Source organism: Dasypus novemcinctus, chromosome Y (assembly GCF_030445035.2).
Source record: "Dasypus novemcinctus isolate mDasNov1 chromosome Y, mDasNov1.1.hap2, whole genome shotgun sequence".
NCBI classification, from domain to species: domain Eukaryota; kingdom Metazoa; phylum Chordata; class Mammalia; order Cingulata; family Dasypodidae; genus Dasypus; species Dasypus novemcinctus.
The window spans coordinates 17484130-17628308 of NC_092216.1; the positions used below are offsets into that span (position 1 = coordinate 17484130).

Genomic DNA, 144179 nt, shown 5'->3' on the forward strand with positions numbered 1-144179 from the left:
AACTAAAATATACTGGCTTTTCTCACATTTCATTAAACCATGAACCTAGGTGATTAAATGGGTCTGATCATTGAAATATTTGAACCTGGCTGATAGGATGATATACCTTAACTTGGCCCATTAATTAATTAATTAATTAATTAATTAATATTCTTGTTACTTCTTATGGTAAGAAATATTAATATAATGCAACATTGCTCATGGGCAACAGTTTAGGTAGAGACTACTTTACAAGAAGACTGATGCTCAGCTATCAGCTTAACCTGAAAGGGTTAAAGAAAAGTGAAGGTGGAAGTAATGGACCACGTGCTCTGCACCCCTGGCACGCGGGCCGCGGGGTGGGGACTGGGAGGAGTGGTGTGGAGCATGGAAAGCTCCACTTTCCCGCCAGGTCGGCCAGGTTGGCGTCACCAAACCCTGCGCATGCGCCCAGGACGTCTCCAACGCCACAGGCTGCAGGAATCCACCCGCGTATATAGGGGGCGCTGCTGTACCCGCGGGCGTGGCCTGGGGAGAGCGTGTGCGGGTCCTTCCCTGCACCGGCCCGGGCCACATGGCGAGTGAAGCGGGTCCTGGCGAAGGCCTGGCTCCCCGGGCACGCTCAGAACACCTCGTTGGCTTGGCAAGCGGCCCTCTGGTAGGAACAGTCCCCACAGAGCTGCAGGGCAGGGGCGGAGGCACAGGCCCCAGCTGGAGGGAGGGAGAGGGGAGAGGCGCCCTGCGAGGAGGCCGCGGTGCTCTGGGTGGAGGAGCTGCGGGGAAATGGAGATGCTGGAGTGGAGAGCGGAGCTGGACATCTGGAGATGGGGGGACGTGGTGCTGTAGAATGTAGTGGCGGTAGTGGAGGGAGTGGCCTAAGAGCAGGTGCAAGAGCAGGAGCGAGAGGCGGAGCAGAAAAGCCTGGAGGAGGGGCAGGAGGAGTGCGGGCGGGCCCAGCCAGGGTGCGATGCCGCGGAGGCCAGGACATCCCTGCAGGCGCTGGAGGTCCTGCAGTTAGAGCTGAGCAGCCTGCAAGCCCGAGCCAACCGGGCCCTGTGCCTGCTGAAGCGCAAGCTGAAGCGGAGGCTTAAGCCGCACCTGCCGCGCAGAAGCAGCATCATCGAGGGTATTCCTGGCTTCTGGGTCAAAACCGTATCCTTGTGCAACTGCGTTTAGCTAAAGTCCAAGCGCAGGCAAAGCTCCTTTCTGGTGGTAGAAAGCGGTTTCTTAAGTGCAGGGAGGGAATTTGACTGAAGACACACAAGGCGGTGATAATGTACCAAATCCTGTTTTGAGTGGTGATTATGTGGGTTTGTACAGTTGCTGAAACTTAACATATTAAGGGCTGTACATTTTATTATATATTGTTTATGTTTAATGCAAAAAGTTCAGAAAAGCCCTCCCCAACAAAACAAAACAAAACAAAACCAAAAAAACGTACCCTTACTGCAGTTCCAAGGGGAATGGCCGCGGGCGAGGGTCGTGGGAGGAAGTCATAGCTAGGGAAGGAGGCAGTCCTAGTTGTGAGAGGGAGTGATGCAGGAGGAAAGAGGTCCTGTTGAGGAAAAGGGATGGGTGCAACCACACACAGAGGTCTTGGGTTAATATTGATTCTATTGGTAGTTTTGTCATCCTTCATACTGCTTATTTAGGTGGATACATTCAGCACATGAAGTCCTATGTACACTTTTGCACCCTCACCGGGAACTCAGAGACTGCCTTTCGTGCATAATTAGTAGCATACAGACCCCCACACACATTTGTAAGGTAGAGCTCAGGATCTCAGGAAATAGATTTTCCAAGTGTAAGAGCAGATAGCTATCTGGGAACAGAAAGCCAAGGAAACAGTAGACGAAAGGTAGTCTATGATGAAGGATCTTGATTGAAGGAGACCATCCAGCAATGCCAAGAAATCTGGGAGGTGCACTACCCACTTCTCATTGTTCTGTAGATGTACACTGCTTGCATCTATCCCTTCCATTCCTAGCATGTTAAGGCTTCTTGACCCAGTGCAGATTTTGAACCACCGTCAAATGTCAGCCATCATCACTGACCAAGATGTGGACATGCTCAGCTACATCATCAATTTGGAGATAAGTCTGGGAGCATCAGCCCTCTCGGATGAGCTAGCTCTTGAGGGCAAGTAGTACTGATTCAGAACCAAATCAGGAAAAGGCTTGTTCCATAGAGAGGGGTCACCTTTCTCTACCTTTCCCTGTCAGGTGGAAGACTTCAGCTATCCCAGGAAGAGCTGCAAGATCACATTTTCCTTTCGGAGCAACCCCTACTTTGAAAATGAAGCAATCATTAAGATTTACGACATTACCATCACTGGTAAGAGGTGAGTTTCTGGATGGGACAGGCACGGAGGTGTTCAGGATCTTTTCCCACATCTTCCTCTTCTTCCAGGATACTGGGAATTTTACTCCACTCCAGGCCAATGGTTCCACACTTTTGAACACCAGGCCTACAACCGCAGCCACCATAGCACCAACTTTAAGCTTTTTAACTTGTTCTCTGACCACAACTTTGCAGAATCTAATAGGATTGCTGAGGTGAGGCCATCATGGGGAGCATAAGAAATGGCCTTGGAGGGCCTCCCAGCTACTTGGGTAGTGGGAATAGGGTCCATACCCTGGTTCCACCATGCTCTTTCCACTACCAGATCATCTGTGAGGATCTCTGGCTGAATCCCCTGCAATACTACCCAAGGATGGAAGAGGCAAGAAGAGGGAACAGAGAGGCAAACAGGTGAGAATGGGATGCAGTGGGGGTTAAATCTGTGTGCCAGCTGCCTGGAACCCTCGGTTCTCTAGTGAAGGAATTAAGGGTAAGAGAGAAACGGTGAGTAACCCCAGGTCTTCAGGGAGGTATTCCAAGATAGGAACAGTGGAGTAGTGTAATCCAAACAAAGTTGTCACTGGAGAAGCTTAATCCAGCTAGAGAGCATGTCCAGCCAAATACACTTAGATGCAGAGATAATCTTCTCCACTCCTAAGCGTAGTAACATGGGCATCAGCCCCAGCCCCAGCTCCAACATTTTGGTTTTGCTCACCCTAAGATTCTTCAGTAGCCTTCCCTTAAAAGTGTATAAATCCTTAGGGAAGTACTCCCTCCAGTGTCCCATCAGGTATGTTTTTTAATCTTCAGAGTATTCCTGATTTTCATATCCATTTCTTTGTTGTGAACAGCCATACAAATACAGGTCGTATCACATGGACAGTGAGGGCCATTTTGAACTTAAGAGTTAGAATTTAAAGACATCACAAGTAGTAAATGGAATAGGCATTGCGTGATCTAGAGAGTTAAGACCCGCTCTTAAACATCATTTAATAAATTCCATTTTTTATATTTCTTCGTCTGTGTGTGTGCATGTGTGCGTTTTCCAGGGAACTCTGTCCTCTTGACCTGTAGACAATCGAGCAGCAAACTTAACACAAATAGGACAAGACCACTTCAGCTATAGGAGATGAATTGACAACTTCGTTCTTTTGCAAACCTGAGACAGGAAGGAAGGAATAAATGGTGAAAAAACAAAGAATGAGTTTGGATAAAATTGGAATGACACTAGTAAAAGAGAAATAAACACTGCCAAGTGTGTCACTCTGCATGTGTGTTTGTATGCTAGGTGAGAAGTGCCCTCAATGACAGCACAGCTCGTCAGTTTAGGCCAGGGGTTCTTAATGAGGGGTTCTTAATCAGAGCATCCATGAGCTTGAACTTATCTTTATTTTCTCTGACCTGTACCTGAAATTCAGCATTTCCTTCACTTTTGAATATATGCAGTAGATTACAGTAGTGTTCATCTCATGTCACATGACAGGTGTTTCATAAGTTGAAAAATCACTAATAATTGTGCTTACTTTGAAATTACCATAGTTGTTAGACATGACACTTGTTGAGTGTCTTAAAACTCTCTGATGCTACATTTTGAGGAGGCGTCCATGATTTTCACCTGACTGGCCAAGGGGTCCATGGAACACAAAAAGTTAAGAATTCCGTTTTAGTCTTTTTTAAATTGCTGCATAAAAATAGCTTATCTGTGGAAAGCAGAGTCTCTAATGTTGGAGTGACGGGGTATAGCAGCCATGGAATTATAATTTGGGGCATAGTGGTTCCTACCATTTCATGGATTAGGAATGATGAGAGAAGAGAGAGGCCAATTAATTTTGGGTTATCATTTTTACAAGGGGAAGAGCAGACAAAAGCTATAGTGAACAAGCGGCTCACAGGTTGTTAAAACCTTTATGTGCTTAATTGTTGATGTTTCACCTAATATTCTTTCATCTTGAATATTCTTATGAAAATGAACAAAATACAAGATGGAGGAAATCTTAAAACTTCACTTCTAAACAAAATGTTTTCCAAATCTATTAATAACATAGTTCTAAATAGGGCAAATTGTCAAGATCAGTGTTCCTGAACAATAGTTTGGGCAATGCAATGTATTTAAAGATTACCGAGTCAGTCTCTGAAATTTGGATTAATGTGAACACAGGTAGATTTTGTTAATTAGTTATTTCTGAAATATTGTTGCATAACAAACAACTTCAAGAATGTCAGCAGCTTACAACAAAAATACGTTACGTGCTAATGATGCATTTTTATTTATGTGGCTGCATCAATAGGTGATAATAGGTGCATCAATAGTGTGTCAGCATGTATGTGTTAAGTATAGCAAGTTCATTCTCAAAACTGAGTCTGATCTCAAATACCTGGATAAAATGCATACTGCTGAGTGCCACCTGCAGAGATACTGACTCAGTTCAGCTGGCGTGAGGCCCAGCACTTTATTGTTATAATGAGGTGAGTATAATGCAGGTGATTTATGCAGAGCAGACTTTTAGAAACAATGGGATAATTGCTGGAATATGCTCTGGGGCCAGGCTACTGGTGTTTCAGTTCTAGGCTTAGGCAAGTAAACTTGCCTCTCTCTTTATTTTTTTTAATGTTACATTCAAAAAGTGTAAGAGGTTCCCAAAATTCCCGCAACCCCCTCACGCCACTCCTCCCACATCAACAACCTCTTTCATCACCATGGGACAGTCACTGCATTTGGTGAATACATTTTGGAGCACTGCTGCACCACATGGATAATGGTTTACATTATAGTTTACACTCTCCCCCAGTCCACCCAGTGGGCCATGGCAGAACATATAATGTCCAGCATCTGTCCCTGCAGTACCACCCAGGACAACTCCAAGTCCTGATATATCATATATCTTCTTCCCTCTCCCTACCCTCATATATCTTTTTCCCTCTCCCTACCCTCAGCAGCTACCATGGCCTCTCTCTCCACATTAATGCCACAATTTCTTCCTTTACTAATCTCAATATTTCCATAGTAGAATATCAGTAAGTCCACTCTAATCCACACTCTGTTCCTCCATCCTGTGGATCCTGGGATGGTTATATCCAAGCCACCTCTGTATCAAGATGAGGGTTAGATTTCACATGGATGCAGACTTGCAACTCCTACACTCTGGATTATTGGACTAAACTTGCCTCTCTTAAACTGAGTCCTCTCATCTCTGAAAAATGAACCATAATAATACCTGCCTTGTGAGGTGGCTGTGAGGATTAAATGAGTTCATGCATTTAAAATGTGTCTACAATGTAAACTTTAATCCGTGCATAGTGGCAATGCTCCAAAGCATGTTCATCAATTGCAATGAATGTACCACACTAATGAAGGACATTGTTTATGTGGGAAAACGTGGCAGGTGTGGGGAGTGGGTCATATGCCAATCCCCTATTTCTTATGTACCATTTATGTGACCTAAGTATCTTTTTAAAAAAAGCAGTTGTAATATGATGGCCTTTTCAGGACATTGGAATTGTCCTTAATGATGTTGTAGTGACAGATACAGGCCATTTTGCCATAACTTATAAAAATGTGTGGCAGAGATTTTAAACTATGATGTAAACTATAAACCACACTTAATAGTGTCCTCCAGTATGTGTTCATCAATTGTAAGAAAAGTACCACGCGAATGAAGGATGTTGTTAATGTGGGAAAGTGTGGGAGGGGTAGCGACTGGGAAATATGGGAATTGTCTGCATTCATTCATTTATGTAACATATATGTAATCTAAGTATCTTTTAAAAGGTATGTCTCAAAAAATGCAGGAAATGTAGATTCCTGAGAGGAGGTGGTAAAGGTGCCATTGATCTTGGTAACTAATGGAAAGGGGATCTATAGGAAAGAAAGAGATTGGCTCATAATTGCCTGGGCTCAGCTGAATTCCTTGTTTTACTCAGGCCTCTCCATTGGGGATAGAAGGTGGAATGGCAAGTATGCAGATGCAAGGTTGTCCCCAGGGTATTCCTAGTGATGACACCAGGTATTTTACCTCTGTTAATAGCTCTCTTGTCTACAGGCAGGCTTAAGTGTTGTGCCAAGCCCAGCAGTAGGTGGTTCATAGGAAAATGTGGGGTCTCTATGCCCTCTGTGAATACACTTCTTGGCCATGAAACCCTCTATTAGAAGTCTCCTACTTATTGTACGGTGCACCACACAGTTGCTATCACAACCAGTGCTTGTGCATCTGGTGGTCCTGTCCTTTCCTATGTCGTCATTTAATAATGCATTAAATTCAAAGAATGGGACGGTCTCCTGCAGAAAGACCCACACCTGGGAAAACTCCCTCAGCAAGGGCAGACACTTCAGCTCTTCCTCCCTGAGAGTGTAATATCCTCCCAGAAGCAACTCTAGTCCATGGGAACAACAAAGGGGAGACCCTGCCCATAACTGTAAATGGATATTCATTGTTTCACCCAGGAACTCCTCCCCATGATCAGGTAAGAGTCCACATGAGCATCTCTGTCATCGCCATAACTATATTGACATTGCTGGCTCTATATCGACTCTGTCCCCCCTGCTAATTTTATGGCAGACTTAATGTTGTGTATCACAGCAGCACTGTCAAGGCACAGGATTTGATATCAGAATTCATGGATCTTCCCTGCCCCTCAAGCATTAGATATCACCTCCTCTATGGATTTGACATTCTAGAAGATGCCGTGGCCCCCTTTTTAAGGGGGGAAGCTTAAACTCTAGAAAAGAAGCCTAGATCAGCTTTGGCTGCTGTTCCTATCACTCACCCCACAGATGGGACTGACAGAGGCCTTTCCAGTTCCAGAACTTTAGATTTCAAGGGGCCCTTACAGTTCTTATCATGCTACTGATATGGGCTATGTTTGGGGGCTGTGTGTTTCTTCATGAATATCTGCGCTGTTTGTGTAAACTTGCTAAAACTTAAAATTCCAGCAGAAGCCATGTGTGCATGCAAACAGTAAAAACTGCAGCCCCACCTATGGCCAATGGTTCTGGTGCTGTACAAAGGAGAAAGAGACTAGAGTTTATATGCTTGGTATCTGCCCATCCATTTCAAGTATTACAAAAAAAAAAGGAAAAGAAATAAAAAGAAAGACCAAAACACCCATGACTTATACTGCCAAGAAATTCCAATTCACATCCCTTGAAGCATAGAGGGGGTTGAGGGATTATTCAAGCAGAACCCACTTGTCTGTTCAGGGACAAGAAGTCTGGGGTTTATACAGGCAACGAGTGCACATCCTAGATAGGGAAGGATGCCTGGAAAAGGATATGAGCTAAACAGGGTCCATATAACCGGAAAGTTGTGGCCATATACATGCAGAAGGATTCCAGCGTTTTTATACTTGGAAAGCCCACGTAGATCTATACTTTAGGGAAAAAGAAAAGGATCACTCACACATGTCAAATATGCAGCTTCTCTAAAAACAGTCTTCTGTTAAATGTGTTAATATGCAAACATCATACAACCCAGCAATTGCAGCCTGGAGCTTACCCTGGAGATGTGAAAACCTGTGTTTCCATCAATCTGCACAGGCATACCATAGCAACTTCTTCTTTAAAAGCCAAACACTGGAAAGAACTCCAAGATTCTTGAATGGTGACTGTTTAAAAGTGCCACGGCACCTAATGTCATGGAAGAGTAATCAGCAAGGAAAGGGATTAACATATTGACCCCTTAGTCCCACAGCCGGCAACCTCACTTTGGAAATTCAGTTAAGCAGGTGAGCAGAGCTTAAAGTGGCCATTTGTGCTGCGTCTCCAGGGGCTGAGGATGACTCTGCATAGAACAGTGCCAAGGGACCAGATGAAATGCCCCATGTTACAGATGATGCGTGACTCCATGTTTATTAAATCCTGTGTCGGGCAAAATGATGGAATTTAGATGTTTTCATGTCCCACTGTTAAGGGTAGGACGGGAAGCAGGTGATACGGCTCTTTGCTGCGGTATGTGCCACGTACCACAGCACTACTGTAACCTACTAATAGTAGGCGAATCTGTGTGTGGGTGTGTAAGGAGGATGGGGCAGGAATTCCCGGAATTTCCAGTGGAAATTTTCTGAAAACGTTTCTAAAAACAGCTTTTATGTCTAAGTCGGGGGTGGGGGTGGGGGGGCTTGAGGTGGTGAAAATGTCCTGTGGTTGTGGTATTGTGCTAGAGTTTTTCTTTTAACCAGATATTACCTGTGGGAGACAGTAACGGGTCCGACGGCTTTGGATTCGCTCACTGGCGCACGTGAATCCACAAGGAGGTGACCATAGAGTTAATTAAACGAAAACAATACATCTGAACTGCTGGCGTTCGCTGAGGCTGCAGTGTACTTCCCATCGCTGCTTGGAAATCCTGGCAGCAGACGGGAACCCAGTCAGCGTTCCCCTTAACAAAGACAGTCCTCCCTCAAGCTCCAGGACAGCAACTCGTGGCTCTGCAGGAGAACCAGGCAACAAGAGAGCAATTCCCCAGAAGAGGAGGCAAGCGCTCCAGGAGCAGCCTGCAACAAGGAAGGCACTGAGACCTAGGAGTGGGCCTCGCCCTTCCCGCGCCGTCTAACCTCGCCCTTACTTCCTGGCCTCAGCGGTCAGACCTCCTACTGCGAGGCAGGCTGGGCGCAAGGCCATCCGCCCTCAGCCTCCGTGGCCTCCCTACGAGCCTGCGACGTCCCGCAGCTGCTGTATAACAAGTTTGGGGTGTAACGGGCGACTCGGTCCAGAGTCAGTGTACAAGCACCCGGTAACGGTGCTCCTGCTGCAGAAGGACTGCCTGCTCTCTCAGGCAGCTGGAGGCCAAGGGCGAGCGGAGCTTTGAGCCGGACAGGCGGCTGGAAGGCTGCAGGCGGGGCCGCTTGCACCACGGGACCCACTACCGCGAGGTCCGCCAGGTCCGCTCTGGCCGCCACCGGGTACGCTTCTTCTTCCTCACCGCGTGTGCGCCCGGTGCGCGGAGAGCGTCCTGGACCACCTGCGACGGGGCGAGCACGCCCCCGACGTGGCCGTCATGAGCGCCTGCCTCTGGGACCTGTCCAGGTACGGCCGGGGGTCCTGGCGGAGCTACAGGGAGACCCTGCGGAGGGTGTTGGGTGGTCTGAGCCGCGTGCTGCCCGCGCCCTGCCTGCTGGTGTGGACACCGCCGAGCCGCTGGCTCAGACTTGTCCGCGGGCTTTCTGCCGCGGGAGCGCTAGCCCGGGGCCGCCCGCCTGCGTCGTGGGAAGGCGTTGTGGAGGCCAACTTCTCCAGCGCCCTTGAGGCCCGCAGACGGGATTCGAAGTGCTGACTTCCGCTTCCACTTCCCGCAGACCGCGCAGCACCGGCAGCAAGCCGGCGTGCGCTGGGACCAGCGAGCTCACGCCATCTCTCTCAGCTGCTGCTGGGCACCTGGCTGACGCCTGGGGCGTGGACCTCCCGTGCCGCGCGCGTGCGGGCAGGTGGATCCTGGACGGCGCGGCGAGGGGCCGTCGAGAAGGCGCAGCCGGCAGGGAGCCCCTAGACAGCCGACATGGACGCAGTGAACGCGCTGCACCTCCCTTGCCGTCCAATCCCAGGTCTCTGGGCTCCCTGCGGCGCCCGGGCCGCCCAGGCCCCAGGCTAGACCAGGAACCCTCCACCCAGGCAAGGCACCTCTCTAACCTCCCACCTAATCCGCAGGGTCGGCCTGCATCTGGGGTCCTCATCACGCCGCACAGATGAAGCACGCGAATCCAGCTGCATGGCTGGAAGACACACCCCAGCAGGCCAGGTTCCCACAACTTCTGGTCCTCACAGCGACCGCCGAGTTCACGGGGGATCCCCAGGTGATCGCCCGCGTCCCTCGCCCTCCTCATGGAGAGGACGCGGCAGGCTTTCAGAGAGAAGTCCTGGGCGGGGCCAGAGGCAAAGCCTCGGAAGCCACACTTAGTCCAGTACCCTCCCGAAGTTGACAGGGCGTGCCTGCTGCCTGCCCTTCCCCTCCCCAGACGTTTTCTGAGTATCTGATGTTGTGGCCATTACCAGCCCTGCCACGACGGGGACCTTTTGCCCCTTGTTCTCACAAGTGGGCAGCCTGGCCAATCCTGTTTGCCGGTTGCCGTCCTCTTCCTTGAGAGAGAGTGGGACCTGCCTGGATCCCCACTGCCTTTCTCTTAGGATGCAAAAAATGAAAACAAAAAGCTCTTGCTGAAACACTGTGGCTGGCTTTGGGACGCCTTTCTGGGGCTGCACCCTGGGGCTTTGTCTCTATTTCATGGAAACTGCTTTGCTTTTCCATGGGCTTGAATATCCATTAGGCTTAGGACTAGGTGGGGCTCAGAGCAGTGCTGGGGTACCCACTAAATACGATGTCCAGAATGATTGCTGGGCTGGGGGTGTGGGCAGGAGCTACATAGAACGTGTCGTTCTCTGTGCAAACTAGCAGGAGCTGAACCTCTTGGCCTCGTGGTTTCCTGGGGCTCTCAGAGCATCGCTGACACATCTAGGTATGCAGAAGACATAAGTTTCAGTCTTCAGGTTACAGAGAAGAGAGGAGAGGCTGAGAGGTGAGTAAGTCTTGTTGACGGTCAAATAGCTGACCAGCAGCTCCATCAGGGTGTGTACCGTGGACTAGAAGTCCCTGCCTCCAGGTTACACTCGCCAATTCTAACAACACAGGGGTGTGCCCTGAGGAACACAATACCATGAGCTGAGGGTGGAGTCTGGCAAAAACCTAGGCAAGCCAGGTTTTTGATGGGTGACGCCTCTTGCAGATTACTCTAGCTTTTCAGTAATATCTGAACTGTGGAGATGGGAGTACTCCAATTCTGATGCTTTGGGATGGGTGTTCTAGAAAGACAAATGCATTTTATTGGTATACCCATTAATATTCTGCATGTACCTACACAGTTGCATGCCCACTGTGCTAAACAGCCATGCAGATAAGCTGTCAGTACCCTTTTGTTTGCCTCTATGATTTGGCCTTTTATAAGTGTGCAGGCCAGGATGCTAGGAGCATCCATGATACAGGAGCCTAGGATAGAGCATAACCTCTAAAACTCACATCTAGATACAAGGCAAAAGCAGCCAGTGTCTGTACCACAGGGAGTGCCCAGGTCCACCCAAAGAGGAAATAGCTTAGAATAACAACCTAGAAAAACTCTCTCAGAGTCAAGAAATAAAGGTCCAGGGATTATAAAGTTTAGGAAGATTGCATTCATATGCAGGAGAATAGGTTCTAAGGGAACATCTTACAATGATGAAAGAAACGAAGCAATATTTGTTTTTAATTTTTTAAAAATTATTTTATTTTATTTCTTATTTGGCCTTGTTTTGGGGGAGATTTTGGACTGCAGATGGGTTGCAAATGTGCAGGGGAGGATTACTGGTGGGGGGCGGTGGTGGGGGTATGCCTCTATGGAACATGAATGTGTTCAAGTGCTCATGGGTTGTTGTCTTGGTGGATGAGATCCTTACAATAACTGAAGGGATATTGGATGCCCACTCTGGGTACTTCTGCTTCTCTCTCTGATAGTGTGGCAAGAGTCCCTAGAGTACATGGGCAGTGCCTAGCAAAGGAGGACAGACCAATACACCAGCCTCTTGATATTGACGCTTGCAGTGATGAACCTTTTCTTGTGAAATGGAAACTTAGCCAGTGATACATATTGCCTAAGAGTTACCCTCTGAAAGCCTCCTTGTTGCTCAAATATGGCCTCCTGTTTGGCCAAACTCAGCATATAAACTCAGTATCTTCCCCCAGGCTGGTGCATTGTTGCAAACTGAGGCATAGTGGTCTCACAGGGAGACACTGCTGTTTCCATGGCTACGCTTGCAACCTAAGGAATGCAGTAATTAAGAGTTCCTGGCAAATAGGATGAAGCTGTTAAAGGCTGAAAGAAAAGATGAGCACATACCTTTTGAAGTAAATAGAACACTTAGACTTTGTACCTTGAGATAAGATTTTTTTGAATTCCTTAGACTATGAGTAATGCTGATAGTTAAGTGCCTGTTGCTGCTTATTGTCATGTAGGCTAAGTGTTGCTGCTTGTCACATAGACTGGGGTATATAGACAGCCCCTTGTAAACAACAAATTGTCTGATGAGTCTCTACTAGCAGACACCCTGCTCCTAGCTCTCTCGTTCGTTCTTTTTCTTCCTTTCTTTCTTTTTATTTCACTCTCTTTTTTCTCTTTCTTTCATTCCCGATACCCTTCCGGTTCAAATCTCCAACAGTGAATGGTTCCTGGTGGTGAGTCTCCCTGGCACTGAGAGATTATAAGCAAGTGACTACTAGGAATGCTTGGGAAAAAGACTGTGGAAGGGGGAAATATTAAATGCATATGAGTTTTTTATATGGCTAAGGTATTATTTCAAATGGAATCGAGAGTTCATTCCAGAGCTTATGGTTATGCATGTCTTAGGAGGCTCTCACTGAATGTCACAGCAAACTGTGCCCAAAGCACAGGAGCTCCTGAAGGTTCTGGAGACATCTTGACACTATAGGCAGGGCAGACAATCCCAGAGAATTGGCATGCTGTTGTTGGGCCTTTCCTTGGAATATATGATGGCCCATTTGTCCAGGGTTTCAGAATTAGACTCACTTATAGTTTTCCTATATGGTTCTTCTACCCCTTACACTTGAACCCACAGTTAGCGCTATACCCATTTAATCTATGTCCCAGAGACTTAAACCTCCTAGCTGTTCATAGGTTGAGCCCTGAATCTCAGCAGAGTTACAGTTCATTGCACTCACCAAGGACAGCTAACACAAGGTGAATGATGGACAATGCCCACCTACAATTGTGAGCAAGATGGTCCCCTTCATCTACCCCACGGGATCTAAGCCCCCACAATCAGAAGGAGAGTGGGCATCACCATCCCCAAATCCTGAAGATTGAGGAACAAACAGAACATAAGATGGGAATGCATCTATGGACTAGTCATTACTATTCCAGAAATGGAAGAACTTGTAACAGTGTCATAAAGACAGTTGTCACCAGAGGTTCAGAGGGAAGGGAGAGGGGGGAATAGATGTAACACTGGGCATTTGGGCAACATTGAAATTGTCCTGCATGACATTGTAATGATGAATAGAGTCCTTCATATATTTCATCATAATCTATAAAACTATGCAGGGCAAAGTGTAAACTATGATGCAAACTGTAGTCCATGGTTAGTAGCAATGCTTCTATATGTGTTCATCAATTTTATCAAATGTTCCACACTAAGGAAAGCTGGTGTTAATGGGGGAAAGCATGGGAGGGGAAGGAGTAGAGTATATGGAATCCTCCAGATTTTTGATGTAACATTTATGTAATCTAAAGCTTCTTCAAAGTAAAGAAAAAGGAAAAAAAAAAAGAATACTAGTTTAGGAAATACAGAAGCCTGCATTTGAGTAGCTGGAAGCTCACAGCCATATACAAAAAGGTAATTCAGGGTTTATATATTCTGGAAGTCTATGTCAAATAACAGTGATCAATATTCAAGACCTCATCAGCCTAAGAAGCTCGCACTTGAGTATAAGGTTCATTCAAGTTAGGTTTATATAGCAGGAAAACTAGCATTATATCCAGTTAAGAAAAAAGCCTGAATTTATGTGCTCACATTCACAGGCAAAGAATTGGAATGCAGTTATATTCAAGAATAATGGAACCCCAGAAATATTCAGCTAGGAAGGTACACCAAATGCACAGAAAGAAACATGATTTGTTTACCTAGGAAGATCATACCTATGTGCAAGAAGGAAGTAGGCCGGGGTTTATACACATGAGACCTTTCAAACTTACTGAAATGAGAAGGAGGCCAGGGCTACACAACTGAGAAACTTATACAAATATCCAAAGAAGTGGCTATGGACATTTGCTCCAGAAATTTGAAACCCATATTTTACACCGAGACCTCTTTTCTTTGCCTTTTTTCCTTTGGTATTGCGTGCATCTCCACCCACTGAGACAACACCCAGTGACCACAGGAACACATTCCTATTCCCTAGCAGCATGTCCCAGGTGCACCCATCCCCACACATCCCCCCGCGATGGGCACCCTGTGCTAGGGACTCTCACCTGCCACTGTTGCCAAAAGAATTCCCCCACAATGTTTTCTAAGCCACAGTCGTCCGCTGACAGAGTTCACCTGGGAGTGGGTTTCCTTCAGCCATCCCCCAGGTGTACAGAGAGCCAGCCTAAGGCTTCCCTGCTCGCTCTTGGGAGTGTGAATGGTCTAAACCTCTTTGGTGTTTGGAATTCTAAAAACCCATTTATATTATTTGAAGCAAACATACATTGAAAAAAGAAGAAACAGAGATAAATGGGTTAGGCACAATTTGGAAAAAAAAAGTCAAACACAATATACTGACAGTATTAATAATGTATAAGTCACATTTCATAAGCCCAAAGTATTGAGTGAGAAAAAGAGGAAGAGCATAAAATGCTAAAATACAAAATAAAATACCTGAAATATATACTTCTTCTGTCACAAACATAGAAGAGATGCAAAGGGTGTGAATTAATCAAATTTAAATTATAGTTGGAAATTTGGATACACAGATTCAGCAATCAAAAAAAAGTCAACTACATACTAATACCATTCCATACAAACTAATAATATCATCTTTTCAAGATAAAAACATTTATCAGATATTCAGGTTTTAGTGCACTCATTTCTTTATACTTTATTTGCTTCTTTGGTATTTTTAAAAGAAATTATGAGTTTAGAAAGCAATCATACAAAAACAGATAGGATTTCCATACATTACCACACCAACAATTCCTTGCAATGTTGTAGAACATTTGCTACAATTGATAAAAGCACAATTTTTAACTATGGTGTTAGCTTAACTTAGGTATGATTTCCCCATAAAGCATCCTATTATTAACAGCATGTATTTGTATTGGATATTTGTTACAATTCATGTGAGAAAGTTCACATAATTATATGGTAAACCACAATATATCTTCCACCACAGGATTTACTGTGGTATATAGTCCCATGATTTGTGCAATCCATCACAGGTGTATACTCAGTGGCTCTCATTTTCATTACAAAGTTGTGTTGTCATCACCTCAGTCCATTTTAGAACATTTTCATTACTCCAGAAAGAAAAATTCCTTACCCCTCCTCCCCAAATCCACAAATGTGGATGATACCTACCTTTTAATTTTAAATTTGACTTCCAAAAGATAAAGGGGTCAAATGTTTCAAAGCTGAGGAATCTTAACTCCTTGAAAATGTAAAAATAATCAGGCACCTTGAGCTTCACTGTTCCCATTAGTGTTTAACAAATAAATTTTATTGTAGATACATGTTAATACTCCATAAATCCATATAACGTGTACAATCATTGGTATTCCATATAATGACAGTCATACATTCTATACAATCACTTAAATCGTTTTCAGAGCATTTTCAGTATTCCAGTAATAATAATAACACTAACAAACAAAAACAGAAGTAAAAAACTCATCACCAATTGATCTTTCTTTGCTTTCACACCATACATAGTTGCTATTCTGTTTTCTTCTTTCTAGTTGATATGTATAAATGGAATATCATCCATATGTTTATTTGACATGAGGTTTCACCATGTTATACAGTCCCATGTTATGTTTTTAGCTTTCCTTCTAGCAATATACATGACCTTAGACTTTCCCTTTCAACCACTGTCATACCCATGTAATAGCTCTGCTAGTCACTAACACTATGTTGTGCAATCACCATTTCCATTCATTTCCAAAGATTTACAAAGAATATTTTAACCTATTCTGCACAGATTTACCGTCAGCTTTCCATTCCTTACCTCATTCTAATTTCTGGTGACCTATGTTCTAATTATTATATCCATGAATTTACATAATGTATTTAATTCACATAGTGCAATCCTACAGTATTTGTGCTTTTATGTCTGGGTTCCTTCACTCAACAAAATATCCTCCAGGTTCATGCATGTTGTCGTTTGCTTCACAACTTCATTTCTGCCTACCACTGCATAACATTCCACTGTGTATGTATTCCACTGTTTATGACTCCTGGCTTGTTTCCAAATTTGACTATAGAGAATAATGCTGTTATGAGCATCAAAGTGCATATACATATTACGCCACTGCTCTCATACCTACATTCTTTTCTTTTCTTTTCTTTTTGAATTATGATGTATATTTTATTGAAAACTTCAACTAGAATATAAGAAGAAATTTTACTATGCATAAACCAATGAAATGAAAAAGAAGTCCCAGAAATACACGAATTAGCCAACTGATTTTGACAAACTTGAAAGTAACATCAGTGGAAAGAATAGTGTATATTTAAAGAAATGATACAGTAATAATTGGGCATTCCTATAAAAATAATAGAAACAGACACATAAGGTACACCTGAAAACTTAAAAATACAGCTCTTAAAGGGACATGGAAGTCAATGCAACATATAAAACAATAAATTCAAGAAAAATATACTGAAAATATTGTCCCAACCCAAGTGGTTAGTATTTTTTCCCTTTTATACAGAACTTCATTCACTCTCCCGGGTCCCCAAATATTTCCTCCCCACTAAGCCCAGGAAGCCCTTGGCACTTGTAGGGTCTGGGATTAGACATCAATAGGACCAGCTGGAGCCTTCCTCGCTCACTAGCTGATGGTCTCTCTCCTCTCTCAGGGGAGAGCAGGATGGGGAGAAGGCAAGACTCCCTCACTCTCTAGCTCTGAGCCCCTGCCAGACTAATTGCCAGGGCATATGCCCAGGGTATATAGTAATGTCTAGATATACTCATAGTGGAAACAATTAAAAACAATAGCTGGGGGGGGGCGGTACTGGGCCCCTGGCCGAGGGGTCACTGTTGTGGACCCTGGGGAGCAGCGGCAGTTCCCCAGGTGCAACAGCAAGAACCAGGAAGGAAGGAGGGCCCAACAGTGGGCTCCTGATACTTATGGCTATGCTTTTGAGCCTATACACCTCCAATAAGAATAAGGTCTAGAGTAGCACTGTGCCTGGGAGTTTCCTCCTGACGGCCTTCATGATACTCAAATGTGGCCACTCTCACAGCCAAACTCAGCATGTAAATGCAGTGCAGTCCCCCCAGCGTGGGACATGACACCCGGGGATGAGCCTCCCTGGCACCGAGGGATCACTACCACATATCAGCTGAAGATGCAACTAGAAAAGGACCTTGAATTAAAGGTTCAACACGGATCAGCAGAAAATCCCTGTCTACATATAATAACATGACTTCAAAATGCTGTTTGACCTAATGTAAGGGGGAAATGGAAAAGAGAAATGAGAATATAAGGCTATGAGTCTCTAAAAAAGAGTCTGGAGGCTGTCAGAAGGAATGCCCTTATGCACAAATGAGCAGAGTCTGAGAGACAGATAAAGTAGATACAACCCCAAGTATTGGTTCTTTTGAGGAATAAAGAGACCCACGGGTTCTATGATCATGGCAGATGGGGTTCACTGCCATGGAGATGGCCCTTCTCTGGAACTGGTGTTTCTGCGTGATGGAATTGGACTCAGAGGGGATCTCTTTTCACAAGACTTGCATGCTACTTTAATGGAATTGTAGTTGGTGCTGGGGTTTTAGATATATTTAGGGGATTTGAATCTCTGGACTGATAATATGACACCCAGGCCCAGAACCTCAACAGACTTCAGCTCCTACACTTTGATTTATTGGACTTACCCCACTCAGCTAACATCGAGTTGAAGAAGGTCAACCACCACACCATGGAGCCTAGAGTGTCTACAACTGAAAGCAGGAGGAGTGCATCCAGTATCCATGTGGATTCTAAGCCCCCACTTGACATAGATGTGCAATGGACACAACCAATCCAATGTCCACAGAGAAAATGTGGAATGGGTGTGGGAAGGGTAGCAATAGTGGCTGCTGGGTTTGGGGAATGGGAGGAAGAGATGAGATGTGGAGGCGTTTTCGGGACGAGGAGATGTCCTGGGTGGTGCTTCACGGAAAATTACGGGACATTGTAGAGCCCCCCAGGGCCCACTGGATGGAACATGGGAGAGTGTGGGCTATGATGTGTACCATTGACTAGGGGTGCAGCGATACTCAGAGATGTACTTACCAGGTGCACAATGAGGGAAGAGAGTGTTGCTGTGGGGGGAGTGGGGGGTGGGGGCGGTGGGGTTGAATGGGACCTCATATTTTTTTAATGTAATTTTTAAAAATAAATAATTAAAAAAAAAAAAGAAATGCTGAGAATTCATAAAGCCAGATGCTCAAGATGGAGGAGATAGACCTAGGGGTAGTCAGGTGGGAAAAAGTATCAGAGGACTGGCCTTTTCTTCTACACTGTGCAAATGTGCAGGAGCATGGTCCCAGTGCCTGAGCCTGACATTCAGCAGGCCAGCCCCAACCCACACCTGAATCCCAATTCTACTCTGATTGTCCTGATATTACAGGCATTGTCACTGGGCAGAGGGCTAGCAAAGAGTCTTGATTTTAGGGAGCTTTCAATCACTAGCCTGACCATCCTGCCCTTCTTCAGGGGCGCATAACATACCCTCTATCTGTCTTTCCTTTTTTACTTTATTTATTTTAGTTTATTATTTTTTTAATTATCTTTCTTAAAATTAAAAAGGATCATGCAAAATGTAACATTAAAAAGCATAAGAGGTTCCCATATATCCCACTCCCAACCCTCCATCCCTTTCAATTTTTTAACTGTATATTTTTGAAGATACCTAGATCATAGAAAATGTTACATTAAAAAACATAGGAGCTTCCCATACACCCCACTCCCCACCCGTCCAACCCCAACAAATTTTTAAATTGTATTTTTTGAAGATACCTAATCAGAGAAAATGTTACATTCAAAAGTATAACAGGTTCCCATATACTCCCCACCCCCTCATCCCACTCCTCCCACGTCAACAACCTCTTTGATCATCATGGCACATTCACTGCATTTGTTGAATACATTTTGGAGCACTGCTGCTCCACATGTAAAGTGGTTTACATTATAGATTGTACTCTCACCCAGGACATTCAGTGGATTATAGCAGGATGTGTAATGTCCAGCATCTGTTCCTACAATATCATTTAAGATGACTCCAAGTCCCAAAAATGCCCCCATATTACAACTCCTCTTCCTTCTCCCTGCTCTCAGCAACTATTGTGGCCACTTTCTCCACATCAATACTACAATTTCATCCATTGCCGGTCACAATAGTCCCATAGCACAATATCAATAAGTCAACTCTAATCCATATTTTATTCCACTGTCCTGTGGAAACTGGGTTGGTAATGTCCACTCCACCTCTATATTGAGAGGGGGCTTAGATTCCACATCGATGTTGATTGCAATTCTGCTTGCAGTTGTAGGCACGCTCGGTTCCCTGGTATGGTGGTTGACCATCTTCACCTGCCTGTTAGCTGACCTGGGAATGTCCAACAAACCAGAGGAGTTGCCCAGAGGCTCAGGGCCCAGCTGGCATATGGGCAATTCAGAGATTCAAGTCTCCTGAGTATTCAACAACCCTAGCAACAACCACAGGTTCAGTAAAAGTATCAGAAGAGGCATGTGTAGAAAGGACACGTTGGAGTCCAACGCCATCAAACTCAGGCACATGAATTCCAAAGTAGGATCCACTGACATGGCACTGAACTCCAGAGATGAAAGACAAAATGTCAAAGACAAAGCTTTATAATATTCTTCATTTTTTAATACTGGAATTTATGGCAGATGGCTCATACCTTCTTTTAAAAGTTATTTTGGCTATTTGGGGCCCTTTACTCTTCCAAATAAATTAGATTATTGGAATTTTGATTTATGCAAAAAGGATTATTAAGATTTTGATTGGAATTGCATGGCTCTCTAAATCAGTTTGGATAGAATTATCATCTTAACAATATTTAGATTCTAGTCCATGAATATGGAATGTCCTTCCATTTATTTTAGTCTTCAGTTTCTTGTAGCAAAGTTTTGTAATTTTCTGAATACAGGTTCTTTATGTACTTGGATAACTTTAATCCTCAAGATTTGATTCTTTTAGCCATTATTAAAAATGGATTTTTTTTCTGATTTCTGCCTCAGATTGCATTTCAGAAGCATATAGAACAGCTATTGATTTTTGCATATTAATCTTATATCCCACCACTTTATTGAACTCATCTATTAATTCTAGAAGCTTTGTTGTGGATTTTTAAGGATTCTCTAAGTATATGATCATATCGCAAGGGAATAGTGAAAGTTTTACTTCTCTCTTTCCTATATTTGTGCCTTTTTATTTCTTATCTAGCCTAATTGCTCCCATTCAATTTTCTAGCACACAATTCAATAATAATGGTGAGAGTGGGCATCCTTGCCTTGTTCCTGATCATGGTAGGAAAGCTTTCAGTCTTTCTACGTAGAGTACAATACTAGTTGTAGGTTTTTCCTACAAGCCCTTTCCTTTATTGAGAAAGCTTCTTTTTATCCCTATCTTTTGGAGTGTTTTCATCAAGGAAGTGTGCTATATTTTGTCAAATGCCTTTTCTACATCAATTGAGAGGATCATATGTTTCTTTTTCATCAAATTTTCAGTGTGGTTAAATACACTAAATGATTGTCATGTGTTGAACTACCCTTACATACCTTGGATAAAACCCACTTGTGATGTGTGATTCTTTTTAATGTGCTTTTGGAGTCCGTTAGCAGATACACTTTAATTTATACTTCCTAATCTTCATTTTTAAACTCTTCTCCAAGTCTCTGGTCCATGTTTGTTTGTTTTTTTTTTTTTTTTCCTTTCTGACTGCAGAACTCTCTTTAGTATCTTTTGTATTTCTTGTCCTTTAGTAAGATATTCTGTCAGTTTTTGTTTGTCTGTGAATTCTTTGAACTCACCCCCCAGTACGTGGAAAAATTTTAATGAGTAAACCTAGAAGTGAAAAATCACGCAGAAGGCTTTGTTAATCAGGACCCCAGTGCCTCACTGGTCGGTACTTTTCATATTTCAGAGGGATTAATGAGAACTAGAACAGTGAGCACATTGCCAAATGTGTTTTCTGACAAATAACAGATAGGGTGCACTCCAGGGAATATTGTGGTCTTCCCTGGGAAGGCTGGACACTTTCTTGAGGACTGGCACATAGACCGTGCAAAGTAGTGCCCAGGGAGAATTGTGGTCTTCCCTGGGAAAGCTGGACACTTTCTTGAGGACTGGCACATAGACCTTGCAAAGTAGTGCCCAGGGAGAATTATGGTCCTCCCTTGGAAGGCTGGACACTTTCTTGAGAACTGGCACATAGACCTTGCAAAGTAGTATCCAGGGAGAATTGTGGTCCTCCCTTGGAAGGCTGGGCACTTTCTTGAGGACTGGCACATAGACCTTGCAAAGTAGTGCCCAGGGAGTATTGTGGTCTTCCCTGGGAAGGCTGGACACTTTCTTGGGGACTGGCACACAGACCTTGCAAAGTAGTGCCCAGGGAGTATTGTGGTCTTACCTGGGAAGGCTGGACACTTTCTTGGGGACTGGTGCACAGACCTTGCAAAGTAGTGCCCAGGGAGGATTATGGTCCTCCCTGGGAAGGCTGGACACTTTCTCAGGAATTAACACGTGAACCTTGGGAAGTACTGCCCAGGGAGTTTTGTGTTCCTTCCTGGGAAAGCTGGACACTTCCTTGGGAACTGACGCAGCCCCCTCAAGTTGGCATCTATCGTATCAATTTCATTGATTATGAGCCAAATGAAAGGGACAGGCCCTGGTCAGGACAGTGAAGTCCACCCTGGCAGAGGGTGCTCTGCACAGGTGTTGCTTTCACTCAAGACTCTGGTTTTGGCTGCTGACTTGGGGCTTCCCAGCCTGAGATAGATGTTGGGGAGTTTTTATTAAGACTCTTCTATTTCTCTCTTATTTTGTGAGTCTCTTCAATGATGATTTCATCTTTTCACTGATTGTGGAATTCTTGTCTCTCAATCTAATTGTCAAGATAAACTTATTAAACTAGATATGTATATACAAATTTATTTTTCATCCATTTGGGACTCTGGCCAGAGGTGGGCCAGGTATGTTGGTGTGTCCCCTGGAGAGCCAGGTATGTCAGTGGGTCCCCAATTTGGTGAGCTCATATCTACATCATAAAGGATTATGATGTAGCAGTTGGACCCCTGTTTGTAGACAATCCTTTCCCTATTTTATATGCTCCCAAATATTAACCAAAGTTTATAAATAAATAAATAAATTTCATGCATGTCTTTCTTATGCTTGAGTTAATTGAATAATTATATCAATCTCTCTCTCTCTACTCATATATCTATATAGAAAGCTTTTATCTAGCAGAAAATTATGGCATAATTGGCAGGATTCAATTACTATTACATTAGCAGGATGACTCTTTTCTAGCACTCTCAGGTAACAGAGGGAAATCATGTTGAACCACCTGTGCAGGGAAAGGTTAACTCACAAATCAACATACTGCATTTGCAGAAGTGCTGAATAAGGTTGCACCAAGGAAGTCTTTGTTCTGGATAACAGAGTCTTGGGGGTGGGGGTCTTCCAGCAGCCATCTTGGGGGTTACTGATGTCCACGTGGACTCTTTGCCAGGTTCCAGTTCTATCTATTAATTCCCTATCTTACCAGCCTGCTTCATTCCCCCCCTCAGAGAGTTTTGCTGAAGGAAGATGCTCTTTCTTCTGTAGCTACTTCCTGCTGATTAGGGGCTCACAGACCCTACCTGACAAGGTGTAGAACTCTCCTGCTTCTCTATCTTGACTGGAGGAAGACGAATCTGGTATCCTGTATGAAGATGGATGAAGTCCCCATATGGCTAACAAGATGTTGATCCTGGGAAAAATAAACTTAATTAGAATTTTGAGCATATGTGGTCCTACTGAGAGGACACCGGACCACAGGAGTAGAAAAGGCCAGGTGTTTATAAAGGCTGCATTTCCCTGACATCCTTGGGTTTATTTTCCAGGTTTTGAATACTGTTTGGGACTATTTTAGAGTAATTTACATAGAGATTGCATTTTTCCTTAAGGAAAGGACAAACCCTTCCCTGTGCTGCAGTTAGCATTTTAAGTGTCCTATGATTTTGCATCACCATAGCTGCAAGAGAGTTTGCTTGCTGTTTTAGAGCTTTTAAGGCATGACTGGTTTCATTTATGCTGTTAGTTATTTCTAGGGAGTAATTGAAATAGATCATTAGATTTTGTATAGATTGCCAACCCCAATTTTCAACAGTGGCAGTTATGCCTAAAGCAGTTAAGAGAGGGATGAGAAGGGACACTGCCTTTTTCAAAAGAAAACAGGCAAGGATTTTTAAGGGATGTTTGGTTTGTTCTCCCCTAGCAGTAGACTTTGAGCTAGAGTTAGTAGAAACAGCTGATTTTGATACAGACACTATTTAGCTTTTGTTCTCAAAGAGGCATGTCAGGCCATCCAATGACTGGCACTTGTACATTCCACAAGGTGCTTTTGGTGAGCTGGCACTTTCCTGGACCGATGATTTCATTCAGGATTAGTGCACCAAGCTGGATATTCCATTAACTTGAATAAGGGCTATGAGGGAGACCTGGGCTAAGCACATTCATTAGTTACTTAGAAAATGATGTTTACCAGGGCTTTTAACATGTTTAATGTCCCTCTGCACAGGATCTAATAGAAAAGATAACACTGTAATCATCAGGCATATATTTAGAACAGGATACAGGTACAATACTTAATGCTAATTAATGTACTACTAAATGCATAAGTTTCTCTTTGAACTCCAATTAATAAATTCAAGTTTCAGATTGGCAATACCTTACATGTTATCTCTCCACAGGAGCCGGCCATAATGCCAATTTGCAATTAAGCTCTACTTGCAGAACTCTGGTTAACTATGGCTTCACTTGATATGTCTTTCACACAGTGAGCAAGCCACAATATTGTTGATCCTAGAGAGAAACTAAGAAGGTAATTTCAGTATTTTACTGGCCTGATACATAGCATTCTTTGACACTATGAAACAGTGCAAGTTTGGAGGTGGTATCCATGGCACGTTTTGCTATATTGAGCCCCCATTGGCTGCTTCAGGAGTTTGAAACTGCAACATAGTTTTCATCAACTTCAGAAGCACAACCAGAGATATAGTAAATATCTTTCTTGTTTGAGGGGTCAGTGACCAATCTAGTGAATAACTCATATAGAGAGGGAACCTGCAATGTATTCAAGGCCTGGTTTGAATGTACAAGAGAGTTTGACAATGCTGAAGTCTATCTCTTGATTTTTGTATACCTTAAACATTTCCAGTGCAATGTGTTACATATCAAATGAACTTAACTTTTTATTACTTTGCTTTTTACTCCTACACTTTTACTAGGAAGATTTTATTTTACTTTAGCAGTAGAAGCAAATTATTTTTTCCATTTTTAAAATGAAAACTGAAGCTACCCAATGGAATTAAGGTAACTTGTTATTATTACCCCTTGAATATGTACATCGAGGAGAATTTTAGGCAGGTTTCATTGCTATGAAGTAACTTTTTGCCATTAATATCAATCTAGGTTTTAAACTGAGAAGTTTAAGGTTTATGTCCTCATTTCTTTAAGGAGACATGACATGAGGTTCCTGGGCCTCAGATTTATCTGTTTTCTTTTTTTACAGTGATTTAAATAGAATTCAGGATTCTATGCAGAGGCTGCTCTTAGCTATACTGTGGTCATGTGGACCAGCAGTAAGCACAGTTTCTGATTCCTACGAGACTCCTAAGGGGAGTTTGCCGATAGGCTAGAGACTTAGAGCGTGGTGGGTATCTGAAGAGAGACTTCAGTTCCCCTCATGGAAGATACTGATGTGAGTTTTTACAGTACATCAAAAGGTAAGGAAACATTAGTTCATAGGGAGGGGATTAGTGTCCAGAGTACAGTCTTGGGTCAATAAAGGGCTGTAAAAGTGAATTCTTGTGTATGGCTTGGTGGTGTGTTGGACTAGGAGGTAGGATTTTCTTGGAATGCAGGAAGGTTTGATGGCCCAAAAGTAATGAGGGCCTTTATCTACTCCATTCCCACTGTGATATGGCTCATTCCTGGGGAGAGATATGGTACCTTCCACAGGTAGGCAGTTTGCTCAGTCGATCAGAATGGAGCCACAGCATTATGACCTGGTAACCATGAAAAACCTCTAACTGAGGTCTCAATACATCACTCTCAGCATTGGATAGAACATTTGGACAAAGGATCAGTAAAGAAATAGAGAGCTTGAATGGTATGATAAATGGACTAAAACCAATAGATATGTACACAACATTGCATCCCCAAAGAGCAGGATATGCCTTCTTCTCAAGTGCTCATTGTTCTCTCTCCAGGATAGACCATATATTGACTCATAAAGCAGATCTAAATAAACTTAACAGTATTTATACAAAGTTCTTTGTCTGATTGTAATGGAATAAAGTTGGAAATCAACTATAGGCAGCAAAAAGGAAAATTCACAAATATATGGAGGTTAAACAATGCACTCTTAATCAGTTGGTCAAAGAAGAAATTGTGAAAGAAATAAAATATTTTGAGATGAATGAAAATGAGAATACAACATAGCAGAACCTATGGAATGCAGCAAATGCAGTTCTGAGAGGGAAATTTATAGCCCTCAGTGCTTACATTAAAAATAAAAGAGTTGAAATCAGGGACCTAACTACACATTGAGAGCAACTAGGTGAAGAATAGCAAACTATTCACAAAGCAGAAGGAATGAAATAACAAAGAGCAGAGAAGAAATAAAACTGAGAATAAAATCAATAGAATTAACAAGCCTAAAAGTTGGTTTTTCAAGAAAATTGATAAGCCCTTAGCTAGACTGACAAAGAAGAAAAGAGAGATGGTGAAAAGTCAAATTTGAAATGAAAATGGGGACATTACTATTGACCCCACAGAAATAAAAGAGATCATAAAAGAATACTATAAACTGCTATACACCAACAAAATAGACAATGTAAATGAAATGGAAATTTTTCTAGGAAAATACAAACAGCCTGTACTGGCCCTAGAAGAAATAGAAGACCTCAGCAAACCAGGCCCAAGTAAAGATATTGAAATAGTCATCACCCAACTACCCAAAATGAAAAGTCCATTACCAGAGGGCTTCACAGATGAATTCTACCAAGCACTCTAAGAACATTTAATATCAGTCTTACTCAAACACTTCCAAAAATTGATAAGGAAGGAATGCTACCAAAATCATTCTTAAAGCCAACATAATCTAATACCAAAGTTAGATAAAGACACTGTGCAAAAAGCAAATTACTGACCTCTATCCCTAATAAATAATGAGGCAGAAATCAATAAAATGCTCTCTAAACAAGCCCAACAGCACATTAAAAGAATTAGTCATCCTGATCAAATGGGTTTTGTACCAGACATGAAAGGGTGGTTCATCACAAGAAAATTAATCACCATAACATACCACTTTAATAAATCAAAGGAGAAAATTCCCATGATAGTCTTGGTTAAAGCCAAAGAAGTGTTTGACAAAAGACAGCATTCTTGCTTGATAAATATACCTTTAAAGATAAGAATTGAAGGATATTTTCTCAACATGATAAAGAGCATGCATGAAAAACCCACAGCTGAACAAGTAGAGCAAGAAAAAGAAATAAAAGACATGAAAATTGAAGAAGAAATAAAACTTTTACTCTTCACTAATGATACAGTCATGAGAAATCTACAATAAAACTTCTAGAAACGGGCTCAGGAGGATTGAAGATAACATATAAAAATCTGTAGGGTGTAACAAATTAACACCAATGGAAAAATGTTGGTAATGGGGGAAAATGTGAAAGGGCTGGAAGTGGAATATATGGGAATCCCTTGTATTTCTGATGATGTAACATTTACATAATCTAAAGCTCCTTTAAAAATAAGGAATATTAACATTAAAAAATCTGTAATATTGTACACTAGTAAAGAGCATTTTGGGGAGGAAGTCAGGGTAAAAAACTGTGTTTACAATAGTGACCAAAAGAATCAAATATTTAGGAATAACTTAAAGAAGGACATAAAGCATTTACTTAGAAAATCATAATGCATTGCTAAAAGCAATCAAAGTAGATCTAAATACATTGATGAATACTCTGTGTTCATTGATTGGAAGATTAATTATCACTGAGATTTAAATTCTACCCAAATGGTATACAAATTCAACACAATCATGATAAAAATTCCAACATCCTTATTTAAAGAAATGGAAAAGGAAAACCCAAATATCAAATTTATTTGGAATGGTAAGGGGCCTTGAGTAGCCAGAAACATCCTAAAAGCTACAGTGGTAAAAATGTTGTATTTGTATAAAAATAGACAAACCAATAGAACAGAATTGATGGATCAGAAACAGACCCATTCATCTATGGTCAAAAGAATTTTGATAAGGCTAAGCCAACCCAGGTCAATCATAACAGTCTGTTTTAAAAATTGTGTTGGGCGATCTGAATATCCATATCCAAAGGAAAACAAAAGAGGACCTCTATCTCATACATTATATAATAATTAACTCATCTCTTAATTATTACAGAAATATTGAGGGAAAAACAGTAAAGCATTTGCTTTGTCAGTGAAGTGGAATCATGGTTTAACTGATCTGCCTGTGGTTCATGCAGCTATAATAGCTTAGGTACTAGTGATAGTGTACAAGCCACTTTAAGTCTTTGTTTTGTCAAGTAAGTTTTTTAATCAAAACAATTTTATTGTTACATATTAATAAAGTATAAATCCATCCAAAGAGTGCAATCAGTGGTATCTGGTTTAATCATATATTTGTGCGTTCATCACCCCAAACATTCCCAGAGCACTTTCATTTATTCCAATTAAAAAAAAACTCACCTCTCAATCTCTCTATGTCTTGCCTGCCCTCCGTAGCTGCTATTCATTTTCCTTATCTCTAGTATGTTTTTATTTATATTTTGTAAAAAAGAGTTTTATATATGCAATATTCCCCATATTTGTGTTTTACGTGATATTTTACTTTACTATACAGTCCTATGTGATAATTTTTAGCTTTCCTTCTAGTAATATACATGACCTTAGACTTTTCCTTTCAACAACTGTCATACCCATACAAGAGCACTGCTAGTTACAAACATCATGGTACTTTCACCATTTCTATTCATTTCCAACAATTTTCAAACAACCTTTTTACCAGTTCTGCACAGTAAACCTCAGCTTTCCATTCTCTACCCTCCTATTTTCTGGTGACCTATACTGTAATTAACTCTGTGAGTTTACACAGTACATTTATTTCATAATAGTGCAATCATATAGTATTTTTCCTTCTATATCTGGCTTTCTTCACTTAACATAATGTCCTCCTGTTTCATCCATGTTGTCTTGAGCTTCACAGCTTCATCTCTTCTTACCATTTCATAATATTCCACCCTGTGTATACATCGCAATTTGTTTATCCACTCATCAGTTGAAGGACACCTGGGTTGTTTCCAAATTTTGGCAATTGTGAATAATGCTGCTGTGATGCCTGTTAGTGTCTTTGCTCTCAGTTCTTCCCAGTATATCCCTAGTAATAACACGGCTGGATCCCATGGCAAGTCTATATTCAGCTACCTTAGGAGGAGCCAAACATTCCTCCACAGTGGCTGTACCATTCTACATTCCCACCAACAGTGTAGAAGTGTTCCTAGCTCTCCACATCATCTCCAACATTTACAGTTTTCTGACTACTTAAGAACAGACAGTCAAATAGGTATGAAATGATATTTCATTATAGTTTTGATTGACATTTCCCTAATCACTAGTGATAAGTGTCTCTAACTTTTGAAGGACAGTTTTGCCAGATACAGAGTTCTTGGCTGGCAATTTTTCTTTTTCAGTACCTTAAATACATCTTACCACTTTCCTCTAAGCTCCATGGTTTCTGATGATAAGTCAGCAATTAATCTTACTGACTTTTCCTTGTATGTGATGCTTTGTTTTTATTCTTGCTGCTTTCACAACCCTCTTTTTATCTCTAATATTTGACATTTTGAATAGTTGGTGTCTCATGGTAGGTCTGTTTGGATTTATTCTGTTTGGGGTGCATTGCCCTTCTTGGATACTGATATTTTTGTCTTTTGTAAAGATTGGGAAGTTTTGGTCATTATTTCCTCAAATATTCTTTCTGCCCCTTTCCCAAATTCTCTTCTTCTGCAACACCAGTAATGTAAATATTTCAGAGTTTAGCTTTGTCATTCAGTTTTCTGGGACTCTGTTCTATTTTTTCCATTCTCTTTCTCTTCTCCTGTCTCTTCCATTTGAGATGTCCTGTCTTGGAATTACTAATTCTGTCTTTGAGGAGTTCAAGTCTGCTCTTACATGTCTCTAATGTATTTTTATTGTCATCCATTATGTCTTCCTTTCATTCCCATAAGCTGGTTACCTTTCTGTGTTGGCTTTCAAATTGTTCTTTATGTTCACCCAGTGTCTGTGCTCACCAGTGTTTTAATATTATTTATTTCATTAGTGGTATTTTCTTTAAATTCTTTGAACTGATTTAAGGGTTGTGTGATTATCAGTGATTAATTGTCTTAACTCCTATATCGGCTCAGGGTATTTGGTTAGTTCCCCACAACACGCCCCCTCCCCCCGCCACCCCACAGAATTTAAAGAATACTTTATTAGTTTCTATAATAAAACCCATGTAGATAAGACCAAACATATTTAATACAGTACATTACAATGGAAAAAGATTAAATTTAACATCTCTGCATCAATATGCTTGTTAATTTATGTATAATCCCAACTCACCATGTACAATTGGGATAGCTTTTCAAAAGTTGACAGCACAGCTGAAGTTTCCAAATGGCTAGTTCTTTATCTTGGGCCATCTTTTCCTGTTTCCTAGTATGGCTTGTAATGTCTTGCCAATGTCTAAGCAACTGAAAATGTTGGTGAATTTACTCTTATGGTCAATTTCTCTATTTTGCCTATGTATTTTTCCCCACAGCTCTTTGATATTTGGCTCAACTCTGTCTTTATAATTGCACAATTTAAGTTATCAGAATCAGACCACACACTCACTAGTGGTGTTCAGATTTTCTCCTCGGGTTAGAATACAGAGTGAACTGAGAACAGATTTGTTCATGCAATTTCCAGACCATCCAGGAGATGGTGCACATGAATGCACCTCTCCAAGGAGGTGTTTCAGTCTGGGATTTTCTGTGTGGAGATTCAAAGCAGGCAAACTCTCCAAACTCTGAAGAAAAGCACCTCTATTCCCCTTTCTTTTTCCTTTGAAACTCCTGACAGAAAGAAAGACGTCTCTTCTCTCAGTCAGCTGTGGTAAGCCATGGATTTTACCCCAGTTTATAACTTGGAGATAGAGGAGGGGATCCCTTTCCAGTCACCATGGGGGCTTAGTAGCTCATTTTTGATGTTGTGGCTTCTTTGTCTCTGTCTCTCACCTTTTTGGGAGTTGTGTAATGCTGTCCTGGCCTGCTGAGCACCAAAACATTTCCTGCAGACAGCTTTGGGCTTTCTTTATTGTTTTCATGCGAGCTTTGAGCTCAGCTTGTTAGTTTGACTTCATCTTCCCACACTTTGCCAAGTATACTTTAAAGATAACATTTACCAGGTTTGCTTTTATTAGCTTTTCCTTTGTTTTGGAGTATACATCTTAAACTTTTGCTGTTGCAGTAGTGATTTTTAGTCTTAGTAGCATTTTTTGTTGAGGAAGAATTGTGGATAAATGGAATCATTTCGAGATTTCCTTGTAACCTTAAAAGAACATTCTTAGACCATATCTGTGGGAAATACAACATTTTAAACTCATAAAAGTTTATAAATAATTTCCTAGAATATTTTATTCCACAAAACTGCCTTTTTTCCCAATTTTAATTTTAACTATTTTTGTACCTTCATTAAATTTTGTAAGCTGTCATGGCATGTGTTATAATAATTTTTTTTGAAAGGGTTCTGGACCAATTAAGTATTTGTATAAAGAATACATAGTTTTCTGAATATTATAAAATAGGATGCAAATTAAATTATTTCTTTTGTAACAATAGGATATAGCAACTTATTAAAATGTCATATTCTGATGATACCTTGTGCTCATTGTGTTTTATTAGCTGATAGATATTTGAAACATGGCCTATTACCCATGCCTGATTAGAGTTAAAGAAATATCCAGTGATAAATTAAAATGAGCACTTTTACTATCAGTTATGTTTTTTTAGTGCTTGAAACTTTGATGATCATTATTATGATAATCCAAATTTACTAGCTAGTTCTTTGAAATAATATTCATTTGTTTTATTTGACTTCATTGTTTCACTAAATCATGGCCATGAATTTGTTGGTTTTTGTGTAAAGATTTAAGCATTTTGTTTTTCTCCAATTCCTTCTTTTCTTTCTAATCTTTAAAGGAAATATCATTCTGCAGTGGAAGCCTATAACAACTTTTGATGACAGAAAACCTTCCTTCACAAGTAAAAGCTATGGTATTATAACAGTTAGGTATATAAAATTTACTTTTAATTATACATTAATGTGAGGAGGTTTTTCTTCTGATGAACAATATTTATTTACCCTTCTCCTTCAAAGGCAATTTTCATTAGAAATCTTTTTTTAATGTTTATAGTTGACATTATTTTGCTATTTTCTTTGTCTCTAACATAACATGCATGTCAAATGTGTGATTTATGTGTTATGTTTTTCCATTCTTTATCCATTGTTGGTGTAATTAATCTGAACCCATCAAATATCCATCTACAATGCTTCCTACAGCAAATCCTTTGAAATTCCCAAATTTATCCCCCAACACTTGACCACAGGAGGAATTAAAGTACTTCCTTGAGCTTACCATGCTTGGAAGCTAGAGGTACTAAAATTATTCACATAGCCTTTGTGTGGGTGTTAAATTTTTTTCATAGTTTGTTGAAATGTAAATTATAGGAAACACGACTATAAATTACAAAATATCTAACACTGTAGCTTTTCAAAGCAGTTTGTTCTCAAATGTAAGATAAAGGAGGAATGCTAGCCGTAAGAATTCTCTCTTTATCTGTCAGACGTTAGTACTCATATTCCCAACTGTTTATTTTGTTGCTTAGCTGTCTTGGAGATATTTAATATTTGGGTGCCTTGTTGTTTTTGTTGAGTGCTTTTTATATTTTCTTTTTTCAGTTTTTTTCTTTTTTATTGTTTTTTTTTTAAATGTTACATGAGCTAGTAGTTCATTCATAATTTTTAACCAATTATGGAATTATGAATGTTTTCATAATGTATATATGTTGTTTGTACTTTCAAAAACAGTTAAGAATATTCCTTTTTCTTCATATTAATGTATATCAAATGAATGATTTTGATGTAAGTATTATGATATGAAATGGAGGAATATCTTAAGTTTTTTTTCAATTAAACCTCTAGAAATGTTTATTAGGACACTAGAAACATTTGTATGTTCATTGTTAGTTAAGGAAATGAAGTGTTGACTGTAGAATAGTCAGGTCATTCATTCTAATAAAATTTTAATGCAAATTATTCTTTTAAGTATTTATGAATTCCTGCTTTACTGAAAAAAATGTGTCATAAGAAAAATGCACATACCTTTGAAACTAAAGAAATAGATTGAATGATTTTGGTATCATCTGTGTCTGAATATCCATTATATTAGACTATAAACTATATTTCAGAGCATATAAAAGGAAGCTTTTGGTGCTTTTATAACTACATTCTTTGATGAACATAAGTATACTTTCCTACTTGATTTTATTTGTATATTGAGCCTCTTTGGCTGTTTGCCAATGACACAAACATTTCCCTTTAGGTCTCAGTTTCATCAGGTCTTTTTCTTATTAATAGTAACAAGAGAATTAAAGGAAGAGCAAGGAAGAATACAAATGTATTGTTGTCTTACTAATATATAGTTTCATAATCCATGTTTTCTGTAGCATAGCTACCATTTTAAAAATAGAAATAAGGGATATTTATTTTATATATCCTATATAATTAGAGGTGAAATTTAATTTATTCACAACTGAAATATTGCTTCTTATTTAATTTGATGGTTTCATATATACTACTACATCATCCAGTCTTTTGATTGACCATGTAGTATAGCCAGAATTGTAAGTATTTATTAAGCAAAAATTTGGGCACTTTCCTATAACTTTGATAGTTTCCAATTTTGGCTTTGTAATTCAAGCTAAATTAATAAATTCACTGAAATATTTTAATTTTACTGCTTCATATTCTTAAAACTAGAACAATATTTGTATCAGGGATAATTGCTTTTAATGTTTTTATTTTAGATTTGATGCATCATAGATCTACTAGGAGACAAAGTCACTAAGGAAAGCAATGCTATTCAATATCTGCAAAGGTCTCTGGAGACAGAGCTTAATTCTGGCCAATCTTGTTACTTCCTTGGAAGGTGATACTTACTAGATACTGTGTGTGCCTTTGTTTATTTCTGCTTGAGAGTTGATTTTCAGTCTAAAATGTTATGTAGTATAATCTGGCCAGTGACTCAATATTTTAAGTACATTAAAACAAAAGATTTCAGGAGTGGATATTAGGCAAGTGGTTGAGCTTTCCATGTGGAAGATACTGAGTTTAGTTGCTAGTGCCTAAAAAAAGAAAGAAAGAAAGAAAGAAAACAACAAGCAAAAAATAACCGGAAAAAAACCCAACAACCTAGGAGAGCTGATGCGGCTCACTAGCAGAGTGCTGGCTTCCCACATATGAGGTCTCAGGGTCAGGTTCAATCTGATATCTAAATAAATAAATAAATAAATAAATAAATAAATAAGATTTCTGGGAGGTAAAATTGATACCAGCTTTGTTTGTACTTTCTAATAGGATGAATTGCTTTTAGTGAGTCATTTCTTACTTTCCTCATTAAATTTTGTTTTCATCCTACTAGAATTGCTGGTTTCTAAAAAATCTTTGTCCTTTCAGAAATCACTTGTATGATTTTTCTATTAAATAATTACATTCACTCTGATTTCTATCATTTCTTAATATATTTACATAAAAGAAAAGAGAATTGATTTCTTTATAGCCAGAAGACTGTTAGTAGCTTGAAGAAACTTGTTTTTTAATTGTGATTACCAATTTTGCACCTTACTGTGGAAATACGTGCATTAAGCATATATCTCAGCCACAGTTCTACTTGAAATCTTAAATTGAGAAAATGGGTTTGCAGGGAAAGTTCATGTAATAATAGATTTTTGCAATCCAAAATAACTTGGCCTTTCCTTACTTGGAGTATTGAAGTAAGAATCCTAAAGTTTCAGTCTTCTCAGATATCACTATTATTATTTTTTTCTGCTTGTATACCTGCATATATAATGTAGATGAAGCTGATAGATTATGTGTTTTATTACCATCAGATTGTATTTTGGTATGGTGGAAAGATCAGTGCCTGAGAGCTAAGATTTGGATTCAAGTTATGAGTTTACCACAGACTATTTGTGTAATTATTGATTTTCCATATAAACCAGTTGATATCTTAATTTTCATTAACCTATTAAATGAGAAAATTAGATTTAATCTCCCAAGTTCCATTGTACAAGTTATTAAGGTGAATTTTAAATTCCCCGGAAGTTGCCTCAGCTCCCAAACACCTATCCAATTTGAACATATTTCCAACTTTGCTATTTCTTTTGACGTTTTGCCACAAGTGCTATATCTATTTATCCATCCATCCATCCATCCGTCCATTTTCTAAACATTTGAGAATGGATTGTGTACATTATGCTCCTTGAAGATATAATACTCTCATATGGAACAAATATCTTCAATTATGTAACCATCCAAGTGCATTTAATCAAGTTGAAGTAATTTAACATCGATATAAACTTTACAGGGTTTTTTAAATTTTTAATTTATTTTTTTAAAAGAGATATAGATCACACAAAATGTTACATTAAAAAATGTAAGAAATTCCCATATACCTACTCCCCACATCCCCCACTCTTCCAACATCAACAATTTCTTTCATTAGGACTTTACAATCTTTATATGCCACTGATTTCATTTGTCCCAATAATGTTCTTTGGAACCTTTCCTCCTCCTTTCTTAGTTTCCATCTAGGATCAAGTTTTGCACTTAATTGTCATTGTCTCTTTAATTGCTGTTTCCTTTTCTTTTATTGTGAGAACATACATATAATATAAATGTTCCTATCTCAGCCACTCCCAAGCATACCATTCAGTGGGATTAATCACATTTGCAGTATTGCTAAAGCCTCACCCTTTCATTCCTAAAACTTCCCCTTCTTCCCTGATGGACATCCTGAATCCCTGTGTGTTAACTCACCATTACCCCTGACTCTCATCCCTAGCACCCATTCTCTCAATTCTGTCGCTCTAAATGTATATAATAATTTATGTAGTTACTATGGGCTTAAATTTAACATCCTAAATCTTTTAACAAACACTTGTTTAGATACCGCCTTAATTTCAATAATTTATGCAGTGTTTCTGTACCTCTCAATTCCCCCACCTTTATGAAGTTATTATCACAAGGCACATGTTTTTATACATTATGACTTACCTTACAGTCATATATTTACTTTTTAATTCATTTAGGAAAAAAAAGTGAAGTTACAAACCAAAAAATACTATCAACCTGGTATTTACATATACCCATGTTGTTACCCTACAGGAAATCTGAAATCTCCATTTCTTCATGTGGCTTAATTTTATTGTGTAATATCTTTGCCTTTCAACGTACCTATTCATCTGCACTTTGTATATGGCTGATCTCCTCTAGTTTTTGCTTATCAAGGTGTCTATCTTAAATCTCTCCCTCTTTTCTTAAAATAAATTTTACTTATTTTTCATTGTGTAAAATATGTAAAACTTATATTAACCATTTTTCATTGGTCAACCCTTAGGTAATAAGTACGTCAACAATTTTATGTAACTTTTACCACTCTGTTTCTAGACTGTTTTCATCATACCAAATTGCTATTCAAGTTTTAGAAAGGTTCAAGATGACTTCATATCTTGCAGGCAATCTATTGATCAATCAGAAGCAAGTGTAGATACCTGGTGTTCAATAGGGTAAGTCTATTTAAGAAGTTTAGTTGATAGACAAGGAATATTCACTGATAATACTATATAATTTGTAATATAAAATCAAGTAGTCATATTTAGTCAGCTATTCTTCATTTCTCTTTCCACTGTACTGTATCAGCAGCAAAACCAGCCTATGGATGCCCTACAGGCACCTATTTGTGCTGTACAATTAGATTATGGGCATTCTGCAGCCTGGATGGATCTCAGCATTCTGTATGCATTCTGCAGCCAACCTCAGGATGCCATTAAATGCCATTTAAATGCAAGTAGAAGCAAATATTGTCATAATAGCTTTGCCCTTGCAGGAAGATTTAAATATTTACAGGTATTATTTTAAAATAGCTTATTTTAAAAGACACATTTTTCTCCATGATACACAGTCAGGAGGAGGGTGGCTGGAATATTTGTTTAGCTGTGCTTTTATTTCAATAACTTGTTTTCTTATTTTGTAATAGTTTGTGGTATTATTTTATTTTTATATTTTAAATAAGATATGGTATTTTTTTAAAATACATTTTTCCACATTTACATTTTTGCTGGGTAAGAATTTACTTAATTTGTCTGTACATTGTTTACTTTTTAAGTTGTGATAATTTTGTTCTTTTTTCTTTTATTTACTTATTTTAATGTTATATTAAAAAAATATGAGGTCCCCGTATAACCTCCACCCCACTTACCCCAGCCCTCCCACATCAACAACCTCTTTCATTATCATGGCACATTCATTGCATTTGGTGAATGCAATGGTTTACATTGTAGTTTACACTCTCACCCGGTCCACCCAGGGGCCATGGCAGGACCTACAATGTCCAGCAACTGCCCCTGCACTACCACCCGGGACAATTCCAAGTCCTGAAAATGCCCCCACATGATATCTCTTCTTCCCTCTCCCTACCCATAGCGGCTACCATGGTTGCTTTCTCCACATCAATGCTACATTTTCTTCCATTACTAATCACAATAGTTCCAGAATAGAATAACAGTAAGTCTACTCTAATGCATACTCTGTTCTTCCATTCTGTGGACCCTGGGATGTTTATGTCCGCTCCACCTCTATAATCAAGAGGGGGTTAGATTCCACATGGATGATGGGTGCAGTTCTCCTGCTTGCAGTTGTAGGCACTCTTGGCTCCCTGATGTGGTGGTTGACTTTCTTCACTTCCTTTTAGGCGGCTGGAGTAAGTTCATTAAACCAGATGGTAGGAGTTGCAAGTCTGTTGAGGTTCAGGGCCTGGCTATCACATGGACAGTTGAGAGATTCAGGTCCCCTGAGTATACACTAAACCCCAGCACCAACCACAGTCTGGTAAAAGTTACCAGATAGGCTTGTGAATAAAGATCACATCTGAGTGTTCCATCACACTCAGGAACACATTTTAAAGAAACAAACACAATTTGTTACTTGTGCTTGAAATTGTGTGAAGATGCCTGTGAGAACTCTGTAAAAGAGTTCAGCTTTGTTCTCATATTCACAAAGTATATTCTGCCTGGTCTTTATACTATCATCTTTCTCAAAGTCCCAAAATTAGAATCTGTTTCTTTTTGAACAAAATAAGCAGCTAGATTCTTGACGGAGATTTAGTTCACTTGCTCTTACTCAAATGGGCTTGTATTAATTTGCTTTTTACATAAATTTTCCTAGGGTCAGTTGTGTAACCTTCCACAATATAAACAAAATTACTTCCTAGTATAGAGGAGGTATGGAGCCTACCAATCCCCACAAAGCTTTCCTCCAGGCAGGGTGCCTTGAACACAGTACAGCAGGTGAGAAGTGACATAATAAGTTCTGTAGGTGCCCAGCTTTAAGGGTTTTTTTCATTCTCTAGTGGTCAACCTACTTTACTAAGTCTAGAAAATCTTTTATTTAAGTGAAGAGATAATGAATTCAAAATAAAATTCCCTGCAATATGGGAGGAAATTTGAATACAAGTTTAAAACCTTTTTTATTCTCATGCATTTGAAATTAAGGTTTCAATAAAAATATTTTAGGGGTTAATTAAAAAACAAAGCAAAATGTGGTTTTCTAAGTAGATAACATTCTTCCATTGGTGATTCCTTTGATTTTGATTTTCAATATTTACAATCACTTATGTCCACATCCCTTTGAAAAGTATGCAGCTTATAAGTGTCACAAGTTTAAAGGAATGAATTAAGAATATCCAGAACCAGTTTTTTGTCTTCCCCTGTGATTCTTAGGATTTTAAACCTCATCATCCAAATACTGAACCTGTATTAGGACTCAATCATGCGCCAATTTCACAGCACTCCTTGCCAGTACACATGATGACTTCTAGCCAAGTAGATGTCCTGTGCAGTCCTGTCAAGAGGAAAAGAACATTTAGTCCAACAAAGGTATAGGTGCACTTTAGAAAAACTAAAAAATTCCAGTCAATAAAGAAGCTCCAACACTCCTGAGGTTATGTACTAGATAGTAGATAGTGTAGTAGACAACCTGTCCTGTGCTTTAAATTTGTGGACATTAGGGAGTGAAAAGATTTTAAACTAACTTGCTTCTTTTTTAAAAGGTTTTCTATCCCGGAATCTTAGCATTCTATTAAATAAATAAAGTAGGGGATAAGTTTATCAAATAATTATTTATCTTCCTGATTTTATAATCCTAACATACTTTTCACTATAATTTATAACAATGAAATAAAATGAATGTTGGAGTTAATGGACAGCCTCCTTAGATACATTGGTAATGGTTTAGGTATGAACCTTTTTGGGTAGTTTAAGGAATCAATACATGTTTTAAATGTACAATTTTCCAAATTGATTATGTGTATTATCCTATTACTTATTTAAAATAATAAATCCTTTTTACCCAAGTGAATATTAAATATATATACTCAATTCATAGTCATTTGATTTCCCACTAGTCATTATTTTTATTATGAGGATTTAGCCAAATAGTCTTTAATTTTTTAAATAATTTTTCTTTAGAATATTTCTGATACCTGGAGTAGTGGCCATATTGTTTCACATGCTCCAGAACAGCAACAAGTTCATTTGTGGTGTCTGACACCACAGAAATTACAGGTAAGGATATTATTCTGAGTTTTCTATTTCTATGTTAAAGCAGTAGAGGCACTTTAATTCTTTCAGTATTAATTATTAAAATTTGAATGGCAGTAAATTAAGTAAGTGTATACATAATTAAAATGAGCCTCCATTTTCCAGTGTCAGAAATTATGCTTGTTGTGTTTTGTATTTCATAAAGAAGTAATATATTCATGTGTTATTAAGAACTATTAGAAAGTAGAGGATATATAAGGTAGAACCTCTTTAAAGTTCCTTCTCTTAGCCACATATTTCCCTTTGCCAAATACACCTAGTCTTCTTAGTTCCTTATTTTTTTCCAGAGGTATTTTGTGCATGCATAAACATATATGACCTTTTTCCCTCATATATTCCTTTTTGACTTTCTTCTATAAATGAAAGGTAAAATGCCTTATGAGTTTATAGGATAGGACTTTGTTTTTTTCCTCAAGAATGTAGCTGTGAGACCTTCCCATGTCTATGTAGAGCATTTCTGCTTTTATTATGTCTATACATTATACAGACTCAGTATGTATATTAATGCATCCATTATTTGGTGAGAATTCTGTTATGGGTCATCCACATCATTTCCATTGTCAGTATTATAAACAATGCTGCCTTAAGCACTTAACACTTAAATCTCTTTCTATGTGAAGATTAGAAATTCAAACTTCACAGTGCACCCTTGTTCAGGTGGTGAATTTTTTCATTTTTTCCTACTTTTCTCAGACTTCAGAAAAGACATAGAAAATCATTTGTCAGACATTACTATCTTTGACCAGAAAAGTTCTGAGTTTTATCAATAAGGGTTTGTTTTATAACATGATATTCATTAGATTTGTTTCATAATATTCTTCTTTTCTTTCTCTAGCATTTGAAACAGCTGCGTGTGAATAGAGATAATTTAAATCCAGCACAGAAACTGATGCTGGGACAGTTAAAAAGTTAGTTTGTCTTAATGCAGCAACACCAAGTGTGTATAGCATTTATATTCTAAAATTTATCCCTGTATGTTAATGATTCATTTTACCTTCTGACAGCATTCTGTAGAATTCTTTAATCAGAACATTTTAAAATAATAGTGGACAGAGCTTTTTAGAGAAAATTGTCATAAATTAATTTAGTACAAAAAACCTGGGGCACTACTATGTTTTATGTAATATTTGATATGCATTGTAAGCAGTTAGAATTTTTATTTACTTCATAATTAAATATCCCAAATTTAGGAGGAAACATTTTAAGGTTTGTTGGATTAAAGGCTTTGGCAAGTATGTACAATTGAATGGAATTTAGAAATCCCTCATTAGATAGTGAGAAAAGGATTTATAATTTCTGATTCATTATTTTTAATTTTCAGTTATTTTCTTTTTTTTATTATGTTGTTAATAAATGGTCTTTCCTTTGATTATAAAATGAAACAGATTTCTGCTCTACTCTACAAGTGTGATAGCTAAAAATGAACATAATTTCTTGTTTTCACAGTGTATATATTTTTTAACATAGAGTAATTAAATGTAGAATAAAATTGGAAAGAAATTGGTTATATATTTTTGAAGTCACACAAGCAGGTTTTATTTCTTGTTTTTGAACATGAGACAAACAGGAGTTGCTTACTTACAATCTACTGGAATTCCTGATGGGCCAATAACTGACTCATCACTGCCTCCAAACTCTATCTCAGGCCAGCAGCCACATGCTGCTGTGACCAGAGAGCCTAGCATCTCTCACCCTGGAGTTCGCCCTGCTTGTCCTGGGCAGCCTTTGTCCAATGGACCTTTTCCTGCAGGCTGTGTTCCTTGCAGCACATCCAAAATGCTAGGGAGTTCAGAAATTATTTTGATAGGCAGTAATTGTATAAAAGGAAATGGAAGTGATGGAAATGTGCCTTACCTACAGCGAAACACACTCAATCTACCCATAACTGCACAAACTTGACCAGCAGTACAGAGGAGCCATGGAGAAAACAGCTATCTAATTCCATTCAGGTAACACCAACACTAGCTGTTTTGTTAGTTTCTCATAGAATATTTCTTCCTGTGATATGTGTACATTTTGGAGGAATAAGAAAAAAATTAGGAACTGATTCTATCTATAAAACTATTTTAAACAATTCATAATTATATGAGAGTTTTAAGTGTTACTATGTGTTTACTCACTATAAAATTAATATACTTATATAATATGTCGGATAATCTGAAATACTTATATATTCACAATTCCCTATTTACCAGATGCTGAGTGTTATGGATTCATGCTAATAGGTGAAAAACTAATAAAGTTTCAGTTACTGTTAATTACAAGGAATAGTGTAAGTATGAGAATGCTGAGTAATTAGGGGGGCCATGATGTTAGTCTCAGAAAATTGAGGGAATTTGGAAGGAGAAAGGAAAGATAAAATGAGGCTAGTGAAGTTAAGAGTATGAAATGTGAGCATTTAGTTTAGAGTCTAGAATTTCATGAATGTCCTTTTTATCAGATATATGATATATTTGCTCCATTGTTACTTTGTTTTTAAACCTTTTACTTCTGTATATTACACTATGATGTGTCATTTTTATGCAGTTGTTCTTCTGTATTTTTTGGGTTTATTTCCATAGTGAGTGCCCAGAGTGGAATTGAAGACTCAGATGGTTAAAATTCTAGCATATTACATGTAGAGACTTTATTATTCAACCATAGAGGAAATATGTAGCTTCTTGCTGGAACACATTCTAAACAGTGTTGTTGTAGGTCATTTAGTAAAAAGTAGATTAAGTATTTTTTTAAATTCAAGTAATTGTGAAAAATCATGTGTAACATATAGGATTTCCAAATAGCACCGTATTATTAATTAGCACAACTTGTATTTGTGTGGTACATTTGTTACAATTGATGAAAACACTTTTTCATAATATATTAGTTCATGATTTAGCTTACGGTTCAGTGTGTTATGCTGCTACATAGATTTTGTTTTCCCTAAAACTAAGATTAATTTTATTAATTTTTATGGAGGAATAAGATGGTGTAATCACAGAATTGTGTATTCATCACTACCGTAAATGTTTTGCATTTTCATTACTCCCAAAAGAAAACCCCCTAATGCTTAGCAGTTACTTTTCAATCCTTTTATCCATCCCCTGCCATACATATCTGATAACTTTACGTTTTTTCTTGAAATACAGTCAAAACTTGTCAGAGACGAGAGGTACAGAGTGCTGGACACTGAACATTCAAGAGTTATCATAACAAAGAGCAAGATCAGGAAAGGCTTCACTGAGGTGCTGACATTTGATTAAATACTTCAAAGAGTTGCTGACAAACCAATGAAGATCATTGGGATAACTAAGGAGCAGTGGGTCCTCAGCTGATTTGAGGAGAAACAAGAAAGCCACTTAACTAAATAGTATAAACCAGGAGTAATCTGAGAAAACTGAAGGTTTGGGTAGTAATGTGATATGTAGGATTTGACAGATGGGGATACTCACCACTATACTAATGAGGACACGACTGTAGAATTTGTTTAGCCATGTGAGTCACTATACAGACATTGGATTTTACTCTTAAAAAAGGAAAACTGTAGGAGTGCTTTGAATTGATGAATGGCATGATCCTTTTTTTTTTTTTTGCTTAGTTTATTAAGGATAATTTCCAAACTATTAAATTTACCCACTTTCAATGAATAAAGTTATATTTTGACATTGGATACAGTTGAATATCCATCAACAAACTAGTTTTAGAATATTTCCCTAACCCCTAAATGTTCCCTTGTTCTCTTCAGTCAGTTCTTACCAATATCCCTAGCTGAGGCAACACTAATCTGCCATCCATCTCTACAGTTTTACTTTTCAAGGAATTTCATACAAATGGTATGATAAAACATTTAGTCTTTTATACCTATATTCTTCTACTTAACATGTTTTTGATGTTAAATTTCATTGTTATATATAATAATAAATGCTTTTTATAGCTGAGTAATATTCTCATGTATATATAGCAACTTTTTATTTAACCATTTACTAGATTAGAAATTTTTTTTTTTTTGGTGTTATATGTCATGTTACTGTAAGCATCCTGAAGTCTTTTGATGGGTTTTATTTCTCTGTCTAGGGGTAGAAACCTGTGCATGGAATTGCTGTTTTGGGTGGTACATATATGTTAAACTTTCAAAGATTCTCCTGAACTCCAATCCAAAGTGGCTGAACAATTTTACTTCCTATAAGCAGTATAAAGTGATTCCTGTCAAAGCAGATTCTTTTCTCCTGGTATATCTTTAAATTCAGTTCCTGGATTTAAAAGACACCAGTCACTCAGAGAGGAAGTGTTCATTTAATTGCACAAACAATGGAACACAGTAGCTTCGTGGCCAAAACTGTCTCCAGATTTGCAGAAATTCTCTATTTAAAACACCAGGATGCCAATGAGTAATTGGGGTGGAGTTTGAACCGGTTCTTTCATTAATAAACATTAAGGGCTGCAAAGGATGGGGGTAGGTGTGGGGGTGGTGGTCTGTGAATCACAAAGGTAAAACCATTATCAGAGATCAAGACATCCAGGAGAGGGGAATACTAAAAATCAGTTACATGATTTTTCATATGGCTATCAACCAGAGGAAGGTGGAGTGGTCACCCTATCAATAGAAATGTTCATATACAAAGGTAAGACTTCTCTAGAGTAACCATTACAATGGTAGGTTTATAGTTGGAAATGGTCACATATAAAGGATAAAGTCACTGTAGACATTTTCAGTAACTTCCTATTGCTATGAACAATGGTGTGTAAATATTCTTTTTTTTTTTAAGATTTATTTTTCTTATTTCTCCCCCCTCCCCGACCTCTTTCCCCCCATTGTCTGCTCTCTGTGTCCATTTGCTGTGTGTTCTTCTGTGTCCGCTTGTATTCTCATTAGGTGGTTCTGGGAACCAATCCTGGGACCTTCCAGAGTAGGAGAGAGGCTGTTACTCTCTTATACCACCTCAGCTCCCTGTTCTGCAATGTCTTCTCATTTTCTCTCCTCTGTTTCTCTTGTTGCATCATCTTGCTGCACCAGTTCTCCATGTTGGCTGGCATTCCCCTGTGGGCTGGAACCCTGTGTGGACCATCTCACTGTGTGGGCCAGCTTGCCCTCACCAGGAGATCCTGGGCATCAAAACCTGGACCTCCTATATGGTAGATAGGAACCAATTGGTTGAACCACATCATTTCCCCACGTATCCACTTAAGTCCCTCTTTTGAGGTCTTTGGGTTATATATGTAGAAATGAAATTGCATAACATACTGCTATCTTATTTAATTTCATAAGGAAATACCACATTGGTTTCCACAAGGTCTGCACTATTTTACATTCCCACCACTGATGTACACGTTCCTATTTCTTCATATCCTTGCTTTTCATATTCTTTTTTTTTTCCAATAAAAAATAGCCATCCTAGTAGGTGTGAAGTGGTATCTCATTGAGGTTTTGATTTTCATTTTCTTAGAGGCTTATGATTTTGACCATCTTTTTATATGAGTATTGGTCATTTGAAAATCTTTGCAAAAATGTGTATTCAAATCCTTTTCATGTTGTTTAATTAGGCTGTTGTCTGCTTGTTACATTCTAGGGATTCTTAATAAATTTTGGATATGAAGTGCTTATTAGATATATTACTTGCAGTATTTTCTACCTTTCTGTAGTCTTGTCTTTTGCCTAATAAAAGGCCCTGAAGGTTTTACCTTATGTTGTCTTCTCAGAGTTTTGTGTTTTTAGCATTTATTTAGGTCTTTGATATATTTAGAATTAATTTTCCTATATGGAAACATTACAAAATTGTATTCTCTAGGTGACATCGAGAAATTCCTGGAAACACAGAAACTACCACAGGAGGAAATGGAATAAATAGTTCAATAAACTTTAACTAGTGAAGAGATTGAATCAGTAATTGAAAACCTCCCAACAAAGAAAAGACTAAAACCATATGACTTCACAGTAGAATTTTCCTAAACATCCAAGAATACTTAATTCCAAACCTGCTGAAACTCTTCCAAAAAATTAAAGAGGGTCAACATAAGAAAGTAAATTAATACATTCCATCATCATCCTAAAACCAAATCCAGTAAAGATATCCCATGAGAAGAAAATTACAGACCATTATTTCTAATGAATACATAAATGCAGAAATCCTCAACAAAATACAAGCAAACAGTACTTTAAAAGAGTTATAAAAAAGGAAAAAAAAATAATTAGACACCATGATTTTGTAGGAATTATCCCAGGTGTGTAAAGGTGGTTCAACATAATAACATATTTAATGCACCACATTAACAGAATGAAAGGGGAAAACATGATCTTTACAATTCATGATAAAAGATATTTGACAAAATATAGCTCCTTTCTTGATTACAAACTTAGAAAACAAAGAATAGAAAGACACTTCCTCACCTTGAAATAGGGCATTTATGTAAAAACCTACAGCTAACAACAAAATAAGTGGTAAAAGACTGAAAGCTTTCCCTCTAAAATCTGGAATAAAGCAAGGAAGCCCTGTGACCCCTGTAATTCAATATTGTTCGAGACATTGAAAATTAAACTGAAGGTGCCACATTTGAAAGAAATAAATGCTTTTCCTATTTGCAGATGACATGATTCTGCAGCAGAACCTTCTAAAAAATCCACAAGAAATTTCCCAGAACTAGTATGAATTCAATGAAAGGGTGAAGTACAAAATCAATATGCAAAAATTAGTAGTGTTTTTAGCACAAAACAATAAGCAATCTGACAAAGAAACCAAGAAACAAATCTAACTAGAGTTATACAGGATTTACACTCAGAAAACTTCAAAGCACTTCTAGGAGAAATCAGGATGTACCTAAATAAATGTAAGAACATTCCATGTTCATGTATTGGAAGACTAAATATTGTTAAGATGTCATTTCTCCCTGAAGCAATGTACAGGTCAATACAAAACCCATTAGAATGGCTAAGATTAATATTTTAAAAACTGAAAATTAAAATTGTTGGAGAGTGCTTCTTTGACTTTTTTTTCCTCCCTCAGTATTCATTCCCGTTAAAGAGGCTCTGACAATAGGATTAAGATGTATTCTGAATGAAATGTATCTCACTTTAAATGAAATTGTCTCATCATAAATGTCCTCCTTTACATGGACCCAGGAATGGATTAAATTTAAGAACATGTTTTTCTAGGTACGTCCAGCTTCAAACTACCACATTCTGTGATCCAATTTCTAGGTAGAGACCTAAAAGAAAAGGACTCAAACACATAATTGCACACCGATGTTGAAATGGTGGTATTGTTCACAATTGCCAAAGGCTGAAGTAACTTTTTTTTTTTTGTCCATCAACCTTGAAGGAATAAAGAAAATGTGGTATGTAAACATAATGGAGTAATGTGTACCCATAAAAAGGAATGAAATTGTGATACAGGCAACATTGAAAATGCTGAACACAAAGAGTACAGTACTGTATTATTTCACTGAATGAATTAAATATAACAAACTCATAAAGGCAGAATCAATACCAGTGGACTGGATGTAGATGTGGAGACATTAATTAAGCCTTAAATTATCCTATTTTCTGTTTGGAAATATGGAAATGTTTTGGTAATAAATTGTGATGAGAGAAGTGCAATGTAATTAATGGCACTGAATTACATATTTAAATATAGTTAAAAGGGGAAATTTTTTGTATTCTATATATTACTGGATAAAAATTTTTAAATTTATGGAATTGCAGAGCACAAATAGTGAAGCCTGTTATACACATGGAATGTCATTAAAAGTGCAATTATAGAAATGTGCTTTCATAAATTTTTACAAATTTACATGAGAGCAGTTTTAATAGGATGGGAATCCTAAATTGCATGCATTTTTTTTGTAAACACACATCTTTAATTTAAATTAAAAAAATTTAAAAAGTATGTTTTTTCCAAAATCTTCTCTTAAGAATGTCATTTCAGTTTTTTACTTTAAGTGGGCCATTGTTTTCTGTTTTTTTTTTTTTTTGTATTTTTCTTATTAAGTCTCTCTTATTTGTTCATTATAGTTTGTTCCTTAATCTTGTATTCAGCTATTGTTGATAAAGAGCCTTCTCTGCATGCCAGAAAGCAACAAAAAAACAAAACAAAAAAGGAAACTTGCAGATTTGCTCTTCTTGCTTTTGTCCTTCAGCATTTACATAGCCTTTTATAGTACCTAAAGAACTATCCAAGGTGAAAACATATGGGTGTTCTAATTTATTTTCTGTGCAATTTATCTTGTCCTAGCCAGAAGCTCATAGTGTTACCAATAACTGCATTTACACAGACACTTTGAATATTCCAGATTGCCCCTACGAAGTATTCATTCCTTCAGTTCTGGGGTCCTGTACCATATATTAACTAATATCTTGCTTCACACATTTGTGGTTTGGTTGTCTTTTTGATGTCTCACTGCCCTTCCAGACACAAGAACATGTCAGAATGAATTCTCAGATCAGCAATACAGGGGTGAGTGTGATAGATCTGTCCTTCCGGCTGCCACTGACAGCTCTCCTCCCTGCAGAATATGGAACCAGGAAGCTGTAGGTGAATGTGGACTGTTGCCCGCCAGTGTGAGGAGGAGGATAGGGGAAGTACCATTCCAACCCCTGAAGATTTTCTTCTTATTTTTTGAAAAATCTGTTTTATTGATATATGTTAATAATGCATAGCTGTGCATCCACACTATACAGTCTCTGATATTTGGTATGATCACATAGGTGTGCATTCATCACTTCATTTATTGTTACTACTATTGGAATAGAGCAATTTCATTGTTTCAGTAATAACAATAAACAAAAACCAAACTCTACCCCTTAATTATCATCCCTTAGTCTCTCTAACCTTCCCTTGCCATATAGCTGCTGTTCTCTTTCCATCTCTCTAATCTATTTGTAGTTACATTTTGTATAGGTGGAGTCAAACAATATGTAGTATTTTTGTCTACTTCCCTTCACTTAATTTATTTCCTTTTTTGATTACCCTTAATCTAAGATTATTAATATATTACTATACACTACTGTCCATAATTCCTCTGGCTATATTTTTGCTTGATATGTACATCTTCTAACAGCTTATTTGTTCAATTTCAAGAAAACACAGTCATATATGCAGTATTATCCATATTCATTCTTCACGTGTGGTTTTGCCATACTATACAGACCCATGTTCCACATTTTTAACTTTCCTTCCATTAATATATGCAACCATAATCTCTCCCTTTTGACCACATTAAACCTCTATATTAGCACAGCTAATTAATGAACTTTATGATGTGCTCTCACCATTTCTATTCATTATAAAGATCTACAGCCTCTTTACCCATTTCTGTACAGAATAAACCTCAATTTCCATTCTGTTCTCTTTCTAATTTCTATATTCTAATATACTCCATGAGTTTTCATTATATACTTAGTCCATAATAGTGCAATCATACAGTATTTGATCTTTTGTGTCTGGCTTATGTAACTGAATGTAATGACCTCCAGTTTCATCCACATTATCAAATGCTTTATTCTTCTTACAACTGAATAATATTCCATTGTATCTGTACACCACAGTTTCTCTATTTGTCAGTTGATGGACACCTAGATTGTTTCCTTCTTTTGGCAATTGTGAATAACACCATTATGACCATTGAAGTGTAGGTGTCTGCTCATCTCACTGCTGTCAGTTCTTCTGGGTATATATTAATACTTTGTAGTGCTATTTCCGGCTCACATAGCAAATCTACCTTAAAATTCCTTAAGAACTGCCAAACGGTTCTCTATAGTGGCTGTACCATTCCACACTCCCATGAGCAGTGAATGAGCATTCCCATCTCACCCCATCCTTTCCAACACTTGTAGTTTTCCCTCCCTTTAATAGTGGACATTCTAATAGGTATTGAAATTATATCTTTTTATAACATTGATTTCATTTTCTTAATTACCAGTGTTATAGAACACTCTTTGTGTGTTTTTCCAGCATTTGTGTTTCTTCTTTGAACAAATGTGTTTTCAAGTCTTTTCCCAATTTTAAAAATTCAGTTACTTGTCTTTTTATTTTTTCATTATAGCTTCTCTTTATCATGGATATTAAATCCTTATTGGATAAGTAATTTCCAGGTATTTTCTCCCACTGAGTTTGCTGCCTTTTCACCCTTTTAACAAAGTCCTTTGTAGTTCAAAAGTGCTAATTTTGAGCAAGTGCCATTTTTTTATTCTTTCTTTTATTGCTCATGATTTGGATGTAAGGTCTAAGAAACTACCACCTACCACAACATCACTTTTATTCTAGTTGTGTTATTGTCCTTGCTTTTATACTTAGGTCTTTCTTCTATTTTGAGTTGATTCTTGTATAGGGAATGAGAAAAGCCATTGTTTTGGCTATTTCCCAGCACCATTTGTTGAAAAAACTGTCTTATTCTGGGAACATGAACTTGGTAGGTTTGACAGAACCAGTTGGCCAGAGAGGTGAGATTTTATTTCTGGACTCTCAGTTCTTTTCTTCTGATCACTATATACATCTTTACACCAATACCATGCTGTTTTGACCAGTCTCTTCGTAATATGTTTCAAGTGAAAGATCTCTCACACTGCTCTTCATTTTTAGAGTGTTTTTGGCTATTTGGGATGTCTTTACCCTTCTAAATAAATTTGATAATTGCCTTTTGTATTTCTAGTTCCATAAACTAAACTGTTGAAATTTTGATTGGTATTACATTAGTCAGCCAAAGGGGTACTGATGCAAAATACCAGAAATATATTGGTTTTTAGAATGGATATTTATTTGGGGTAGAAGCTTGTAGTTACTAGGCCATAATAAAGCATAAGTTACTTCCCTCACCAAAGTCTCTTGCTACTTGTTGAAGCACAGTAACTTCTGATATCTGCAAGGTTTCAGGCTTCCTGTGTTCTCTTCCTGGGAGCAGGAACTCTACCTCATAGTGACATGACCCAGTCAAGGCTTCTTTCTTTTTTTTTTTTCTGCACCCATGCCTTCTTATTTTTATTTTTTACTTTTTAAAAGATACTTAGGTTACATAAATGCTACTTTAAAAATATAGGAGATTCCCATAAGCCCTGCTTCCCACATCTTCCCCACTTTAACAACATTCCTTATTAGTATGGTATATTCACTTACTCATTAGTTTATCAAGTGAAAGTGAAACCTCTGAATCCAATCCAATCTGATATGCCCAGAGGAAAAGATCATCTCAGAATCCCAATTCAGTAGCTATATTTGGAATTCATAAAGAATAACAAACTGCTACACATTGAATCTTTACATCAGTTTGGGTAGAATTATCATCGTCACAACGTCTATGAATATTGAATATCTTTCCATTTATTTAGGTATTCATTGATTTCTTTTAGCATTGTTTTGTAGCTCTCTGAACATAGGTCCTGACATCTTTGGATAAATTGGTTCCTAAGTATTTGAGTTTCTTTGTTATTATTGTAAATGATTTTTTTTTCCTTTTTTACTCCTTAGATTAAGTGCTAGTCTACAAAACATTGATTTTTGCGTGTTGATTGTGTATTCTACCACTTACCTGAACTCATTTATGAAGTCAACTGGCTTTATCATAGTCATTTCAGAATTTTCTAAATATAGAAACATGACATCTGTAAATAGAGAGGGTTTTAGTTTCTTATTTTGGATGTTTTTTATTATTTTTTCTTGTCTAATTGCTCTATCTAGAAATTGTAGCACACTGTGGAATAACAATGGTGACAGGGGATATCCTTTTCTTATTCTCATTTATAGAAAGTTTCCAATCTTTCTACTTGTATGATGTTGGCTGGGGGATTTTCATACATGCCATTTATCCTAGTGAGGGTATTTCCTTTTATTCCTATCTTTTGAAAGTTTCTTATCAAGAAAGGATGGTGGATTTTGCTGAATTCCTTCCTACATCGATTGAGATGATCATGTAGTTTTTCCTTCAAGTTGTTAGTGTGATGATAATTATATTTATTGATTTACATATATAGAAATACTATTTGCATACCAGGAATAAATCCCACTTGGTTGTGGTATATAATTCTTTTGATATGCTTTTGGATACTATTTGCAAGTATCTTCTTGAGAATTTTTGTATATATCTTTAGAGAGATTGGTCTGTAATTTTCTTTTTTTGTAGTTTATCTGACTCTGGTATCAGGTGATGTTGGTCTCCTAAAATATTTAGTGATTTTTATCTTCCTATTAAGTTTTCTGGAAGAGTTTAAACAGGATTGGTATTAATTCTTTTCAGAATGCTTGTTGGAATTCATCTGTGAAGCCATTTGGCCCTGGGCTTTTATTATTTGGGAGTTTTTTTTTAAAACAAATACTTTTATTGTTTAATATTAACAACGCCTACAATTCATTCAAAGTGTATAATCAGTTGTATTCAGTAGAATCACATAGTTGTGTATTTTTGCTTGTTTTGTTGTTTTATTATTAATATTGAAATAAGGAAAATGCTCTTAATGATTGATGTAATGAAAGCAACAACTATTTTGAGAAATTGTTGATGGATAATAGGTCTCTTTTAAGTGTGATTGGTTTTTTGAGTTCTTGTGTTCCTCGTAGTCATTGTCGGTTGTTTATATATTTCTGTGAATTTGTCCACTGCTTGTAGGTTGTCTAATTTGTTGACATGCAGTTTCTCTTAAAATCCACTTAGGATCCTTTTTATCTTTCTGTGGGCTCACTCATAACTCACCCACCCTTCACTTCTGACTTTATTGATTTGTATCTTCTCTCTTTATTTAAAATTCTATTCTACCTGAGGGTTTGTCAATATTGTTGATCTCAAAGAATCTACTTTTGATTTTGTTGGGTTTTCTCTGTTGATTTATTGTTGTTATTGTTCTCTATTTCATTTATTTCTGTTCTAATATATTAAAAATGTAGAGGATTCCCATATGCCTAACCTCTTACCCCTCCCACACTTTCCCACATTAGCAACATCCTTCATTAATGTGGAACATTTGTTACAATGGATGAATTGGAGCATTGCCACTAAGTGTAGCTTATATTTTACATTACAGTGTTAAACTTTCACACAAGTTTGTAAGTTATAACAAGATACATAATGGCCTGTACCTGTCATTGCAAAATCATGACAATTCCATGGTCCCCAAATGCCTCCATAATACAACTGTTTTTCCCTCTCTCTCCCCTCAGAATCTCTGGTGGCCAGTGCCTCAACATCAGTGATGTAAGTTCACAGTAAGTTTGTGGTACAATAACAGTAACTCTACTCATGTCCATCGTTCATTCCTGAATCCTAAGGATTCTGGGATTGTGATGCCAACTCTGCCTCTAATTGAGAGGGGGCTTAGATCCCATGGGGGCAGATGGACAGATCTATCTTGCTTGCAGTTATAGACTCTCTCTGTTCCTTGGGATGGTCATTGTCCATCATCATGTCCTTGTTAGTTGTTGTAGATGAGTCTAATGAACTAGAGATTAGGTGATGTAACTTTTCTGAGATTCAGGGCCTGATGGGCACATGGAAAGTGGAAAAATTTAAGTCTCTTAGGCATGAACAGCATAAACTATCAACTCTAGTGATGTGGGCTATGGGTTGGAGGCTCTTTTTCTCTTTGGAGATAACCTTAACCTAAGCTGTCTGTCTTGACTTGTGGGTGTGGGATGAGAGGCTGCAGTCCTGCCCTTGGTGACCATGGCAATGACTCCAGTCCCAGGAAACAGTTTATCAACGCAAACTCTATGAACTTTAAATAGTCAGGGGAAATGCAAACCAAATGTGCTAAAAGCTTATCTAGAATATATGAAGTCCATGCTAAAAGCTTAGCTAGGATGTAGAAAATATATGCTAATTCAAGCCTATTGAGAACTGAAACAAAAGAACAATTTGGCCTTTCCTCTCTGTATAAAAGGGACTAAAAAATCTTGTTCGGGGCTCGGGATTGAAACTCCTGAGTCCAGCTGGCTATCAATAAACCATTTTTCTTTCTCAAAATCATTCCTGAGTCCTGGCCTTTCTATATGCAAATCATTGAACCTCTCTCAAATTCTACAGCACTAGTACCAACTATAGTTCAAATATAAGGGGCAGGTGAGACAGATGGAGGGAAATCACCACTGAGTCCATCTCTGTCATACTGAGGTGCATGAATTCCAAAGTAGTGCTCACTAGCAGGGAACCAAACTCCTGAGCTGTGAACCCTATCATCCAGGTTATGGATGTTTCAAGAACCTTCAGGAACCCCACTATTTGAGGCATTATTTACTGTGGTAGTCAATGAGATCCTGTGAATACATACATAAATGTAACTTTTGTAATGGTCTCCCCACTCACTTTGAAGTCTCTTAGCCATATAAACTCATTTGCCTTTCCTTTTTTCCCTTTTTGGTCAAGGTCTTTTTCTAGGTGCATTGCTACTTTGTGCTTGGTAGTAATCCTTTGGTGCCAGGGAGGTTCATCCTTAGGAGTCAAGCTGAGGTAATATGCTGAGTTTGGCTTTGAGAGAGGCCACATTTGAGTAACAATGAGTGTCGGAGTTGACAGACCCGAGGGTATCAGGAATGAAGGGCAAAGAAAGATTGGGTTCAGGGGATCTGCAAGCATTGAAGTCTCAAGCTCATTAGACAAATTTATTAATCTCAGGGGCTTGCTTATATACCCCAACAGGCCATGAGAAGCAGGAACTATTCTAGCTAACTATTCCCATTACCTCATTCTTACTAACACAGTGAATTAGATAGTTACCAATGTTCATAATGTTCTACTATATTATTGAAACAAATATACTCATTAATCTTGTTGCCCAGGTTACTTGAGATATCAAGTCTGGGTTCTGCTGGAATGTTATGTTTCCCAGAGAGATTAGCCACCTGCACGTATATCTGACCCAGAGGTCAGAAAGTAACTTGCTTCCATGGAAACAGCATGCCTTTGTTTCCCAAATTTCCCCTTTTGTTTTAGTCAGGGTGGCTGTGCCTGCTTTAGGCTGCCCTCCTCTGAGAGTCTTACCTGTCATTGACTACCAGCCAAGTTCTCTGACCATGGGGAACTATATCAGATTTTTTGCAAGTACCAAATTATTAGCTTGTCCCATTGCATCAGCATGGTGCAGGTTTCGGCATATTTCTCATCCCAGGCAAATGACACCAATGAGCAACAAGATTAATACACAAAATCCTATTCCTAAAGCTGATAAAAATGTTGAGACTTCCACCAATCTACTGGATTAAACTTATTAAAATGAGAAATTAAATCATTAAAGATATCCTTATCTTCAGCTACATAAATCTGATTTTGAGACATTTCTAATATCTTTTTCTGTAATTCTTCTATCTCTAATGACATATTACTTTTATGACCTATCAAATGATTTTTAATCTTTTCCCAAACAAATATGGAATTATTATAAGCAAGTGGAGTAATACAAAAGTTACTTTCATTCCAATCACATTTCAATCCCCTTAAGTTTAAATTATACAATTGATCTCCAATATGCAAAACAGCTGATTCTAAATTATTACCTCTACTGTTTAATTCTCCATCAATATATTCTTGACTATGCCATAAGTCACTAGCATTCTTATGCCATTCATGCACGTATTGTTGAGTCTGCACTGTCTCATGCAAGGCTACAGTAGCTGTAGCGGCAGCTGCAGTGACACCAATCAGTCCTAATATGCCAGCTATTATCAGCCCCACAAATCATTTCGAGTGCTTCAGGATTTCTTGAGCCATATGGAACAGCAGTTGACTCTCAGGTGATGATTGCCAAATTCAGTTCAGTTGCACTGGAATCCATACTCCGCGCCGCCTCTGAGCCATTGTAATGAAATCTCCATTCTGTAAAATGTTCTCAGACAAACAGGTATGCAAAGCCCCACTTTTATAAAATAGAGCATTCTCAGTTATAGTCAATTTTCCAACCACAAACACATAAGGATCTCTTACACATGCCTGAAGATGATAATTTGATCTAAATGCAGATATTGACCCCTCTTACTATTATTCTCAATCCATTCTATAGTAAGAGCTATTCCTAGAAAAACTTTCCAGGGATTCTTTTATGTATAGATGTAATGTTACACTATGAAGAAGGGATCTGTTTCCCTTTCTGTTTCTAAATATTATTATTTTTAGTGAAAATTATTTTTTGTTGTCCTTTACTATTTAGACCATACCAAATAAATCTGTTATTATATTCAATGGGACTTCCCATAGGGGCACTTTCCCACACTATTCCATAGGAATCATTAAAATGACAGCTCCTCTTCTTATATGGCACTTTTGCCATCCTTCTTTATCCCTACTGTCTTTTTGTGGATAATCATAAGTAGGATTTTTGGTCATGAATAAATTGGAAGAGGGAAATAAAGTCACAATAAACTGAGTATTATTATTTTTGAAGATAATTATGGCCCAATTTTTAACATACATACAGGAAGGATGGTTACCAATGCATAAGGGTTGATAATCAAATGATAATATGAGTTTATCAATTCTTTCTTCTTCTTCATAGGGTTTAATTGGCAGTCGAGCATCAGTTTGTCCAGGGAATATATGGATCTTCTTCCGATATATATGAAAGAATGGATCTTTTCGGGTTAACACTCTAAGTAATGGGGGGTTAGGTATATACACCCACTAAGTGTAATTACCAGCAGCTTCCTCATTACTTACGATCACCATCATCAGAAGTTGCAGGAGACCCATCTCTTCATTCTGGGGTTTAATCCTCTTCACAGGTAACCAAATTTGTTCTCCATTTTCTGAAATGATAACAGCATAGCCTCACCCCCATACTTTAATCTTGTCTTTTTTTCATTCATTGCTTAAAATATCTTTTCAGAATATTGGTTGATCTTCATTTCCTGCATCCACTGTAGATGTTTGACATTTTCCAAAGTGACATTCCACAGGTGTCAATGAATTATAAACATTAAGAAAATTTAAAGTAAATAAAACTTTTGCCAATTGACCTTTTGGTGTTATAATACCATCATCTCCCCCTTTTTGTTTTAAAAACATAGTTTTTAGAGTATGATGGCTGTGTTCAACTATGGCTTGACCTGTAGGATTATAAGGAATGCCAGTAACATGTTCAATACTATATTTTAAACAGAAATATTTAAAGGATTTACTAATGTAAGGAGGTCTATTATCAGTTTTAATTTTCAGAGAGCATCCCATTACAGCAAAAGCAGACCATAAGTGTGAATGAACATGATGAAAACGTTCACCACTTTGTGCAGTAGCCCACATAAAATGAGAATAAGTGTCAATATAAACATGAACACATTGTAGTTTACCAAAGGATGGTATGTGAGTAATATCCACCTGCCTTAATTGATTAGGAGTCAGGCCTCTGTGATTAGTTCCAGCCTGAAAAGGCACCACTGTTAGTGGTCCACAAGTAGGACAAGTGCGAATAATTTCTTGCACCTGTAGTCTTGTTAACTTTTGATATTTATTTCACAGGCCTTTAGCATTAATGCAAGTTAAAGCATGGTAATCACAAGCACTTTGTAAACACTTTACTAATAAATCAGCTCAAGCATTATTTGCTGTCATAGGACCAGGCAAAGAGGTATTAGAGTGTATATGAGTAATGTAAATAGGATGCTGTCTTAACCTAATGAGACATTGCAAGTTAGTGAAAAGTTGAGATAACTCATCAGTAGCAAAGATATGAGCTCTTTCAATATGCTTGACAGTAAGACATACATATTCAGAGTCAGAGAAAATGTTTAAGGGCTCTCAAAACATTTGTAAAACTTTAATGATGGCTGAAAGCTCTGTGCGTTGAGCAGATGAATAAGGATTTTGCCAAACCTGTTCTTTTTGAGAATTAACACATGCTGCTTATTATTATTATTACTATCAGTAAATACTGTACAAGATGGTTGGGCTGTGCACCTAGTCCTGAAAAGCACTGTAAAAGTTTATTGTTGTTGTTTTTTTTTTTACAGATAGAGGAATGTAGCTGGCTTGATTTGTCTAAGAAGACACTAAAGAAAGAAAGAAAGTCTTAGCAAGTTTTAAAACAAAGTGATAGCAATACAGCTGGACATTAACTTTTTGCAACAAACTAGCAGTGTTTGGGATTGCTGCATACTACAGTGTTGTTACTTTAATCTATGATAAGAGATTCTTTCTGTGACACATACTCTGTTATAATAATTAAAACCATAATTAACCACATTGTACTTCACTTTTATATTATGCTGAAATATTGGCAACTTTATACACTCTTAAGCATTAATAGAAACCTTTTACTCACACAACTTTAATTAACAGAGGGTTAAAGGAAAGAAAAAACTTGTTACTTTTATAACACTTTAAAACACTTTTTAATTTAAATTTTAACATATTAAATGAACTCAACTATTTAATTTTTCTTTCAAGGTAAAAGAACAAATCTCTTATAATTAGTTTGGAATAAAAGGCTACATTTATGATTTGATTTTGAGATAGCAGCTTTGAACATTATGTTTCTTTAAAAGAGATAAGACTTTTCCTTTTTCGAACACTGAGGAAATGATAAGGTTAAAGCACAAGAATCTATTTTGATAAAATAGGCTTTCTTTGTATACTGATTATTGAGGATAAGAACTTTTACCAAAAACAGATTAATGATTTGAGAGGCTTTAAGAAAGAACAAAATTTTAACTTTGCATTAGTATACTACTTGATACTAAAGCCTTTAAAATTTTATAGATAGACCCATCAAATCTTATTCAACTTTAACCATAAAAATTTCTTTTCCATGAACCTTCTGCACTTTCAGTATTCACTCAGGCTTTGTTCCATATTTTATTCTTTCTTAATAACCAATCATTTTATCTTAGGACAAATTTATTTCCTGTTTCCTTAATAATAAAAACATATTTCATATAGCCACATGCAAAGTTATCAAGCAAACTTCTTATAACACTGTCAGCACTAAACAAGCTTGTTAAAATAATAAACTTTTCTTTACTTTAAATACTTAGTAGCATGCAATATTAGAAACAGTTTCTTAGAAGCAAGTTGTCAAGGGAGGCTGGCTGCAGCAAAGCTTTTCTGTTATAAAATTACCTTTTATTATTATTATTATTAATTCAGGTTTGTTTAATAATGACCTTTTGGAATTACCACTTAAACACTTTAATTTAAACAATGCTTCATAAGACTTTTTATAATTATTTATAACCATATAGACTATAATTATATTATTTTAAGACAAATTTTACCTTTACAGAACACATTTCTTTACTTAAAGTTACCACAATACTTTCTACAACTTGCCACATGCATTTAAGTTCCAAGAGTTTATGAAAATTAGCCATCCTGCTTTAGGACAAAACACACTATTTGCAAAAACTTATTAAATTTCAGTTAGCATTCTCACAAACTTTTAACCTTTTAAATATTCATTTAAGTTTTACATCCTTCATATTATCCTGTGAAGAAAAATAAGCTATTCATTTTAATCTAGGCAAGAACAACTTTTTATAAAAGGACTTATAGTAATTTTGTTAATCAAGACATGATTTTTATCATTGCAGAGATCTTATTAACATTTAAACTTAAGTATTAATATAAGCACTTATTTAATTTTTGGCCATTTGAATAGAGTTCTTTTATAAAGTTTTATTAATTTATATTACCATCCGGAGGTATCAAAATATACACTGACATTGAATGAATAGACAAACAGAATAATCACAACACAGTAAAAGAAACATACAGTTTACAATTAACCCATAATTCTTACTTTCTTGGTATAGCTGTTTTTAAGTTCTCTGTAATATCACATCTTAGATTTTACCTTTTAAGATTTCTTCTGGAATCCATGTTGCCTGTAACATGCAAGCTTGTGCTTGGAAACATTTTTATTAGTTATCAGCAATCAGTTAAGATAATTTGAGCAGCAGAAATGTAGCTAAACTCTTATTTAGCAGTTTAGACAGAACGTTAACACACATTTTTGGATTATTGCTCTATAAGACTATACTGAGACTTGAAATTCAGGAGTAAACTATTGATTTAAAACTGAAAATTCCTTTTTAAACCCTGATAAAAATTTTGTACTAATTTTATTATCTTGGTTAAATACGCCCAATTAGAATTAGCATGAAAACAAAACAGAATACCAATGTTGCCACATTTTTCTCTTTTTTCAGTGGCTTAACTCTATTAACCCCAACTAGCCCACAGCTACATTGTCATGTAGACAGCAGGGGGTTTAAAGAGTTGCTGCCAGAACAGTTTCTTTATTTTAGTTAACACTTTAACAGAGCGCTTTCTTACAAGCCTGATTTCACTAACAAGGACTTTATTTAGTATCTTTACCCATTTTAAATCTTTCAATAGTTTAAAAGATATTGGCTCAGGATGAAACTCAATACCCCCTTGCAGATTCTTTGTATCTGGTGGTATCGCATGTAATGTTACAGTGAAAGCAGATAATAATTGTTTAACATAAGGCAAAGCATTGGCAACATCTGAAAACATTTTTAATTTAGGCTTAGTAACAGAAGACAATTCAGTAGGTGCAGAGGATTGTACTGGATACACAGAATATATTTCATTAGGACACTTCACTGAGCTTTTATTGATGAAAGGGTTAATATCAGGATGGGGGAAAAAACCTGATGATTCCCCATTTGTCTCAAGTTCCTGTTCTTGTTCCAATTTACTTTCTTTCATTTCACATTTACTTATGGGCTTAGAAAATATAGTAATTTCATCTTTCTCTCCTTCTTTAGACTGTAAAGGATCTAAGGCTGCCACTATCTGGTGGCATAAGGCCCATGCTGATAATGGAATGAATTCCCTTTTTTGATATGCTCTTCGTAAAGCATTCATTACATGTTTCCACTGTTTCAAATTTCAAACATTACACTCCTGAGTCTGAAACCAGTAACAATGTTTCTGAACTAAGGCAAAAAGCTCAAGTAAATCTGCTGTTTGTTTTTTTAAAATTTAATTTTATTTATTCATTTTTTAGAAAATATAACATTAAAAAAATATGAGGTCCCCATTCACCCCCACTGCCCCCACCCCACCACTCCCCCCACAGTAACACTCTCCCCTATCATCATGAAACATCCGCTGCATCTGGTGAATACATCTCTGGGCATCGCTGCACCCCATGGCCAGCTGTCCACACCATAGCCTACACTCTCCCATGTTCCATCCAGTGGGCCATGGGAGGACATACAATGTCTGGCAATTGTCCCTGCATCACCACCCAGGACAACTCCAAGTCCCAATAATGCCTCCACATCTCATCTCTTCCTCCCATTCCCTGCACCCAGCAGCCACCATGGCCACTTTTTCCACACCAATGCCACATTTTGTCATGAATCTGCTGTTTTTACTGTGATGCCAACTGTAGGTAAAAGTGTTTTTAAAACTTGTGAATATTCTTCCAAGCATCCTGGCTGATTACCCATACCCTGATGCTAGTGGAAACAACATTAAAATATATTAACACACTGCAATGCCAAACCCAGGTTACTGCTGATTGATGCTCTTACCTTAAAGAAGGCTTTTCTGTTTCCGCATTCCTGATACTGTTGTGGAAGAATCTCTGCTGAAGTTATAGCCTTGGGCCCCACATTGGGCAGCACTTGTTGGAGTCAAAGGACCCAACAGAATTGGGAATGAAAGGCAAAGAAATATTGGGTTCACGGAATCTGCGAGCATTGAAGTCTCAAGCTCATTAGACAAGTTTATTAATCTCAGGGGCTTGCTTATATACCCCAACAGGCCGTGAGAAGCAGGAACTATTCTAGCTAACTATTCCCATTACCTCATTCTTACTAGCACAGTGAATTAGATAGTTACCAAAGCTCATAATGTTCTATTATATTATTGAAACAAAGATACTCATTAATCTTGTTGCCCAGGTTACTTGAGATATCAAGTCTGGATTCTGCTGGAATGTTATGTTTCCCAGAGAGATTAGCCACCTGCAGGTATATCTCTAGGGACAGCATGACCCAGTAGTCAGAAAGTAACTTGCTTCCATGGAAACAACATTCCTTTGTTTCCCACAAATGAGGCTCTCAGGAGGTATCTCTTAGGTAAAATACAATACTTGGCTAAGATTAAATTTCAAAGGAAAGACTCAAAATCACCCACTGGGGTCATAACTTCTGTCACTTTTATTGAACCTGTCATTGGTGGTAGGGTTGGTGAATACTCAGGAGACTTGACTCTCTGGACTGGCATGTGCTATCTAGGACCTGAGACTAAGCAGTGTTGCAACACCTATGCTCTGGCTCATTGGGTTTACCCAGTCAGCTAACAGGGAAGTGAAGATGGGTAACCACCACACCAGAGAACCGAGGGTGCCTACCATGGCAAGCAGGAAAATCCCATCCATCAGGCAGGTGGAATCTAAGCCCCCTCTAGATTTAGAGGTAGAATGGACATCACAATCCAAGGGCTGACAAGATAGAGGAATAAAATATGGATTAGAGTGAGCTTACTGATATCCTACTATAGAACTATTGTGACTCAAACAATGCAAGAAATTTTATCCTTGATGTGGAGACAGTGGCCACAGGAGTTGCTGAGGGCTGAGAAGGGAAAGAAGAGATGTGATGTGGGGGCATTTTCGGGACTTGGAGTTGTCCCGAATGGTATTGCAGAGACAAATGCTGGACATGACATATCCTGCTTTATCCCACTGAATTGCCTGGAGGAGAGTGTGAGCTACAATAAACTATAATCCATGCAATGTAGCAGTGCTCCAAAATATATTCACCAAATGCAATGAATGTGTCACAGTGATAAAAGAGGTTGTTGATGAGGAAGTAGTGGGGGGATGGGTGTAGGGTATACAGGAAACTCATATTTTTTAATGTAACTTTTTTTGTGATCTATGTATCTTTAAAAAAAACTAGGGAAAAAACAACAACCCATTTCTGAAAAAAAAAAAGGAATGATTCATAGTACAATCATCAACATGGACCCAAGAATGGTCCTTCCTCCTTCACCAGTCCCTGCCACTGTACTGAGCATTCTTGCTCTGCCATTAGAAGTTGTGGCAGAACTCCCCAGGATGGGAATTGGATATTCTTTCAGTTATCCTGTAGATCTCCACCCACCATGACAGTGCCCCATAAACACTTGAACACATTTATATGACTTATAGTTACGCCCCAGGTGAAACTCTTCCCATGCCTCCTCCATCACGTTTTATATAAGGTGTCAGATAGTGCCTCTCTCTCAATCTTTTGAATATGAATATCCAGTTCTACAAGCACCGTTTGTTGAAGAAGCCATTCTCTCCCAGTTGAGTAGGCTTGGTGGCCTTGTCAAATATCAGTTGAATGTACATGTATCTATAGCAGAACTCTCAGATCAGTTCCACTGATCAGTTAGGCTATCCTTGTGCCAATAACATGCAGTTTTGACCACTGTAACTTTGCAGTATTAGGTCGGTGCAAAAGTAATTACTGTTTTCCATTGTTTATGTTTCTTATTTGATATTGGCATATATTCTTAAATAAATGTGGTTATGTTACATACATCATTTTAATGTGCATTTCTCACTTTATTTTTTGCTAAGAACTTATTACTTGCTGTTGATATTTATTTTAAACTGTGGAAATGATGTTAGCAAATTTGATAAATTTTCTTATGTGAGTTCAGAATGGTTTGTAAAGCAGCAGAGACAACATCAACAACACATTTGTCCAGGAACTGCTAGTGAACGTACAGTGCAATGGTGGCTCAAGAAGTTTTGGAGAGGAGACAAGAGCCTTGAAAATGAGGAGCAAGTGGCCAGCCTACATAACTTGACAATGACCAATTCAGAGCAGTCATTGAAGCTGACGCTCTTACAGCTACATAGGAAGTTGCCAAAGACTCAAAATTGCCCATTCTGTGGTCACTGAGCATTTGAAGGAAATTGGAAAGGCAGAAAAGCTCTATAAGTGGGTGCCTCATGAGCTGACCAAAATAAATTTTTAAAAAGTCATTTTGAACTGTCATCTTATTTTATTCTATGGAACAACACTGAAGCATTCCTCAGTCGGATTGCGATGTATGACAAAATGTGAATTTTATACAAAAACCAGTGATAACCAGCTCAGCAGTTGGACCAAGAAGAAGCTCCAAAGCACTTCATAAGTCCAAACTTGCATCAAAAAATGGTCATGGTCATTGTTGGTGATCTACTTCCAGTCTGATGCACTACAGCCTTCTGAATCTCAACTAAACCTTTACGTCTGAGATGTATACTTGGCAGATTGATGAGATGCACAGAAAACTGCAATGCCTATAGCTGGCATTGGTCAACAGAAAGGGTCCAATTCTTCTCCATAACAGTGCCCAACTGCATGTCTCACCACCAGTGCTTCAAAAGTTGAATGAATCAGGCTATGAAGTATTTCCTCATCAACCATAATCACCTGACCTCTCCCCAGCCACTTCTGGAAGCATCTCAACAACTTTTGCAGGGAACACACTTCCACAACCAACAAAGTGCAGAAACTGCTTTCCCAGAGTTTGTTGAATCCAAAGCATGGATTTTTATGCTTATGGAATCAACAAACTGTTTTCTCATTCACAAAAAATGTTTTGATTTTAATGGTTCCTATTTTGATTAATAAAAATTTTATTTTTATTTCTCCCTCTCCCCCCTGTTGTCTGCTCTCTGTGTCCATTTTCTGTGTGTTCTTATGTCTGTGTTTGTATTCTTGTCAGTGGGACCAGGAATCTGTGTCTCTTTCTGTTGTGTCATCTTGAAGCATCAGCTCTCTGTGTGTGCAGTGCCACTCCTGGGCAGGCTATACTTTTTTGCAAGGAGTGGCTCTCCTTGAGGGGTGCACTCCTTGCATGTGGGGCTCACCTATGCAGGAGACACCCCTGTGTGGCATGGCACTCCTTGTGCACATCAGCACTGTGCATAGACCAGCTCACCACATGGGTCAGGAGGCCCTAGGTTTGAACATTTGACCCCTTATATGGTAGGTGGATGCCCTATCAGTTGAGCCAAATCTCCTTCTCTGAGCCTAGTTATAAGAATTTAAAATTCACAGTCTAAAACTGCAATTCCTTTTGCACTTACCTAATATGTTTTTAAATTAGGTAGTGTGAGTCCTCCTATTTTGTTTTTCTTTTTCAGTATGTCTCTGGTACTTGGTGCCACTTGCTCTTCCAAATAAATTCCACAGATAGCTTTTCCAATTCAGTAAAAAATAGTTTGGTAATTTTTATTGCGATTGCATTAAATCTGTAACTCAGTTAGGGTAGGATATACTTTTTAGTGAAGTTTAGTCTTCCTGTGCATGAACAGGCAATATTCTTCCATTTAGGTCTTTTTGATTTCCTTTAACAGGGTTTTATAGTTTTCTGCCTAAGAGCCATTTACATCTTTAGTTAAATTTGTTCTTAGGTATTGGAGACTTTTCATTGCTATTGCAAATGACTTTTTTTCCTTGATTTCTTCATTTTTCTTCTTTCTTAATATAAGTGTTTAGGGTTATTATTTTCCCTCTCAGCCTTTGCTGTAACCCATAAGTTTGTTTTCTATAGTTAATTTTTTTTACTAATTTTTAAAGAAGTTTTGGTCTCATTTTCATTCATCTCAAGATATTTACTAATTTCCCTTACAATTTTTTCTTTCATCCACTATTTAGGAGTGTGTTGTTTAGTCTCCACACATTTTTTAATTTTCTCTTCCCAAATAGTTCTGATTTCCAACTTAATTCCAGCTTCAAGGTGCTTTGAATAATTTCATTCCTTTTATTTCATTGAGACCTCCTTTGTGACCCATTATGTGGTCTATCTCAGAGAAAAAGATCTGTGAACATTGGTTTAATCCACTGATTTGGCATGCAGTGTTCTGTATATGTCTGTTAGGTCCAGCTGGTTTATAATATTGTTCAAATTCTCTCTTTCCTTGTTGATCTTCTGTCTAGTACTTCTATCTAATGATGTGAGTGTTACATGAAATCTCCAACTAATTATTTTAGAGATATCTATTTCTCCCTTCAGTTTTGCCAAGTTTTGCCAGAGTTTACCTCATGTGTTTTGGGACACCTTTGTTAGCAGCATAGCCATTTATGAGTTTCTCCTTCCTGGTGGATTGTCCTTTTCTTAGTATATAATGACCTTCTTCTATGTCATATAACACTTTTGAATTTAGAGTCTTTTTTTGTCTGACACCATTAAAACTGCCCATGCTCTCTTTTGGTTGATGTTTGCATGGAATATCTTTTTCTAACCTTTCTCCTTCAGATGGTCTGTTTCTTTGGGTCTAAGCTAAGTTTCTTATAGACAGCATATGGATGGCTCATGTTTTTTTATCCATTCTGTCAGCCGATTTCTTTTGATTGTGTGTTTAATCCATATATTCAATTATATTATTGATAAAACATTATTTACTTCCACCATTTTATTGTTGGCTTTTATCTTATTTTCTTCTGTCTTTTTAATCTTTTGGTTTTCCATTCTCCATTGAAGTCCTCCCTTCTATACTCTCCTCCAAGCTTCTCTTTCTTTCCTGTTATTAATCTCCCTTTATTGCTTGCTACAAAGCCAGACTCTTTTAGTTTATGTTGGTGCATATTTTAAACTCATTTTTCTATTTGAAGGACAAAATTACTAAATAATGAATTCTTCGTTTGCATTTTTTTTCTTTCAGATTGTACAAATCTTTTTATTTCCTTGGTTAAATTGTTCCTAGATATGTATATGGGGACGGGGGGGAGGAAGGGGAGGGGGGGGGAGGGGGTACTTGTTAAGTCTTGTTCCCCAGAATTTTGCTGAATTTATTAGCTTTAGTAGGTTTGAAGTTTTCTGTGGTAATTGCATAAATCATCACATTATCTGCTTCTTTACCATTTTGGATATTCTTTATGGCATTTTCTTGCCTTGAAATTTTTTCTAGTACTTTTGGTATAAAGTTTATTAACAGTGATGGAAGCAGACATTCTGTCTTTTCACCCTCAAGTGTTATAGTAATACTTTAAATACTCTCTTAAAGTGGTGAGTTATTTTCCTGGGCTGCTTTTGGATATTCCTCTGTCAGCTTTTAGCAGTTTGAATTTGATGTATTAAATGGTAGTCTTTTTTTTGCTTATTGTATGTAATATTGTATTGTAATCCTGGGTCTTTAAAATTGTTTTTTCAATTTGTGTGTTTTTCTTTGTGTGTGTTTTTGGTTTTATTTTTCTGAAATTTATTCCTTCCATTCCTTTTTTTTAGTAACTTGTATAACTTGCAAAAATGTGTTTGTGAAATCTCCCTTACACAATGCACCAATTTTTATCTCTATTCTTTGGTTTTAGCCTTTTATTTTATTTTTTAGAAATAGGTCCCTGAGTTTCTTACATTTGTGCATAGTTTGTGCATAGGTGGTCAGCTAATTATGAGAGCAAGTGGTTGTGCCATTAGTGTACTGTCATCTGCTTATGGAGCTTTGTATAGATTGGGGAATGTATTTGAAGTTGCAGGCAGTTTTCAAGTCTTCCTTTGCTTTAAATTTTCTTTGGACTCTTTCTACCTTAAAATATTTTTTTGCTAAAGAAATAACAGCAGTGTTACTTTTTCACTTGTCTCCTTACTTGCTAAATGATAACCTCTGAATTGTAATTTTGATGATGTCAGTGTTTGACAATGATGATAAAGAGTGGGTTTTTAATTTTTCTGCCCACGTCCCTTTTTTGTGGTATTTTGAATGTGATTTGAGTACAGTATTTGGTATTTTTATTTTATGGAAACAGTTTATTCAACTGAAGAATTACTGTTAAATTATTTCTGTAATTATTTCTTTACTTTCTTATTCACTAATTAAAAACCAAATTGCATCCTTTTGCGTTCTTACTCATTCTTTTAAAATACCTGATTTTTAAGTAAACAAATTAATCATAAGTAATATTTTTACTTAGAAACATTGTATTCAGAGATGTTTTTTTAAATTATAGAATTGTATTTCACAGGCATCCTGGCTGACTTCAAAAGTTAAAATAGCTTATAAAATAAATTTTTATTATTTTATACTTTGACAAATTTATTTTCATGTGTAAGTAAAATGACTTTATCCTTGCCTTTGAAGCAATCACCAGCTTAAAAAGAACAATTCTAAAATGTCTCTAGGGTTTAAAATTTCTCTTTCATATTCTGAACATAATATTTTAACATTTCCAAGGCAAAGTGTTAATAATGGGGTGTATATGGAAACTTTATGTTATGCATGATTTTTCCATAAACCTACAACTTCTGTAGATATAAAGTACAAAATAACTATATCCCTCAATATTAACTGAATAACTGTTGTTGGAGCAAATTATTCTAGGATATTAACTGAATTGTTTCAAATTTTTAAAAATAGCTGAACTCTAACATCTAAGTTGAATATAGTATGCCAATATTCTAGAAAGCTTAAAAATATATTAATGTTTAAATAATCTTTCAACAGTATTTATTTTTGATATGTTGTTATTAGAATCATGTGGAAACTATTAAATTATTGTTTGCCTATCCCCGTATTTCTTAATTATTATTGCTGAGAAATATGTTTTCTTTTTCAGTAAAATAAAAGAAAGTCTTCTCAGAGCAGTTTGTGACTCTAAGGCTATAATCTAAGCAGAATTATTCATCTTATTTCATTGTGTAATTCATCCCATGAAATAACTTTCCTCTAAATTCAGTACTATGGTAACTTCTCCCTCAAAATACTTTTCCAGTATGATCATATTCTCTAATTAGCTGAATTTGGGGAAACTTACCTCTATATCTCTTTATAAATCCTTAGTGGAGAGATGCTATATTTCAAATGTCTTTAGACATATGAGTGGAATCTGTGGAATCTGTTTCTTGAAATATATTCATAGAGTTAGTAATTTTGCCTTTGATTAAGGATTACTATTGTCTTAACAGTTTTAATGGTGATTTTCCTTTTTAAGTTGGTGCTGGGGATTGAACCCAGAACCTTATTAGAGAAAAGCAGGCATTTCAAACATTGAGCTTCACCTGTTCCCCTTGATGATTTTTAAAGACTAATGAATATATAGTTTACCTTTATTAAATGTATATATCTTGGACCAGTGATTTGGTTCATTTTGATTTGTGTCCTTGGCTTTAAATGATAATGACCATAGGAATGTGTTTCTTCTTTTCATTTTTCAGTTATGATTTTTAATATTCAAATATTTAAATCAAAGTTGAAAATTTAAATTTTAAACCTATTTTTGCTTTCTGTTTCTTTCTAGGAGCTTCAGAGAGATCAGAGTTCACATTTGGCAGACCCTAATGGTGAACAATCTCTGTTTCACTGGACCTCCCCAGAATCTCCAATCAGCTAGCACTAGTATTCAAAATCAGAAGGGACATTCCACCCTGCCTAGTAATTCATTAACAGAGGGATCTGCTCTCAGTCCTTTCACCTCTCACACGGCTACCTCAGGTGGACAACAAGTCATTACTCTTACCAAAGAGAGCAGCAAGCCGTCAAGAAATACATCCTTAGTGCCTGATAAGAGCAGGCACAGTGAAGGGTCATCCGATGGCTGTGCCAGTGTCAAGGAACATCCTAATCATGTTCATCAGCTGATACCAGATGGTTCTTTCAGTCCTAACCATGGAGATTCCATGTCACCAAATTTACTAATTTCAGATGATTCTCGGCTTTCCACCTTGATGACTGGAAAGGCCAGTGACAATGTAGATACCAGACCCTGTGACAAATAACATCTTCCCAGCTATTTGTACAAAAACTGGCGATTCTGTTACCTCTTCACCATCTTCAGCCATTTCCACAGCAACTCCGTCTCCTAAGTCAACTGAGCAGATGACCACACAAAGTGTTCCCAGCCTTAATAGTCCTCACTGTGAGCTACATAGAACCAATGGAGAAGGAGTAGAGGACTCACAGAGCCACAAAGAAACAGATTTCCCTCAAATTAGCTACAAACCTAGTTCTCAGATCATACCATCAGTGTCTGTGTCCATATATTCCAGTTCAGCAGAAGTACTGAAAGCCTGCAGGTTAACGTGGGTATGTTCCTCACAAAGTGAAATTGTTGACTAATGGTCCCATTAAAAAATCTCATTTATAATTTGAATCACTTAAGAAATGCAAAGTTCACCAAAGGTTGATATATTTACTTATTTAAAATAACAGCTTAATAAGGTTCTTGGTTATGCTTCAGTCTTCTGGTTATACCTTATCAATGTATGTGATGTGACAAGCATTTGGGTAATCTGAGATATGTCTTTGTGTAATGCCATTTCCCTCTTCTGATTTCTAGGATTATAAGTTTCAGTGTGATTGACTTTATTTTGAAGATTGTCACAAAGCTTAAATCATATTTCATAGATAATTGCAAGGCCTGGAAAACCCTACTACTCATTTTCTTTTCTGGAAGTTGTTGGAGTTTCGAGTAGATATGAATCTCATTGATTATTAATATTCCACTTTGTTTATATTTGAAAAAACATTTTGTCTCATTTGATGAGGTAATAAAATGGGCACAGAGGAGGGGAAAACAGAAAGAAAACATGAGAGGTCTGTTAGTCATTCTGAAGAGAACAGCCATGTTCAGCCATTTCTGTGGCTACATGGATTATTCCAGAAAGTGTATCTCTCGGTTTACTAAAGATACCCACCTCCCACCCCAAAAAGGAAGGGGAAGGAAAGAGGAAAGATTGTAGAAAGGAAGGAACAGTTTATGAAAAATTGGGGTAAAAATTATTTTGAGGCTGAGAAAGAACCAGTAAGAAATGGTATTTGTCATGTCAGGTCCATATTGATTCTTTCAATAATATCTGTACTAAACAGAAGTCTGAAAGTAAAAAGAAGTGATAAAGAAACATAGACTTTATGATTTAATGTCCCTGATTAAGAAACTTCATGAGGAAATATAATTAATTGTACATGAGTTTTATCTGTAAAGTAACTTTTCATTTCTCTACCAAATGATAAACTTGGAATTTTAAAGAAAGCTATATTTAAAAAGCACTTTTTAAAAGAAGTTTTAAAATATTGACTAATTTCTCCAATAACAAATAAACTAATGATTAAGAAGTTTTCAGAATGGGTTAAACTGTTAATCTTTTCCAAACCTGAGTTTTTCTTCACCTTCATTTTTTTCTCACTGAATAATTCTGGTGAGGTTCACTATTTTGTCTCCAACAATTTTAGGCATATACATGTTCAAAAAATAGTCAATTTCTCTTGTCAACAGGGCTGTCCTTTTGAATTAGGGTAATAGTATATTTTAAGGGAGAAAGATTGATATTTCCCATAGATTAGTGGCTTTCACAAAAATTCCTAATTTCTGACTTGGCCATAGGTAGTAAATATTTGACATATTAAAAAACTGCTAGATAAGATATAGCACTATTTATTCTGAGTATTCTGTTCCTATATTCCTAGTTTGTCTTTTTTAAACTAGCTCTCATTTGTTTCATCTTGCTTGTGCAGTCAGTGCTGTAAATTGAAAGTATATGAATTACAGCACCTAAGATTCTCACAATATTCAAGTGATAGAAAACTTGAATTTGGCTCCCTTCTATTTGCTACATCTTTATAATACAGACATTTGCACTTTCCATTGATTTAATTTTCTATGTAACCACTTTTTTCTATCACACAAATGTACAAACTGCAGTGACTATACTGTTTATGCTTTCTAGTCTCATTTCTCATATCATGGATATTGAATAAGCTTCAATTTTGGTAGCACGTAAGTTAGCATAAACATGTTTTCAAGTACAATTTTAACACTGGATCATTCTCAAAATCACTTCAAATAGTTTTTATGATATATTGCATCTTAACTGCTGACTATAAACAAGCTTCATGTAATCAAACAAATGAACCATATTTTGTTTAAAATATAAAAGTGACACGTGTCATAGGCAGTGAAATCAGTTTCTTTATTGTATAAATTATAATTGGCATTTTAATCCCATTAGTTTAATGAAGTTACTTGAATTATTCCTTTATCAGGTACAGTGCAGCATTTTTCTGTTTGTTAAAAACAAAACACCTGTGCAGTTTATAATTTAGGTCCATTATGTATTTAAATTTCAAAATTTAATGTGTATCATACCTAACTCTAAAAATTACATGATCATCATGCATTGTGAAGAGATGTTGAAATTTGGGTAGTGCTTTAGCTTATATTCTTAATTGTTAGTTATAACTTATTTAGTTTAATAAGCAATTTCACACTCTTGTATTTATAAAACAAAATTCAATAATTAAAGTGGTTGAATGCCTAACTCCCACATGGGAGGCTCTACGTTGGGTTCCCCTTGCCTTGCCTCCTGAGAAAAACAAAAAACAAGCAAAATAAATCAAACCAACTCAAGGAAGCTGAGTGCTGGCTTTAAAAAGGTAATAACCACCCAGGACAACTCCAAGTCCTGAAAATCCTCCCACATCATATCTCTTCTTTCTCTCCCTATCCTCAGCGGCTACTGTGACCACTTTCTCCACCTCAATGCGAAAGAAAGAAAGGAAAGAAAGGAAAGAAAGGAAGAAAGAGGGAAGGAAGGAAGGAAGGAAGGAAGGAAGGAAGGAAGGAAGGAAGGAAGGAAGGAAGGAATTTTTATAGTAATAACCATTTAATAAAATATATATGTAGCAGAGCTATATCTAACTTCATGGGGAAAATTAAATATTTCATTGAGAGTTAATATCTAATGAAATTAATGGAAAAAACAAAAAAGGTAATAACATTCTTGAGTCAAAACTTTCAAGCCTTTGTTTTCATTAGCACAATGAAAAAGGGGTAGCAAAATTGACAAAGAGACAAATTTTACTAATGGTAATATTGATATCTAGACTTTTGGTGCAAGTTATTGTTTAAATATTTATTGGTGAAAACCAAAGGGTAAAAGATATTAAAGGAAAAATTGGGGTCCATATTTGTTCTTTAGGTTAGAGAATAAATTGGAAAATTATGGGTAAAGAGTGTAATTTTGTCATTCATTTATATGAAATGTAGATAATGTATTTTGTTTAATTTTTCTTAAATGATGTAAGAACTCAAATTATTTTAAAAATTATCAAATGTTCTTAATTACGAGTCCAAATATCCTGTAATTACAGTGTATTTGTAAATGCCCTATAATTAAACTGGGATTTAATTTAGGCTTTCTTATTTTTCTCTTAGTTTTCAAAATAAATATACAGCCCTTGTTTCTTCTAATTTTTAAAAAAGGAATCTTGGTAAAAACAGTTTGTCTAACAGCAGCATTTTGTTGGATAAATGTCCACCTCCAAGGTTACAGTCTACACCATACTCATCCTTGCCAAAGGACACATTGAATCTACTCACACCTGGTATTTATGTGAGCCCCAGTTTCTTAGAAATAAATGAAATCAGTGTTGGAATTTAATATCTTTAGAAAATAGAACACACTAATTATATATGTATGTATTTAAATCAGAGAGTATGCATGGACATATCTTGAAAGTTTTGGGGTAAATATGTAGTATTCAAGGGATGAGAATACCTGTCATCAATCCTCAGGCAAAATTCCTAATTGTATTTTTTTTAAAAGATTTATTAGAACACAGGCATGTATTTTATTTTAATTTACATGGAGTGTGTATGGTTGTTTTCATTCAAAATATAATGGAAGTCTACTTAAAGAACTCTCTGAAAATACTTAAAACAGTTAAAAATTTTAAGTATAACTTTGTGAACCATAATATTATAATGAGAGATGGATAATACCATTTAAAAATAAATCTAATTTTAAAATGAATTTATTCACCAGAGACATTTTTAGGTCTATTATATCATAATGATGAAAGTAAGGTCTCTTAAATAGTGTCTCTTAAATCAAGAGATAATGATAAAATATTAAAATTTATACCAATAAAATATCAATTGTTAGCATTCATTGTAGATTTTACAATGCCAGATGGATGAGAAAATGAATATGGAGTTGCTATTAATAATTAAAGAGTCATTTTTCTGAGATCTAACAAAATATTTAATTTTGCAGTTGGAAAATAAATGTGATGCTTTCTTTCCTCCATTACATCAATTTTGTACAAATCCTAACAACCCTGTTACAGTAATCCCTGACCTTGCTGGAGCTCTTAAGTTAGGTAAGCTTTTAAAAGTGATAAAAAGTTTGTATGTTTTCTCTATTATCTTTTTTCTATTAAATATTTTTAAATTTACATATGCCATTCATACATGAACATAATTGTATAGTAAAAATTGTGAACTTACAAGAGAGTCACGCATATCATCATATAGGACTTTTTTTCCCCCAGGATTTTCAGTTTTTATTTTGATGGTGTCTCCCCACACCCCTCTTCCCTTATATATATAACATTTTAAGCATATGATATAAATAGAAAAAGGTGAAATTATTGCTGAAATTTTAGAGGCATTTAAAATGTTTAATTTCGTATAAACTATGCAAAGTTAGTGCTTTTTATCAGATAATAGAAGTTTTGAACATAGGAAAAAGATGAAATTAGACCCTACTTATAAATACTATACTTCTTCAGAGTACTGAAGCATTATGGTTAGATCCAGGGTTTCAAGGGATTGTTTTGCAAATTTGAGCATCACATGATTCAGTGAAATCTTTTACGAAATGTCTGGAGCTCCATGAAGTGTTATTTCTTTTTTATTTTTTTAATACTTTTGAAATACATTTACAAATTTAATTGTAGTTACTAACAACACTTATTTATCTATGAAGATCTTGGACTTCACCAAAACTTTGGTAGGAGCTAACAATGAACATATGGTAGAAGGACACAGTTGCTGCAACCAGTAGATGAAAACTGGGACCCTACTGGAACAAAGAAAATATGGTGTTGTGAAAGTAATAGATCTCATACTACAATTGCTGAATATGTACAGTACCAGGCTGCCTCATTTCAGGAGTCTTTGAGAGTAAGTATTCAATATGGAGATTTTTATTGGAGTTGTAAAAGGGCACATGACCGCTGCAATATATTTGTTTTATGCATATAAATTATACATAAATTTTATAATTTGCAAACTTATTAAACAAGACTTTCACAAACTTTAACTTGATTAAATACACATGATTATATAGAAATAAAAATTAGTCTTAACAAGGCATCTCCCTCATTTGTGTAATATTTCTATTTAGATGGATAACCCATTTCTATTTAATATTTGCTGAATATCACTTGTAATTATGAAAGGAATTATGTGTGCATCTCACACATACAGACATGTTTCCATTGTTTTTAATCTGAAAGACACTTCACCAAAAGCATTAGTATCGTAAGATGAATCTCAGTGGGAAAAGTAGAAATTTTACAGAAATGTCTCATAATTTGTGGGGAATAAAAATTATCAAAAAAGCATAACCATAGGATTGTTATTAAAGACTCAATAGACAGTAAATAGGTTTAGAATTACGAACCTTGTGAAATCTTTTGCAAGTAAAGTATCTATTGTGATTTTCCTATTAAATATATTTTAGTTTGTTTTTTCAGATCTCTATTAAACTATGAAACAGAACTTCTGAATAGTATCACAGATTTAAAGTTGCAGAAATGTTATTTCTTAAATGCTCATCTTTATTGTTTTAAACTTCATCAAAATTTTATAACTGAAATGATTAAAACCTTTAAATTTTTAATCTGCTACTAGTTTATGTTTAGAAAATGTTTGAAAGTCAACCCTCAGTTCACATTTTTTAATCTGGTTGAAATAATTAAAGCAAATATTGTGTTCTTTTCTGAGTGATACTTAATAAAAGCTGTTAATGTAATTTTTTGTGAGTGGTAGAGTTCCCATTTTTTTAAAAAATGTTAATTGTTCTACTTTTGAGGTGCTTCAACTACAGGATTATGTATTGTCAGAAAAGAATAAGCAGCTAACAGAGATTAAGGTAAATTGTTTTACAATATTTGGAACTGAAAAAAGAGAAAAAATATTTTATTATCTTTTGCAGCAATCAACATTTAATGTGAAAAACTTCACAGATATTAAGGAAGTATACATTTTTTATTTTTTTTAAATTTATTTCTTCCACACCCTACCTCCCCATTGTCTGCTCCCCTGTCCATTTGCTGTGTGTTCTTCTGTGTCCTTGTTAGGCCTCAAAGCAAGGCCTTTATGGATAACCAGAGATGGCATGAAGTAAACTTCAACATGAGAGCTAGGCAAACTCACATTTATTACATCCGCAGAGGTAAGGAGCCAAGGCCAGTCCAAAGTGACTCAGACCTGACTCCCCGTGCTGCAGTTTCACCCTTGCTTAAATATCCAAGTTATTACTTAGCATTTGCTTTATTAATTAGTTTTTATACATATGAATGAACACACATAGTTGGTATATAATTGTGTGATTAGTATGCTCAGGAAATCATGCTTGCACATACATTCATGATCAAGAAAGGGGTGGATAACTCCTCCCCTGGGTGGGAATTTTACTATGTTAATTAAGCAAGTTGAAGTGAGGACAGCAAGGGGCTGTTTCTGTGCAGGTCCGGCCAACTGGTTGAAGCTGATTTTCATACTTCAATGCTTCAACAGGATATTCTTGACCACCAAAAGTGGAATTTGGCCCAAAGAGAGGGTTGCATTTCATTACCTTCTGATTTACATACAATTCTTTTCTTTGTATCATAGTAACAGGGAGAGAAACAAGTTACTTTCAGGTATTTGGTCATCCTACATCCATCATCCTCTTGCATTCTCAGCAACACCGTAATCTGTGTCTCTTTTGGTGCGTCATGTTGGTGCATCAGATCTTTGTGTGTGTGGCACCACTTCTGGGTAGGCTGGGCTTTATTTGCATGGGGTGGCTCAATGTGGGGCACCCTCCTTTTGCGTGGGGTCCCCCCTATGTGGGGGACACCCCTGCGTGGCACAGCACTCTTGTGCACATGAGCACGGAACATGGGCCAGCTCCACATGGGTCAAGGAGGCCCGGGGTTTGAACTGCAGACCTCCCATGTGGTAGGTAGATGCCCTATCCATTGGGCCAGGTCCACTCCCCAAGTAATATGCTATTACATATAGCATAATCTTTTTTCCCCTTAATTATTTTTACATTTCTCTTTCTTTTCACATACTGTTTTCATTTTTCATATCTTCTTAAATTTCACTTGCTATCACTGTAAAGAAAATTGATGTCATTTAGAAAACTTTTTCAAAGTAAATTTAGAATAGGCACATACTTCCCTTATAAATTATCCTATTACCTGAGGTTTATATTAACTTTATGACTGATGGGAAAGTTTAAGTAGTATGTTATTGAGCTTTGAGTTTTCTTGAGTTTTTCTTTAATGTGACCATTAAAGATATTTTCATATGAAATCAGCCTATAGAAAATTAGTTTCTGAACAAACACTACTCATGTAGAAATCAGCATTTATTCATGTGAATTAGGAAATGATATAATATTCTAAGCAGGAATATTTTTGCTTGAACTATAGGAAGAAAATGAGAAAAGAACTCATCAAAAAGACTATTTGGATAATGAATCCACATCTTCACATAAGTATGTAACTTTTGGGGTCCATCATGATTTCCATTAAAAGGCATGAATTTAATATTTTCTCTCTTTTTTTTTAATATCTGGGAAGAGGAATATAGAACCCTTTAAAACCATAAAGTCTGGGACCAACATTGACCTTTCAAATGATAAAAAGTAAGTAATTTCATCAGTAATATTTCCTTGAACTAGAGCAAAGAGAATTAAGGACTGGAAATTGTCTAGTTTCATACTCTTTCATTCCCAGTCATTATTCTTTCACTTTATAAAGCTTTATCTAAAAGTTGTTGTAGTCTTAAATTATTTTAAAACATTCTGCAATTAGGCTTTTTCTTCTTTCTTATGAATATAAAATCCCTCATTATATGTTAAGTATAAAATAAAATATAAACGATTTCATCCATTTACTACATTCCTTTTTAAGTAATTATTTTTACACAGTAATTGTTAGAAATTTTTCTTGGGAATATATTGAATAGTCCAGTACTTTGTGAAACTGCAGTAGTAAAATATTTATAGATTTAATTGCTTTTCTGATTGGAACATGAGATTTATGAGGAAATGGCTACACTGTATCTCACAGATGTTTATGCCATGATTTTACTTTTAATCTACTATTTAATTTCAGCTAGAGAATACAGCTACATGAGTTGACCAAATTTCTTGCTGTTGTTCATGTGGTGCAGCAGGAAATGTTTTAAGCCATGTGGGTCATACCATACTGTGTGTGAATACAGTTCAACTCTTCATGAAGTTCCAGGGAGTCAAACACCAGGTGATTTTTGAGCTAACATATCTTGTACAATTGAAAAATTAGTTTATCAAATGTGAAATATGCAGGGAGAAAACAGATTCTTTCCATTTATAGTGAATGAAGTTCTTGTAATAGCTATATTACTTAACATATGTAAAAATGTTGAGTTAGTTTTGTAATTTAGGTTAGAGTGTGCTTTTATCCTTTTTACATATAATGACCTGAAACAGAAAATTGTAAACTAGAAATGGGTGTGTCATTAGGGTACTGACTGAATGAAGCCACTTATGACTTTATAGAACAAATCTTCTTCCTGTTTATTGCAAGATAATTGTTTTTCCAGAGGTTTTCCATCACATTTGAAATAATTTATTGTGTATAATCACAATGTCATGACCAGCACTTAAAATCTGTGATATACTTATATTTTGTTCTCTATTATGTTTCATTTTTCTAAAAATGTAATTCACAATTCCCTAATGTGTAAGTTAGCAAACTTGTTCCGTAAAATCATATAGTAAATTCCTTAAGGCTTATAAGGCAAGAGGTTAAACTGAGGGCATTATGTAAGTCCTAGCATGTAAAACAAGAGAAAAATCTCATTTCCTGAATTTGTATTGGTGAGTATCAAAATACAATAGTTGAGTGTAGTTTTTCTGGTAAAAGTTCTTGTTTAACTTTAAACAGCATAGGAAGCATACCAGGCAGGTTCATGTTACTTATACTAAAAAATGTCATGTTATGATTTTGTGTTGGGTACTTTTTTAGGTTAGTTCTAACTTGCCTAGTAATTTGTGGTTGAATTGATTAAGAAACATTATGAAGCATGTCACAAAAAAAAGGTCAATTAGTGGATAGTGACATGGTGAATTTTTGGTCTTCTTATTCAGAAAAACTAGATTCTCAGTCCACAGCTCAGAAAATTGCAATAAAATGTCACTGTTGCTGTTTTTGATAGGGCAAGTCAGGTTATTAAGCTTCACATTTCTGATAAAAAATCATGGAAGTAATGGCTAAGTCCATAGGAATGACATAAGAATTTTTTGGCTAATGAATAATATGTATAACAATAGGCTTTATATTTTGTAAAAGTTTTATAAATGCTTCCATTAAGGTTTTTTCACCATCAGTTGTAAAATATCTTTAGATTCTTGCCACTCTATTAGAGAAAGAAGCAAGACTACCCAGAGTGGGCATCCAGAATTCCTTCAGTTATTGAAAGGATCTCATCCACCAAGACAACAACCCATGAGCACCTGAACACATTCATGTTCCATAGGGGCATGCCCCCACCACTGCCCCCAGCAGTGACCCTCCCCTGCCACAGATGCAACCTTCTGCAATCCAAAACCTCCCCCAAAACAAGGTCGAATAAAGAAATTATATAATTTTTAAATATTAAAAACAAATTTTTGCGTCGTTCCTTTCATCATTGTAAGATCCTCCCTTATGAACCTATTCTCCTGCATATGAATGCAATCTTCCTAAACTTTATAATCCCTGGACCTTTATTTCTTGATTCCGAGTGAGGTAGTCTATGTTGTTATTCTAAGCAATTTCCTCTTTGGGTGGACCTGGGCACTCCCTGTGGTACAGACACAGGCTGCTTTTGCCTTGTATCTAGATGTGAGTTTTAGAGGCTATGCTCTATCGCAGGCTCCTGTATCATGGATGCTCCTAGCATCCTGGCCTGCACACTTATAAAAGGCCAAATCATAGAGGCAAACAAAAGGATACTGACAGCTTATCTGCATGGCTGTTTAGCACAGTGGGCATGCAACTGTGTAGGTACATGCAGAATATTAATGGGTATACCAATAAAATGCATTTGTCTTTCTAGAACACCCATCCCAAAGCATCAGAATTGGAGTACTCCCATCTCCACAGTTCAGATATTACTGAAAAGCTAGAGTAATCTGCAAGAGGCGTCACCCATCAAAAACCTGGCTTGCCTAGGTTTTTGCCAGACTCCACCCTCAGCTCATGGTATTGTGTTCCTCAGGGCACACCCCTGTGTTGTTAGAATTGGCGAGTGTAACCTGGAGGCAGGGACTTCTAGTCCACGGTACACACCCTGATGGAGCTGCTGGTCAGCTATTTGACCGTCAACAAGACTTACTCACCTCTCAGCCTCTCCTCTCTTCTCTGTAACCTGAAGACTGAAACTTATGTCTTCTGCATACCTAGATGTGTCAGCGATGCTCTGAGAGCCCCAGGAAACCACGAGGCCAAGAGGTTCAGCTCCTGCTAGTTTGCACAGAGAACGACACGTTCTATGTAGCTCCTGCCCACACCCCCAGCCCAGCAATCATTCTGGACATCGTATTTAGTGGGTACCCCAGCACTGCTCTGAGCCCCACCTAGTCCTAAGCCTAATGGATATTCAAGCCCATGGAAAAGCAAAGCAGTTTCCATGAAATAGAGACAAAGCCCCAGGGTGCAGCCCCAGAAAGGCGTCCCAAAGCCAGCCACAGTGTTTCAGCAAGAGCTTTTTGTTTTCATTTTTTGCATCCTAAGAGAAAGGCAGTGGGGATCCAGGCAGGTCCCACCCTCTCTCAAGGAAGAGGACGGCAACCGGCAAACAGGATTGGCCAGGCTGCCCACTTGTGAGAACAAGGGGCAAAAGGTCCCCGTCGTGGCAGGGCTGGTAATGGCCACAACATCAGATACTCAGAAAACGTCTGGGGAGGGGAAGGGCAGGCAGCAGGCACGCCCTGTCAACTTCGGGAGGGTACTGGACTAAGTGTGGCTTCCGAGGCTTTGCCTCTGGCCCCGCCCAGGACTTCTCTCTGAAAGCCTGCCGCGTCCTCTCCATGAGGAGGGCGAGGGACGCGGGCGATCACCTGGGGATCCCCCGTGAACTCGGCGGTCGCTGTGAGGACCAGAAGTTGTGGGAACCTGGCCTGCTGGGGTGTGTCTTCCAGCCATGCAGCTGGATTCGCGTGCTTCATCTGTGCGGCGTGATGAGGACCCCAGATGCAGGCCGACCCTGCGGATTAGGTGGGAGGTTAGAGAGGTGCCTTGCCTGGGTGGAGGGTTCCTGGTCTAGCCTGGGGCCTGGGCGGCCCGGGCGCCGCAGGGAGCCCAGAGACCTGGGATTGGACGGCAAGGGAGGTGCAGCGCGTTCACTGCGTCCATGTCGGCTGTCTAGGGGCTCCCTGCCGGCTGCGCCTTCTCGACGGCCCCTCGCCGCGCCGTCCAGGATCCACCTGCCCGCACGCGCGCGGCACGGGAGGTCCACGCCCCAGGCGTCAGCCAGGTGCCCAGCAGCAGCTGAGAGAGATGGCGTGAGCTCTCTGGTCCCAGCGCACGCCGGCTTGCTGCCGGTGCTGCGCGGTCTGCGGGAAGTGGAAGCGGAAGTCAGCACTTCGAATCCTCGTCTGCGGGCCTCAAGGGCGCTGGAGAAGTTGGCCTCCACAACGCCTTCCCACGACGCAGGCGGGCGGCCCCGGGCTAGCGCTCCCGCGGCAGAAAGCCCGCGGACAAGTCTGAGCCAGCGGCTCGGCGGTGTCCACACCAGCAGGCAGGGCGCGGGCAGCACGCGGCTCAGACCACCCAACACCCTCCGCAGGGTCTCCCTGTAGCTCCGCCAGGACCCCCGGCCGTACCTGGACAGGTCCCAGAGGCAGGCGCTCATGACGGCCACGTCGGGGGCGTGCTCGCCCCGTCGCAGGTGGTCCAGGACGCTCTCCGCGCACCGGGCGCACACGCGGTGAGGAAGAAGAAGCGTACCCGGTGGCGGCCAGAGCGGACCTAGCGGACCTCGCGGTAGTGGGTCCCGTGGTGCAAGCGGCCCCGCCTGCAGCCTTCCAGCCGCCTGTCCGGCTCAAAGCTCCGCTCGCCCTTGGCCTCCAGCTGCCTGAGAGAGCAGGCAGTCCTTCTGCAGCAGGAGCACCGTTACCGGGTGCTTGTACACTGACTCTGGACCGAGTCGCCCGTTACACCCCAAACTTGTTATACAGCAGCTGCGGGACGTCGCAGGCTCGTAGGGAGGCCACGGAGGCTGAGGGCGGATGGCCTTGCGCCCAGCCTGCCTCGCAGTAGGAGGTCTGACCGCTGAGGCCAGGAAGTAAGGGCGAGGTTAGACGGCGCGGGAAGGGCGAGGCCCACTCCTAGGTCTCAGTGCCTTCCTTGTTGCAGGCTGCTCCTGGAGCGCTTGCCTCCTCTTCTGGGGAATTGCTCTCTTGTTGCCTGGTTCTCCTGCAGAGCCACGAGTTGCTGTCCTGGAGCTTGAGGGAGGACTGTCTTTGTTAAGGGGAACGCTGACTGGGTTCCCGTCTGCTGCCAGGATTTCCAAGCAGCGATGGGAAGTACACTGCAGCCTCAGCGAACGCCAGCAGTTCAGATGTATTGTTTTCGTTTAATTAACTCTATGGTCACCTCCTTGTGGATTCACGTGCGCCAGTGAGCGAATCCAAAGCCGTCGGACCCGTTACTGTCTCCCACAGGTAATATCTGGTTAAAAGAAAAACTCTAGCACAATACCACAACCACAGGACATTTTCACCACCTCAAGCCCCCCCACCCCCACCCCCGACTTAGACATAAAAGCTGTTTTTAGAAACGTTTTCAGAAAATTTCCACTGGAAATTCCGGGAATTCCTGCCCCATCCTCCTTACACACCCACACACAGATTCGCCTACTATTAGTAGGTTACAGTAGTGCTGTGGTACGTGGCACATACCGCAGCAAAGAGCCGTATCACCTGCTTCCCGTCCTACCCTTAACAGTGGGACATGAAAACATCTAAATTCCATCATTTTGCCCGACACAGGATTTAATAAACATGGAGTCACGCATCATCTGTAACATGGGGCATTTCATCTGGTCCCTTGGCACTGTTCTATGCAGAGTCATCCTCAGCCCCTGGAGACGCAGCACAAATGGCCACTTTAAGCTCTGCTCACCTGCTTAACTGAATTTCCAAAGTGAGGTTGCCGGCTGTGGGACTAAGGGGTCAATATGTTAATCCCTTTCCTTGCTGATTACTCTTCCATGACATTAGGTGCCGTGGCACTTTTAAACAGTCACCATTCAAGAATCTTGGAGTTCTTTCCAGTGTTTGGCTTTTAAAGAAGAAGTTGCTATGGTATGCCTGTGCAGATTGATGGAAACACAGGTTTTCACATCTCCAGGGTAAGCTCCAGGCTGCAATTGCTGGGTTGTATGATGTTTGCATATTAACACATTTAACAGAAGACTGTTTTTAGAGAAGCTGCATATTTGACATGTGTGAGTGATCCTTTTCTTTTTCCCTAAAGTATAGATCTACGTGGGCTTTCCAAGTATAAAAACGCTGGAATCCTTCTGCATGTATATGGCCACAACTTTCCGGTTATATGGACCCTGTTTAGCTCATATCCTTTTCCAGGCATCCTTCCCTATCTAGGATGTGCACTCGTTGCCTGTATAAACCCCAGACTTCTTGTCCCTGAACAGACAAGTGGGTTCTGCTTGAATAATCCCTCAACCCCCTCTATGCTTCAAGGGATGTGAATTGGAATTTCTTGGCAGTATAAGTCATGGGTGTTTTGGTCTTTCTTTTTATTTCTTTTCCTTTTTTTTTTTGTAATACTTGAAATGGATGGGCAGATACCAAGCATATAAACTCTAGTCTCTTTCTCCTTTGTACAGCACCAGAACCATTGGCCATAGGTGGGGCTGCAGTTTTTACTGTTTGCATGCACACATGGCTTCTGCTGGAATTTTAAGTTTTAGCAAGTTTACACAAACAGCGCAGATATTCATGAAGAAACACACAGCCCCCAAACATAGCCCATATCAGTAGCATGATAAGAACTGTAAGGGCCCCTTGAAATCTAAAGTTCTGGAACTGGAAAGGCCTCTGTCAGTCCCATCTGTGGGGTGAGTGATAGGAACAGCAGCCAAAGCTGATCTAGGCTTCTTTTCTAGAGTTTAAGCTTCCCCCCTTAAAAAGGGGGCCACGGCATCTTCTAGAATGTCAAATCCATAGAGGAGGTGATATCTAATGCTTGAGGGGCAGGGAAGATCCATGAATTCTGATATCAAATCCTGTGCCTTGACAGTGCTGCTGTGATACACAACATTAAGTCTGCCATAAAATTAGCAGGGGGGACAGAGTCGATATAGAGCCAGCAATGTCAATATAGTTATGGCGATGACAGAGATGCTCATGTGGACTCTTACCTGATCATGGGGAGGAGTTCCTGGGTGAAACAATGAATATCCATTTACAGTTATGGGCAGGGTCTCCCCTTTGTTGTTCCCATGGACTAGAGTTGCTTCTGGGAGGATATTACACTCTCAGGGAGGAAGAGCTGAAGTGTCTGCCCTTGCTGAGGGAGTTTTCCCAGGTGTGGGCCTTTCTGCAGGAGACCGTCCCATTCTTTGAATTTAATGCATTATTAAATGACGACATAGGAAAGGACAGGACCACCAGATGCACAAGCACTGGTTGTGATAGCAACTGTGTGGTGCACCGTACAATAAGTAGGAGACTTCTAATAGAGGGTTTCATGGCCAAGAAGTGTATTCACAGAGGGCATAGAGACCCCACATTTTCCTATGAACCACCTACTGCTGGGCTTGGCACAACACTTAAGCCTGCCTGTAGACAAGAGAGCTATTAACAGAGGTAAAATACCTGGTGTCATCACTAGGAATACCCTGGGGACAACCTTGCATCTGCATACTTGCCATTCCACCTTCTATCCCCAATGGAGAGGCCTGAGTAAAACAAGGAATTCAGCTGAGCCCAGGCAATTATGAGCCAATCTGTTTCTTTCCTATAGATCCCCTTTCCATTAGTTACCAAGATCAATGGCACCTTTACCACCTCCTCTCAGGAATCTACATTTCCTGCATTTTTTGAGACATACCTTTTAAAAGATACTTAGATTACATATATGTTACATAAATGAATGAATGCAGACAATTCCCATATTTCCCAGTCGCTACCCCTCCCACACTTTCCCACATTAACAACATCCTTCATTCGCGTGGTACTTTTCTTACAATTGATGAACACATACTGGAGGACACTATTAAGTGTGGTTTATAGTTTACATCATAGTTTAAAATCTCTGCCACACATTTTTATAAGTTATGGCAAAATATACAATGGCCTGTATCTGTAACTACAACATCATTAAGGACAATTCCAATGTCACAAAAGGCCATAATATTACACCTGTTTTATTTTTAAGATACTTAGGTTACATAAATGGGACATTAAAGAAAAATAGGGGACTCACATGATTCACTCCCCACACCTACCACGTTTTCCCACATAAACAATATCCTTCTTTAGTGTGGTACATTCATTGCAATTGATGAAAACGTTTTGGAGCATTGCCACTAAGCACGGATTAAAGTTTACATTGTAGACACATATTTTAAATGCATGATCTCATTTAATCCTCATAGCCACCTCACAAGGCAGGTATTATTATGGTTCATTTTTCAGAGATGAGAGGACTCAGTTTAAGAGAGGCAAATTTAGTCCAATAATCCAGAGTGTAGGAGTTGCAAGTCTGCATCCATGTGGAATCTAACCCTCATCTTGATATAGAGGTGGCGTGGACATAACCATCCCAGGATCCACAGGATGGAGGAATAGAGTGTGGATTAGAGTGGCCTTCTGATATTCTACTATGGAAATACTGAGATTAGTAAAGGAAGAAATTGTGGCATTAATGTGGAGAAAGAGGCCACGGAAGCTGCTGAGGGTAGGGAGAGGGAAGAAGAGATATGGTGTGGGGGCATTTTCAGGACTTGGATTGTCCTGGGTGGTAGTGCAGGGACAGACACTGGACAGTGTACGTCCTGCTATGGCCTACTGGGTGGACTGGGGGAGAGTGTAAAGTACAATATAAACCATTATCCATGTGGTGCAGCAGTGCTCCAAAACGTAGTCACCAAATGCAATGAATGTGTCACAATGCTGAAAAAGGTTGTTAATGTGGGAGGTGTGGGGTGAGGGGGTTGCGGGAATTTTGGGGACCTCTTACACTTTTTGAATGTAACATTAAAAAAAAATAAAGAGAGAGGCAAGTTTACTTGCCTAAGCCTAGAACTGAACCACCAGTAGCCTGGTCCCAGAGCTTATTCCAGCAATTATCCCATTGTTTCTGAAAGCATGTTCTGCATAAATCACCTGCATTATACTTACCTCATTATAACAATAAAGTGCTGGGCCTCAGTATCTCTGTGGGTGGCACTCAGCAACATGCATTTTATCCAGGTATTTGAGATCAGACTCAATTTTGAGAATGAACTTAACTATACTTAACACCTACATGCTGACACACTATTATCACCTATTGATGCAGGCACATAAATAAAAATGCATCATTGGCACATAATATATTTTTGTTGTAAGCTGCTGATATCTTGAGGTAGTTTGTTATGCAACAATATTTCAGAAATAACTAATTAACAAAATCTACCTGTGCCCACAGAGTTAATCCAAATTTCAGTCACTGACTCGGCAGTCTTTAAATACATTGAATTACCCAAACTGTTGTTTAGAGACACTGATCTTGACAAGTTGTCCTATTTCGAACTGTGTTATTTATACAGATTTGGAAAACATTTTGTTTAGCAGTAAAGAGTTTCAAGATTTCCTCCGTCTTGTGTTTTGTTCATTCTCATAGGAATATTCAAGATGAAAGGATATTAGGTGAAGCTTATCAACAATTAAGCACATAAAGGTTTTACCAGCCCATGAGCTGCTTGTTCACTATAGCCTTTGTCTTCTCTCCCCCCTTGTAAAAATGATAACCCCAAATTAACTGGCCTCTCTTTTCTCTCATCATTCCTAATCCATGAAATGGTAGGAACCACTGTGCCCCAAACTATAATTCCATGGCTGCTATACCCCCTCACTCCACCATTAGAGGCCCTGCTTTCCTCAGATAAGATGTTTTTATGCAGCAATTTTAAAAAGACTGAAACAGGAATTCTTAACATTTTGTGTTCCATGGATCCCTTAGCGAGTCAGGTGAAAACCATGGAGGCCTCCTCAGGATGTAGCCACAGAGAGTTTTAAGATGCTCAACAAGCTATGCTAATTTCCAAGTAAGGAAGATTGTTAGTGATTTTTCAACTTGTACAACAACTGTCAATGTGACACGAGATGAACACTACTATAAACTACTGCTTGTATTCAAAAGTGAAGGATATGCTGGATTTCACGTACAGGTCAGAGAAAATAAAGATAAGTTGACAGTTTTCAATTCAAGCTCACAGACGCTCGGATTAAGAACCCCTGATTGATTAAGAACCCCTGGCCTAAAGTGATGAGCTGTGCTGTCACTGAGGGCACTTCTCACCTAGCATACAAACACACATGCAGAGTGACACACTTGGCGGTGTTTATTTTTCTATTGTCATTCCAATTTCATACAAACTCATTCTTTGTGTTGTCACCATTTATTCCTTCCTTCCTTTCTCAGTTTTGCAAGAGAAGCAAGTTGTCAATTCATCTCTGATAGCGGAAGTGGTCTTGTCCTATTTGTGTTAAGTTTGCTGCTCGATTGTCTACAGGTCAAGAGGACAGAGTTCCCTGGAAAACGCACATGCACACACACGAAGAAATATCAAAAATGGAATTTATTAAATGATATTTAAGAGCGGGTCTTAACTCTCTAGATGCTGCACTACCTACACCGTTTTCCACTTGTGATGTCTTTAAATTCTAACTCTTAAGTTCAAAACGGTCCTCATTATCCATGCAATATTACCTGTATTTGTAGGGCTGTTCACAACAAAGAAATGGATATGAAAATCAAGGAACACTCTGAAGATTAAAAAATATACCTGATGGGACACTGGAGGGAGTCTTAAGGGAAGGCTACTGAAGAATCTTAGGGTGAGCAAAACCAAAATGTTGGAGCTGGGGCTGGGGCTGATGCCCATGTTACTATGCTTAGGAGTGGAGAAGATTATCTCTGCATCTAAGTGTATTTGGCTGGACATGCTCTCTAGCTGGATTAAGCTTCTCCAGTGACAACTTTGTTTGCATTACACTACTCCAGGGTTCCTATCTTGGAGTAACTCCCTGAATACCTGGGGTTACTCACCGCTTCTCTCTTACCCTTACTTCCTTCACTAGAGAACCGAGAGTTCCAGGCAGCTGGCACACAGATTTAACCCCCACCGCATCCCATTCTCACCTGTCTGCCTCTCTGTTCCCTCTTCTTGCCTCTTCCATCCTTGGGTAGTATTGCAGGGGATTCAGCCAGAGATCCTCACAGATGATCTGGTAGTGGAAAAAGCATGGTGGGACCAGGGTATGGACCCTATTCCCACTACCCAAGTAGCTGGGAGGCCCTCCAAGGCCATTTCTTATGCTCCCCATGATGGCCTCACCTCAGCAATCCTATTAGATTCTGCAAAGTTGTGGTCAGAAAACAAGTTAACAAGCTTAAAATTGGTGCAGTGGTGAGTGCGGTTGTAGGCCTGGTGTTCAAAAGTGTGGAACCATTGGATCGGAGTGGAGTAAAATTCCCAGTATCCTGGAAGAAGAGGAAGATGTGGGAAAAGATCCTGAACACCTCCGTGCCTGGCCCATCCAGAAAACCACATCTTACCAGTGATGGTAATGTCATAAATCTTAATGATGGCTTCATTTTCAAAGTAGGGGTTGCTCCGAAAGGAAAATGTGATCTTGCAGCTCTTCCTGGGATAGCTGAATTCTTCCACCTGACAGGGAAAGGCAGAGAAAGGTGACCCCTCCCTATGGAACAAGCCTTTCCCTGATTCGGTTCTGAATCAGTACCACTTGCCCTCAATAGCTAGCTCATCCCTGATGGCTGATGCTCCCAGACTCACCTCCAAATTGATCATGTAGCTGAGCATGTCCACATCTTGGTCAGTGATGATGGCTGACATTTGAGGGTGGTTCAGAATCTGCACTGGGTCAAGAAGCCTTAACATGCTAGGAATGGAAGGGATAGATGCAAGCAGTGTACATCCACAGAGCAATGAGACGTGGGTAGTGCACCTCCCAGATTTCTAGGCATTGCTGGATGGTCTCCTTCAATCACACCCTTCATCATAGACTACCTTCAGTCTACTGTTTCCTTGGCTTTCTGTTCCCATATAGCTATCTGCTCTCACACTTGGAAAGTCTGTTTCCTGAGATCCTGAGCTCTCTCTTACAAATCTGTGGGGGTCTGTATGCTACTAATTATGCACGAAAGGCAGTCTCTGAGTTCCTGGTGAGGGTGCAAAAGTGTACATAGGACTTCATGTGCTGAATGTATCCGCCTAAGTAAGCAGTACATAGAGCTAAATCCTACACATGAAGAAGGACAAAATTACTACCCGTAGAATCAATATTCTCCCAAGACCCCTGTGTGTGGCTGTGTCCATCCCTTTTCCTCAACAGGACCTCTTTCCTCTTGCACCACTGCCTCTCACAACTAGGACTGCCTCCTTCCCCAGCTGTGACTTCCTCCCACGACCCTTGTCCATAGTCCCCTCCCCTTGCTACTGCAGTAAGGATACGTTTTTTGTTTTGTTTTGTTTTGTTGGGGAGGGCTTTTCTGAACTTTTTGTATTAAAACATAATCAACATATAATAAAATGTCCAGCCCTTAATCTGTTCAGTATCCACAACTCTACACACCCACATAATCACCAAACAGGATTTAGCAGATTTTCACCACCCCCCAAAGTTTCCTTGTGTCTCTTCGGTCAAATTCCCTCCCTGCACTTAAGAAAGCTGCACTTTCTATCACCAGAAAGGAGCTTTGCCTGCGCTTGGACTTTAGCTAAACGCAGTTGCACAAGGATACGGTTTTGACCCAGAAGCCAGGAATACCCTCGATGATGCTGCTTCTGCGCTGCAGGTGCGGCTTAAGCCTCCGCTTCAGCTTGCGCTTCAGCAGGCACAGGGCCCGGTTGGCTCGGGCTTGCAGGCTGCTCAGCTCTAACTGCAGGACCTCCAGCGCCTGCAGGGATGTCCTGGCCTCCGCGGCATCGCACCCTGGCTGGGCCCGCCCGCACTCCTCCTGCCCCTCCTCCAGGCTTTTCTGCTCCGCCTCTCGCTCCTGCTCTTGCACCTGCTCTTCGGCCACTCCCTGCACTACCGCCATTACATTCTGTGGCACCACGTTCTCCTCCACCACCACCTCCACTCTCCACTCCAGCACCGCCGTTTCCGGCAGCTCCACCACCCAGAGCACCGCGGCCTCCTCGCAGGGCGCCTCTCCCGTCTCCATCCCTCCAGCTGGGGCCTGTGCCTCCGGCCCTGCCCTGCAGCTCTGTGGGGACCGCTCGCCGGCAGGCCCCAGCGACTCTCCTACCAGAGGGCCGCTTGCCAGGCCAACGAGGTGTTCTGAGCGTGCCTGGGGAGCCGGGCCTTCGCCAGGACCCGCTTCACTCGCCATGTGGCCCGGGCCGGTGCAGGCAAGGACGCCGCACACGCTCTCCCCAGGCCACGCCCGCGGGTACAGCAGCGCCCCCTGGCTACGCGGGTGGATTCCTGCAGCCTGTGGCGTTGGAGATGTCCTGGGCGCATGCGCAGCGTTTGCTGACGTCAACCTGGCCAATCTGGCGGGAAAGCCGTGCTTTCCACGCCCCACGCCTCTCCTCCCAGTCCCCACCCCGCCGCCCGCGTGCCAGGGGGCGCAGAGCACGTGCTCCATTACTTCCACTTTCACTTTTCTTTAAGCCTTTCAGGTCAAGGTGATAGCTGAGCATCCATCTGCTTGTAATATAGTCTCTATACCTAAATTGTTGCCCGTGAGCCATATTGCATTAATATTTCTTACCATGGTAAGGAACAAGAATATTTTAATAGACCAAGTTTTATGTATCATCCTATCATTCAGGTTCAAATATTTCAATGATTAGACCCATTTCATCACCTAGGTTCATGGTTTAATGAAATATGAGAAAAGCCAGTATGTTTTAGATGTATGCTTTCAATTATGATTATTTTTATTTCCTATACAAACTTTGATTCATGATTCTATTCAAGATAACAAACCAAAAGGAAAATGTGATAGAACTGTGAGTGTCTCTAGTGAATTGAGACTAAACAGAAAATTAAAATAACAGACAGACTGACTCAGAAATAGAGCCTTATCCATAATCCACACAACTGAATATGTAAATCCGTTCCAAGAGTCTTTACTGTAATTAAACAACCAGCCAACAAATCTCACTGCAATTACAAAAGGAAACACTCACAAAAAAAGGTAAAGAAGAAGTGGGTAAAAAAATGACTGATGGAACATACTCAAATGTCTGACAAGTAAAGAAATCAATGGGAGTGACCGCAGTGTTTTAGTCAAGTATCCAGTGCCAATTTTGGGGGAAAATGATCAAAATGTGGGACAACATTAAGTAAAATAGTGGTTCTCAGAGGTTCTGAGGGGAGAGGGAAACAAGAATAGGTGGACCATATGCCATTTTTAGGGCATTAGAATTGTTCTGCATGATTTTGTAATGATAGATATGGTTCATTACACAATTGTCAAAACCTATAAAATAAAATTCTGCAGTGCAAAGTGTAAACCATAATGTAAACTATAGATCATAAAGTAAACTTTAGACTGTTCATCATTTATAACAAATGTACCACACTCATGCTTTTATTTTTCATGTATAGTTCACATCAGTGGGACCATGAAATATTTGTCCTTTTCTATCTGGCTTATTTCACTTAGCATAATATCTCAAGATTGATCCATCTTATCTTATGTATCCCAATTTAATTTCTTAGTATTCCATTATATGTATATACCAGAATTGGTGTATTCATTCATTAGCTGATGAACACTTGGGTTGTTTCCACCTTGTGGCTGTTTTGAATAGCACGCCAACTAGACACGTACTAATTAGAATCCCCTGACCTAACTATTCAGTCATCTAAAACTCTTTAAGAAATAAAGATAAAATTTTTAAAAATAAAAATAAAATGACCACTTGCTTTGGCCCATCCTGGAAGAAGACATCTTTCAGGTAGGAGTTTTTCCGGAAGATAAAAACAACTGATCTAAAGGGATTTTTGGTGAAAATGAACACACCCTATTGGACTGCTAATAAGCAATATCTGGTGATCAAATTAATTGTGGTCTAGTAGAGACTGCTTGTAAGAATGAACGAGCATACCAGACTAATCAATGTACATCTGCTCTCGTGTGTAAGACACCCTTTTGTAAAATGAAAACTTCATGTCAACCAATAATATTGACCTTTCCTTTCCCATTCTACTTGAGTTTCCCCTTTCCACAACTTTGATAGATCTCCCTTCTACATTCTGAATGAGGTGCTGCCCAATTCATGAATGTCACAATAAAATTATGAGATCCTAAAAAAACTATAAACTTCTAGTTTGAGTTGATACCATATACATTATCTGCTTTTATACCCCAATCCCTCTTCTCTTGTTCTTGTTACAAATTATTGTTTTTTAAGCTTGTATTTATCTATCTCCCCTCCCTCACCTCACCCCATTGTCTGCTTTCTGTATCCATTTGCTGTGTGTCTTCTGTGTCCACTTGCATTCTTTTCAGCATCACTGGGAATCTGTGTCTCTTTATGTTGCATCATCTTGCTATGTCCACTCTCCGTATGTGTGGCATCATTCCTGAGCAAGCTGTGCTTTTTTGCACAGGGCATCTCTCCTTGTGGGGGCACCCTCCTAGTGCATGGGGCTCCCCTCCACAGGGGACACCCCTGCATGGCATGGCACTCCTTGTGTGCATTAGCACTGCATGTGGACCAGCTCAGCACATGGGTCAGGAGGCCCTGGGTTTGAACCCTGGGTCTCCCATGTGGTAGGTGAATGCTCTATCAGTTGAGCCTAATCCACTTCCCATCACAAATTACTTTTTGGAGTCCCTGCTCTGAATTTTTTTAAAAAAAATCTTTTTTTAAAATTGTTTTTAAAGAAGCTTTAGCCTACATGAGATTTACACAAAAAGTATAAGGGATTCCCATACACTCTTCCCCTGCCCCTCCCACACTTTCCCCCACTAAGAACATGTTTCATTAGTATGGTACACTGGTTACAACTGATGAATACATATAGAAGCACTGCTACTAACTGTGGACCACAGTTGACATGTAGTTTACATTTTGCACTGCACAATTTCACAGGTTATGACAAAATGTATAATGGCTTGTATCAGTCATTGAATATCATGGAGGACAATTCCAATGTCCCAAATGATTCATGTTGTTCCAGTTCTTCCCTCTTCCTCCCCTCACAATCTCTGGTGACAACCATGTTTATGGCAATCTTACAAGTTCTTTACTAGAATAAGTCTACTTTGGCCTGTAGTTATATTCTCAAGGTTCATCCATGATTTTGCATGCATCAGAACTTCATTTCCTCTTACAGCTAAATAATATTCCCTCATAAGTATATATCATAGTTTGATTATCCATTCATCTGCTGATGGATACTTGGGTTGTTTCCATCTATTGACAATTGTGAAAAATGCCTCCATGAACATCAGTGTGTATATATCTCTTTATGTCCTTGCTCAGCTCTGTGAGTTGTGACAAATGCATAATTTGTGTTACCATCACCACAACCAAGATAACACTTCTTTGACAAAAAGAATCCCCTCATTTTGCTCTTAGCCGGTGTCCCCTCCCCACCCCAGGCAAACTCTGATCTGATTTCTGTCCCTACGGTTTTGCCTTTTCCAGAACTAGAATCATACTGTCTGTAGACTCCTGAATCTGGTTTTGCATTGCATAACACCTTGGAGATTCATCCGTTTTTGCATGTTCAGGAGTTTCTTTTGATGGTCTCACTGCACTTTGAATAACATTCGACCCCTATGATAGGACTGGCAAAGCCTTGCAGTATCTGCTGGCTCCCTGCCTCTCGGCTGCCCCTGCTCTCCAGCTCTGTGCTGCCCCAGGGCCTTTGCTTGTGCTGTGTCCCTGGCCTGGGGAGCTTTCTCAGCTAGTGGCCTCAGCTGTTCCTTCCCACCTACAGGTCCCAGCCCACAGGTCTTCCTTGCAGAGAGGGTCTTCCTGCCCAGGCTACTGAGGGAGGCATCAACACACCATTTTCCCTCCAGGCTTGCTCCTGGCGGTGAGCTGCTTGGTGCACGCCTTTGGTGTCCACCCCAGTGGCTGCTCCTGGCAGCAGCAGCTGCTCCACAAGGAATTCTCAGGAGACTGAACTTGCCCTTTGAGAGGTTTATTGCCCATCACATGTCATACCCCACCACAACCTTCTAAGTGGTGGAATGTCACCTGCCTTTCACAGCCTCAGCAAAAATGTCCATTTCAAGGTCTGCGTAGTAGACGTGGTACCTGGAATTCAGGGTCCTTCTATCGTTTAAAATGCCTGCCTCCTGCCCCCCGCGAATCTCCCGTGTGGTGTCCTGAGGGCAGGAAACAGAGCACACTTTCTCTGTGGGTCCTGGCTTGCTGTGCACACGAGGATGCTGGGGGGAGGGGGTTGGATTGTGAATAGGGGCTTCAACCTCAGAGGTCCTGGGGCGTGGAGAGGGGTCTCTACCCTGAGGCCCTAGGTGTGGACACCTGGGGCGAGGAGAGGGGCCTGTACCCTGAGGTCCTGGGGCGTGGACAACAGGGGTGAAGAGCGGGGCCTATACCCTGAGGCCTTGGGCATGGACACCTGGGGTATGGAGAGGGGCCTCCTTCCTGAGGACCTGGGGTGAGAAGAGGGGCCTCTACCGTGTCGTCCTGGAGTGTGGACACCTGGGGCAAGGAGAGGGGCCTGTACCCTGAGGCCCAGGGGCATGGACACCTGGGGCATGGACACCTGGGGCGAGGAGAGCGGCCTCTACCTGGAGGCTCTGGGGCATGGACACCTGGGGGATGGAGAGGGGCCTCCTTCCTGAGGACCTGGGGTGAGAAGAGGGGCCTCTACCGTGTCGTCCTGGAGTGTGGACACCTGGGGCAAGGAGAGGGGCCTGTACCCTGAGGCCCAGGGGCATGGACACCTGGGGCATGGACACCTGGGGCGAGGAGAGCGGCCTCTACCTGGAGGCTCTGGGGCATGGACACCTGGGGTATGGAGAGGGGCCTCCTTCCTGAGGACCTGGGGTGAGAAGAGGGGCCTCTACCGTGTCGTCCTGGAGTGTGGACACCTGGGGCAAGGAGAGGGGCCTGTACCCTGAGGCCCAGGGGCATGGACACCTGGGGCATGGACACCTGGGGCGAGGAGAGCGGCCTCTACCTGGAGGCTCTGGGGCATGGACACCTGGGGGATGGAGAGGGGCCTCCTTCCTGAGGACCTGGGGTGAGAAGAGGGGCCTCTACCGTGTCGTCCTGGAGTGTGGACACCTGGGGCAAGGAGAGGGGCCTGTACCCTGAGGCCCAGGGGCATGGACACCTGGGGCATGGGCACCTGGGGCGAGGAGAGCGGCCTCTATCTGGAGGCTCTGGGGCATGGACACCTGGGGGATGGAGAGGGGCCTCCTTCCTGAGGACCTGGGGTGAGAAGAGGGGCCTCTACCGTGTCGTCCTGGAGTGTGGACACCTGGGGCAAGGAGAGGGGCCTGTACCCTGAGGCCCAGGGGCATGGACACCTGGGGCATGGGCACCTGGGGCGAGGAGAGCGGCCTCTACCTGGAGGCTCTGGGGCATGGACACCTGGGGTATGGAGAGGGGCCTCCTTCCTGAGGACCTGGGGTGAGAAGAGGGGCCTCTACCGTGTCGTCCTGGAGTGTGGACACCTGGGGCAAGGAGAGGGGCCTGCACCCTGAGGCCCAGGGGCATGGACACCTGGGGCATGGACACCTGGGGCGAGGAGAGCGGCCTCTACCTGGAGGCTCTGGGGCATGGACACCTGGGGTATGGAGAGGGGCCTCCTTCCTGAGGACCTGGGGTGAGAAGAGGGGCCTCTACCGTGTCGTCCTGGAGTGTGGACACCTGGGGCAAGGAGAGGGGCCTGTACCCTGAGGCCCAGGGGCATGGACACCTGGGGCATGGGCACCTGGGGCGAGGAGAGCGGCCTCTACCTGGAGGCTCTGGGGCATGGACACCTGGGGTATGGAGAGGGGCCTCCTTCCTGAGGACCTGGGGTGAGAAGAGGGGCCTCTACCGTGTCGTCCTGGAGTGTGGACACCTGGGGCAAGGAGAGGGGCCTGCACCCTGAGGCCCAGGGGCATGGACACCTGGGGCATGGACACCTGGGGCGAGGAGAGCGGCCTCTACCTGGAGGCTCTGGGGCATGGACACCTGGGGTATGGAGAGGGGCCTCCTTCCTGAGGACCTGGGGTGAGAAGAGGGGCCTCTACCCTGAGGTCCTTGGGCATAGACACCTGGAGTGAGGAGAGGGGCCTCTATCCTGAGGCCCTGGCGCGTGGACACTTGGGGCCTGGAGAGCGGCCTCCTTCCTGAGGACCTGGGGTGAGGAGAGCGGCCTCTACCCGGAGGCCCTGGGGCGTGGACACCTGGGGTGAGGAGAGGGGCCTCTATCCTGAGGCTCTGTCGCATGGACTCTTGGGGCCTGGAGAAGGGCCTCCTTCCTGAGGACCTGGGTTGAGGAGAGGGCCTCTACCCTGAACCCTGGGTTGTGGTGTGGGACCTTTACCCTGATGGCTAGAGTATGGAGATTGGCCTCTATCCTGAAGGTCCTGGGGTGGTGATGTCCTCACCATTCGAGGGGCACCCCGTGGACTTTTCCCTGGCCTGATTGTCCTGCTGTAGACTGTGTTCACAGCTGAGGCTGTGGAGGGGCAGTGACTCCCAAGGCTCCTTCCTTGTCCTTGCCTGGGAGATGTCCCCACCTTGAAACACACAGGCACTTCCTCCCAGGGCTGAGGGGGTGCACGCTTGATGCCTGGCGAACATCTGAAAATGCACATGGCTAAAGCCACTTGGGCACCCGAAGCTGAGCTCGAGGACTGTGGGGTGGTCAGGAAGTGCTCCTGAGCCTGGGGAGAGGGGCAGACGGCTGATCCCAAGGCGTCTAAGCCAGATGACATTCAAGGAAAATGGGAAGGATCCTGGAGAAGAGAGCCTGCCCTAGATGACAGGATAACTGGAACCGAGCTCGGGAAGAGGGGCCCGCTGACTTCCTTCTGAGTGGTTTTTCAGTCCACAGAGATTGACTCGCATCCCTAACCCAGGCTTTGCACCAGTGCTGGGCTTCTGGCCCTGAGGGCACAGTCTGCCTCTTCATCCCTCCTTGCCTCAATTTTCCAGTGAAGAGCTGGAGGCCTCCAGAGTTTCGTGGGCTGAACTCCTCCTTTTCTTGCTTCACCAGTGGGTAGGAACGTGAGGAGCATAGACAAGCCACCAAGGTGCTGCTTGCAGGGAGTGGGTCAGCAGAGGTCTTGTGGCCACAGTCCATCCACCAGCCAGGAAGCACGCAGGCACTGCTGAGCTTGGCACATGTGCTGGGCGCTGGGCCTGAAGCCTGCACTGAACACTTTCACTCCTTACCTAAGCCACTTCCCTGGATGTGACAGTCATCTGGGGGTGTGCCCCGCTTGCCTCCCTGGAAGGCCACACCCACACCGGGTTGCTCTACTCTGGTGCCTTCCGCACACAGGGCCTAAGGACAGGCTCAGGGTGGGCCTGAGTGGGGACTCATATGACCTGAGCCCAGACGGGGCCCCTGCTGCCACTGCTTGAAGGTCTCAGCGCGCTTTTACTCTCTCCACTGGAGGTCCTGAGGCTCTCCCACACGCCTTTCCTTTTATTTTTCCATTCTGTTCCCCAACCTCCCTCAAACTGAGGCCCGGAGAGTCAGGGCTGGCCCTGCCCCAGCTCTCCCTCGAACGGCCCTCACCCAGCCGTCCTCCCACCCTGGCTCACGACAGCACCATCCAAGGGGCTTGGGAAAGGATCTGCGCCCAGTCCGCCTCCTCAGGGCCTTGGTCAGCAGGGCAGACTAGGAAAGGTGCCCAGGGCAGACAGGGCCCGTGGGAAGCTCAGCTCCTCGGCGTTCTTCTCGCCTTCCTCTCTTAGACCACACTCGATACCATGCACCCCAGTGCTGCCCCTGACTTGCGATGCAGCGGGGGAGGGGGGAGGAAGAGGAAGGAGTGCATGCCTGCACCTGGCTCTGCCGCCTGTCCCCTCTACCGCTTGGGCAAGTTACTTAACGCCTCCGTCCTCAGGCCCCTCACGTACAAGATGGGCATAAGAACACTCGTCACCTCGCAGGGCTATTTGGGGATCAGTGCACAGCACTTAGCACAGTGGTTCTCAATGTGTAGTCTAGGGAATCCTGGGGGTTCCCTAAAGCACTTTCGGGGGTCTATTTTTCTCATAATTCTAAGATGTGTGTTTTTTGCCATCCTTCTCTCACAAGGGTGCAGTGAAGTTCCCAGAGGCTACAACACATTTGAGATGGAGAGATTGCATGCAGATGTGAGGCTCTAGCCATCTTCTCTTACGCTCAATGCAAAAGAGACTCCCAGACTGCCATAAACAATGCCCTTCTGCTCCCCAAATTTTGTTTGTTTGGAAAATACCGTTATTTCTCCTAAAAATCATTATAGATTTAACATTATGGGTTTATATTTACATGAATCATCAGTATTTTATAATTTCTCAGTTTAATTCTAATGTAATAAATATCAATAGGAGCAGCCTGCACGAATAAAAACTCTTAGGGTCATCGAGAAATTGTAAGGTATAAATGGAGACCTTTTCAGAAGGAGACCAAAGTGTGAAGCAATAGCTGAGCTGCAGTGGGGCCTGGGCCTCGGCTGCACTAGAGGACGTTGACCAGGCCCCATGGGGCAGGGGCAGGGCAGGGGCAGGGGCAGGGGCAGGCTCTGCCTCTCCCTCTGTGCCCACTTTGTCTGCTACTTCCCCAAGGGACTCAGAGATCTTGGGAAATAACTGGTTGGCTTGCCCCCCCTGCCTTGCCCTATCTCACCAAGGCATTGCTGTCCTCCCTCTCTCCTCATTTCCCAGCTGGTTAAGTTTATTTTTTTCTTCTTCTTTATTTTCTTTTAAATGTTACATTTAAAAAATATGAGGTCCTTATATACCCCCCATCCCACCCACCCCACCTTCCGACATCATCAACCTCTTCCATCATCACAGCACATCCACTGCACCTGGTGAATACGTTCTGGAGCACTGCTGCACCACATGAACAGTGGTCCACATTGTAGTCCACACTCTCCCCCAGTCCATCCAGTGGGCCACGGCAGGACACACAAGGTCCAGCATCTGTCCCTGCAGCACCACCTAGGACAACTCCAAGTCCTGAAAATGCCCCACACCATATCTCTTCTTCCATCTCCCTAACCTCAGCAGCCACCGTGGCCACCCTCTCCACATCACTACTACAACTTCTTCCCTTACTAATCACACTAGTTCCCCAGCAGAACACTAGTAAGTCCACTCTAATCCATACTCTATTCCTTCATCCTGTGGACCCTCAGATGGGTATGTCCCCTCCTCTTAGATTCCACATGGATGTTGGATACAATTCTGCTTATAGCTGTAGGCACCCTTGGCTCGCTGGTGTAGTGGCTGACCCTCTTCACTTCCCTGTCAGCTGACCAGGGTAAGTCCAACAAGTGGTTATGTTTAAAGAGCAGTGCATGTGCCCAGCAAAAAAGTAAAACCAGCCAAGAGCCTGCTAGGTGAGAAGGTGATTTCTCTTGCCAGTGCCCCCAAACCCAGTTCCGCCTCCTAGAACCACTTCCCAGAACCAAGGGCCAAGCCCCACTCCAGCTCAGCTTTTAAGCATTTCCTATACCTCAGAATTTACTATTCATCAACAAGCACAGGTATTGCATATTTATATGTTTACACATCTATACAGTTCTCTTTTTTTCACAGAAGTTAAACGATTTCTGTACAAACTCGTATGCACTGTGCATTTTCACTTGGCAAAGTGCCTCAGGCAGCTTTCCTCCTGAGCACACTCAGCCCTCTCTCTCCGCACCTCCCTCCCTCTCTTTCTCTTTTTAATGGAAACCACACCCATGGATGGTAAATGCAGTAGTGGTCAAAAACAGATTCTGACGGGAGACTGCCCTCCCATCCCAGACCCTTGCTCCCACTCACAGAGACTGCCTGGTGTTATCTTTCCAGAATTTTCCATTCACGTTCTTATATATGGGGAGAAAAGTTTGCACCATTTCATATTTACACAAGGAGTCGCTAAGATTCGCTTTGTTCTGTCGTGTTTCTCCCCAGTGCGGAAGCGCTCTACCTCAGTGTGTGCACATGCACACGCGTACATGTGTGTATGTGTATAGGGGTGTGTGTGTGTGTCCTTATCTCTCATCTTGAGCGTACAGTAGCCTCCAGGCTGGTTTCCTGTTCCCACTGTCGCCCCCTACAGGCAGCTGCCTGTTGATGGCAAAAATTTAAAACCCGCCATTGGCCGTTGGGCGAGAAGATGAGGCTCTCTTGCCCGTGCCCCCAGTCCCAGTTCCACTTCCCAGAACTGACAGCTTTTAAGCGGCGCCTGTACCTCAGGCAGCAGGGGCACACCTGGGAGAGCCTTTAACCTCCAGCGCAGGCTACGAACCCCTTCCCAGAAAAGAAAAACAAGTATTTGTGAATGCCCAAGATCACAAAGGAAACCCCAGTCTGTTGAAATACAGTCATTAGAATATTTCGGCAAGCACGATCATGACTTCTGCCACCGTTTTCTGGGCAGTCCCTCCCGTCTTCTGGGCCAGCCCACATTCTGGGGTGCATGGCCACAACAGCTCCCTGCAAGCTGCCTCACCCTTCTGTCCCTTCCGCAGAGGAAACCTCCTGACCAGACTGACAGATGCCACTGTGAGTTCTCATCCAATCGGGGTGCTGGAATGCAAAGCTGGTTTGCAGAGTCCGCTGATTTGGGTGGAGGGACAGTGACTCCTTCGTGGTTCTGACTCAGACATTTGAGAGCAGCTCTGCACCCACCCCCCATGCGTCCTGGGGACTGCGGGGCGAGCCAGTGCCTTTACTTCTCCTGTCTCTGAATCACGATCTCCTGCCCACACCACATGAGGGATGGGTGGGCTTGAAGTCCCCATACTCCTCAGTAGCAGGGTCAGCCGGCACCTGTGTCGGTGCCAGCCAGCCACGGCAGCCGGCCATAGCTTTGCCGCTCTTGAATTTCTTTCTTCACCCACTCATTCAGTTACTAGGTGGATTTATAGCCTTCCCTCCAGCCCGCAGGCTGCAGCGGCCTCTCAAAGGGAGTGCACACAATTGGACTCACTCGACTGCCTGGGCAGTTCCTGCCAACGTGCCATTTAAATTGTCCCTTCAAAGTAGTTGGCTGAGGAAATATCTATTCCTGCGTGCCCATGTGTCCAAGAATTGTGTTTGTGTATTTGACTGACATTTACTGTCTTTCTGTCAGGGACTCACAGTTATCTTGGAGACACTGAGGCAGACTGGAAATTTGAACGGACCGGGACTCTAGATTATCCTGGACGGTTTACATTACATTGATGCCAAAGCAAGTGGACATTTTAAAATGTTTTTGACCTTCACCTCTTTTTGACCTTCACCCCTGTCCTTGGAATTAAGGTAAAGTACAGTTGCTACTGTTTATGAATAATTTTTAGACAATTACTAGCAAGCATCTTCATTTCAGTTGACTCCGTGCTATTCCATCCTTCAAGCTGGTGTTACAACTTGCGTGATTATTCTTTTTGTGTCTTTTCAAAAACACTCTGCCTCTCCTTGTCTGCCTTGTCTCTCCTTCCCCGCCTCCACTCACAAGGCCCCCTTTCTTCCTTCTGACATATCCTGGTCTTTTCCTTTCCAATGAGCTTCTAGATGGGAGAAAGGAATTGCAAGAGTCAATGACTGAATGTATTCTAGCAAAATGACTCCAAAGTTTATATCTGTTATTCTTTTATATGTTTCATCTTTGTTTAAATAGTAGTAACATATACATATAAAACCCCAAATTTCCCATTTTACCCATTTTTAAGTTTCAATTCAGTAGTATTAATCACATTAACAATATTGTGCTACCATCAACAAAATCTTTCCATTGCCCAAAGCGGGAACTTGGTTCATATGCCTGGTTTTAATCTTGATTCTACTAAAATCACAGATGCATCCTGCCTGGGAAAACAGCAGTCCTGGCATCTTGGTGGTAATAACAACAAATTACGATAGTAGCTGAAAATTCACTGCGTGCTTACTAAGTACCAGGCACTGTATATTCTCACCACAGCCTAGGAAGTGTGTCTCATTAGTATCTTTCCTTTACAGGGCAGGGAAGTCCCATTTGGAGGGCTTGCCTAAGTAACACACCTAGGAACCATAAGGCTGATATTTGAACCCCAGTAACATGGTTTTCTGGGTTCCCATGTGGTTGCTTGGGAAAGGCAGGCAGGAAAGGAAGGGATGTGATGGGAAGAGACTCACCATGCTGTGGGATGTCTGTTGTCCTGAAAGACAATGGGCAGGAAAAGGAAGCAGCTGGCATTTCGTTAGGAACAGCTAATGAAGTGGTGGGAGGCAGGAAGCAGTCCTCATGACCAGGATGCCCTGGGTGGGCATCTCTCACTCAAGGAAATGATCAGTGGTGATTTCTCACTCAGGAGCCATCATTGCACCTCCATCCATCCTTCCATCTGTACACCCATCCACCAACCAACCCCACCCATCCATATATTCATCCACCACCCATCCATCCATCCACCCATCCATCCACCCCTCACACCCCACCAATCCACCCACCCAACCACCCCTCACCCCCCACCCATTACTCCACCCATCCATCCACCCATCCACCCCACAACCCCCACCCATCCATCCATCCACCCAGCCTTCCATTCATCCATCCATCCACTCACACTTCCATCATCCACCCATCAGCCCAGTCTTCCATCCATCTATCCATCCATCCACTCATCCATCCACCCACCCATCCATACCCCACATGCCATCCATCCATCCACCCATCTACCCTTTCATTCATCCTTCCATCCAGTGATGTACCCAGCCTTCCATTCATCCATCCATCCACTCACACTTCCATCATCCACCCATCAGCCCAGTCTTCCATCCATCTATCCATCCATCCACTCATCCATCCACCCACCCATCCATACCCCACACGCCATCCATCCATCCACCCATCTACCCTTTCATTCATCCTTCCATCCAGTGATGTACCCACCCTTCCAACCATCCACCCACCCATTTAACCACCACCCATCCATCCACCTATCCAGCCCCTACCTCTACCCACCCCCCCTTCCATTCATCCATTCATTTATCTACCCACCCAACCAATCCCCACTCCCCATCCATCCATCCATTCACCCACCCCTCCCCCATTGTTGTAAACCAGCTCAGCAATAGGTTTGCTCAGGGGGAAGGTGATGCAGAACTTAAAGAAATTAAGGACTGAGAGAAAGACACAAGAGAGAAAACAGAGTTGGGACCAGGGGACTCACACTGAGAGCTCGACACTAGTTTCCACATCATATTTATTTAGGAACTAACAAGCAGCTCTTTGTTATTTACAGTAATAAGGAATGGGTGTAACATTTACAATAACAAGGAACAGGTCATACAAAGTTCAAATGCTTCATCATGCAAACATTTTTTCGTGCTGATCTGACAGTGTTTCATCTACTTAAGTCCTGATGTTCCTAAGCCCATAAGCCCACACTTTTTGTCTGCATTACGGAAACTTTTTGACTGCAAACCATTTTCCTACTATTTTCCCACAACATGCCACCCCCACCCATCCATCCATTCACCCACCCACCCTTCCATCCATCCATCCACCTATCCACCACCCATTGGTCCCTCCACTAACCTGTGCCTTCTCTGCCCCAGGCACTGTTGTAGGGGCTCCAATAAACTGGGGAATAGAACAGGTAAGGGTGAGTGCCTGAGTGCCCAGGGCTGTCACAAAGTGCCACAAACTGGGGGGAGGGGGGGAGGATGAAAACAACAGAAATATCTTTTCTCATACGTCTGGAGATCATAAGTCCAAAACCAAGAGTTGGCAGTGCTGTGCTCCATGTAAAACCAGTAGGGCAAGATCCTACCTTGCTTCTTCCACTTCTGGCAGGTGCAGGCAATATCCTTTGCATTGGATGGTGACAGTGTCACGCTAATCCTAATTTCGTCATCTCATGGCCGCCTTCTCCCGTGTCTGTGTCTCTGTCCAAATTCCTCTCTTCTTATGAGGACACCCAGTCACATGGGATTTAGGGCCCACCCTTCTCAGTATGGTCGCATCTTAACCATGTCATTGAAAGAGCCTTCACAAGTCTGCTTCAAGAACAGTAGTCTACAAACATCTGCTTCTCAGAAGGGATGCACATTCCATGAGGTCAGGGAATCAGTCCCACGTAAGAAGTATGTCCAGGGGTTTCCTAAAGCATGTAGTATCTTATTTGATAGGAATCCAGGTTATATGCTCTAGACTCCAAAGGTGGAAAGAGTTTAAAGAATAGCTATTATTTTCATTATCCCCAAATCTTTAAAGCACTTTACAACTGCTAGGACACTTCCATATCAGGAAAATTAATTCAAATTGTGTTGCCAAGCCTAGAGCATGATACAAAGTGTAAAAGTAAAAGGCATTGATGCTGTTCTTTAGAGATTTCTATATAGCAGTACAGAAATTAGAGCTGTTATATGATTAATTATAACCTCAAGCAAATTTGTTCATTGCTCTGACAGAGGCTCAGTAGTCAGTATGACAGCAGGATCCGAGAAATTGGAGTGCACCCCTTACGGTGTGAATGGAGCCTTAAGGCACAATTTAGACTTTGATGGGTAGATGTTGGCAAGGGGTTTGGCATGGAGGGAATTCCTGACAGGAGGCAGCACCTAAAGTATGCCAGTGGCAGTTTCCAAGCCCTATCCTCTGTTCTACATAAAGTAGGCATGGCAGGAGAGGACGAGCTGGGCCAGGCCATACATGGGCAGAGTTGCAGGTGCTTTGGAAGTGCAGGGGAAGTGCGTGGCAAATGCCACTTGCCAAGTCTGAGAAGGGCTCAGGTGCCTGGCTAAGACACCAGAGTTTACTTTACTAATCATGAGATGCACTCATCAGGAGTCTTACTGCCAAGGATGGAAACTCAGTTGACATTAGCTAAGGCAAAGGAGGGGATATATACCACTACTTATAATTCAACTCCTTTTTTTTTTTTTAGCATTTATTTATTTTTTGTCATTTTTTAAATGATAAATAGATTACAAAAAAATGTTACATTAAAAAAATATGAGGTTCCCACATACCCCACCCTCACTCCCCCACACTCCTCCCACATCAACAACCTCCTTTATCATTGTGGCACATTCATTGCATTTGGTGAATACATTTTGGAGCACTGCTGCACCACTTGGATTATAGTTTACATTGTAGATGACACTGTCCCCCAGTACATTCAATGGGTTATGGCAGGATATATAAGCCCAGCTTCTGTCCCTGTAATATCCTTTTAGGACAACTCCAGGTCCCAAAAATGCCCCCACATCAAGTCTCTTCTTCCCTCTCACTGCCCTCAGCAACTACCATGGCCACTGTCTCCACACCAATAATACAATTTCTTGCATTACTAGTCACAATATTTCTATAGTACAATACCAGTAAGTCCACTCTAATCCAAATTTTATTCCTCCATCTTGTGTACCCTGAGAAGGAGATGTCTACTCCACCTCTATAACTAGAGGGGGCTTAGATCCCACATGGTCAATGGATTGTGATTATGCCACTTGGCATTGGAGGCACTCTCAGTTCCCTGGTGTGGTGGTTGACCTAGCTGTGGTGGGCTGGATCCTTGCTGTCACGTCCATGGGCCTTGTGGCCTGGCCCGTGTGTCACATGGACAGAAGCCCCCTCTTCCCCTCGGTCCTTGCCTGCATGGGGATGTGGTGTAATTCTATCACCACGTCCCCTTGGGCAGGGTCCCATTTTCCCACCATTACAGCCACCACAAGGCCTTCCTCCTGCCCGACATCTGGGCTGCATAGCACCTCCTGCTGGGCAAGGCTGCCATCATCTTGGCCCTGAGGAACGCTTTCACAGTCATCCTTAAGGAAAACATGGCCTTCAGCCCCTTCGTCACCTCAGGGGTCCTGTACCTTCAGCCAGCGTCTGCCTCTCAGCCACCAGGTGCTGGAATTACATCTCTGTGAAGAGGGATGGAGCAGTGCATCTCCTTCTCCCATCCTTCTATGTGCCAGACAGACCAGATGCCCAGAAAGTGGAGATTGCCAGCCACCTGGCCACGGGCACCGCCCTCTTGCTGCTGCAAATTGGCTGTTCTTCCTCTCTTACCGACTTCCCCTGGAGGGCCAAGTGCATCCTGACATGTCTGTACTGTGAACTTCCCAGTTGCATTGGCTTTGCAGACCCAGCGTCACCAGGGCTTGATGGGGAGGGTGACCAGGGTCCATCCTCTCATGTTTTCAGGGTCGCAAGACCCCACTAGAAGATTAGAGTGAACTTACAGGTATTCTACCATAGAACTATTTTGACTAGTAATGGAAGAAACTGAGCAATGACATGGAGACAATGGCCATGGGAGTTGCTGGGGGCAAGGAGAGGGAAGAAGAGATGTGATGTGGGGCATTCTTGGGACTTGGAGTTGTCCTAAATGATATTGCAGGGACAGATGCTGGACAGTCTATATCCTGCCATAACCCAGTGAATGGACTGGGCGAGAGTGTAAACTACAATGTAAACTATAATCCATGCACTGCAGCAGTGCTCCAAAAAGTATTCACCAAACGCAATGAATGTGCCACGATGATGAAAGAGGTTGTTGATGTGGGAGGAGTGGGGGTTAGGGGGTGAGGTATGTGGGAATTTCTTATACTGTTTAATGTAACGTATTTTGTGATTTATGTATCTTTGAAAAAAGACAATTTAATAAAAAATTAAAACATAAACAAAAAAAATGGTGGGAGTGTTAGGGTAAAAGCTACATAGTAATCTCTTGAGTAGCATGAATATGCTAGTAGTTATTTGAAAGGATATTGAAAGCCAATTTTACACTTAATTTTATGAGGGAAAATTATTTGAAGATTATAGTACATAATACAGTGCAGGACATAATTTCATTGCATTTCATTCACACTTGAGTCACACAAATATTCGGGAGGAAATCAAAGGTTTCTTTATAATTTATCATTTTTTAAAATTTTATTATGAAAATGGTATCATTTATGTATAAAAATTAAGTATGAGAAAATAAAGTTTCATTGAAATTTAGAGCAAAATGTTTATATTCAATTTACACAATAAAATATATGTTTTATATTCTAGAAAAAAAAAAAAAGACCCAGCTAGATGTAGTTTTGACAGCAAGTCACCAATTGTTTCCTTCTGCATCTGAACTGGTTTGTTGTTTGCTTGGATGAAGGAATATTCATGGAAAAGAAAATCTTGCCAACCTGCCTGTTATCCTGACTGGGTCTGGATTTGCATTCCTGGAAGCCAAATAAATGATCAATGTAAACCCAGTATATGGAAAGGTGACTTTGTGAATACATTACTCTGGCAAACCTCCCTCTTAAACTTCTGCTGGCCAATGGCCAGTCTGAGTTCTCTTGGCATGCAGATAACATCCCTCTTGTGGCATGGGAAATTTTCTAGAGTACATACAAGTAGAATAGTGTGCAGCCTCCAGACACAACAGTGGTCAAGGTTCTGCCATGTTAGCTTCCTCCCATCTTTCCCTCTCCTTCTCTCTTCCTCCAAAATATTTTAAGGCAAACCCCAGACACTAGGTCCCTCCATCCACATATACTTCTGAAGCCCTCTCTAAAAATCCTAGACTTTTCCTTATATGACCACATTACACTGAGAAAAAAAAACAAAAACTGAACTCTATTCTTTGTTGTTATCGAATACCCAGCCAGAATTGTTAAATGCCTCAAAAGCAATTCTACTGTGGAATTTGTTCACATTAGGTGTCTACTTTTCCCCTTAAGTTTTAATCTAAAGCAGTCTCCCTCAGTCCCCAAACCCTGACTCCCCATCTCTTCTTCTTTGTATTTCTGATCTGCTGAAGAATCCGGGTCAGTTGTCCTGGGGAACTTCCCACAATCTGGACTGGTCCATTCACTTCCTAATGTTACCTAACTTGTTAGCTCTACAGGCTTGAGGAGATTCACAGATGAGGATTTCCTAGGCGATGCCAGGTGCTTCCCACCAACTGCACTATTTCCGGACATACAGGGTAACTTGCTCCCACTTAGCAATGTCAAGATTGATCAGTGGAGTCTCCAGGTGAAAACCTCATGCCACTTCATCGAGCTAACACCTAAAGATTTCAGCTATTGATGGTACTTGTTTGAATCAGTTACTTAATTAAGATTGAAAAGGTGGCTTTCTAATACCAATATTCTTGCCAGAACTGTTGGCCAGGATGCTTTTGCAAAAAGAATGTTTTCTCAGCTGTGGCTCTATAAAATTCATTTCATGTAAAAAAAGTCTGGGGTAGATGCTTCATTCTCTCCCTGTACTTGTTATTTTCCAGCATAAGGAGAGAAGATATCCTACTTACACTTCAGTGGTGTCCAAGGCATTGTTTATTGATTTTGCTGATTTGCCGATCTTTTCCTTTCTTGAGCATCCACTCAAATCTGGAGTAATTCCTTCCATGTTCTTAGTATGAAAATTTTCAAATGCATTAAAAAATAGACAGACTAGTATAAGGAACCCACAAATACTTATCACCCAGCTCCAATAATTATTAATATGTGGCCAGTCTTATTTAAGCTTTACTTTGACTCACGCCTCCAACTCCAGCTGTAGATAATTTGAAACCAGACCTGGATATATATCACTTTATCCAGAAATACTTTCTAAAACATAAGGACTCCTTATCTTTTAAAAAAAATTATATTGCCATTTGGCAACCAAAAAAGATGAACAGTAATTTCTTAATATAATCAAATCGTCAATACTCAAATTTCCTTAATTGTCTCAGAAATGCATCGGACAGTAACTTGTGGGTTTCTGCATATTCAATGCATTTAATTCAATTGTACTGATACTCCTTTTTATGATCAAACTGTCCCATCTTTGTCCTCAGAGTCACAGTTACACACATATACTTTGACATGTTTCCATTTGTCTTTTTTTTTCAGATTTAAAAAATCCTTATTCAACTTAATCATACACACTGCTAACAATGCTTTATCAGTAAAATTTGTTTTATGAAAATGATTCTCCTAAAACAGAAACTGGTAGAAAAATTTATCAACAATAGGGTTAGCATACAGAAATGCTATTTATTTTTGCACATTGATCTTATAACCTGCGACTTTACTAAACTCATTTATGAGTTCTAGAAGCTTTCTTATAGACCTCTCAGGGTTTTCTATATATAGGATCATGTCATCTGCAAACAATGAAATTTTGACGTCTTCCTTTCCAGTTTGAATGCCTTTTATATCTGGTTCTTGCCTCAGTGCTTGAGCAAGTACTTCTAAGACAATGTTAAATAGAAGGGGAGAGAGTGGGCATCCTTGTCTTGTTCCTGAATTTAGAGGGAAGTATTTTAGGATTTCTCCATTGTAAACGATGTTGGCTGTGGGTTTTTCATATATACTCTTTATCATGGGGTGTCCCCCGCGTGGGGGAGCCCCACGCACAAGGAGTGCGCCCGTGAGGAAAGCCGCCCAGCGTGAAAAGAAAGAGCAGCCTGCTCAGGAATGGCACCGCCAACACTTCCCGTGCCGCTGATGACAACGGAAGCGGACAAAGAAACAAGACGCAGCAAATAGACACCAAGAACAGACAACCAGGGGAGGGGGGGGGGGGGGAATTAAATAAATAAATAAATAAATAAATCTTTAAAAAAAAATTTCCTTGTATTCTGATCTTTTGGAGTGTTTTTGTCAAGAAAGGGTGCTGTATTTTGTCAAATGCTTTTTCTGCATCTATAGATATAATCATGTGATTAATAAGAACAAGGCCTAGAGCAGCACTGTGCCTAAGAGTTCCCTCCTGACAGCCTCCATGTTACTCAAATGTGGCCAGTCTCGAAGCCAAACTCAGCATGTAAATGCACTGCCTTCCCCTCAGTGTGGGACATGACACCTGGGGATGAGCCTCCCTGGTGCCGAGGGATCACTACCAAGTACCAGCTAATGACAAAACTAGAAAATGACTTTGAATTAAAGGTTCAATGCAGTCCAGCAGAATATCCCTGTCTACATATAATAATAGGAGTTAAAAATTTTTTTTGACCTAAATTAAGGGGGAAATTGAAAGGACAAATGAGTTTATATGGCTATGAGTCTCTAAAAAAGAGTCTGGAGGTTGTCAGAAGGATTGCCCTTATGCACACCTGAGCAGAGTCTCAGAGACAGATAAAGTACATACAACCCCAGGTATTGGTTCTTCTGAGGGCTAAAGAGACCCACAGGCTTTATGGTCATGGCAGATGGAGTTCACTGCCATGTCAGTTGGCCCTTCATTAGAGTTGGTGTTTCTGTGTGATGGAGCTGGACTCAGATGTGATCTCTTTTCACAAGCCTTTCATACTACTTTACTGGAATTGTAGTTGGTGCTGGGGTTTAAGATATATCTAGGGGATCTGAATCTCTGGACTGACAATATGATAGCCAGGCCCTGAGTCTCAACAGACTTCAGCTCCTACACTTTGGTTTATTGTTTTTTTGGTTTAAGGACTGCTTCCAGTATCCATGTGAAATCTAAGCCCCCTCTTGACATAGATGTGGAATGGACACAACCAATCCAAGGTCCACAGGAAGGAGGAATACAGTAAGGATTAGAGTGGACTTACTGATATTCTATTCATGAATTATTGTCGTTAGTAATTGAGAAAATGTGGCATTGATTGGAAAAAGTGGCCATGGTGGCTGTTTGGTGTGGGGAATGGGAGGAAGAGATGAGATGTGGAGGCATTTTCGGGACTTAGTGTTGTCCTGTGTGGTGCTGCAGGGACAATTACCAGACATTGTAGATTTCCCATGGCCCACTGGATGTAACGTGGGAGGGTATGGGCTGTGATGTGGACCATTGACCATGAGGTGCAGCAATGCCCAGAGATGTACTCACCAAATGCAATGGATGTGTCATGATGATGGGGAAGAGTGTTGCTGTGGGGGAGTGGTGGGCTGGGGTTGGTGGGGGTGAATGGGGACCTCATATTTTTTTAATGTAATATATATAAAAATGAATTAAAAAATAAATTAAAAAAGGAAAAAAAATAAGGTTAGCAACCGCATTTATCAATTGCTAAGGGGGGATGTAGAAATTAAAGTATATTTATTTACTCTACATCTCTGAAATGCCTCTTATACCAGTGGTCTTAACTCATGGAAGGGAGCAGATATGGCTCAAGTGATTAAGTGCTTCCCTCCTACGTCTGTGATCTTGGGTTCAGTTCCTCCTAAGGAAATAAGAAAGACAAACAGATACAGCAAGTGCAAAACAATGAGTGGGCAGGGAGAAATAACTACAAATAAATGTTTAAAAAAAAGAAAGAATGCAGGAACCTTGTAAAAACTTCCCCCAGAGAGTGAACATACACTCAAAAATTTACATGGTTTGCAACCCTCTTGAGGCCTATTTATGGCCCTCAAATTTTTTTTAAAGTAAGTTTCCAAAAACATATTCATTCTTTCATGCATATCCTAGAAACATCTCATTCTCATTATCTGCAGCTTACTTTTTCCAGCTAATTAATTTTAAAAGCTCAAAATCTACCTAAAATATTAATGTGCACCAGTACATCCTGCTTTAAAACATTCTATTAAACATTTTTAGTGTTGCTTCCCTACCTTTAAAGTTACATATGAAAAATCAACTTTAATAGAATTGAACCTATGCGGAAGTCATTTTCCTTTCTTTGGAAAAACATGACTAAAATGCATTAATGTTTGTAAGGATGTGGTCTAACTTACAGAATAATTTTAAATATCTCAGGAGCACAGAAAATTTTAAGTCCAATAAGATGAGGCAAGCATCTCTGAAATCAAGAAAAGCATCCTGAAAACTGTTCCTATGCCTCTTTCCTTCTTTCCTTCTTTCCTTCTTTCCCTCCTTCTCTCTCTCTTTCTTTCATTTATTTTCTTTTATTTTCCTTTACTTAGCTCCTCTCCATGGTTCCTCCTCTCCATGGTTCCTCATCTGTCTGCTCATTGTTTGCTCACCTTCTCCAGGAGGCACTGATAACTGAACCTGGGACTCCCACATGAGAGGCAAGTGCCCAACAGCCTGAGTCCCACAGGCTGTGCCATCTGCTGGCCTGTGGCACCTGCTCAATTCAACAGGGGCAGCATCTAGCTTGTTTGTGAAGTGGGCAGTGTTTATCTCCTTGCAGTGTGGCTGGAATCTGCTCCTCTTCTTTAGGAGGCATTGAAACTGACTTTGGTACATCCCATGTGGTAGGTGGGCACCCAGAAGGTTGAGCCACATCTGCTTCCACATGCTTGCTTCTTGAGCTTCTTCCACTTCTGGGAGTTCTTCCTCATTTTACTGAGGTTCAGAGATGGCACAAAGAATAGGAAACTTTTCAAATGAATTCCAGCTTATTTTAAGTATTATCTTTTTTTTTTTTTTAATTTTTTTTATTTTTTATTGACTTTGTAATAATATTACATTAAAAATATATATGTGAGGTCCCATTCAACCCCACCCCCCACCCCCCCCTCTCCCCCCCCCCCAACAACACTCGTTCCCATCATCATGACACATCCATTGGATTTGGTAAGTACATCTTTGGGCACCTCTGCACCTCATATACATTGGTTCACATCATGGCCCATACTCTCCTCTATTCCATCATGTAGGCCCTGTGAGGATTTACAATGTCCGGTGATTACCTCTGAAGCACCATCCAGGGCAGCTCCATGTCCCGAAGACGCCTCCACCTCTCATCTCTTCCTGCCTTTCCCCATACCCTTTGTCCATTATGTCCACTTTTCCCAATCCAATGCCACCTCTTCTATGTGGACACTGGATTGGTTGTGTCCATTGCACCTTTATGTCAAGAGGAGGCTCAGATTCCACCTGGATGCTGGATGCAATCCTCCCATTTTCAGTTGTAATCACTCTAGGCTCCATGGTGTGGTGGTTGTCCTTCTTCACCTCCATCTTAGCTGAGTGTGGTAAGTCCAATAAATCAGATTGTAGGTGCTGGAGTCTGTTGAGGCTCAGGATCTGGCTATCACATTGTCAGTCCAGAGATTCAAATCCCCTAAATATATCTTAAACCCCAACATTAACTGCACCTCCAGCACATTAGCATGAAAGTCTTATGAAGGGAGATCCCATCTGAGTCCAGATTCATCACACATAAACACCATTTCCAAAGAGGGGCCATCTGCTCCATGTCACTTTCCAGAGCCTCTAGATCTTGTCTGCTTGTTGCAGTTGGAATCCTTTTGCCAAGCATTGTTCTCTTGGCCATGTTTTCCACCCTTATTTTGCTTGACAAATCTGCTTTTCTCAACTAGCACTTTTTTCCATGCTCTTCAGTTCAGCTGCACTCTTTGTCTTTATACATTTTTTTGTGATTTTCCAATTCCCTGGGATTCCTAACCTCTGTCAACAAGGTTCAGCTCTTTGACAATCCCATTGTGGCAGTGGGCTCAACACACTTTTCCCTCCCCCAGAAACTGTGTGGCTCTAGGCAAATTCTCTGGTCATCTCCAACACCATCTCCAGCAGCCATGAGATGCTTCCTAAGAGTTTAACTGTCAGCTCTGCTCCCCATTGCTTGCATGGTGGTTACAACAATGATCCCTTAGTCTGTTTTCTAAACATTTTATTTTTTAGACAAATATTAAATAAGGATTTTAAAATACTTATTGAAATAATATTTTTCTAATGGTTGTACTGAAATATAATTTACATACCATAAAATTTGCTCTTTTAAGGTGAATGGTTCAGGGGTTTTTCATATATTCACAGAGTTGTGAAACCATTGCCACTATCTAATTCCAGAACATTTTTATCATCTGCGAAGAAAATTGTACCCATCGGCATTTCTCATTTGTTTTGGAGGCTTGCTTCCTTTTTTCTGTCAATAAGATATCCTGGGTGCATTTTGTACACTCCAGACCTTCAGTGAGCCCTAGCAATGGAAGTGATATTCAGAAACCACAATATGGGCACAGTGCAGCTCATTGCTACTTCGTTGTCACTACATCAATGTCTTTTATTTTTCCTTCATTTTCTTTTAAATGTTACATTAAAAAAAATGAGGTCCCCATATACCCCCACCCCACCACTCCCACCCCTCCCACATCAACAACCTCTTCCATCACTGTGGCATATCCACTGCACCTAGCAAATACATTCTGGAGCACTGCTGCACCACATGGACATTGGTCCACATTGTAGTCCACACTCTCCCCCAGTCCACCCAGTGGGCCACAGCAGGACACACAACATCTAGCATCCATTCCTGCAGCACCATCCAGGACAACTCCAAACCCTGAAAATGTCCCACACCATATCTCTTCTTCCATCTCCCTACTGTGAGTAGGCACCGTGATCACCCTCTCCATAACACTACTACAATTTCTTCCCTTACTAATCACAGTAGTTCCTCAGCCAAGCACCAGTAAGTCCATTCTAATTAATACTCTATTCCTCCATCCTGTGGACCCTGGGATGGTTATGTTCAGCCCCCCTCTACATCATGAGGGGACTTAGATTCCACATGGATGATAGATGCAATTCTCCTACTGGCAGCTGTAGGCACTCTTGGCTCCCTGGTGTGGTGGTTGACCCTCTTCACCTCCCTGTCAGCTGGCCAGGGAAAATCCAACAAACCAGAGGGTAGGAGCTGCACATCTGCTGATTCCCAGGGCCTGGTTAGCATGTGGACAGTCCAGAGATTCAGGTCTCCTGCGTATACAACAACCCAAATGCCAACCATGGATCTGGTAAAAGTAACAGAAGAGGCATGTGTGGAAAGGTCATGTGAGTCCAACTCCATCACACTCAGGAACACAAACTCCAAAGTAGGGCCAACTGACATGGCCCTGAACTCCAGAGCCATCTGCCATGACCATAGAACCTGTGGCTCTCCGCAGCCCTCAGGAGAACCAGCACCTAGCTTTCCATCTACCTTGGCTGTCTGTGGTACCCTGCTGAGGCATGCATAAGCATCACCCCCTGATGACATCCTGACTCTTTTTGGAAACTCATAGCCGTATAAACTCACTTGTCCTTTCTATTTCCCCCTTTTATCCAAAGTCAAAAACACCTTTTAACACTTGATATTACATGTAGGCTGAGATATTCTGCTGGTCTGAGTTGATCCCTTTATTCAAGGTCTTTTTCTAGTTACATCATCAGTTGGTGCTTAGTAGTAATCCTTTGGTGCCAGGGAGGCTCATCTCCTAGAGTCATGTCCCATGCTGGGGGGAAAGCAATGCATCTACATGCTGAGTTTGGTTTAGACACAGGTATGTCTTTTTGAGGACAGAACTGAGATATGTGAATTTTGGAGAAGAGAGAAATCAAGATATAATAATATTTTGAATTGTGATCTTAAAATAGCAATTCAGTCTTAATTACAGAATTTAATTTAGCTGCAGTTATATGCTGCATTTATTCAACAAGATTGAAAACCCAATATTAATATAATTGCTCATTTGCTTTTCCTAAAATGTATAGAGTTGCTTTAAAATATTACCTCTGTCCTCATTGACTTTAAGACTACTGATTAAAGTTAAAGGTTTCATTAAAGCACTATCTCCAAAATTTATTGTAGGAAACATATGTATAGTCAAATATCATTTTAAAGTTATTTGATATGACTATTTACTTGTGTGTTTTTATCACCAGCTTGATAACCAATTAATCTCACTCATTTTAGCCTGTTTCTATTTTAAGGTAGCTTTTTTTTAACATAGTTTTCTTTTTGAATATTTGAAATATTTAGATAATTTTAAAGTCAAAATTACATGACCAGGTTTATACAGAAAAACTTCAATAAATGTGGCCCCTTTTGCCATTCTGTTCCCTCTCACCATAGGTAAGTATTTTTAATTATTTTCCAGGGTTTTCTTTTGCAAATATAAGGGAGTATGGGTTCATATATCTTCCATGGCTTACAAAATGCTCTCATAGCTTACACATTGCTTGGAACTTGGCTTTTTTTACTTAATATATTTCTGGAGGTCATGCTATATCAATGTGTAGGGGTCTTTCTCATTGTTTTCATGGCTGCATATTGTTCCATTGTGTGGACCTATCAAGTTCATTCAACCAGTATGTACATATGTATGTATGCATGTATGTATGAATGAATGTATGGATATACTATAGCTTTCATGCATATATCTTTTTGTATTTTTGTCAGTGTCTCTTGGAGATAGAGTCCTAGGTTTGGGACTGTTGAATCATAGGGTCAATTCATCTGTAATCTGTGTTTTAATTGCTAAATCCTCCACCATACGGGTGATTCATTTTGTACTCCCATGAGAAAATTTATGAAAATGTCTACTTCCTCACAACCTTGTCCAGCGAATGCACTGTAAACTTTTGGATTTTTCTTCAAACTCAGGTGAGACACGGTATCTCAGTGTCTTTCCTGATATGCATTTTCTTTAGTAGTGAGGTTGGACATTTTTCAAATGTTTAGGGCTATGTTTAGTCCTTCAATGATACCTGTCATCTCTTGATGTGTAACAATGTACTCCAACACTTCGTTAGTCATTTGAAACTATACACATTGATGATCTCACAGTTTCCATGATCAGGAGTCTGGGCCTGGCTTTGCTGAGTCTTCTGCTTCCGGGGCTCTGCCAGGCTGCAATGAAAGTGTTGGCCAGAGCTGTGTTCTCATCTGAAGACTTGACTGGGGAAGTAAGCACTTCCTAGCTCTGGTAGAGGCTTTTGGTAGGATTCAGTTCCTCAGTGCCTCACAAGCTGCTGGTCAGATGTTTCAGTTCCTTGCTATGTGTGACTCTCCATACAGCATCTCACAACATAGTACCATAGCAGCTGATCATCAGGGCCAGCAAGTAAGAGAGTGAGAGAGCACTAAGATGGAAGTCAGTCCATCCCATCACTACTTTTGCTCCCATTTTCACTTAGAAGCAAACCCTCAAGCCCAATAGATACTCAAGGGGAAGGGATCAAACAGGGACATGAACACCAGAGGTGAGGATTACTGGACGCCATGTCAGAAGCTGCCTACCACCATCTCTATTCATATTTCTATTTCCTTCTCTTGAATTGTTGGGGATTTTCTTGAATTTTAGGAGTGCTTGATATATAAGCAGCAGTGTTCCAGGTTGAGTGAACAAAAGTATAACTTCAATTACAGAAACATAGTGTCTTGGCCCTTTAATCAATTCCCAGACTTGAGTCAGCTTACAGACCCAAAGCCCCTTAAATGATGGGAAGACTAGGTCCCTTTGGGGAGTGAACAATTTACACTGCCAAAAATTTGTACCAGCAGGAGGAGGGGTGAGATGGCAGCAGAGTAAGGAGCTCCAAGAGTCGGCTTGTCCTGCAAAGCAGTTAGTAATCACCCAGAGCTATCTAAAGCACCTGTTTTTGGTGGAGCCAGGAGATATCCTGCAACCTTCTTGAAAGAATGGAAGAAGGAAACTACCTATCTGCAGTGAAGATTCGTGGGTAGAACACTCCACATCCCATCCTCCACTGGTGGTGTAAGCCACCTTGGGAGCTATTCTGTGGCTGGAGTTGGAAGCTCCTGTTCATAAAAATGGGGGGAGAAGAAGGTACTGACTTCAGCTACTGATTAGTAAATTTGGTAAAATTTAGTAAATTAGTAAATTTGGCTAAATTATAATCCTAAGAACAGCTAAGGTTTGAAATTGTCCAAGTCAGAAAGTGGCCCATAGCCATCATTTTAACTCTGTCCCTGGCATGAGGGGAAGCTGGGATGACTGAAAATCACAGAGATAATAGGGATAGCCTTCTTTCTGTTCCTATTGGATTGCTGCTCCCACCAAGGCTCCAGCCACACCTGAAATGGGGAGGAAACTAGGGGGACATGCACCAGGACATCTGGGCAAGTACAAGCACTTTTGACTGGCAAAAAATGAATAGGTTGCCCTTGGGGATCCATCTCTACCCCTCCAATAGGCTAGGAGGGGCACTGTGTTTCCTTGGCACCTCTGGGCAACTGCAGGTGCTTTTGCCCTACATAAACTGTTTGTTGAATATCTTTGATTCCATCCATGCCCCTTCCCCATAGAGAGGAAGTGGCTGGTATTTCTTCAGCCTCTCTGAACAACCATAGGCAATTTCAGGCTACACAAATTGGATACTTGGACACCTGTAGCTCCATTCTTGCCACCCCCCTCCCAGTAGGATCAGAGGGAAGCTGTGTTCCCTCAGTCTCTCTAAGCAACTGCAGACATTTCTGGCACACATGGAATTTTTTTTTGAGGACCTGGAACTCTATCCCCATCCCCACCTATGCCCTCTGGACAACTGCAGGTGTTTGGGATCTGCATGAACTGGACTGTTGGATGCCTGTGGCTTCATCCCCATCCCCATCCCCAATAGGACAAGGGGAGGCAGTGTCTCCATAGCCCTTCTGGGCAACTCCATGTCTTTTTGTCCACACGGATTGAATAGCCAGAGACTTGTGGCTCCATTCCTGTCCCCTAGTAGGGTAGGAGGGGAGCTGTGTTTCTTTAGCCTTTCCAGGAGGTCAGGAACTTTCAGCTTTCATGGACTGGACCATTGGTGCCTATGGATCCACTCCCACTCCCCATAGGAAAGGAGGGAATGGTGTTTCCTCTGGTTCTCTGGGCAACTGCAGATGATTTCAGTCCACAGACTGGTTTGTTGTGCACTTGTGGTTCCATCCACATCCCTTATTGGGCAAAAGAGTCAGTATTCTCAAGCTTCTCAGGGCAACTGCAGTTGCTTTTGGGCCACACACTTTAGACTGTTTGGCCTTCTTGAGGATCCATCCCCACCCCTGGCATATGAGGAGGGGAGCCAGTGATATGTTTGTCTACCTGGTAATTGTGGTTGGTTCTGACCTATATCACTTAGTTTGCTGCTCATTATACCTAGAGCTCTATCATCACCCCAGGCAATGGAGGAAGGGGCATAAAGCTTCATTAGTCTCTCCAGGCAACTACAGGCTGTCTTGGCCTGCATGGCTTGGATTAATACACATGGTTTGTGGCTCTGTCTCTATCTCTATCCATGGCAGAGAAGAAAGGTGGGAAAAGCTGCATTGCTTCCTAGGGTAACTAGGGCAGCATCAGCCTCCACAGCTTACAGTATGAACTAAATCTTCAGCTCCTACTACAAAGTCAGGAAGGAAGAAAGGGCAAGAAAGTCCTAAACTAAAGAGAGAAAATTCACCCAGAAGGCTTACTCTAGTAAGTGAGGTGCGAAGATGCCAACCAAAAATTAAAATCCATACCAAGAAACAGGAATATATGACCCAGTTAAAGGACCAAGACAAGCTTCCAGATGACAAAAAGGAATCTGAACATCATAAATATTGAAATTCCTTCATAAAGTTAATGAGATGACTAAAGAGATTAAGGATATGAAAAAAGATCCTGAGTGAGCACAGAGGAATTTGAAAGTTTACAGAGAAAAATAGCAGATTTTCTGGGAAAGAAAGACACAATAAATGAAATAAAAATTATACTCAAGCAGGGAGTAGATGTGATTCAAACAATTGGGCATCTGTCTCCCACATGGGAGGCCCCAGGTTCAGTTACTGCTGCCTCTTAAAGATGATGAGCCATCATGAACCTCAATGAGCTGCAATGAGCTGCAAGCAGAAGTGCTCAAGTAGTTGGTTTGGGCACTCCCTTCCCACATGAGAGGTTCTGGCTTCAGTTCCCTATGCTGCCTGAGAAAGATAAGCAGACAATGAGCAGACAGAAGAGGTATCCATCTGGGGGGAAGGGGAATAAGACATTATTGGGAAAAAATACAATGGCTATATATAACAGCATATTTAAGGAGGCAGAAGAAAGGATCAGTGAGCTTGAAGATTGGTCTTCAAAAGTGAACATCCAAAAGAAGAGATAAAGAAAATAAATGGGAAATGTTTAACAGATTCTCAAAAACTAAATCATGGCAAGAGACATGCAAACATACATGCCATGGGTGTCCCAGAAGGAAAAGAGAAGGCAAAAAGGGCAGAAGGAATATTTGAGGAAATAATGGTGGAAACTTTCCCAGCCTGATAGCAGGACATAGATATCCATGTCCTAGAAGCACAACATATTCACATCCAAATAAAAATTTGAATAAACCTACTCTGAAGTGCTTACTAATCAGAATGTCAAATTCCAAAGGTAAAAGAGAATTCTGGGAGCAGCAAGAGAAAAGTGATGCATAACATACAAAGGATACCCAATAAGATTAAGTGGTGATTTCTCATCAGAAACCATGGAGGCAAGAAGGCAGTGGTATAATACATTTAAGATACTGCAAAAGAAAAATTGCCACCCAAGAATCTTATTAATTATGTTGGGTAATATTGCCTTTCAAAAATGGAGGCAATTTCAGGCTGCACAGACAAACAGAAACTGAAAGAGTTTCTAACATGAAGGCCGGCTTTGCAGGAAATAATAAAAGGAGTGTAACAGCCTGAAAAGAAAAGACAGGAGAAATCGGCCTGGAAAAAAGTCTAGAAATGAAGATTATGTCAGCAAAAGCAACTAAAAGTGTAAAAAGATTAAAATAAAATATGACATAAAATCCAAATGGAAAAATGGGTAAAAAAGAAGTACTTTTACAGTAATAACATTGAATGTTAATGGATTAAATTCCCCAATCAAAAGATACAGACTGGAGGAATGGATAAGAAAATATGAGCCATCTATATGCTGTCTATGAGAGACTCACCTTAGATTCAAAGATACCAATAGATTGAAAGTGAAAGGCTGAAAAAAGATATTCCACACATGCAGTAACAAAGCTAAACAAAACAAACCTGCAGTAGCTAGGTTTAAAAGCAAAACTGCTATTGGAGATGAAGACTTTAAAAGCAAGACTTTAGAGGTAAAATTGCTAATAGAGATGAAGAAGCTCATTATATATTAATAAAAGGTAATTCATCAAGAGGAAATAACCATCATAAATATATATGCATCTACCCAGGATGCCCCAAGATACAGGAGGCAAACAGTGGCAATACTGAATGGAGAAATGAATGTCTCTACAATAATATTTGGAGACATTAATATACCACTCTTAGCATTGCATACTACATCTGGACAAAGGATCAATAAAGAAAGAGAGAGCTTGAATAATATGATAAATGGACTTAATAGAAATATATAGAACATTGCACACACACCCAAACAGTAGGATATACATTCTTTTCAATTGGTCATGGATTTTTCTGCAGGGTAGACTATACGTTGATTCACAAAGCAGATCTTAAGTAATTCAACAAGATTGAAATTATGCAAAGCACTTCCTGTGATCATATGGGAATAAAGCTGGAAATCAACAAGGGGTGGAAAAGGGAAAATTCACAAATATATGGTGATAAAAAACACCAGCTGGGTCAAAGAAGATTTTGAGAGAAATCAATAAATATCTTGAGATGAATGAAAACAAGAACACAAAATACTAGAGTCTATGGGATGCAGTGAAAGCAGTGCTTAGAGGAAAATTTATAGCCCCCAATGCTTACATTAAAAAAAAAAAGTAGACCTAAAATCAATGACATAATTACATAGATGGAGGAACTAGGAAAAGAACAACAAACTAATCCCAAAGCAAGTAGAAGGAAGTGAAATAATAAAGAGCAGAGCTGAAATAAATGAAATTGAGAGTAAAAACAATAAAAATAGATTTAACAAAATCAAAAGTTGGTTCTTCAATTTTTAGCCAGACAAACTCTTAACCAGACTGAAAAAGAACAAAGATAAAAGATGCAAATAGGGAAATGGACTTGGCCCAGTGGTTAGGGCATCCGTCTACCACATGGAAGGTCCACGGTTCAAATCCTGGGCCTCCTTGACCCATGTGGAGCTGGCCTATGTGCAGTGCTAATGCGCACAAGGAGTGCCGTGCCACAGGGGTGCCCCCTGCATAGGGAAGCCCCACGCTCAAGGAGTGCACCCGTAAGGAGAGCTGCCCAGCATGAAAAGAAAGTGCATCCTGCCCTGGAATGGCACTGCCCACACTTCCCATGCCACTGACGACAACAGAAGTGGACAAAGAAACAAGATGCAGCAAATAGACACAGAGAACAGATAACCAGGGGGGGGGGAATTAAATAAAATTTTTTAAAAAAAGATGCAAATAAATGAAATAGAAAATGAAAACTGGGACATTACTACTGACGCCATAAAAATAAAAGAGATCATAAGAGGATACTATGAACAACTGTACACCAAAAGAGTAGACAATGTAAATAAAATGAAAAAAATCCTAAGGAACATATAAATAACCTACACTGACTGCAGAGAAAATAGAAGACTTCAACAAATCAATCACAAGGAAAGGAATTGAAACAGTCATCAAACAACTTCCCCCAAAAAAGGCCCAGAACCATATGATTTCACAGTTGAGTTCTACCAAGCATTCAGAGAAGATTTAATATGAATATTACTCAATCTCTTTTTAAAAATATTGAACAAGCAGGAACACTACCAAACTCATTCTATGAATCTAGTATCACCCTAATACCAAAGTCAGATAAAGATATTACCAAAAAAAGGAAATTACAGGCCCATTTCCCTAATGAATACAGATGCAAAAATCCTCAACAAAATACTCACTAATTGAATCCAACAATGCATTAAAAGAATTATTCATCGCAATTAAGTGGGTTTTATACCAGGCATGCAAGGGTGGTTCAAGACAAGAAAGCCCATCAGTGTTAATACACATTAATAAAGAAGAAAAATCCCATGATCCTATCCATTGATGCAGAAAAGGAATATAACAAAATAGTGTCATTTCTTGAAATATATTCTATAATATATAGAAATGAAGGAAATTTTCTCAACATGCTAATAGCCATATATGAGAAACCCTCAGTTAACATTGTATTCAGTGGTGAAAGACTTAAAGCTTCTCTGCTGAGATCAGGAAAAAGACAAGGATGCCTACTGTTACCACTATTATTGAATACAGTGTTAAAGATTCTAGCAAAAGCAATCAGGCAAGAAAAAAAGAAAAAGCTTAATAAAGGATGTAAAACACTTGTATTTAGAAAACTACAGTGCAATGTTAGAAGAAATTTTAAAAAGACCTAAATAATTGGAAGAATGTTCAATGATCATGGAGTGGAAGACTAAATATAATTAAGATATCTAGTCTACCCAAATTTATATACAGATTCAATGCAATCCAAATAAACATTCTGCCAGCATTTGATCTTTTGATTTTTCTTTTTAATGAAGCTTTAAATTACATAAATACTGTTTAAAAATAATTAATTAATATATGCTCCACTTCCTCCCCTTCCCACACTCATATCCTTCATTAACAATATCCTTCGTTATTATGGTGCATTTGTTACAAATGATGTTATAAATTATGAACACATATTGAGGCATTGCTACTAACTGTGGCCTACAATTTACATTTTAGTTTACTTTCTGTCCCACACAATATTGTAGGCTACGACAAAATATATAATAGCCTGTATCTGTCATTGCAATGTCAGGCACCACAATTCCAATGTCCCCCAAATGCTTCATATTACACCTATTGTTCCCTCTCCCTCTCCTCCAAACCTCTGGCAGCCAGTGCCTTTTATAAAAAATAAAAATTCTTCCATTGCTAGAATAATAATAAATCTATAACAGAAAACTAATGTCTACTTCATTCCATTGTTCATTCCCCAGTCAGAAGGATTTGGGCATGGTGATGCCCACTCTGTTTCTAATTGAGATGGGGCTTAGATCAATAGAAGTATCTTCCTTGCAGTTGCACTCTCTTTTCTTTGGGATGAGCCTTGTCCATTATCATCTTGTTAGTTGTTCTGGTTGAGTCCAAAGAACTGGAGAGTAGGTGTTGCAACTCAGCTGATATTTAGGGCTCAACTGGCACATAAATGGAACAAGGATTTATTTCTCTGGGGGATATATTTAATAAGAATAGTGCTAATTACAGTTTCAAGTAAAAGGGGCAGAAAAGTCATATGTAGGGAAAAGATAAATGAGTGTGTTGCACTGGGGAGCATAAATTCCAAAGTAAGGCCCATTGATGTGGTGTGGAATTAACTGACCTTGCCTGCCCCGCTTATAGTGTCTGGATGTCTCTAAAGCCCTCAGGAGCCCCACTGTTTGAGGAAATGCTTACTATGGCAGTCAATCAAATTCTGCTGAGTGTCATAGCATAGCCTCTGGAATGAACACCTGAAATGCCTTGAAATCTCTTAGCCATAAAAACTCATTTATATTTAATATTTCCCCTTTTTGGTCAAGGTCTTTTGCCAGATGCATTGGTAGTTGGCAATTGGTAATAATCCCTTGGTGCTAGGGAGGCTCAGCCCTGGGAGTCATGTCCTATGCTGGGAGAAACGGTATGTTTGTATGCTAGTTAGACTTAAAGAGAGGCTATATCTGAACAACGAAAGAGGCCCTCAGAAACTAGGCTAAGTTTCAATTTCACAAGAAAAGTTTGATAAGTATAATCATCAACATAAAGGACCTGGCATAATGGTTTGTTCTTTCTTCACTAGGCACTGCCCATGTGCTTGGGGGATTCTTGCTATCCTATTAGAAAATGTAGCAGGACTCCCTAGGATGGGAACTCAATATTATTTTATTTTATTTTTTTGTAATTTTTTTGTTTTGACATGCTAAGTATTTTTTTTTTTGGTCTTTTTTTAGTAAAAAGGTAAATAGATAACATAAGATGTTACTCAGTATTCTTTCAGTTATTGTGTGGGTCTATATCCATGGAGACAATGCCCTGTGAACATTTGAACACATTCATATACCTTAGAGGTATGCCCCAGATTCACCCCTCCTCATACAGCCCACCATCACAGACATCCTGTATCAGTGATCCTCCCCTGCCAAAGATGTGACCTTTCTGGGATCCAAACCCTCTCCAAAGTTAGGCCAACAAAGTAACCAAATAAAATTAATAAGAAAATGAAATTAAATAAAATACCAAAAAAAACGTTTAAATTTGAAATAGTCTAAAAAATTTCAGACATTGTGTCTTTAGGCACCATAGACCTAATATTTTGTCTGTACAGTAACCATTTCTTCCATATATTACCCCAGTGTCTTTTTTAAAAATTTTATCATCAAAGAAGCTTTAGGTAACAGAAAAATCACATAGAAAATGTAGAGGATTCCCATATACTTAATGCCCTCCCAACTTTTTACTCTCTTCTATTATCATTTTACTTGCAGATGGTATATTGGTTACAACTGATGTACAAATATTGAAGCACTGTTAATGACCATGGTGAATGGTTTATATTGTGTTTTACATTTTGCACTATACATTTTTATAGATTTTGAGTTGACAGGGAGGTGAAGAGGGTCAATGGCCACATCAAGGAGCCAAGAGTGCCTACAGATGCAAGCAGGAGAATTGCACCTATCATCCATGTGGAATCTAAGGTCCGTCTTGATGTAGAGGGGGACTGGACATAACCATCCCAGGGCCCACAGGATGAAGGAATAGAGTATGGATTAGAGTGGACTTACTGCTGTTCTGCTGGGGAACTATTGTGATTAGTAAAGGAATAAATGTTAATAGTGATGTGGAGAGGGCGGACACAGTGGCTGCTGATGGTGGGGAGAAGGAAAAAGAGATATGGCATGGGTGCATTTTCAGGATTTGGAGTTGTCCTGGGTGGTGCTGCAGGGATGCAACCTGGACATTGTGTGTCCTGCCATGGTCCACTGGGTGGACTAGGGGAGAGTGTAGACTACAATGTGGACCACTGTTCATGTGGTGCAGCAGTGATCCAGAATGTATTCGCCCAGGTGCAATGGATGTGCCACAGTTATGGAAGAGGTTTGATGTGGGAGGGGTGGTGTGGGTAGGGTGGGGGTATATGGGGACCTCATATTTTTTAATGTAACATTTAAAAGAAAATAAAAAGACACCAAAAAATAAATAACATAAAATGGGTCTGTTATTGCAAGATCATGCAGAACAATTCTAAATGCTCTATGTTCCATCTATTCTAATCTTCCCTCCCCCTCCCCACAGAACCTGTGGTAATCACTAGATGTCAATTTTTGAAGAATAAGAATCTTATTTACTTGAAATAATATTGAGGACTTGACATATTGGTCTGTTTTATTTTATTAGGCACTCCTTATGTTTATTATATGGGTCTCCACCCACTGAGATAACGCTATGAAAGATGAATACTTACATAATCCATAGAGGCATGCCCCAGGTGTGACCTATCCTGCATACCAGGGCCCACCTAACACCCTGCACCAGTAATGCTCCCCTGCCATGTTTGCAAAAAGAACATTCCTAACAGTGTAATTCTAACCACAGACTTGCAAATCCCCAGAGTTCACCAGCTCCTTCCTCCAACCTCCCCCCAGGTTCAAGGATAGTCCAACACAACCCGCCAACATTACTTCCCCTCACAGACCAGCACCACCAAACCCAATCACATAATTGCACCACCATTTTCTGAATAAATGGAAAACACAGTTATTAAATTTACTTGGAAGTGTAAGGGGACCCAAGGAGACAAATATCTTAAAAAGGAAAAGTGAAGTTGGAGGACTCTTTGACTCTAGCAACGGAAGAAATTATATCACTGATGTCGAGACAGTGGTCACAGGAGTTGTTGAGGGCAGGGAGAGGGAAGAAGAGGTGTGATATGGGATATTTTCAGGACTTGAATTTGTCCTGAATATTTCATGGACAGATGCAGGACATCATATATCCTGCCATAATCCTCTGAATGGACTGTGAGAAAGTGCAAAACACAATGTAAACTATAATCCATGCTGTGTAACAGCATTCCTAAATGTAGTCATCAAATTCAATGAATGTCCCACACAGATGGAACAATTTGGTGATGTGGGAGGAGTGGGTGTGGGGGTGATAGTGTGGGTATATGGAATCCTCTTATATTTTTTAATGTAAAATTTTGTATTTTCTATATATCTTAATTTAAAAATATATTTATCAAAAAAATGGGCAAAAGACTTGTAAAGACAACTGTCCTAAAAAGAAATACAAAGAAGAAAAAACACATGAAAAAAAATGTTCAACATCACTAGTCACTAGGGAATGCAAATCAAAACTTCAATAAGATATCATTGTACATTGATTAGACTGGCCGCTATTAAAAAGTGATAAAACTATAAATCCTGAAGAGGATGTGGAGAGATAGAATGCTTATTCACTGCTGGTGGGAAAGTAGAACGGTGCAGCTTTGTGGAGGACTGTTTGGCAGTTCCTAAGAAAGTTGAATATAGATTTCCTATGTGACTTGGCAATATCACTACTTGGTATATACCCAATAGAACTGATAGCAATGATATGAATCTTTACACTGTTTTCACAGTAGTGTTATTCACAATAACCAAAAGCTAAAAACAACCCAGTTATCAAGCAACTGAAGAATGGATAAACAAATTATGAAGTATACACAAGATGGAATATCACGCAGTGGTAAGAAGAAATGAAGTTGAGAAACGTATGACAACAGGGATGAACCTGGAGGATATTATGCTGAATGAAGCAAGCCAGACACAAAAGGACAAATATGTATGATGGCAGTATTATGAACTAAGTATACTGTGTGAAATATGAATACGGGTAGAATTACCTACGCAAGACTGTTTTTCTTTGAAGATGAACAAATGTAAGTTAATAGTACACAATGTTAATATCAGAAAAAAAAACCCAAAACATTATATGAGTGCAGATCAGACAGAGTACTACATATTGTATGATTCCATTTATATAAAATGTAAATATAAATCAATTTATAAAGATAAAGTACATTAGTGGTTATATAGGTCTGAGGAAGGAATACTAAGGTGCTTGGGGTCTTTCCTTTTAGAGTAATGAAATTGTTCTAAATTTTTTGTGATGATGAATATACAACACTGTGATTTAATAAAAGCCATTGATTATATAGTTTGTATAAACAACAGCTGTGTACAGTGGGGAAGCATAAGCAGATTTAGAGGTGAGGAATGTTCTTGTTTGTTGTCTGTTTTTTGTTTATTATTACTATCGAAATAACGAAAATGCCCTAATTATGAAGTGATGAATGCACAACTATGTGATTATAGCAAATGCCAGCGATTGCATACTTTGGATGAACTGTATGCTTTATTGATGTGTAATGATAAAATTGATTTGTTAAAAAACAAACTAACACACAAGTGGATCTAGGGTGGACCTTACACCAATTCAACTGATGTTCTTACAGGGAGAGGGAATTTTGACACTATCAGTAGGAAAGAGAGAGATGACTTTTGTGACAGAGGCACTAACTGAATTATCATGGATTGCCAATCACCACCACACCTCTAGAGACTTCAGAGGAAGTATGGCCCTGCCAGCCTTTTGAGTTGGAATGCTGGCATGTAGAATTGTAAGAAAATTGCTATTGTTGTTAAGTCTTCTGGACTGCAGTACTTTGTTATGGCAGCCCCAACAAACTAAGATAGGAACTTTTACCACCAGGTACTTAGTATTAAATATTATTAATTTTTGGTGTTATCTAGTATTATGTCAAAATAATCCAAAAGGAAAGAAGAGGTGGAAGGTTTGGGTGAATTGTATAGCTAAAACAAGATTGCTGATAAATTAATAATCTTGAAAGAGGGGATGAGTAATAATACCAATTATAAAATTGTTCACAGTTATGAATATTTGTTATTTTTCGTATTTTAAAAATCTAGTGAAAATGATTTGGAATTATAATGCATTTAATTATTGAAGGGTTAAGTAATCTACTCTTATTTTCTGTGATTACTTCTGTGGTAAAACATTTAGGAATGCTATCTGTGATTATTTACTTTGAAAAACTTGCTGCAAAAGACATAAAGATAACAAACAATAATGTTTATTCTTTTGTAAATACTGAAATGGAATGAAAACCATAAGTTTATAATATATTCTACCTTTCAAGTAAATTTTGCTTATAACACTCTTACTTTTCAGAGTAAGGTACACTTAGTACTCAGAGAATCTAACATTTAATCATTGTCACATTTTCTTCTTTTTTATAATTTAAAAATGTGAAAACAAAACAAAAACACTTCTACTTGAGAACTGTATAAAAAACCAATATTTGGTCCTAGGGCCTTAGTTTGATGACCTCTGATCAATTACAGGTATAGAAATGGGATGGAATATTAAGTGGTTTGTGAGACAGTATATTTCGGTCTATAAATATGGGTTGACACTACCTTTTTAATACTTTAAAGTATTTCTAACTACCAAGAAAAGATGAAGAGTCTTGTTTTTTTCTCTTAGTTTATCAATGAATTTTGCAAGTAAGTTTGACTTGAATGCATACTATTTGGAAGTATGAAGCATGTATATAATTTAATCTCAAATTAATTTCATTCTTAGAGTGCAACGGAAGCTAAAAGGACATGGCATTTACAACATTTAATAAACCTTGTTTTAAGAAGAAACTAATCAATTCATTTACTTTAGGGAAACAAATACTCAGTATTATAGTAGAATACTAGGCATCACAATAAGTAAGAGTTTGATGGCTGTATCTCAAAGCAACTAAAACATGGTTTAAAACATTGCTGTTGATATTTAAACTAGGTTAACATTCTATTACCTAATGAACCTGCAATCCATCCAAAGGCTGTGCATATTAAATATTGATAATATGATATACTTAAAAGCATGTCTGGTGAATGTGGAAATGTTATCACAATTAATTTTACAATTAAAAATACTATAAATAGTTTCAAATAAAACAGTAGTGGCACAAAACAAACAGGGCCCAATTTATTATTTTTTAATTATCACTTTTTCTATATAAACATTTAGGCATACACTCCCACATAGGCTAAATTAAGATCTGAGTGACAGTATACTTTTGAAATAAATCAGTTTGATTATAAAGGCACATTTTCACATTCCAGAATACATCACATGTTTTTATTGGACAACTTTTGTATACTTTATATTCTAGATTATCATATACATCATGTCAAATGGACATTAAAATTATCTTTTAAAATAATATATAAAGTGAATTGTGACAGAAAGTTGGATATGAACACTAGAAAACTGTGACAAAAGCCATGAAAAGGCAGTAATTAAAGAAACATTGATTTCTTTCAGTAATTTAAAAGTACTAACATTGATACCAGATCCTTAAAAATTATTAAATTTGCAAATGTTTTCAGGGAAATATATAGATTAGCATCCCTTTACCCTCCATTTGTAATTTGTCCCAAAACTACATTTATTTCCAACTCTTCTTTTGTTTCTTTGAAAATCTCTGCCTCTACTTTCTCTCATTTAAGGTCAATTTTGAGAAGAAACATTTCACAATGCTTAGAAAGTTTCTAGTGCATCTATTATCTCTTTAACCTACTCCAAAGATTAAAGGGGAATGCCCTTTAAAGAATGACAAATGACCACTTAAAAACCATTAAGAGAGAAAACATGTATCTGTCATGTAATAAAAGCTTATTTATCTTCATGTATTTTCATGCAGTAATTCTAAGGTCATCTATAATGGTGTAATAGAGTATCAGGTTGTATCATATGTGCTACTTTCATTCTCAGGTGACAATCGCCAAGATAACTGCTGTCACTTCAGAATATCACTCTGAATCAGATAAAACGTTCTTGGCTGAAGTACTCTTTTCCCTCATGATTTACCTCCTTAATTATTTTTGATACTTAAACAAGTGGGGTTGATACGAAGGCACTAGTATATTACAGCACAATAGGAGTGATACTTACTGAACATAGAGTGCTGACAGAAAATGGTATTGCAAAGACTTTTTTAAGGACACTTTGGGGTATGGACATGACTCAGGAAGTTGAATGCTTGCTTCCCACATGGAGATCCCAGGTCTGGTACCTGGTGCCTCCTAAAAAACAAACAAACAAAAAACACCACCAACAACAAAAACAAGCTTTGGCATAGTGAGTCTCATCAGTATAATTAAATAATATGCTTATATTCTGTGACAGGATAATTTCAGGGAGTTTTCCACACATGAGAAATCTTTCAAAGCTGTAGATGGAATGTGAAAATATTATTTTTGATGAAAAATATGATCTATTCCATCTTTAGTTATATTAAACTATTAAGTGCTGCCTATTAAGTGTTTTTCCAGACACACCAGCAACCACTACTTAATTAGAATATAAGCAGTGTGCAACTAAAAGTGGGGTTAGGGTGCGGTGAGTCTGTGGTATAAGAGAGAATATATTCTTAAAGTTATGATCACAGATAGAATTCTCTAGGATTAGAAAAATCTAAGAATTCTGGTGTTTATAAGCAAATGAGTGGATATTCCAGAATTCAATTCTCAGCTAAGATAATACTCAACAAATTCCACTCCTTAACCAAGTATGCTAGTATTGATTTTATACATATATAGCATAGTAAGTTGCATATCATTTCATTTATGTTCAATTACCTGTATCCTAAAATTACTGTACTCAACAAACTCAATTTTATGGCTAAATGCATTATGTTGAATGTAAAACACTTTTATTTTCAAAGTAGTCCTCCTTAGTTATATTTTCCAATTATCCTACTTTCCTCAGTAAAACCCAGTGTGCAACTTTACAATAGGGACCAACTGCATTTTTCTCACACAAATGTATTAACAAATTAGAAAAAAAAAATCTGGACTGAATAGCTTATATCATTGTGTTTCTGTTAAATAATGATGGTGACACAAAGTGCTATATCTCTGCTATACACATGAATTCTTCACAAAATTAGAAGGCAGAAATAATTAGACTGCTTAGGGACTGCACACATTTCTTATGAGCTCTAGATTTCCCACTGGATTTTGGAATGGGTTCACATTTGGTATACCCTGTTATTAGCAAAGTGCAGTTTGACACGAATGTCATTTATGAAGTCCCTTTGTAGAGACTTCTTAGTTTTAAAACATGACTTAATGAAAGTATATAGTAACTTAATAAGACTCATTATATGGCATGGTTAGAACTAGTTACAAGTGTTGATAAAGCTTGATGAACTTTTCACTTCTGACTATATTTTAAAACAAAGGGTGTTTTATATCTAATTCCTGCTATGAATCATTTTTAAAGACATATATGATGAATAAATCATGTATAAGATGCATATATATGAATATATATGTGTATTTAGAATTACACATGAAAACAGCCTTATTATTTTGCAAAATGTAGATAAACAAGGTATTCCAGGAGCATTTAACTCACCTTCATTAGAAAGCAAAAGGCAAAGGCAATATAGCCTGTTTTCTAGAGTTATGAGCAGGTGTGTAAGTCAGGGTTCCCTAGGGAAAGAGAATCAACAGGAGATACCTGTAAATAGTATGAGATTTTATAAAATTCTTTCATGTGCCCGTAGGGATGTACACGTCCAAATTCTGTAAGTAGGCTGCAAACCGGGCTCCTATGAAGTCTGATAAAAGTCCTTTATGAGTTCCTGGCAGACACTGGCTGTCTGAAATCAAGCCAGAATATTTTCTCCAAATGCTGAAAGATGCAGAAGATGGGCCACCAAAATTGTTGTTTATCCTTGGTGGTCACACTGCCAAGATACCTGATTTCTCCTGGAATCCCAATGAACCTTGGGTGATTTGTTCTGTATCAGAAGACAATATCATGCAAGTGTGGCAGATGGCAGAGAACATTGATAATGATGAAGACCCTGAAGGAAATGTGGATCCAGAAGGACAAGAATCTTAGATATGTCTGCACTTGTGATTTTAAACCCACCTTTTTCCCCTCTCAACCCTGAGATTGATTTAACGCTGGTTTTGACACAGACTTTGTTCAGGTATCCCTCTGTAGCTACCATCAAGAATGCTATTAGCTCAGACATTGGGTGTTTTCTAAATATTAACTTGATTGAACAAAAGCCACAAACTTAAATTTAAATTTTCTTCAGGAATTTTCTAGAATCAAAGTCAGGTCTGAAGTAGACACAGAAAGGGCAATATGTACGTGTGGCCATTTTTCTCCTTATGCTATATTCCCAAGTTTTTCAGACTCATTTACAGTTAGAGTGAATAAGGAATAGAGCCAAGTGGGGTAGGCATCTGATCCACGAAGTATAATAGTGCAAGATGTGTTTATTCAGGAAATAGGGGAGAGATTCAAATAATGTAGGTTCCTACTCTTAAAATCATCATACCTGACTTTACAGGATGCACATTTTCCCAGGTAGACCAGTCTGCTCTCAGTTTCTTCAGTTAAGTCAAACTTTATTTTACATGTTCCTCTTTCCTCATACATTTTTGCTCATTAGTATATTTCTTGAGCAGTTTCATATTATTTCTTTCCTTTCTGTGAAGTGGTTGTTTTTCAAACTTGGGACCACCAAGTTGAAAAGATGTATGATTTTACCTGACAGTTACACCACAGCTAGACTGTCCAGTTAAGCTGAGAAGAGTGAATCAATAGCTATTTGTTTTTAAAATTAAATTAATCCTGGGTAAGAGTTTGCTTTTATTTTTATTTTAATTTTTTTAGGAGTTAGTCCATGATCACTAGTTTGGTACCATCTGCCTTTGTGTGACCTGTTTCTCCAGCAGGCCTGTTATTCTCCATGACAAACTGTGTAAGTGCTTATAAGGGAATAAATTGCTTTTCTACGTTAAAAAAATTAAGGCATTTAACTGAATAAAACATCACCCATTGCTGATGGCAGTCTCCCTGGTTGATCCTAGTTGTAATTAGCCATCCATGCAGTAAACTCACTGGCGACTAAAGCCCATAAATGTCCTTTATTACAGTTAGCCCAGTGCTTGCCTGACCAGACATCTGGGCACAATTACCTGGCCCAGTTGACACATTAGCCTGATCTTTACACCAGGTAAGTCTGTTCTGGCATTTAACAGTTTGTCTGCATAAACGGTAACATTTCAGGCCATTACACACAATTCTAATTTAAAATTTAAGGGTCCCTCAGCAGTAACTTTAACAATGGGGAATCCATCTTTGTACACATTCTTTCAGGAATGAATCCATTCTCAGTTTCAAGTATGCTTTTCTACCTTTCACTCTGCCATGCATTAAGAAAGGGGGAAAAAACCTCTATTTTTCCTTTAATGAGCACAAGCAGCTATAGATCAGTCCTTATCCTCTCTATGTAATATAACATTAAAAGTCTAGGCTGGGTGCGCAAAATTTGACTCTTAGACTTTAACCACATCTGCTTCTAAATGTCATATGCATCACTGATGTAATGACCTGTAGAAAAATAATCAATAGCTGACAGCACTGATATACAAATAGAAATAAGGCAATATAGTTTCAGCAATTTTATTTCTGTTCCTACAGATTCTGTATCCTATATCTATAGAAAAATCCAGAGTATTAAGAAATGTTTTTGAATATTTTTAGGCATATTATGCAGAAATTTTTATATCTCAAAGAAAAAAACCACACCAGGCAATGTGAAACAGACAGGAATGACTTTGTTCATGTTCATGGTAAGAAGAGAGAGTAGAAAAGAAAAAAAGGAAAAAAGAAAACAAACATCTGACTCATCAACTGGGGCAGACTCTTCTGAATTCAGGTGTACTGGGGCATCACACACTGCTCACAATGAGTTAGTGCTGGGTGATTTAGAAAGGGGCAACTATTTCAGTTCCACAGAGCCCCTTCACTGTTTTCATCCAGAACATGTGTCTGAGGATTCTGAATTAAGTTGGTGGAATGTTCTAAGGGAAGTCAGGACTGAAAAGAGAAAACAGATTAATTTTTCTCCAATTATAAGCACACTGAAATTTAAAAATATAATATCTAAAAGATGAATTAGGTGATTACCTAGCAGTTTGTAAACCAATTAGCAAACACATTTACTGAAAATGCATATAAACAAAAAGCTTATGCATATTTGTTTCTACTTTTTTCTAAACAATTTATCTTTCTTATTTTAATATCTCGGTAGAAATATAGATTACCTTCCTGATTTATTATCCATAGATAGCAAATAGTTATGCAATATTATCGTAAAAGGAGAAAAATGAGAAAATTTTGGAGTATGTTAAACTTACTGTTTCCTTCATGTAAGTCTTCCCTGATAATTTCAACCCACCTTGTACTCTTCCTAATTTACTATCCATGCTGCACTAAACATCTGATTTTGTGTGCCTTCTCCTCTGAGGTTTTAAGTACAACAATATACCATGTATTTTATACTAATGGTTCATAAATGACAGTGACAGGTCATAAAAAAGTTTTTCACCAGTATGATAAAAAGTGAAACATAAATATTCTATAGACAATTTTTCAGACAGCTAAACTTATTCCACATAGAAGACTATTTTTATGCTGAGAGTCTTACCTACATTTTTGGCAGGAATATGGCCTCAGATAACAGTTTTATATTCTGTACCTGATAATATAAAATGCTGTCAATCTTACGTTGGTTCCCTGGATTTTATTAAATTGTGAAATCCTCAAAACTAAAAAATGATCCTGTATCTATTTAATGTCTTCATGCTCTCTAGACTTGTGCTTCAAAAGGTTCCCTCACTCAAGAGTTAATTAATAAATTCTACTGTTCAAGACACTCCCTATTGACAGCTAACAAAATCCAAATCAAATTCATTCTAGAATCTGTCACAACATCAGGATAGTATGAAAAGCCATTTGTAAAACATTATTGGAAATCATCACTCTTGACCAAGAGATAAGATAGAAGGAAAGCTACCTACATAGACCATAAAACTGAAACCAGGGAAGCCATATTGGTTACAATTTGGGGTTAAATATATCTCGTACTTGAAAAAAAGAGGCTGAATTCTGGTTCATGATACGTCATAGTAGTATGGCTGGTGTGAAACATTCTCCAAGAGGTATAAAGAATCCAGTTTTAGTCCCTGGAACTTATAATAGGTACAATAAGTTCCCCTAAATGACAAAGGCTGGTAAACTTACAAAATAACAGAAAATTTCAGCCTATAGCTAAGGGCATAAAAAGGAAGTCGCAAGAAAGTAGAATGACAAACTACAAAATGGGAAAAAATAATTTGTAAATCATATCTCTAATAAGGGACTTTGATCTAGCACATTTAAAGGAGACTTACACCTTAACAAGAAAAAGTCCAACTAGCCACTATGGGGTCCAGCCCCTGGTTAGCTTGCTAGTGACAGGAAGGGAATAAAAATCCTCTTCGCTAAGATTAGGGGTGGGCATGGCAGATGAGATGCTGATCAGGGCTTTCGATAAGCAATTTCAGATCATGGGGGCTCTGTTCTGAAGATGAGCTGTTTCAACAGTCCAGAACAAAAGATGAATCAGAGGAGGCTTAGGATGCTAGGCTCAGGGTGGTAAGAGACAGTTAACTGAAGGTCTGCTTTTGCTGGGCAGGCCAACAGAGCATCTCCTGAAGCTTTCCCTTTGGAGCTGGTCTGTGCTTCTTTGTGAGTCCTTGACCCTGTTTTCCCTGGAAAGACTGTATTTGGCCACCAAAGGGGTGCTGATGCAAAGTACCAGAAATCTGTTGGCTTCTAACAAAGTTAAATACTTGGGGTGGGAACTTACAATTCTGAGGCCCTCAAGAGTCCCCCTCAAGTTACTTCCTCACCAAACTCTGTTGCCATAGGTTGATGCAAGATGGCTGCTGATATCTGCGTGGGTTCGGACTTCCTCTTTCTCTTCAGGCTCCATGGGTCAAGCTTCTTTTGGTCTCAGGTGTAGGCTGCATAAGGCTTGTCTCTCTCCCTGGGGCTCATATCTTTCTGGGCTCGGCTGCTGTATTCTCTTCACAAGGTCAGCAGTAAACTATCAGGTGAATGGCTTATCTCTCTTCTGAGGGCCACAGGATCAAAGCTGACAAGTTCTCCCCTCTTCCATGATTATGGAGCTCTCTCTATTCCTCTTTGTATCTTCTTCTGTGCTCTTGATTGAGTGTTATATAGCCCACCAAGATAACAGGGACTCAACCCTGAATAATCTAAAGATGTGATCAAATCAAAGCCCTAATCTTGATTTAGTCAAGTAAACATAAAACCTCTGAATTTAAATCAGTTAAAGGATTTGCCCCAAGGAACAGGCCAGTTTAGAAACATAATCAATAGCTCTTTTAGGAACTCATAAATAATGTCAAACAGCCACAAAAACTGGAATGTAGGAAACTATGAGGCAGAAAGTCTGGGGCTTTAGCTTTGCAAGTTTCCAACACCTGGAAGAGGTCTTGGGAAACGGGGGACAGGCAATCAAACTCCTGTAAACAGGGGAGCTCCAAACAAGGAACAAGCAAGAGACCAAAACAAAACACAGCCACAGAAAGACAGGGAAAGCCCTACAATTGCATTAGCCTTAGGCCGACCTTGCTGATAGTGTAACCAAGAGGTAAAAGTTAACAAGTGATTATAATCACTGAATCTTTAAGAGATGCCTTTTTCCTTTTTAACATATTGTAGAATAGCCAACATACCAAAAACAGCAGAATCAACAAACTTTTCAAGTGCTCATGGATCTTTCTCCAGGATAGCCTGACCTCAAAAAATTTAAAAAGAATGACATTATACAAAGTACTTTCTCTGATCATAATGGAATGACACTGGAAATGAAAAGGGAAAACTCACAAATATTTGGAGATTAAACAACACAATCAGGGAGTCAAAGAAATTGCAAGAGCATTTAGAAAAGATCTTGGGATGAGTAATGAATATTATTGGATACATTTTATTTGATAATGTATCAAAATCTAAGAGCAATGCAAGAGGGACATGTATAGATTGTAATGCTTCAATAAAGAAGAAAGAGTTAAAATTGAAGACTTCTAACTGTATACCTGGACGAACTAGAAAAAGAACAGCAAACTAATCTGAAAACAAGCAGAAGAAAGGAAATAATAAAGATTTAGAGCATTATCTCTGCTCTAAATGAAATTGAGGGGGAAAAACCCACATAAAATTATAAAAACCAAAAGCTGGTTTCTTCAAGAAGATCAACAAAATAGATGAGACCTCAACAAAACAGTCATGAATAAAGAGATTAAAACAGTCATCAAAAACCTCCCAAAATTGAAAACCCCAGGACCAAATTCTTCACAGGTGAATTCTACTAATCTTTCAAGGATGAGGTAATAAAATCTTGCTCAACCTCTTCCAAAAGCTGACTGGAAGGAACACTACCAAACTCATTCTGTGAAGCCAACATTACCCTATTCCAAAGCCATTTATTAAAAAAAGAAAATTAGAGACCAATTTCTGTAATGAATATAGATGCGTAAATGCTGTGGCAGTTTCAGATTATTTTATGAACCCCAAGAAGAAGATTGGGTTTGTATACTTATCTTTTCCTCTGGGTGTGATACCATTTGCTTGCATTAAATGTGGTTGAGGGCCTTTTGACTTGATTACTTTTGATTGGAGTAGTCAGTGAAGTGTGACTCTGGTTGAATCTCCACCTCCTTGCTGGGTCTGATATAAATGGAAACAGTGAGAGACACAGGAAAAGAAAGCCACCATGTTTGACCCTGCCATGTGAGAGAGAGGACTACAGCTCACTTAAGTATTAAGTCCCAAGAGGATGGGACCATGAAGTGGCTCAAGAGGAGAAGGTAAGCATTTAGCCAAAGGCTGAAACCTCACCAGAGATCAATGGTCATCTTGCTTCACGTGTGGCAACATGCTGGGGTCAACAGCTGACTTTGGTGAGAAAGCACCTCTTATTGGGCCTTGATTTAGACTTTCCATGGCCTTGGAGCTATAAGCTTTTACCCCAGATAAATCCTCTTTATAAAAGCCACCCCTTTTCTGGTACTTTGCATAGGCACCCCTTGACAAAATAAAACAAATCTTTAAAAAATACTTGCAAACCGTATCCAAAACTATATGAAAAGAATTATACACCTCAATCAAATGTACTTTTTTTAAACGCAGATGTGCAAGGGTGGTTCAACACAAGAAAATCAATTAGTGTAATAAATCACATTAATAAATTGAAGAAAAATCATCCTCTCAATTGATGCAGAAAAGGTATTTGACAAAATACAGTTTCCTTCCTTTTTCTTTCTGACTAAGCTTTCTTTTAATGGGTCTCAAAACCTGTGACAGATTTTTGTTAGGTTGTTTCCATTTAAAAAGTACTGATTTTAAAATCTAATAACTTAAAACTGCCACACCAAAACAAATGGTCCATGAAACGTTCCTTCTGAAGGTTTTACGACCCATTATCTTTAACCAGGTTTTTACTATTAAACTTAAATGGTCAATTGAGACAAACAGTTCTGAGGCCATTCTTTCACCATTGATTAAGACTGGAGTGGCAGGTGTTGTGGATAATATTCATTTAGCCTTCTGAGCTTTCTGGTAGATTAGGTGAACTTGACAGCTCCAGCAGCCTCCTTTTCCACTGCCTTGATGACACCCACAGCAGCCTTTCTTGGCGAAAAGCTTCCAAATTTTGGAACAGAAGTAAACTTTTTCAATACAGTGAAGTTCAGATATGAAAAATCCACAGCAAGTATTATACTCAACAGTAAAAGGCTGAAGGCGTTCCCACCGGGATCTGGAACAAGACAAGCCACTGATACCTTTACTTTATATCATGATACAGTTCTAGCTAGAGCAATTAGGCAAGATAAAGTAATAAAGTCCTTTAAATAGGACAGGAAGAAGTAAAACTTTTGATGATGATATGGTCCTATATATGGAAAATACTGAAAAAATGACAAAGAGCTAGTCACTGGCACTAATAGACAAGTTCTGCAGAATGGTGAGATACAGATTAAAATGCAAATCAGTAATGTTTCTATACACTACTGATGAGCAATCTGAGGAAATCAGAAAAAGTTTCATCTACAATGGCGACTAAAATTATCACATATTTAGAAATAAACTTAACCAAGGACATAAAAGACCAATATTCAGAAAGCTACAAAACAAAGAAGACCTAAATGAAAGATTCTGTGTTTAGGAAGACTAAATATCATTAAGATGTCAATTCTAGTGGAATGGACACAACCAAGCCAAGGTCCACAGGCAGGAGGAATACAGTAAGGATTAGAGTGGACTTAATGATATCCTATTCATTAACTATTGTGGTTAATAATCGAGAAAATGTGGCATTGGTGTGGAAAAGTGGCCATGGTGGCTGCTGGGTGCGGGGAATGGGAGGAAGAGATGAGATGTGGAGGCATTTTCAGGACTTGGAGATGTCCTGGGTGGTGCTGCAGGGACAATTGCCGGACATTGTATGTCCTCCCATGGTCCACTGGATGGAACGTGGGAGAGTGTGGGCTATGGTGTGGACCACAGGCCATGGGGTGCAGCAATGCCCAGAGATGTACTCACCAGGTGCAATGGATGCGTCATGATGATGGGGGAGAGTGTTACTGTGGGGGGAGTGGAGGGGTGGGGGCAGTGGGGCTGAATGGGGACCTCATAGTTTTTGAATGCAATATTTTTTAAAAAATGAATAAATAAATTAAAAATAAAAGATGTCACTTCTAACCTACCTGATTTACGATTCAATGCAAACCAAATAAAAATCCCAATGGCCTTTTTTGCAGTGTTGGAAAAACAATTACCAAAACTATTTGGAAGGGTAAGGGTCCCTGAATAGCCAAAATGTCTTAAAAAAGAAGAATGACATTGGAGGACTGTCACTTCATAACTCTAAAGCATATACATAACTACAGTGGTAAAAACAGCATGAAATTGGCCTAAAGATATTGAGCAATGGAAACAAACTGAGAACTCAGAAAACGACGCTTACATCTATAGTCAAATGACTTTTGTCAAAGCTTTCAAGCCCATCCAGCTGGGCCAGAACAGTCTACTCAACAAATGGTGCTGGGAGAATTGGCTATCTATATCCAAAACAAAGGAGGACGACTCCATCTCACAGGTTAAACAAAAACTACATTAATTATAGGAGACTTTAACACAACACTCACAATAATGAAGAGAACACCTAATCAGAACATCAATACAGATTTGAAAGATATTCTAATCTAACTAAACCATAAAAGATATATACAGAACACTTAATTCAAAACAAATAAATCAAAAAAACCAGAATACACATTCCTGTCATGAGCACATGGATTATTCTCCTGGATAGATCATGTGTCAGGACACAAAACAAGTCTCAATAAATTCAGAAGTATTGAAGTCATACAAAGCATAGGCTCTGAACTGAAGTAAGAAATCAGTAACAAGGGGGAAAATTAAAAATTAAGAAATACATGGAAAGCAAACAACATACTCATAACAATCAATGGGTTATAGAAGATGTTGTAGGTGAAATGAAGAAATTTCTTGAGATTCAAATGTGAATGAAAACACAATACACCAACCAATATTTATGGGAGACAAGGTAGTTCTAAGAGGGCCATTTATAGCTCCCAATGCTTATATCAGAAAAGAAGAAAGAGTTCAAATCAGGGATCTAATCTCAAAACTGGAACAAGTAAAAAAAAGAAGAGAAAACTAAACCCAGAGTCAGTAGAAGGACCCTAGTAAGTAAAGATAAACATGGAGATAAATGAAATAGAAAAAAAAAGTGAAAGAATCAAATGTAGGTTCTTTAAAAATGTACAATAAAATTGACCAACTATTGATAGAGAAAAGAAAAGTATAGAAATCACTGAAATCAAAGATGAAAAGGGGGACTTTGCCAATGACCATGCTGAAATAAAAAGAACTATAAGATGATATTAAAACCACCACACCATGGAGCCAAGAGTGCCTACAACTGAAAGCAGGAGGATTGCATCCAGCATCCATGTGGATCTAAGCCCCTCTTGATATAGATGTGGAGTGGACACAACCATTCCAAGGTCCACAGGATGGAGGAATAGAATATGGATTAGAGTGGAGTTACTGATATTCTGTTCATGAACAATTGTGATTAGTAATGGAAGAAAATATGGCACTGGTGTGGGGAAAGTAGCCATGGTGGCTGCTGGGTGTGGAGAATGGGAGGAAGAGATGAGATGTGGAGGCATTTTCAGGACTAGGAGTTGTCCTGGGTGGTAATGCAGGGACAGTTACTGGACACTGTATGTCCTCCCATGGCCCGCTGGGTGGACTGTGGGAGAGTGTGGGCTATGATGTGGACCATTGACCATAAGGTGCAGCAGTGATCAGAGATGTATTCACCAAATGCAATGAATGTCTCATGATGATGGAGGAGATTGTTGCTATGGGGGGAGGAGTGGGGGAAAGGGGGGTGGGGAGTATATGGGGACCTCATCTTTTTTTAATGTAATATTAAAAAATAAAGACAAAAAATAAATAAAACTAAGTACACCAATAAATTAGATAACCTAGATCAAATGGACAAATTCTTGGAAACATGAAAATTACCAACTCTGACTCAAGAATAAATAGAACAATTCAGCAAATGAATTACTATAAAGGGATTCAATCAGTCATCAAAACCTCCCAGTAGGAACAGCGCAGGTCCAGGTGGCTTTACAGTAGAGTTCTATAAATTCCAAACATTTCAAGAAGATTTAATTCCAATTCTGCTCAGAGTTTCCAAATAATTGTAGAGGAGGGAACAATCCCTAACTCACTCTATGAGAGTAACTTTACACTCACACCAAAGTCAGGTAAAAATACCATAAGGAAATAAAATTACAGACCACTATCTCTTATGAATGTAGATGAAAATATCCTCAAGAAGATTCTAGAAAATTAAATTCCACAGCTTATTGAAAGAATTATCTACCATGATCAACTGAGATTTATCACTGGTATATAAGGTTGGTTCAACATAGGAAAATCAGTTAATGTAATAAAACACACAAAGAGGAAAACCACTTGATTAGCTCAATTGATGCAGAAAAGGCACTAAAATGCAGCACCACTTCTTGATAAAAATACTTAGTACACCAGGAGTAGAAGAAAAAATCTTCAACATGATAAAGGGCGTAAATGAAAAGCCTAGCGCTAACATTCTACTTAATGATTTTTGACTGAAAGCTGTCAGGAATATGACAAAGATGTCCACTGCTGTCACTTTGGTATTTAATATTGTACTGGAAGTTCTTGACAATGCAATTAGGCAAGGAAAAGAAATAAAGATACCCAAACTGGAAAGAAAGAAATAAAACCATCCCATTTGCAGATGATATGATCCTATATACAGAAAATCCTCAAAAAGTTCATAACAAAGTTTCTAGATATAATAAATAAATTTGGCAAGTGGCAGTAATGTTTATATACACAAGTAATGAAAACCTGAAGAAGATATGAGGGAAAAAATCATTTATAATTACAACTAAAAGAATCATGCCTAGGAATGCCCGAGGATGTTACAAAAAAACAAAAAAACAAAAAAAAAAAACTTGTACACAGAAAACTACAAAGCATTGATAAAAGAAATCAAAGATGATCTAAATAACCTCTAACTCTAGACCAAATGCCTATTGCTGGGGGAGAGAAAATAAGACATCCTTTATAAAAAAGTTTTCTGTTTTCATCTCCTATATTAAAACTAAAAAGGCAATGTCTCTTCTCACTCATCTCCTCTACCATAGGAACTGGGATTGGTAACTTACACCAAGTACAATTGCCTACTGCAATCCCTCCCTAGAGTTAACCAATAGCACAAAATAACTACCTTAAAAATACAGTTTCCCACCAACTTTGTGAGAGTGCAGCCTTTACGGAGACCTGGCCTTTTCTACTTTTGTGGTCCAGTACCCTCTTAGTGGGACCACAGAGTCTCAAAATTCTAATCATGTTGATTTCTTCCAGAATCAACATCTTCTTGCTAGCCATATGGGAACTTCATTCAGTTTTACCCAGAATGCCAGATCCATATTCCTTTCCCAACCAAGATAGAAGAGCAGGAAGGTATGATACCTTGTCAGGTAGGGCCTATGGCCCCTAACCAGTAGGAAGTAATTACAGAAGAAAGACCATCATCTTTCAGTACCCCTTTAAAAATGAAGGTGCAAACTCTTGGCAGGGTGTGCGTGTGTGAGAGAGATTGGAACAAGCTAGATAGGAAATCCATAGATGATCTGGAGCCTGCCAAGAAGTCCATGTGTTTTTCTGTACCCTCCAATGGCAGCTGAACAACCTCATGAAATTCTTCCATTTGGAATGAGATTTCCTCTGGAAACCAGGAGAAGGCCTGGATATTCTCAAGGACTTTATCACTGGTTCCTCCTAGTGGATTGGTGGGTGGGCTAATCAATCAAAAGAGCAAACAGATGAGACTCTTCCTATGCCATTAGTAAAGGAGTGAAATAACCAATCATTTAAAAAGCAGGCATGGGGGTAGAGATTCACACAGCAACAAAGGGAGTGCTAGGTTCCCATCCTGTGGAGTCTTCTGCATTCCCCAATGGAACAACAACAATCTCCCAAGTGCAAAGGCAATGACCAGTGAAGAAGGATGGTCCAATGATAGACCTTTGATATTAAAGACTATGCTTATGAGCCTGTTGTGATTAAAATTTCAACTTGTCCTAGAGCTGCAGGGTGCCTGAGAGTTACCCCCAAGAGTCTCCATGTTGCTCAAATGTGGCCACTCTCTAAGCCAAAGTCAGCAACTAAATGCATTACCTTCCCCCCCAGCATGGGACATGACTCCCAAGGATGAGCCTCCCTGGTGCCAAGGGATTATTACCAAGAACTGGCTGGTGATACTGCTAGATAAAGACCTTAAATGAAAAGGAGAAATTGTAAAGACAAATGAGTTTATATGACTAAGAGACTTCAAAATGAGTCAGAAGATAATCAGAGGGGTTGTGCTGATGCGCATCTCAGCAGGATCTCAGAGATAGCCAAAGTAGATACAACCCCAGTTAGTGGTGCTC

At 39.6% G+C, this 144179-nt stretch overlaps 1 long non-coding RNA gene and 1 pseudogene across 1 annotated transcript; one reads left to right on the forward strand and one right to left on the reverse strand.

Annotated features, from left to right (window-relative positions):
• Positions 1-18489: 18489 nt before the first annotated feature.
• On the forward strand, positions 18490-77481 carry LOC139438268 (lysine-specific demethylase 6A-like; annotated as a pseudogene).
• A 9351-nt stretch (positions 77482-86832) lies between these two features.
• LOC139438341 (uncharacterized) lies at positions 86833-87844 on the reverse strand. The gene is made up of 3 exons (XR_011648034.1): positions 87804-87844; positions 87608-87693; positions 86833-86997 (listed from the first exon to the last, which is right to left on the reverse strand). It is a non-coding gene; the product is annotated as an uncharacterized lncRNA (long non-coding RNA).
• Positions 87845-144179: the final 56335 nt, after the last annotated feature.